Source organism: Anolis sagrei, chromosome 5 (assembly GCF_037176765.1).
Source record: "Anolis sagrei isolate rAnoSag1 chromosome 5, rAnoSag1.mat, whole genome shotgun sequence".
Lineage (NCBI taxonomy): Eukaryota > Metazoa > Chordata > Lepidosauria > Squamata > Dactyloidae > Anolis > Anolis sagrei.
Window position 1 is genome coordinate 177,416,817 of NC_090025.1, and position 143,276 is coordinate 177,560,092.

Genomic DNA, 143,276 nt, shown 5'->3' on the forward strand with positions numbered 1-143,276 from the left:
GTAATGGCGGAGGGGGCGTCCAGATTTATACATAGACTTTTTCCATCTCTATATTTATACTTCTGTAACTAAAAAATAATATAGGTTATTTGAACCTCCTTTCATGTGGCACCTTCGAGCTTGCTGCCGCCTGTCATCGAGGAGATGGAGATAATCGAGGCCGGGTCCAGCTCCTCCACATTTGCAGCCACTCCTCAGCTTCCTTCGAGTAGCACCAACCAGAGCAACGGCGGAGGGGACACCCAGAGTAACGGCGGAGGGGGCGTCCAGACTTATACATAGACCTTTTCCATCTCTATATTTATAATTCTGTAACTAAAAAAATAATATAGGTTATTTGAACCTCCTTTTGTGTGGCTGCGTGGTTTTTTTGGCCTCCGGGTCAAGCGTCCGACTCTGTCCAAAATTGGCTTGACCAACTGGCCAAGGATTTTTATTATTATGTTTATTATTATGTTTATTATTATGTTTATGTTTATTTGTACCCTGGCTTGAAGAAGTCGTGGAGTGTTGACCCTTGATGGCCACTGAGGGCGAGAGATATTGACCACCAGAGTTTGAAAGTCCTTAGTCTCGGCCAGCATTTCTCAACATCGGGGTCGGGACTCCTGTGGGGGTTTCAGAGGGGTCACCAAAGACCATCAGAAAACACATATTTCTGGTGGTCTTTGGAACCTTTTTGGCAGAGAAGGATGAAGATCTCTCTGCCTGTCCTTCTCTTAATTTTTAGGAAACAGACGGCGAATCCTCCCACCAAAAGCCCTCCTCCTCTGTGATTGGTCAGCCTCTCAGCCAAGGGGAAGGCTGTTTCTGAGACTTCAAATGGGGAGGGGAGAGCAGGTGTGCTTGGCACATGGCAGTGCAGGCGAGGGAACGCATGCAAGACTGGAGGGAGGTTCGCAAGTTTGGCCCAATCCTATTGTTGGTGGGGTTCAGAATGGTTTTTGATTGTAGGTGAACTATGATATATAAAGAAAATCTAGACCCTGTTTAATACTGACTATAAAATATTTACGAACATTCTGGCAGAAAGATTACAACTGAGTGAGTTTCACTTGTCTGTGTCCTATATTACAAACTAAATGAAAACCAACATATACATATACAGCCAGTTTCCAATGTACTCTCAGATTCTAGCATGACTGCAGAGAAGTAGATCTGAGATGTCCAGTGAGATCTTTGAAGTGGATTACATTTGAGAGCAAAATAATCTTCTCCCAGAAACCAGAACCTCCATTTGCAGCTCTTGTAAGTATTTTGTTTGTGGACTTCAACTCCTGAGTTGTTACAGACCACTATAATCATGCTTTCATATCTTACTTTGGGTTTAGTGGTATCTATTTTTAGTTATGTTGCAGTCCGTCTTGGGTCTCAGTGTTGGGAGAAAGTCAACATCTATATTAAAAAAACTCAAAAGTCTGTGAATGCAGAGTGGTCAGTTTCTGCTATTCCAATGAACCAGATGAAGGCAGTGCTGAGATACATGCCATTCAGAATGTGCAACTACATGGCTGGATCCCTTTTAATCAGTCCCGATTAGAGTAGACTCTAATCAATTGTTGAATTTTGAGTCAACACACAAGTGAATCCAATAGAGTTAATGACTCTAATGGGAATGAGCAATAATATTAATCATGCTGTGCTGTGCTGTGCTATAGGTGATCACTCATGACCGAGTATGATTGTCTTCTAAGGATAGAGTCTTGGTGGTGAAGGCAACACTGATGGAACCATTCCAGAAGTTGGGTGTGACATCTTTAGATGGTCCATGTTTCACAGACCTATAACAGGGTTGGAAGGACAACAGCATATTGGTATCCCTATGAATGTTCTGATCCTCAAACACACTCGGCTTCATTCGAAAAAATGCTGCACTCACAGAACACAGACGGTGTTGTATTTTAGTGTCAATGTAGACTTTTGTGGAGAGGTGACTGTCTAGGTCAGGGGTTCTCAAACTTTTTAAACAGAGGGCCAGGTCACAATCCCTCAAACTGTTGGAGGGCTGGATTATAACCTGGAAAAAAATCATGAATGAATTCCTATGCACACTTACTTACTTACTTACTTAGGCGATCCCTCGTTGTCCGAGTAGGATGGTCTTCCAAGGTCAACGTTCTAGTGGGTTCGTAGGTGACTGTGGAACCCTATTCTTGATCTGCATCTTCTCCCACAGTGAGGGCATTGGTTTCCAGGTGGAAGGCAGTCTTGGTCGGGGTTGGCTTGACACGCCTTCCTTTTGGCACATTACTCTCTTTCACCCTCCATTCATGTCTCTTCAAATTCTACAGCATTGCTGGTCACAGCTGACCTCCAGCCAGAGTGCTCAAGGGCCAGGGCTTCCCAGTTCTCAGTGTCTATGCCAGAGTTGTTAAGACTGGCTTTGAGTCCATCTTTAAATCTCTTTTCCTGCCCAACAACATTCCATTTTCCGTTCTTGAGTTCGGAATAGAGCAACTGCCTTGGGAGATGGTGGTCGGGCATCCGGACAACGTGGCCGGTCCAGCGGAGTTGATGGTGGAGGACCATCGCTTCAATGCTGGTGGTCTTTGCTTCTTCCAACACACTGACATTTGTTCGCTTGTCTTCCCAAGAGATTTGCAGGATTTTCCTGCATATATCTTATTTGTAGTGCAATAAACACTTTAAAACAAAACAATAATTAAAATGAAGAACAATTTTAACAAATATAAATTTATTAGTATTTCAATGGCAAGTACAGGCCTGCTTTTGGCTGATGAGATAGGATTGTTATTGTTTTGTGCTTTCAAGTAGTTTCAGATTTAGGTTGACCCTGAGAGCAGGGTAAATGACCTTGGAGGGCCGTATCTGGCCCCCGGGCCTTAGTTTGAGGACCCCTGGTCTGGGTAGTGGAAATGATCAACATTTTTTAGCCTTACACCAATTAGATATATTTCTGGCATTGCAAGGGGATTGGCTGGTGCCTACTGGTAAATGTCTTTAGTTCTCTTTTTCTCTTTCTTTTTAAAGAATTTATTTATAAAGACGTCCACATACTGCCTTTGTGCACCTCTTACATAAATGACCTCGAGCTTGTGTATAACAATAACACAAAATACAAGAAAGAAAAATGGGTCTGTATAAACAAGCAAAAGATAGCACAATTAACAGACAAAATAAACCTGGTAGAATATATATTGGCTTCACTTCCCACCTTAAAAAACCCCAGATATTAACTATGGTGAGCTTAGTTGTAGAAACAGAATGGTAAAATCTTGGAGCTGGGGGTTTCATTGTGTAAAGTTTTGCAACAATAAAAAAGTTAGGAAAAAAGGAGACGCTTACTGGAAAAGGTCAGTTATGTAAATTAAAGAAATGTATGATGTCATATATACACATCTATGTGTAGGTGTTTCTTCAGATGACAAGGTTAAGGAAATGTTATCTTTTAATTTTTATTTGTCTTGAGGCTGAGAGGGTGGGGCTTGGGAGGCGAAGGAAAGGTCAATCTCGAGGTGTTGGGAGTCATATGCCCCTTCTACACTGCCGTATAATTCAGATAATCAGAGCAGATAATGAACATTTAATTGGATTTTAACTGGATTTTAAAATATAATTTGGATTTTATTTGGCAGTGTAGAAGGGGTCATAGACTAATCTTGGCTCCATATAATCCAGATTATTTAAGATGATAATCTACATTATCTGCCTTGAACTGGATTATATATGTCTACACTGCCATATTCCAGTTCAAAGTACAGTAGATAATCTGGATTTTATAAGGCAATGTAGATAGGGCCTCAGATTCACGAAAAGAGAGTTGATCTGATTAATCCTCCCAGGAATGTTTGGGGTTGCGCTAGGGCTGAGCTTGGCTGAGACCTAGTTAAACTATAAAAAATATGTTATAAAGTATTGTTATTGCTAAAGAAGGAGGGGGGGAGGTCAATTTCTCTATAACATACGTTTGCATCTGTTTGGGTAAGGCCAACCCGTTCTTAACCCTTTTCTCTGCCTCTTCCTTTGAAGTCTGTAATGCCAGCACCCTCCCTAAGGAGAACAGGCACAAAATGATAGAGGCAGGCCAGCCATTTGGTCAGAAGAGATCCAAGGGAAAATCTTGTTATCTAATGATGTCATAAGCACCTCTTGTGATGTATTCCCATGTAGGAGTTTTCCTTGGCCTTTCTTCTTGGGCTGCTTTCACTTCATACAGAAGAGCTCTGAAGAGAATTAGTATTGGTAAACAAAATTTGAAGAATCAAAGAACCTTTTTCTGTTCAGTCCGATAAAGGTTTCTACTTCAGAACCACACTGTGCCCAAAGCTACCAAAACATGGGGCAGCACATAGCCATCATGCAGATTCTCCTCTTTAGCTTTGGTGAGTGAGAATGTTGGTTTCCCTCCTCCTTCGCTCAATCATCTATGCAGGAGATGCACAGCTTTATTATCAAAACAGATAATACACACTATGTGCTTTGAACTGGATTATATGAATCTACACTGCCATCTCATCCAGTTCAAAGCAGATAATCTGGATTGTATATGGCAGTGTAGAGTGGGCTTGAGCCACTTTATCTGGAGAAAGGGAGGATAAAATGAGTAAATGAATAATTTTCGACAGCAGTGATATTTCAGTACAATTTCTAAGGTGCCCGTCACAGTTTATTCTTCCTTTTCCTTCCTTCTTTGTTTTATACAACTCTCTCAGGATGGCTTCTCGCTGTAGAAGAACAAAAACAGGAGGAGCCATTTACAGAAATACAAATCACTGAACGTCAAGTAGAGCCTGATGGGAGCACATCATCATCCCTGAAGATCGTTGACAACACCCTTAGTGCTGCTGCTACTGCCTCTTCCACCACCATGTCATTTCTTCAACACCTGGCTGTGCTTTTTTCAACAATAGCTACAGAGGTCCATCCTTCTCTTTTAACTGTTTCTCCTGCTTCAACCATCACGGCAGAGACACTGCCAGAGTCTCCTATGAATGAAATCACTACAAAACAATCTTCCTTCAAACCCCTTATAGCACCTACTGCTCAGCCTTTCACTTCTACTATGACAACAACCATCCCACAGTCATCTGCTAAGATTCATCCTACTTCACTTACTTCTGAGGTAGTAAGTACTGAAGTTCTTACTAGCAATGAGCCATCTGCTGAGCTTCATCCTACAATGCTTACACCTCCAATGGTTAGTGCAGAACTTCAAACCACCACTGCTTCTGTAGCCAGCACCACTGAATCCGTTTCAAAAATTCCTGATATGGTTTCAGCCCCTGCGACCACTCTAGAGCTTATTGAGACCAGACCTAAAATATCAGCCTTACCACAACATCTCACTGTCTCTGAAGGAGAGTCAGCTGAGGAGACTTCTCCTGAGCGTTCTACCAGAGTGTCTGAAGCTATTGTTACTGAGTCTTCCATCCCCACAACTGCTGCCAAATGCAAAACAGACACTCCCCTCTTCTCTAAATTCTTCCATCAGAAGCCTAGAGATCCTATAGGACTCATTGCTCTGCAGCAGCTCCTGGAAAATATGGGAAATTTAATGCCTAATCCTGAAATAACATATAAAATAAAGTTGAAAATCACATTTCCTGAAAAGGAGAGAGTGTTGACCCTTGGCAGCCAGCAGAAAAGATCAAAGCGCTCACTGAGGGTGAAGAGTAGGCTTCAAAAACTATGGTCTCTCTTGTAGATAAACAAATAATTAATTTCTCAATTGGCAGAGAAAAAGCGAACATCAGTGTTATTTTTTCTGCACTCTGTTGCCTTCCTTTTCTCTTTTTGTTTTGGCTGTTTCTCTGTTCTCATGTTCATAGATATTTTCTTATTTTAAGGTATTAGAAAGTCTGTAATAAAAATATTTTTTTAAACTTTCTGGAATTACTCATAGATGTGTACGGGTGCATGTACACTGTAGAATTAAAGCAGTTTAGGGGCACTTTAGTTGCCATGGCTCAATGCTATGGAATCCTGGGAGCTGTAGTCTCCCTGTCAAAAAGTTCTGCTACCTTGACAAACTGGGACCTTTTGGATTAAGAGGGCCAAAGAAGTCATCAGCCACCCCAAAGGCACCAGAGTGAACTGCGGAGGATGAAAATGCCCCTCCTCCTGTGCAAATGGTCACATTTGCTCCACACCGAGAATAAGAAGCACGAGATGTATTAACCCAGTCAACTTTGTGTAAATACAATGGACAATGGAATAGGTCGGGTGAGAGTATACAACCCTGCCGTACGCCTTTCCCAATCTTGAACCAGTCTGTTCCATGCTCAGTTCTAACTGTTGCAACTTGGTCCTTATACAGATTACTCAGGAGAGAGACAAGGTGACTTGGTATGCCCATACCACCAAGAACTTGCCACAATTTATTATGATCCACACAGTCAAAGGCTTTAGAATTGTCAATGAAGCAGAAATAGATGTTTTTCTGAAACACCCTGCCTTTCTACTTGTGATATATTTCTCTCTTTGATTGTTCTGCCTCCTAATTTTTTAAAATAATTATTTTTCAAAGGAAAGTAATTGTTGGCCTTCAGTAAAATAATTTCTCCACCTCTGAAAACCACTATCTATCATATCTTCAATCTCTATCTCTGTACCTGGCCTGCCTTGTTCTGCCTTCTAAATTAGTGCAATTCCAGGAATAGTTAAATCACACCTGTAATACTTTTAAAGAAAAGCAGCCATAGGGTTGGGAAAGGGTGTCATAGTGCTGCCTTCAAAGAGTTTGACTACACTTGGTCAAACTTCTGATACCACACTACACAGGCCTTGCCTCTTACCAACAGTCCCTTGGGAAAAAACCTCTCGTCCTCCCTCTAGCCCTAAAACTGAGGGGAAAGGGAGCCTGGGAAACCTTCCCATTGCCACCAATGGGACGAAAAATTTTGTTCTATCGGATGCAGAACAAAACACCCTTTTTTGGAAGCAGTGCTCGAAATGAAAATGGGGTAATACGAATGAAACAAACAGAAACAGATAATGACTCTATAGAAATGCACAATACTATTACATAGTTCTACTTTAACTGCAATGGCTGCCTGCTAAAAATGCTAGGATTTATAGTTTAGGGAAGAGATTTAGTAATTTTCAGCCAGAGAGCTCTTAGGTTCCACTGAATACAAACACCAGAAATTCATGGGAGGTAGTCAAATAGCAATTCAAGTGGGATGATAGAGCAACAATATTGTAGTGTCACATTGTCGTACGTTTTCTGAATTTGGGGCAGAGGATTGCATGTTATATTCAAGTGAAAAAATAGGTAGATTTTCTCCTTGAAAGGTCAATGTTATGTTATTTCATATTTATATAAAGTAGGTTTTACATTACATTATTTTTAATCTTGCAAGTGTCTTTGTTCTGGTCTAAGAGAGGAAAGCAGGATATAATATTACTACTTTACTATTAAAATAATTCCCATTGTTGACATTAGCTGGAAGTAACATTCTTTCCCTCTTCAGATGCTGACTTGAAAGATTTGATTCAAACATGTCACCTGGAAGCTTTTTAGTCTACACAGCAGGACTAAATTGCTTTCAAACCATTTTAGAATTAGCAACAAATTTAAAGCATCTTTCAGTGATGACCTTTTCATCCTGAACTGGAAGACATAACACCAAGGAGTGGAGTTTAGGCGAAACTCATGGAAGACTATTGAAATATCGAGGAGATAGATTTGCTCCATTCATTTCTATGTCCCCTAAAATAATAAAATTCTCTGTGTGCTTTCAAAGCCGAAAATTAGTTGGAAACTTATCTTGGGAGTTATGGGAAAACATCACCATGTTAAAAACACCTGAGGAAAACAGAGTTGGTTGATTAAGATGTTGTTCTGGGAAGCACATAGGACCTTGGCTTGGCAAGATATAAAACCTTCACATATCAGCCTAAAAATTGAACTTTGATGCATGCTTATAACCAGGAAGGTGCTTGCATGCTGGCTAAAATGCCATCCAGGGGCTCCCAACAACAGATTGCAGAAGCTTGCTTGGTTTGTATTGCTTTTCTAGGATTCTGTTATTATACCTGTTTCTCCAATAACATTCTTTCTTGAATTGTAAATCATTGACATCTGAATATTTTCGGCATGCTGTGGAATAATTGGTGAGGAAGGCTTGCCTGCTGTCTCCCTTTTCTCTCTGTTGTGTTGCTCAAGAAGCTCAATATGCAACTTCGGAAACACTTGGCTGTTTATCTTGCTTATTATAGGGAGCTTAGATCTATTAATTGGTTTTTGTTTATAATTCTAAGCTTGGCCAAATTACTTTGTGGATGACAACTTCTAGAAAAGTCAGTGTGGCTGATAAATTCCAGGAGTAGCAATATAAACAAGTAACTTTTCTAAGACTACTTTTTCTGCAAGAAACGTGAGGTGTATTAATCCATTCAATTCTGTGCAATTCCAATGAACAAATATTAATTAAAATAAAACCATTGGTGACATTTTTGAATAAAGTTACCATAAGCAGTATTGAAACACTTTTCAACACATATATTGAAATCCTTTATTACAAAAATTCTTTTAGTTCCTTCCACTATTCAGAATCTGAGGTATTAGTAGAATGTTGTTGTTGTTCATTCGTTCAGTCGTTTCCAACTCTTCGTGACTTCACGGACCAGACCACGCCAGAGCTCCCTGTTGGCTGTCACCACCCCCAGCTCCTTAAAGGTCAAGCCAGTCACTTCAAGGATACCATCCATCCATCTTGCCCTTGGTCGGCCCCTCTTCCTTTTTCCTTCCATTTTCCCCAGCATCATTAGTCTTCTCTAAGCTTTCCTTTCTTCTCATGATGTGGCCAAAGTACTTCATCTTGGCCTCTACTATTCTTCCCTCCAATGAGCAGTAAGGCTTTATTTCTTGAAGAATGTAGTTACACAAAATTCATGAAATGTAGCTACATGAAATCAGTTTCAGCTACAAGGGTTCAAACCTTAACATACAGATAGGTCTGAAAGTCTTCACAGAACAGGAATGACAATGTCCAGAATTTCATCTCAAACTCAGCTGAAAGGTTGTGTGAACTTAATTTGCTTCTGGCCTTAAGAGAGATCTGAAGAAGTCCTAAGGACAAAGTTGTTTTTGTACTGAAAACTTATTAACACTTAACACTTATATTACAGGGTTGTTGTAGGTTTTTGAAATGAAACGTCAGGAGAGAATGCCTCTAGACCATGGCCATATAGCCCGAAAAAAACCTACAATAACCCAGTGATTCCAGCCATGAAAGCCTTCGACAATACTTATATTACAATTTCCTGACTTGCTGTATTTGTTGTTGTTGTTACCGAACCTGTGAGTTACGTCATTTATTTCTTTTAGTATATGTTTGTTCCTGTTTTGGTAAGACCAATCTGTACTTAACCCTTCACCTCTCCCATTCAATCCTGCAATGCCAGCATCCTCACTGAGGCGAAAGAGCAACACTGAGTCACTAAATGATAGAGGCAGGCCAACCATTAGGCCAGAAGAGATCACAAGCGGAAATGCTGCTGGGTAGTGATGTCATAAGCACGTCTTGTGATGTATTCCCTTGGCCTTTCTTCTTGGACTGCTTTCAGTTCAAAACCCAGAGGTCTGAAGAGAAGCAACGTTTAGTGAAACAGAATAAAACCAGTTTCTCATACCCAAAGCTCTCAAAAACATGAGGTGGCACACAGCTATCACACAGGTCCTCCTGTTTGGTTTTGGTGAGTGAAAATGTTGATTTCCCTCCACCTTCCTCCAGTAATCTATGCAGAAGATACACAACATGTGGCTTGATCTTCCCCGAGAAAGAACATCTGTGTTTGATGCTTCAAAACCTGTAAAGAAAAATACGTCTTCTTCTAGTTTTTTTCTCCAGTGACACTAAGTAGCAGAGCCTACATCAGAGATGAGAAATACAGTGTCAGATGTTGAACTTCAGCTTCCATCATGCTTTACCATTGACTATGTAGTCTGGTGGGAGTTTGTGTCCAAGGACATTTCTGATTTATGCTTTATAGATAGTGATGAGTTATGCCATTATCTTTTTCTCAGATGCCTTGTGTTGTATTTGTGGTATGCTAGATGTTTTCTTGTAACCACATTTTAAAAAACTTTATTGGACTGATTTAGCCATGGAGATGCTACGGACATTACCATCATCTGTAAAGGGCCTTCCTTTATCCCACCACCTTCTCAAGCTCATCCCACCCCGGAGTCTAAGATCTTCCGGGGAGGCCCTGCTCTCGACTCCGCCTCTATCACAAGTGAGGTTGGCGGGGATGAGGAGCAGGGCCTTCTCTGTGGTGGCCCCTCACCTGTGGAACTCACTCCCCGGGGAAATTAGATCTGCAACATCGCTCCTTTCCTTCAGGAAAAAACTGAAAACATGGATTTGGGACCAAGCATTCGGACAATCGGGCAGATGAAGAAAGAACTTTGACGATGATTAGGAAATGATTAATGGATTAGAACTATGGAACTCTGAAAGACGGAACGCTGAGCACGAGAATAGTTTTTATATGATTTTTATATGATGTGTTATGTACTAGTTGTGGATTGTTTTAATTGTGATAACTATTTTTAACTTTGGTTTTGTATATTTTGTGTAAAGTGTATAGGCATCGAATTGTGCCTTTTTTGTAAGCCGCCCTGAGTCCTCCCTCGGGGGTTGAGAAGGGCAGGGTAAAAGTACCTGTAATAAAAACAAGGAGGAGGTCTCTTTCAAGACTTTGGAGCTGCTTCTTTAGAGAAACCAGGATGGCCTTGTCCCTCCTTGCCTTTCATAGGCCGGTGAAAACATTTTTCTGCCGTCAAGGATTTATGGACTGATGACAAGTCAGCATCTGGGGATGGTGTGATTGAGATATGTGGGGTGGTAGTGGAATTTTTAATGCATTTTGATATTTAAATTTTGAACGGTTTTCCTCGTATGTTATACATTAATTTTTATATTTATAGTTTAACGTATTAATTATGCTTTCTTTAGTATTGCTTTTATTTCTTGTTAGCTACCCTGAGTCACTTTATTGGGAGAAGGCAGGATAAAATGGAGTAAATACGAGTAAACGAATCAATACATTTTAGACAGCAATGCTATTTTAGTACATTTTCTCAAGGTGCCAGTGACAGTTTATTCTTCCTTTCCCCACTTTGTTTTATTCAACTCTCTCAGGGTGGCTTCTCACTGTAGAAGCACAAACACAGGAGAAGCCAATTACAGAAATTGAAATCATTGAACGTAAAGTGGAATCTGATGGGACCACATCATCCGTAAAGATCTTTGACAATATCGTCAGTGCTACCTCTGCCACTGCCTCTTCCACCACCACCAAGTCATTTCTTGAGCAACTGGCTGTGCTTTTTTCAACAATGGCTACAGAGATCCAGCCTTCTCTTCTCACTGTTCCTCCTGCTTCAACCGTCATAGCAGAGATACTTCCTATGAAGAAAATCACTACAAAACAATCCTTCTTCAAAATCCTTATAGCATCTGCTGCTCAGCCTTTCACATCCACCATGACAACAACCATCCCACAGTCATCTACTAAGAGCAATTCTGTTGCACTTACTTCTGTAGTGATTACTGAAGTTCATACCAGCAGTGAGCCATCGGCTGAGCTTCATTCTGCCATGGTGACATCTCCAGTGGTTAGTGCAGAACTTCATACCACCACTGCTTCTGTAGCCAGCTCCGCAGAATCTGTTTTGAAGATCCCTGATATGGCTTCAGCCCCTATGACCACTCTAGATCTTCCTGTACCCACAGAATCTGTTTTGAAGATCCCCGATATGGCTTCAGCCCCTATGACCACTCTAGATCTTCCTGTACCCACTGAGGCTGAACCTAAAATATCAGCTTCACCACAACATTTCACTGCCTCTGAGGAACAGTCAGTTGAGGACACTTCTCCTGAACTTACGGCCACAGTGGCTGAAGTTATTGTTGCTGAGTCTTCCATCCCCATGACTTCCGCCAAATGTAAAACAGACATTCCCTTCATCTTGGAGGGAAAGCTTGGAGGTCCTCTAAGGTTCATTGCTCTGGAGCAGCTCATGGAAAATATGGGGAATTTAGTAGCTAATTCAGAAATAGCATATAAAAAGAAGTTGGAAATCATATTTTCTGAAATAGAGAGGGCATTGAAACTTGCCAGTCTGCAGAAACGTTCAAAGTGCTCACTGAGGGTGAAGAGTAGGCTTCAAAAACTATGGTCTCTCTTTTAGATAAAAAGAGTCAATTTGGCATTTGGGAGATGAAAAGTGGAAATCAATATGATTTTCTTCCTGCTCTGTTGCTTTTCTTTCCTCTTTTTGCTTTGGCTGTTTCTGTCTCCTTTTTCAGCTTCATGAATATTTTCCCCTCCTTTTAATATATTAGAAAGTCTGAAATAAATATATTTCAAAAAGACCTTTCTGGAATTGTTTTTCATAGATTCCTAAGGGTGCATTCACACTGTAGAATTAAAGCAGTTTTGTGGCACTTTAGGTGCAATGGCTCAATGGTCTGGAATCCTTGGAACTAGTTTTACACGGTCTTGAGCCTTCTCTGCCAAAGAGTGCTGGTACCTTGCCAAACTGGGAATTTTTGGATTAATAGGGTCAATGAGGTTACTAGCCACCCCAAAGGCACCAGAGTGACCTGTGAGGGGATGAAAATACCTCCATCCTATGCAATTCTTCTCTTCTACTTCATGCCAAGAATAAGGCTAATGTTGTTTAGTCAGGAATAATGGGAATAACTAATAGGAATGAGACTTCATTTCTAACTCTCAACCACTGCATTGGGAGCACAATAGGCAGAAATAGTCAGGAATGGTTACATTGACAGAGAAAGAGATGGTGGAAAGAATAAATAATAATACTTTATTTTTATCTTGCCCTATATCTCCAAGGGGACTCAAGGTGGTGCACTACAGAAAAAAATGGCAAACATTCAATGCCAACAAGATGTGACAAAACAGATGAAATCATAAACAATAAATTGACAACATCAAAATATAATTATAAAATCTCCCAAATTAAACAAGATCAAAAAATTTAATATACAAATATAATATTTAAGACATGTTTCACTAATATAAAATTAAAAGTATAAGACAATTTGTGGCTGGTCCATGAGGTCACGAAGAGTCGGAAACGACTGAACAAATGAACAACAACAATCTCAGGCAAATTAGAATTTTGACTTCCTTTTCACACTAACAAGACTGAATAACTCATGGACCCTGAGAGAAGGAAACTACAGTATGTCCTTCCATCAGTTTTGAGCATATTTAGGTAAATCCCCAGGTATTTTTTTCTATCTCTCTAAATGAGAAATACCAGAGGTTCCTCTTTCCAATAGATACAATGGGCTGGACTAGATGCCCCCTTTCATTCTACAGTCCAAATCTACTTCAACTACAGCATTAGTCTTATAGAGGACCTTGGGTGTTGTAACAATCTGCTACACTCACTGCCAAAAAATAAAATATGCAAACCTTGTGCCCCAAGATCTCCCTTAGAAGCAAGTGAGGATCACCATGTTTTCAGGCATCATCGGGCTGCTTTGAGTCTCCTCTTTTGAGAAAAGGAAATCATCATAACAACAACAATTATTATTTAAAGGTAAAGAAACAAGTATGTTACTTCTTCTTCTATTCCTGTTTGCAACATTGTAATTTGGTTCCAAAATTGGCCAGTATAAACCCAAAACATGATGTTCGTGCCTCTGAAGTCCAGAAGCTCATAGTCAGTTAAAAGAGCAGAAACAGTCACTTAGTGAAAAGCTAAAGAAGAAAGCAGTAAATGCAACTGAACTGCAGTGCCAGTTAGATAAAATAGAGCAACAGCACTACAAGCAATCTGGCCTGCAGCAGAGATACCAGAAACCCAAGATGACTTGCAGCAAGTTCAAGAGCAAAAGGCATTTCTAAAACCTTTTCAGGACTGTGTTATCTCGTCAAGAGCAGCTATAACTGAGCCAAGCAGTCAGTTGAATAAAAGTAAAGAGAAGGTCAATCCGATTTGCAGGTGAAGGCAAAGACTGATTCACTTGCCTTGGTGAAAGTTGCAGAGACTGTTCAAACAAGAGATCACCAGAAGCACCTGGATGAAGATGGAGTGAAGATAGCGACGATCCCAGAGCTGAGACAAGTGTTTACATCAGTCCAAGGAAGCCGAGACATGTGTCGCAACATCGTAATGGACAGGTTTGCCTTTTAGGTTCCAGAATTACAAGTACACTTCAACCAGAGAGGATATAGTCCTCATGAAGGAGACTCATGAGGTAAGAATGAAGATGTCAAAGACATTGAGATCCAGAATCAATGAGAGACCAATTATGGACTTGGTTTTTTCACAGGATGACTCCATAGATTAGTATAGTTGTAGTATTAGTTAGTTATTAATTTATTATTAATAAGGGAGTAAAACTTATTGATAAGTTTTAGTGTCCCGCCTCCAGAGACAAAAGAACATTTCATTTTTATTTATATAGAAGATATATACACACACAGATACACACAAGACTTCCTAATACATAAAAAAGAACACACACACACACATATATATTTGACGAAGGCTTTCATGGCTGGAATCACTAGGTCCTTGTGGGGTTTTTTCGGGCTATAGGGCCATGTTCTAGAGGCATTTCTCCTGACGTTTCGCCTGCATCTATGGCAAGCATCCTCAGAGGTAGTGAGGTCGAGTGACCTCACTACCTCTGGGTATGTTTGCCATAGATGCAGGCGAAACGTCAGGAGAAATGCCTCTAGAACATGGCCCCATAGCCCGAAAAAACCCACAAGAACCTATATATATATTTGTCGTGTCAGGGCAACCAGTCAATTATATTACATTTCTAACAGAACAAAGCAAACAGACAAAATACAAAATTTGCGAGTTTGGTAGTTGATTAAATGTCCTTTGACCAGTATCTGGCCACTTGGAGTGCCTCTGGTATTGCTACAAGAAGGTCCTCCATGGTGCATGTGGCAGGGCTCAGGTTGCATTGCAGCAGGTGGTCAGTGGTTTGCTCTTCTCCACACTCGCATGTCGAGGATTCCACTTTGTAGCCCCATTTCTTAAGATTGGCTTTGCATCTCATGGTGCCAGAGCGCAGTCTGTTCAGCTCCTTCCAAGTCACCCAGTCTTCTGAGTGCCCAGGGGGGAGTCTCTCATTTGGTATCAGCCATTGATTGAGGTTCTGGGTTTGAGGCTGCCACTTTTGGACTCTCGCTTGCTGAGGTGTTCCAGCGAGTGTCTCTGTAGATCTTAGAAAACTATTTCTAGATTTAAGTCGCTGATGTGCTGGCTGATACCCAAACAGGGGATGAGCTGGAGATGTCTCTGCCTTGGTCCTTTCACCATTGGCTGCTACTTCCCGGCGGATGTCAGGTGGTGCAATACCGGCTAAGCAGTGTAATTTCTCCAGTGGTGTAGGGCGCAGACACCCCGTGATAATGCGGCATGTCTCATTAAGAGCCACATCCACTGTTTTAGTGTGGTGAGATGTGTTCCACACTGGGAATGCATACTCAGCAGCAGAGTAGCACAGCACAAGGGCAGATGTCTTCACTGTATCTGGTTGTGATCCCCAGGTTGTGCCAGTCAGCTTTCGTATGATATTGTTTCTAGCACCCACACACATATAGACGAAGACGGAAAAAAGAGAGGAAAGAGCCAAAGGAAAAAGAAAACAGCAGAAAAAATTACATTTGTATCCTTCTAATACGCGAGGGGAGGAGGGAAGAGCAGAGTTGATTTTCCTGACTCCACCCCTTTCTTCCTATTGGCTGCGGCAGGAGGCATTCTAGCCAATAACATTTAGAAGCGCATGGACTGAGGAACGCGCTAAAACCACTTATTCCTTTGTGTGGACTTCAACTCCCAGAAGCCTTACCAGCTTGGGTGAATAGTGAGGGCTTCTGGGAGATGGAGTCCACAATTACATGAAAGCTCCAAAGACACTGCGCAGCGGTGAGAGGGAGAGGGAAGCCTCTGACGTCAGCGGGGAGGGAGGGGCCTCTCGAAGCGAGCTTTCGCTTTGGCGGCGGGTTCGAAGCGTCGCCTTTGGATGGATCCATGTGAGCATGAGAGTGACGGTGGCCGGCGAAGGACAAGATTAGGCGCGATACGTGCTTTTGAAACGCGCCTTGTGGAGATCCTGTGAGAGAAGGATCAACACGTTTGGGTACATTTGGTTTTCTCACAGTTCCTTAGAATAGCGAAGGATTTCCAGCATGAGACCTCATAACAAGGCCTACTTATCATTAGTGGATATCTAGTGGGTTTGGCTACATTCTAAACCAGACATGGGCCAATTTGGGCCCTCCAGGTGTTTTGGACTCCAACTCCCATCATTCCTAACAGCCTCAGGCCCCTTCCTTTTCCCCCTCAGCTTAAGCGGCTGAGGGGGAAAAGGAAAGGGCCTGAGGCTGTTAGGAATGATGGGAGTTGGAGTCCAAAACACCTGGAGGGCCCAAATTGGCCCATGCTTGGTGTATATTGTATATTTACATCCATTTTAAATTCCACCTTCAGCTGGATCCACTTTTATAGTGTATTATAATAATATATATTTCTAATAATTATTTTGTGCCTTTTGGATTTATTTTTTTATTTCAGGTGATGGCTGGGGAAAGCCAAGAAAAGCCCAGGATGAACTTCCCTTTCCCATATGCACCATACCCTATTCAAGAAGAATTCATGACAAAACTATATCAGGTTTTGGAAAGGGGAAAGATTGGCATCTTTGAGAGCCCGACTGGCACAGTAAGCCTCTTATTTATTAAGAAAAGACTTGTTAACTTGCTTTTCTGATCTCAAAACATCAAAGTAGTTGTGTAAGCTATTTATTTATTTATCGTGTCATCAGCAACCATTGTATTACAATTCTAACAGAGCAAAACAAACACACAGATTAAAAAGAAAAAGGAAAAAAAACAGATTTTGCAAATTTGGTATTTGGTTAAATGTCCTTTGACACTTAATGTCTGGCCACTTGGAGTGCCTCTGGTGTTGCTGCAAGGAGGCCCTCCATTGTGCATGTGGCAGGGCTCAGGTTGCATTGCAGCAGGTGGTCAGTGGTTTGCTCTTCTCCGCACTCGCATGGCATGGACTCCACTTTGTAGCCCCATTTCTTAAGATTGGCTCTGCATCTCGTGGTGCCAGAGCGCAGTCTGTTCAGCGCCTTCCAAGTCGCCCAGTTTTCTGAGTGCCCAGGGGGGAGTCTCTCATCTGGTAAGCTATGTAACATATGTATATGTTGAAGGGAGGGATATACATGTGGTAACAATAATATAATATATTGTATATACATATAATATTATAATGTAATACTATATAATACTGCTACTAATAATATATTATAATTATATTACTAATAATATTACAATATGTTCTTGTGGGGTTTTTCGGGCTATAGGGCCATGTTCTAGAGGCATTTTTTCCTGACCTTTCGCCTGCATCTATGGCAAGCATCCTCAGAGGTAGTGAGGTCTGTTGGAATTAGGAAAATAGGTTTATATATCTGTGGAATGGCTGGAGTGGGGCACGGAGCTCTTCTCTGCTGGAGCTAGGTGTGAATGTTTCAACTGACCACCTTCATTAGCATTTGAAGGCCTGGCTGAGCCTGGAAAAATGTTTTGTTGAGAGGTGTTAAGATGTGCCTGGTTGTTTCCTCTCTGCTGTTTTGCTGTTGTAATTTTAGAGTTTTTTAATACTGGTAGCCAGATTTTGTTCATTTTCATGGTCTCTTCCTTTCTGTTGAAATTGTCCACATGCTTATGGATTTCAATGGCTTCTCTGTGTAGTCTGACATGGTGGTTGTTGGTGTGGTCCATCATTTCTGTGTTCTCAAATAATATGCTGTGTCCAGGCTGGTTCATCAGGTGCTCTGCTATTACAATATAATGGTATACTGCAAAATAGTAATATATAATACTGATATTGTACTATACTTATAATATATTGTATATGCATATAATATTTATAATATAATGTAATACAATATAATACTGCTAATAAAATATATTATAATTGTATTACTAATAATATTACAATATAATGGTATAGTGCAATATAGTAATATATAATACTGATATTGTATTATACTAATAATATAATATAATATATTGTATATGCATATAGTATTTATAATATAATGTAATACAATATAATACTACCACTAATAATATATTATAATTGTTTTACTAATAATATTACAATATAATGGTATAGTGTAATATATAATACTGATATTGTACTATGCTAATAATATAATATATTGTATATGCATATAAAATTTATAATATAATGTAATACAATTTAATACTACTAATAATAATATATTATTATATTACTAATAATATTACAATATAATGGTATAGTGCAATATAGTAATATATAATACTGATATTGTACTATGCTAATAATATAATATATTTATATATATCTTCTAAGCTGCTCTGAGTCCCCTTTGGGGTGAGAAGGGTGGCATATAAATGTCATAAATAAATAAATAAGCTAGAGGCAGACGGGTTTCCCACTTGCAGGATCTACTTTGTTAGTTTATTCAGAACTGGGCAACTGAGGTCTAGATAGCTTTTGGTCTATAGCAGGCATGAGCATACTTTGGCCTCCAGGTGCTTTGGACTTCAACTTCCACAGTTCCTAACAGGCTGTTAGTGCTGGAGTCTGCTGCAAAACAAAAGGACCCCCTTCCCCATATACAGGCAGTCCCTGAGTTACAAGCACCTGACAAACAACTCAAATAAATTAACCCTTCCCTTCCCTATGCTATCTGAAGCTTACACACACACAACATTTTTGGCTGAGGTTAGACTTAGAAAATTTACGAGTTCTGATTTACATAAAAATTCAGCTTAAGAACAAACTTACAGAATCTATCATGTTTGTATCTTGGGAACTACTTCTAGTAGTAGTAATAATTTTTCCTGCCGCGCCCTGTGGTTTGAGGCAAGGTACAACATTATAAAAACAAGAGAGAAAACATTATTAATACATATACAACACAATACACAGAGTTAAAACACAACTTAAAATCCACTGATGAAATGCAAATTAAAATGTTAGATTAGAATATCAGATTTCTAAACCAAGGAATTTGTCTTGAATAGGAGAAGTAAATGAAATGCACAATCTTTCCATACCTAAATCCAATCCTGGTCACCTCTAGCATCTCGAAGGCTTAATGTAGATGAAATTGTGGAGAGCCATTTAAGGATTTCAAATTTTACTATACATGCTACATAATGTATCAATAGATGCAGCTAACACATCGCAAAGACAGAAAGTAGATCTGTATTTTAGAAAGGGTAGAAATACCTTGTACTATAAGGAGAACGATTTTAGATTCGATTGGCAGTAGTGGAAGAAAGAATGAAAGAGTGGTGTTGTTTTCTTGTCTAGTATGTATTGGATGTGGTGACTGTTACTTTCTCTGGAGTATCAGTTGGTCAGCATATGGTGTATTACGAATTTTGGCGATGGTGTGATTTTGCCTTTATCCTGTTATGACTATGTATTGTGATTTAGCAGCATGTGTTTCATCCTTATTTCAGGGGAAATCTTTGAGTCTTATTTGTGGAGCCCTTACTTGGCTCCGAGACTTTGAAGAGAAAAAGAAACAGGAAGAGGCCCAGCTCTTGGCAGGTGAAATTAATGGGAAGGATACGAACAAACAGCTTGAGAAAGGCAGCACAGAGTCTGCAACCAGCCAGCTGTCAACTGGAGAGCCAGACTGGATAACTCAATTTGTGCAAAAGAAGGAAGAGCGGGAAACAACACAGAGACTGAAGGTAAAACATATATTACTTGTGGAGCAGGGCAAAACCAACCAAAATGGTGAACTGTAAGATGTAAATGGAATGAAGTTCTCTTCTAAGTGTTACCCTTGTAACTTCAATTACTTTCTTTGAATCACATCCATACAGGGCTATCCACTTTTGGCATGTGCTCTCTCTTAACAGCAGAGGTGTAAAATAGTCTCCTTACCCACCCCATTTCTCCCAGAAGGTTTGTTAGAATTTCGATGGCAATAAGGATACGAAAAATTATCATTGGGTTCTTGTGAGTTTTCCGGGTTGTGTGGCCATGTTCCAGAAGCATTGTGTCTTGACATTTCTCACACATCTATGGCAGGCATCCTCAGTAAAATAATGGAAATAATAACAATAATAACTAGAGTGAAATAATAAATGTAATAATAATAACAATAATAAAGTAAAATAATCAATGTAATAACAACAATAATGCATTTATTATGTATTTCTAACAGGGTAAAATAATAAATAACCTTGACTTGAGTATAAGCCGAGGGGGACTTTTTCATCCTTAAAAAAGAGCTGAAAAACTAGGCTTATTCTTGAGTATATATAGTAATTTAAAGTGGGATGCACACTCTTTATCTACTCTTTAAGCTTTATGGTGATGAGGTCCTAACACTTGTTTTTAGTCTGCATAGTTGCTGCATCTTTACAACACTAAATGTCTAAGTATTGTTTTATCTTATGTTTAATTGTCTTACTGATTTTAATGCATAGTTATATGTTTTGTTTAGATGTATGGTTTTGTTTTATATGTATGTGAGGCATTGTATTTTGCCATTATTAGTTGTAAACTGTTTTGAGCCCCCCTGGTGTAAGAAAAGTGGTAAATAAATAATAAATAGGTTTAAAAACATAAGCAGTTAATGAAATTTGAAGTAACAAGTGTGTGAATTATAGAGGTTATGGAAACCATAGACTGATTTTGGTCTTCTCTTTGAGAACCTTCATGTGGTTGCATTTTACTATTATTTTTAGGAAGAACAAATTAGGAAGAAAAAACGAGAAGAACGTCTGGAGCAAATTCGTCACAATGTGCACCTGAAATATGCCTCTAAAAGAAAGGTGAGTTCTCTAGCTTGGAATATGAGAAGAGGAAGATAAACCATTCCATTGTACTTGCATCTGCATGGAACCATATGTGTGTTAGTAATAAGACAGAACTCATTCTGAGAGTGTCAGTCGTTATATTACCATCAGCTCACAAGAAGTGGATATTTGTAGGTATGAGAAAACTCCAAAGCTTGGAGAAGTAAGTACATACACACAAAACTAGAGAGAAACAACATGGAGAGAAGTAACTCTTTCCTCCAGTCCCCTGTGGGTTTGCTGGCTGACCTGGGAATGTATATGGGAAATGAGGGAATGGCAAACCCTGTCTTTTCCTGCTTCTTGGCAGTGGGTTGGACTGGATGGCACACAAGGTCTCTTCCAACTCTATGATTCTATGAGTGGCAATTCTGTTGTATTTTTTTCCAGAGAAATGAGGAGGAGGAAGAAATGAAGCAGTTGCTCCAGCTCAGTCAGGACATCTTGTCCAACCCCAGTGAGTCAGGTGCTTTGGAGCCATTGGATCAGGGTGAGGAAGAACTGATCCTTGCAGAGTATGAGAGCGATGATGAAAAGAAAGTGGGAAACAGGTAAGAATGGCTCAGTAATGTTCAAGCAAGGATTTAAGCTGCTGGGGGGAACTTCAGTCTTCATCATTGGAGGTTTTCTTGAAAATGGAGATCAGTACCACCCCTCAGAGTCAGGCATGACTAGACTTAATGTCATGGGAAACCCTTGCCTTTACGTTAGAGAAAGACACTAGGATGGAGCCAGGTTTATGAACACTGCTGCTTATCATGTGGACATCGTTGGTGTGTTTGCATTATTATATATAATGCCCTTTTGATGTTTAATTTTGTGCATGACAAATATTCTGGGGCTATTGAAAATAGGACCACCTTTCTATTTCCACTCCTTAGGTTAAGTGAAGCTGAAGAAGATGATGATATAGAAGAGGAGCATGTGACAAAGGTAAGGAAAATAGTGCTTGCTGCTTGCTCCAGCAAATGTTATAGACGTGCTTTGAAATAGGAAATTTGTTGCTTCTTCTCTCAGCCATTAAATAATTCATCTTATTTGTACCTGCCCCATTTTATTATAAAAGATGATCAGTAGCGCCTTTTTAAAAAACAAAAGCAATTACAATCTGTTTCAAATTGAAGCCATTCCCTCACTCCAGAGTCAGCCTAATTTGCTGAATTCCAGCCCAAGGAGGAAATGCTTCTTTAATTTTTCAAAGACTACATTCACTGTTCTTTAGTGAATTCCCAGGAGTCAACCATTCCCTGTTTGGTGCTCTTCGGATGTGCTTGGTTGCTACTACTGTCTGGCCATCCTTGCAGAAGATGACGGGAAACTAGAGAGAACAACATGCTCTGCCCCCCCCCCCCCCCCTTTGTAGGTTTCTAGGAAGTGTCATGTCCTGCAAATAGTTTTCAGTTTTATTGCAGAAACAAGGTGAAAGGGAGTGCAAATCTTACAAAATGCCATCCAGAATGAACCATACGAGTGGGCTTCTGATCCCAACCTCCCTTTCCATCCCTCAGATTTACTATTGCAGTCGAACACATTCTCAGCTGGCCCAGTTTGTGCATGAAGTTCAGAAGAGCCCATTTGGCAAGGAGATACGGCTGGTGTCCTTGGGGTCTCGACAGGTAAAACCCACAAGGTTTGGGGCTGAAATTTCACAGGACTGGGGGATGGTGAATGATTGTCTGCACTGTACCTTTAGCATGCAGGACTGCTGTGCTCCCACTGAGCCGTAAAGGATGTGTGTCTTGCTTGTGACATCTGTAATGCTGAATATTGTTCTTGAATTCGCTTTGATAAATAAGCTTTAGGCTTCTTTAGAGCACACTTCCTCTAACTTATTACTTTGGAGGAATGCTTGAAAACACACCATATGTGTGTTTTAAGTCTCAGGAAAGTTTTAAGTCTCAGGAAAGGATTGGTTCCTTTCAGCAATTTTTCCAGGATGTTTTACCAATTATTAAAACAATTCACTCAATCTGATACTTGTTTTTCTATCCTTTGCTTTTCTTTATCCACTTTATTCCAGAACCTGTGTGTGAATGAAGAGGTGCGGCGCATGGGAGCTGTCCAGCTCATCAATGATCGTTGTATGGAGATGCAAAAGAATAAACACGGTAAGGCATTGTTTCCTCTTGGGTTGCTGGGGTTAGTGATTTGAGTGATATAAGCAAAAAGTGGTGGATTTTGTTATCTTTCAAATAAGTAGAAACGTCAGTAAACTGTTGGAAGTGTGAACTACTCCATGTCGTCATCTAGGATACTCCATTCCATTTCACTCCCAGAAGTGCCCTGTAAACTAAGCTAGACCAAGTGTCAAGATCAGCAAACTTCATGGCTTAGTTTGCTGTGAATTTTCCGGCCTGTAGGGCAACCTTCCAGAAGCATTCTCTCCTGATGTTTCACCCACATCTATGGCAGGCATCCTTGGAGGTTGTGAGGTCTGTTGGAAACTAGGCAAGTGAGTATTATATATCTGTGGAATGTCCAGGGTGGAATAAGGACTCCTGTTTTCTTGAGGCAAGTGTGAATGTTACAGTTGACCACCTTGATTAGTATTTAACATTTCATGGCCTTGTAACTTTAAAGCTTGATGGATTGCTGCCTGGGGGAATTCTTTGTTGGGCGGTCTTAGCTGGCCCTGATTGATTCTTGTCAGGAATTCCTCTGTTTTTTGAGTGTTGCTCTTTATTTACTGTCCTGATTTCAGTGTTTTTTAAATACTGGTAGCCAGATTTTTTCATCTTCATGGTTTCCACCTTACTTTCTGTTGAAATTGTCCACATGCTTGTGGATTTCAGTGGCTTCCTTGTGTAGTCTGACATGTTGGTTGTTAGAGGGGTCCAGTATTTCTGTGTTCTCAAATAATATGCTGTGTCCAGGTTGGTTCATCAGGTGCTGATTTCTCAGATCGAAGTAGTCTGCAGTGCCTTTCATGTTTCTGGATTCGTGTTTGGGTGCTATGTTTTATGGCTTCATTTTCCTGATTTATTTATGCTCTTGAGTTTCAAAAAAAAAGTCTAACCTAGAAACAGAATTTTAAGACTAGTTCCTTCCATATGAATTTGGCAGTCTTTTAAGATGATTGGCATCACCTTCAGGCTCTCCTGCTATTGAAAGTAACGCAGATGAGTGTCCCATATTTTGAGATTACACAGGACATCAAATTCCTTGCAAAAAAAGAAGAAATAAGGTTGCTTTGTCATAATACTACTTGCTTTTGGGGTCCTTCTTACTAAGATATTTCCTGTTGTTTCTTGCTTTCTATTTTTTTATTTAGAGTGTTGAATTTTGTATTATTTCCTGCCCTGAATATTTTTTTTAGAAAGACCAGATAGAAATGCAGAAATAGATCAATGTTCTTTTTTTATTTACTTCCTGTTACTTCTTTCTTTCCCTACAATTGTATGAGCTTAGGTTGGAGATAAATTTGTTTGCTATTATGTTACTTTGTCCTAGAATTGCACCATACAGTGTCAATTGTTTGTGACTGTTGGACATACAGGCTGGAGGTGGAGTTATAGTCCAAAATGACAGGAGTTGCTGGATTGAAGAAAGCTGAAGTCTAGGAGAGCTAGCATGCACAGATCTCACAGTACATTGTTAATAACACTGTGTTCCCTTTGGCTCACAGTTCTTCTTTCATGTTGTCCTCAGAAAAGAAGAGTACAGGAGAAGAAACTGAAAAGAAGAAAACGAGAGCAAGCCGGACAGTGTGTCCATTTTACTCCTATGAGCACATGCAGTTTCTTCGGGATGAAGTTTTGGTCCAAGTCAAAGATATAGAGCAGCTGGTGACTCTGGGGAAGGAACTGAAGGCCTGCCCTTACTATGGAAGCCGATACGCCATCCCAGCTGCTCAGGTGGGTATTATAATCCTGAAGGGCTTTACCTCAAAACAGCCCCAGACTTACATTCTTGCCATGCAAGCTTGAATTCTTACTTTTAACATGACATATGAAAATCATGCTACTTTTTGCATGCCTCCTAATTACTAATGCTTAGGTGGAACTTCTTATCTTGTAAATTGAATTCTTTGATTCATTATCCAGTTTTCAGTAGCAGAAAACCGTCTTGCTCCATCTTCTATGTGACATTCCCTCAGATATTTAAATTTAGTTATCATCCCTTATTTCCTTTGGTCTTGGTCTAGTGAAAGACTGACAAACATCTCTTGTAAAAGTATGTGTCTTTCTTGCAGCTGGTGATATTGCCATATCAAATGCTTCTGCGTGACGCTACTAGAAGTGCATCTGGCATCAAGCTAAAGGATCAGGTTGTGATCATTGATGAAGCCCACAATCTGATTGATACCATCACCGGCATCTACAGTGCCCAAGTTAATGGGTCTCAGGTAAATAGTGCTGGGACACTCTGCTTTCTTAGTATTTATTTATTCAATGTGTAACCCATCCTCTCAGCAAGAGACCCAAGGTAGATAACAAAATATAAAGTGGAAGTTGGCTCATTTTTTACAATGTCTAAAAATCATATTAGTATGTATATTTTAATTTTTTATTCTATATCTTTTCCCACTCTTCTGTCCTTATTATGTTTCCAATATTTGTGGCCCATTTTCATAGAATCATAGAGTTGGAAGAGACCTCGTGGGCCATCCAGTCCACCCCCCTGCCAAGAAGCAGGAAAATCACATTCAAAGTATGTCCGACAGATGGCCATCCAGGCTCTGTTTAAAAGCCTCCAAAAAGGAGACTCACCACACTCCGGGCAGAGAGTTCCACTGCTGAATAGCTCTTACAGTCAAGAAGTTCTTCCTAAAGTTCTTCCTCCTTTTCCGTAGTTTGAAGCCATTGCTCCGCATCCTAGTCTCCAGGGCAGCAGAAAACAAGCTTGCTCCCTCCTCCCTATATGACTTCCCCTCACATATTAATACATGACCCTCATCATGTCTCCTCTCAGCGTTCTCTCCTGCAGGCTTAACATGCTCAGCTCTTTAAGCCACTCCTCATAGGGCCTTTTCTCCAGACCCTTGAACATTTTAGTTGCCCTCCTCTGGACACATTCCAGCTTGTCAACATCTCCTTTTACCATACAATCCTAAATTATTTGTTCTTCTGTTGCCCATTCCAGTAATTTCCCATATAGCTTCAGTATTAATTTCTTCTCTGCACTCATTATTTTGTCCCAGAAGGTTTTTATATCTATAAATCCCATTTTTTTTGTCTATGTTATAACATTCTCTTATTTGTCTGTACTGGAGCCAGGGTATATTTTTTGTCTAATTCTTTGATTTCTTCCCTGTTTTAAGAACAACTCCTCCATTTTCTTTCTTTAATAATTGTCTATATGTAAGGCATTTATCTTGCCCAAGTTCTCTTTTACGCAGAGCTGCTAATGGGGAAATCCATTGGGGTGTTTTTGTGTATAGTCTATTTTTTAATTTTTACCCAAATTTTTATCAAGGCAGATCTAATAAAGTGATTTCCAAAATTATCTTATTTCTTCAATAAAAATTAATTTAATATATAAAGTAGATGTTGGTTAACATGGAGTGGAACTCTCTGCCCCGGAGTGTGGTGGAGGCTACTTCTTTGGAAGCTTTTAAACAGAGGCTGGATGACCATCTGTCAGGGGTGCTTTGAATGCAGTATTCCTGCTTCTTGGCAGGGGGTTGGACTGGATGGCCCATGAGGTCTCTTCCAACTCTATGATTCTATGTTAAACACAAAAGGTAAAAAACAATAAAATTACATTGTTAGAAGCAAATAGTTAAAATTATTTAATAAACATTTAAAGCATATTTTAAAAGCATACATGATTAAAATACACCATGCCACTCTCAATGCTATTCTACCATTTGATTAAAAATAAACAAACAAAATCCTGCCCAAATAAAAGGTCTTTATCTGCTGTCAGAAAAAGAGTAGTGAGGAGACAAATTGGACCTCCCATGGAAGAGAGTTCAACAGCCTGAGAGGAACCACTGAGAAGGCTTTCTCCTGTGTCTTTACCCTATTCGGGCCAACTTGTATAGGGTGTAGTATAGCGTATAGGGTGTAGTATATGCAGCATGCAATTAGGATTTCAGATTTCCAAGAAGTGTTTGCAAGGCACCTTTACTGCCTGCGGGTTCAGTGATGGCAGGGTCCTCAATGGTTTTAGTCATGATTACCATATATATTCTCTAGTATGAGAGCCAATGAGCTTCTCAATACCAGTTGCTTGGAAACACAAATGTGAGGCTGCTGTTGTGGTCATGTCCTACTAGAAGACTTGCTATTAAGACGTCTCATTGGAGAATAGAATGCATGCCTAAACCAGTGGTTCCCAACCTTTTTTTTAGTACCCAAAGGTTCAACTTTAGATCCAGTTTGGTTATTTGGCGTGCTGGTTCAGGAAATTGCATTGGACAGACCACATCAGCTCTAGGTTCTGATACAGACATATACCATCCAGTAGTTGCCATCTACTCACCCACAGAAAGCCATATTTAATAATCTAGAACTGATATGGTAGTAGTAATCTTTCATGGGTAGTTGGTTTGTCCCTTCCCAACATCCCCATTGCCTTGACACTATAAGAGGGTTTCATGAGATCAGTTGCTATCGTTGCCGCATGGTTTTGAGGCAACAGTGAAGTAATGGTGAGACCACAGACAATATTTTCATTTTTGTGGACCACTGGTAGGAAACCACCGGCCTAGATAGACTTCTGGTTTTATCCATGAGGGCTCTTCTGATGTTCTTATATATTGTTTCCATTGTAGCTATGCTGTGCTCATTCCCAGCTGTTGCAGTACATGGAACGATATAGGTGAGGATATTCACAGTTTGAGATATTGCTAATAACCATAATTTGTATCTATACTTCAGTTTGTTACTGCTATGGGCTTCTTTTCTTGTTGCGTGTGTAGGAACAAGGCCAAAAAACTGCTTATCCTTAAAAATGCAAATTATAGTTTGCTGTTATTTCTAACCAGTGACTCCATGATTGAAATAATTGCATTGTTCCTAACTGGGTCGTAATTGATAATTTGAAGTACAATGATATGTGTTTTACAGCAATAAATTTAATACTGGTACTGCTGACTTTCTTATAGGAACTATAATAAAACACTAACGATATTTGACTGTGCATTGTTAGGCAATATTAGTGCTGTAATTCTCTTTAAGCACTTTCAGAGTTGGAGCCCCCGGTGGCGCAGTGGGTTAAACCCCTGTGCCGGCAGAACTGAAGACCGACAGGTCACAGGTTCGAATCCAGGGAGAGGCGGATGAGCTCCCTCTATAAGCTCCAGCTCCTCATGCGGGGACATGAGAGAAGCCTCCCACAAGGATGATAAAAACATCAATTCATCCAAGCGTCCCTTGGGCAACGTCCTTGCAGACAGCCAATTCTCTCACAACAGGAGCGACTTGCAGTTTCTCAGGTCGCTCCTGACACGACAAAACAAAAAACTTTCTGAGTTGCAAAATTGAGCCCATGTTAGTGATGTTTTTTCTTCTTCTTGAAATGATATAACCTCTGATCTTTGTCATAGGAAACGCTTGAAAGCAAAGAACCTGATGTATATTAAACAGATTCTGTTTTTGCTGGAGAGATTTGTTATTGTTCTGGGAGGTAAGAAGTAAACTTAGTTCGACCTGACTGTTAATATGTTCCTACCATGTCTTGTCGAAGGCTTTCATGGCCAGAATCACTGGGTTGCTGTAAGTTTTCTGGGCTGTATGGCCATGTTCCAGAAGTATTGTCTCCTGATGTTTCGCTCACATCTATGGCAGGCATTCTCAGAAGTTGTGAAGTTACAAGGATACCTGTCATAGATCTGAGCGAAACGTCAGGAGAGAATACTTCTGGAACATGGCCATACAGCCTGGAAAACTCACAATAACCCACTGTTCCTACCATCCTTGCATTTTCTACTTTCCGCACTGAAATTTCATATAATTTAGTTATGAAGCCAAATAATACTGTGAGATAAGGTGGCTTTGCTCCGAGCTTAATTTATTTCCCCATGTTATATGAACTGTACATATATTCCTCTTTCTAGGAGTTTTTGCATTGTCCTATGTGATCGAGGGAGAGCAATGAATTTTGGAATAACCGGCTGAGCTTTGTAGGCACTGTCAGTGGGTTGGTTTGGAAGAGGAAACAAATTTAAAGTCAATTTAATAAACCAGGTCTGCGGATTTCTAAGCGAGAAAGAAATCACTGCTTTCCTTTTTCCCCATTCCTTTCCTTGAGCGTACACTTTTACCTTGGAGAGGTGCCGTGTAAATTATATTAACTTTCAGTATTTACTGAACTTGTTCTCAGCGTAATGTAATTAAACTCCAAATTGCTTGTTGAATTTAATGTGTGTACAAATGCAATAAAGCTGTACAATGTGTGTACAACTTTTCAAATTAGGAAGCAAATTACATCTGTATTTCGTGGAGATACAGCCTTGAATCAATAGTGTAGGAAAAGACTCGATTCCTTCTAAAGAACAGCCTTGAAGAGAAAATGTTGCTATGGGCAAAGGAAAAACTGCAGCTTGGCTGCTTTGGTTATGGACCTTCTGAGAAATAAGAAAAACAGCCTTCAATGGGGGATGCCCACTAGCAAAGAAGTAATATTTTGGTGGTGGGGGGGGGGGGAGGGGGTGGACACATGTGGATCTTTCTGAGACTAACATGGGAACATCACAGAATTTGTGAGAGCTATGATGATTATGAGGTTTCCTGTTGACAAAATGGGTTCAGTAGTAGATACTGTCAGTCAAAAAGCATCAATTTTTAGAAGTCATACTGTTGTAGCCAGCATAAATAGTAGGTAAAGGTTTCCCCTAATCTTAAGTCTAGTCGTGTCCGACTCTGTGGGGTGGTGCTCTTCTCCATTTCTAAGTTGGAGAGGTGGCGTTGTCTGAAGATAATGCTGTAGCCGTTACCTTCCCGCAGAAGCGGTACCTATTGATCTACTCACATTTGCATGTTTTTGAACTGCTAGGTTGGCAGAAGTTGGGGCTAACCAAGGGAGCTCACCCTTCTCCCTGGATTCAAACCACCAGTCTTTTGGTCAGCAAGTTCAGCAGCTCAGTGTTTAAGCCCTTTCAACATAAATAACTTGCCCCTAAAACCCAACAGAAGAGGCTACACTGCTCTAGCCCCCATTTTACAGAAGGTGAAGTGAAGGGGCTCCAAAACAAGTAACTTTGCTAAGAAGCAGTTCGAGTCCTTCTTATCTTTAGGACCACATCTCCCCTTATGAACCATCGCAGGCTCTAAGATCCACCGGAGAGGCCCTCCTCTCGCTCTGACCACCGTCACAAGCATGGTTGGTAGGGATGAGGCAGAGGGCCTTCTTGGTGGTGGCCCCCCAACTTTGGAACTCTTTCCCAAGGGAAAGTAGGCAAGCCCCTAAATTGTCCTCTTTTCGCAGGGATTTGAAAATCTGGATGTTTCTGCTTGCATTTGAGAAGGCCTAGTCCCTAGTTATAAATGCCCAGTCTCTAGGTTCCTTAATAATATTTTGTTCTCTGCACTTCATCCATTACCCGGCCCTATGATACGCTGCTTGCGCTATCCCATGCCCAGCCCTTTTATAACCTGATCATGCCCATTGTACTACTTGCAATTGATTGGTTGAATATTGTTTTGATTGAGCTTATTTTGCAAAAGATACTTTGATTTGGCTATTTGATATCTAATTTCTTAACTGATGTATTATTTTTGTTTTCTTTAGGAAATGTAAATCAAAATCCCAAGACACAGAATATCTTAGAGGCAGGTAGGTTAGGCATCGGATTGCCTCCGTTGTAGAAACTGGTAGTTTTGACCAGGTGGCGAGATATCTAGCTGGGAATAAAAAACCTCTCTCTCTATGCTATATGTGATTATTATCTTTTCTTCAGGGGTGGAGCTGAAATCCATCAATGACTTCCTCTTCCAGTGTCAGATTGACAATATCAATCTCTTCAAAGTAAGCAATTACTTGGCTTTCACCAAATTTTGGAGTTTTGCTAATGAACCTGTGGTAGAGTTGCCCTCCTAGCACACTGATGCCCTCCTAGCACTCTTGAATATCAACATGACTAGTGCTTAGACTGCTGTAGGCCAGAAGATAGAATCATAGTGTTATGACTGCAGTGTGAAAGGTCCTGGTTATTTTAGCATAAGTGGTTTTAACCTTCATTAATTCCAAGGTGCAGGTGGAAAATGGCTCTTGTATACTTTTGAACAGGCTGGATGGCCATCTTTAAGGAGTGCTTTAATTTTGTGTTCCTGTACAGCAAGGGGTTGGGCTGGATGGCCCTTGGGGTTTCTTTCAACTATATTGTTCTGTGATTGTATTCTACACCAACATTGCCCTTTACTGTCTCATAGGGGAGACACATTAGAATGAAGGGCAGTCCAGTGACTGTTAATGTAATTAGCAGACAGTTGGGACAGTCAAAGATATGACATGACAAATAACCTGTATTTGTGTTTTTTTCTCCTGTTAGGTTCAGCACTACTGTGAGAAAAGTCTAATCAGCCGGAAGGTAACTATTTTTGCTGCCTTTTCTCTAACTTTCGATGCATCTGCTGGAATAGTCTTGGGGAAAGATCTATGAAATGCCTTGTGTCCCCCCTCCCCTCTCCAAACAGTCCTGCCTGTTTATATGCTGCCTGACATTTTCTTAAGACTTTCAAGCTTTGTCAAGGCTTTCATAGCTGGAATCACTGGGTTGATGTGAGTTTTCTGGGCTGTATGGCCATATTCCAGAAGCATTCTCTCCTGATATTTTGCCCAGATCTGTGGCTGGCATCCTCAGAGGTTGTAAGGAAGGTGAAATGTCAGGAGAGAATGCTTCTGGAACATGGCTGTACAGCCCAAAAAATTCAAAGGAACTCACTTTCAAGCTTGTTTTAATCACTTTCCCCAACCAGAAATCTTTTCTGTTTTATCTACTTGAAAAAAAATGTGATCTTTAAAATCACACAGAGATTGTGCAAACCTCCAGACACATCACTTAATATTGGGGCAGAATAGAATGGCTTCTGTTTCAACATTTGGATAGACAGTAGTACTTTGGTGGCGACTGTATTTTGGAAACAATGAAAATACCGTCAGTCCACTATATTGGGTAGTGTTAGGAGCCCAGGACCCTTGTTCAAAGAACTCTAGCTAGTGGAAATTAATTTTTTTTGAAGAAAGAGAAAAATCAATAATTATTAAGATCAAATGCTTCCTTTACTGTGAGAAAGCAGCAATTAATGTTGGCCCTGAAACACAGATTAGATCAAGGCGGCTGATAGAAAGGGAAATTAGAGTTAAGTAATTTGCAGTGTGTTCCACTACCATCTAGTGGTCATTTGAAAAAATGTGGGGAACTGAAGCTGAAATGGTCTATAGCTGAAGATTGGAGTAGTCTTGGAAGTAGATTATATAATTGCTTTTGGTTTCTCTGCTTTTGGTCAGTTATTTGGGTTTGTCGAGCGATACGGAGCGGCTGGAGCACTGAAAATAAGAAAGGCAGACCAGAAGTCTGGCTTGCAGAATTTCCTGGAAACATTGAATAAGAGGCAAGGGAAGGAAGGTGAGCTTGGCTGCAAATTGGACTTTGCAAAAGAGTTGTAAAAGGGAAAACAAAATACTCTGGGAACCTAAATTTCCATATTTTTGCTCCACAGCCATTCCACAAGATGCCTCTGAAGAGGCTGAGGATGACCAGCCCAAAATGGCATCTCCTCTGATGCACATCGAGGGGTTTTTAGCTGCCTTGACAAATGCAAACCAAGATGGAAGAGTAATCCTCTCCAAGCAAGGTACTGTGCATGTAAACATTAGTTATATTTATATATAAGTAAGGAAATAACTGCATCCAATGGAGATAAAATATGGCTTATATTTTCCTCTGAAGGTAAAAGGTAATGAATGAAAAGCCATTAAAAAAGTTTCTGTGCCTTTTGGCATGTTGAAAAGCAGAGGAGTTGTGAAAAGTAGTACATAAGAATACTCCAGCATGAAAAGGTGGGAAAGGTGCCAGCTGGTTAGAGCTTTCTGTTGAATCAGTTATTACCTTTCTTTCAGGTTTTCCTCATACTATGCTGACAATCCTTAGAATCAATATAATAGGAGCCAGATACTATATGGCCATTCTTTACTATTATTAAATTGGTAGATTGCTAACTCTTCTAATATGTTGGCATTTCTCTTTTTCAGGCACTTTAGCTCTCAGCAGCCTCAAGTTTCTTCTTCTGAATCCAGCAGTGCACTTTGCCCAAGTGCTGAAGGAATGTCGGGCTGTGATCATCGCCGGGGGCACTATGCAACCCGTAAGGGGCGATTCTGCTTGCTTTCAATAACTTTTGATTAATGTAGCATTTCCTTCTAAGTTAGCAATAGTAGAGTTGGGGAGCTGGGTGCTTGTTGATATCCCTGTGAAATTGTAAAAGGCATTTTAAATATCTTTAAGATGATGGATCACATATTTATTTATTTATTAACTGAATTTCTATACTGCTTTTCTCACCCCGGGGGGGGGGGGGGGGGGGGACTGAAAGCGGTTTACAACACAATAAATGGCAAATTCAATGCCTCACGTATATACAAAAATATTACATATCCAAATCAGTAACATATAACTGTAGAAAATAACCATTAAAACTATAAAAGCATCAAGCATAGACATAAGCATGAAACATTGCTACAATTAACAATGTAGACCCCTTCTCTTCCCCCCCCCCAACTCTCTCTCCATAGCGTTTCAGCCTTTCTTTTTATACTCTCCCTGCTCCCCCACCATCCCACAAAGTTATTTAGGTACAGATTGAATACAAAATGGGGAGGGTAAAAAACACACACACACACACATCCTGAGCTTTCTTGGGGGATGGTAAATGTGATATGGGGTCCTTGGGGCAGGCGGAGGGAGAGTCTTATCTGATAGTGAATTTGGCTCGCCTTAGAAAGTTAGGAAGTGACCTACCTTAAAGGGCTGGCGTGTGAGCAACCATTTTGTGGTGCCCAGAGAGCAATAGCACCAGTAGGGAAGTTATTTGCATGCAAGTGACCTGATTGGTTGGATGCAAATGAGCAGGTGCCAAGATTTGAAAGGGGACCCGAGTGAAAGATGACAGTTGGAGAAGCCCAAGTGTACATTCTGGTGTGGTTGGTCAGTGAGATAGAGACAGGGAGGACATAGCTGAAGAACAGCTGGAAAGTTGGTCAAAGGAATAGGTTAAAGATAGCATGAAGTCTGTTTTAATGTATTAGTATAACAGTCCCTTTGGGAAGAAGGAAAAGATTGAATGAAACCCATACTATTTTATTTCTCATGTCAGGGCAGCCAGTCAGTTATATTACATTTCTAACAGAACAAAGCAAACAAACAGAGAAAATACAAAATGTGTGAGTTTGGTAGTTGATTAAATGTCCTTTGACCAGTATCTGGCCACTTGGAGTGCTTCTGGTGTGCATGTGGCAGGGCTCAGGTTGCATTGCAGCAGGTGGTCAGTGGTTTGCTCCTCTCCGCACTCGCATGTCGAGGATTCCACTTTGTAGCTCCATTTCTGAAGGTTGGCTCTGCATTTTGTGGTGCCAGAGCGCAGTCTGTTCAGCACCTTCCAAGTCACCCAGTCCTCTGTGTGCCCAGGGGGGAGTTTCTCATTTGTTATCAGCCATTGATTGAGGTTCTGGGTTTGAGCCTGCCACTTTTGGACTCTTGCTTGCTGAGGTGTTCCAGCGAGTGTCTCTGTAGATCTTAGAAAACTATGTCTGGATTGAAGTCATTGACGTGCTGGCTGATACCCAAACAGAGGATGAGCTGGAGATATCTCTGCCTTGGTCCTTTCACTATTGGCTGCTACTTCCCGGCGGAAGTCAGGTGGTGCAATACCGGCTAAGCAGTGTAATTTATCCAGTGGTGTAGGGCGCAGACACCCCGTGATAATGCAGCATGTCTCATTAAGAGCCACATCCACTGTTTTAGTGTGGTGAGATGTGTTCCACACTGGGCATGCATACTCAGCAGCAGAGTAGCACAGCGCAAGGGCAGATGTCTTCACTGTATCTGGTTGTGATCCTCAAGTTGTGCCAGTCAGCTTTCGTATGAAACTCATACTGAAATGTTGTTTTGGATCCAGCAAGCATTTGTACCTTTGTAGCCATTACGCTTTTGTCACAAGAATGCTACAAATAAATTGAGTTACTGTTTCATTTTAAACAAAGCCTCTCTTTCTATGTATCACCTCCAACTTGAGAAGTCATAAAAGAGGAAGAAGAATTAAACATTCTTTTATTCCTTGGTGTCATATTTGCACAGGCTAGCAGCCTGCCCCCTTCCTGACCGTTTTGCATTTCTGTCAGTGGTTCTCATCCTATGGGTCCCCAGGTGTTTTGGCCTACAACTCCCAGAAATCCCTGCCAGTTTACCAGCTGTTAGGATTTCTGGGAGATTTAGCCCAAAACATCTGGGGACCCACAGGTTGAGAACCACTGGGTTAGATAAATAAATAAAAGGACCCTTCCACCAAGCAACAAGTTTGAGTGCCTCACATATTGATTGGTGTCTGAAGATTTCAGCCAGTATTTCTTAAGTTGAGCATTTCATGGATTATTTTCTAACCAGAAATAAAACACAGGTGAAGAGAGAAGTGATGGGGAGAAATGGCTCTTTTAAAAATAGTCATCAGATGATTTGGTATTGCAAAACCACACGGTGGCACTATAGTTCTTTCTTTAGTAGCCAAATGAAGGTGATGTTGTGTCATCCTAATTGCAAAGCAGATGAAACAAAAAGCCAGAGGAACAGACACGGTATTGCTCTAGAAAGAAAGAAGGACCCATCGGCTCTGCTTTCTTTACTCTGGTCAGGAAGCCACCAAAAGCCATCAGTGTCACAATTTTTGTCAAGTTGGCATTTCAAAGATGCAGCAACAGAAAATGAGGTCCCACACTTACCTATGTATAAGTAGACCCATTTTGGGGGTCATTTTTTTTACATATGGTAGCTTGCAGGACCCTTTTGGAATGTTTACTTAAAAGTATCATTTTTTCAAATCCAGAAGTGGTATTCTGACTACTTTGGTCTCATTCTTTTCATTTTACGGCATTTTGACAGCCTGCTTAGCCCCTAGAAAATCAGTCCAGAATCCTAAAACAGTTGCCCATCCTGCAACCATGTGGTTCGCTTTGGCTCCTCCTTTAGCGTGGTTTTGCTTGTAGTGCTTTTTATTGAAAAACACATATAATAATAATATTTATATTTGTCCTATCTCTCCAAAGGGACTCAGGGCGGTTTACAGACCAAAGTAACAAAGTGGCAAATATTCATTGCCAAAACGAACAAAGAATAACAAGAGTAAATGGTGTGGCCCTCCTGGGCCGTTGGTTCTGTGGCAGCCTCAAGGAGGGCAATGGGGCCCAGGGAGGGAGGCACATGGATGTTTCTAACAGTTACTTATTTATTTATTTACAGTATTTATATTCCGCCCTTCTCACCCCACAGGGGACTCAGGGCGGATTACAATGTACACATATATGGCAAACATTCAATGTCAAAGACACACAACACATATAGACAGACAGTCAGAGGCTATTTAACATTCCAATTTTCTGGCCACCAGGGGAGCCGTCGCTTCACCGTCCATCTGCGACACTGATTAAGTACTTCCGTATTCCCAGCATGCTTTGCTGGGGTGCTTTGCTGGAGTCTTTTATGGCTTTGTCAATTAGTTAAATTAATCTCCCCACACATAGGTGGTACCTAATTTTCCTACTTGACAGATGCAACTGTCTTTCAGGTTGCAAAGGTCGGCAAGAAGCTACACAATTGGCTGAAAGCTCACTCCGACCCGGGTTGGCTTCGAACTCATGACCTTTTGGTCAGAAGTGATCTTAATGCAGTTGACACTCAGCCAGCTGCACCACAGTCCCTGTGCTTTAGATAGCATCTCAGAAACTCGAAAATTACCGGAAGAGTTGTCCAGAGAAAAGGGTTCTGTGTCTTCTATTGCACTGTTCTCCCTTCCATATTTGTAAGTCACAGCAGCCCATTTCCAGCATGACCAACAATGTGGAGTTTGGGGGTTGAGGTGCTGCCCTGCATCTGATGTGCCTCATAATTCAAAGTTCCAGAAAACCTTCGTTTATATAACCTATAGGGGTCTTACCTGGGAGATGGCATGGTTAGTAGCAGAACCTTTCCTTCCTTAGAGAGCTGGTACCAAATATTGGAGTTGGGTGTGTGTATTTCGGAAACTTATTTTTAGGGCAATAATTACAGGGTTTACTTTTTGAACTATGCCCACAGGGGGCTAACTCTTATACTCAAAATACACAGGGGTTTTTTGTTTTGATTTGTTTTTTGGGTTTCTTTTTTATAAAATGACATTTTTTTCATTACTGCTGGGAAAATATAAGAAGATTACCAGTGGAAAGCAAAAAAAAAATTCTGTAAAATTCTGTCAGTGCGACAGTAGGTTTGCCCAAATAATGTCTCAACTGGAATCCCACTCAGACTGACATATGACAACTTTGAGAGGAATAGTAGGGCCCGTTTATGGTTTTGATCATGCATGTAAACAAAGACTGAGGCAATCCAGCAGTTAAGTTTTTTAAAGGTTGAAAAACAACTTCAGAATATTTTGCTGCCTGAATTGCAGATAGCTGATTTCCGGGAACAGCTGCTCCAAAGCGCAGGTGCCAGTGCTGACAGGATTGAAGAGTTCTCCTGTGGTGAGTGCTTTTTTCAGGTGGGGAATGTGCTTTTTGTGTCAGAAATCACAACAGGTGGGCCCAGGCAGATGGGGTGGCACTGCGTGGGGCTGAGCTTTGCTTGCTCTCCCTCCTTCCCTGCCAAAATGCCACAGCTGACAGCAACTCCTCTTGTCATTCAACTCTGGCTGTGCTTTACATGGGGAACCTCAGCCAGCATCATCTGGCAATAGCAGCTGTGTTTCCACCCCTCTGAAACGGGAATTGAAGGGAGGACCATTGTGGTTTTTTTCCCCCAAACTAAGATGGGGAATGTAATTATGGCACCAGTGGTCTGCATATCGCAAATTTGTATAAATTGAGTGTGGCTTGTTTAAGATAAGGCAATATGTCAATCACAACTGAAAATGGTAAAAAAATGTTGTGTGGAGTGTTCTTTAGGAGGACGACCTGCTAGATTCAATTATAAGGTACTTTGTTCCATACCACATGCTCACTGGCTTTTGATTTTCCTCTTCAACATTCCATGCAGACCGTCTATAGCAGCATTTCTCAATCTGGGGGGGGGGGGGGGGGTCACGAGGGGGTGTCAGAAGGATCAGCAGAAACAATCAGGAAACACAGTATTTTCTGTTGGTCATAGAGGTTCTGTGTGGGAAGTTTGGCCCAATTCTATTGTTCGTGGGGTTCCGAATATCCTTTGATTGTAGGTGAACTATAGATCCCATCAGCTACACTCACAAATGTCAAGGTCTATTTTCTCCAAACTCCTTCAGTGTTCACATTTGGGCATATTGAGTATTCATGCCAAGTTTAGTCCAGATCCATCCTTGTTTGAGTCCACAGTGCTCTCTGGATGTAGGTGAACTACAACTCCAAAACTCAAGGTCAATGCCCACCAAACCCTTCCAGTATTTTGTACTGGACATGGGAGTTCTGTGTGCCAAGTTTGTTTCAATTCCATCGTTAGTGGGGTTCAGAATGCTCTTTGATTGTAGGTGAACTATAAATCCCAGCAACTACAACTCCCAAATGAGAAAATCAACACACACACCCCTAACCCCACCAGTATTCAGATTTGGATGTATTGGGTATATGTGCCAAATTTGGTCCAGTGAATGAAAATACATCCTGCATATCAGATATTTACATTATGATTCATAACAGTAGCAATATTACAGTTATGAAGTAGTGACAAAAACAATGTTATAGTTGGGGGTCACCACAACATGAGGAACTGTATTAATGGGTCACGGCATTAGGAAGGTTGAGAAACACTGAACAGTACTAAGTTCTTAAGTTTCTTTTAGGCTATGTTTTGCCCCCCCCCCCCCCCCACTTTTTCTTTCTTTCTTTAATAAGCCCCTTGGGATTTTTGTACATCTGCCAACCTTCCCCCTCCTCCTTGTGTTCATCCCTCCTCCTTGCGTGGGGGTGGTTTTGTTTTGATTACATAAGAACAGGTGCTCAGAGAAGTTCACTATTAGCATAAGCACGATGTTACTTGAGAGCCAAGCCATCTTTTCTCCCTTTCCTGCCAAAACAGAGACAATTTTTGGGTGGTATTTCAAAGGCTTATTTTCTTTTGGAGATTATTGGCGGCTTAGGATATTGTCATGTAAACATGTCTAACCTCTTCCCAAATGTTCTGCCTAAGATGGAATGAGAGAAGTGTCATTCAGTGGCCAGCATACTGTAAGTGGTATACCTAGGTGTAAACTAGCCTTGTGCTGGAATATATTTATTTCTGGTCACTGTAGAAGTTGGTATCCCATTCCTCCATCCTCAGTAAACAAAGTCCTTCACCTGCTATGGAGGCACTGAACCTCTTCGCCAGCCATTCCATGCCTGATGGAGAAGCATCTGTCAACGTCCCCAGAATTGGATGCAAAATGATTGAACTCCCTACAGAAATTTCTGAAGGATCTCAACAAGCAATGTAATCACTTTGCATCTGCTTACGGAGACGTAGTGAAGTGATTTTCTGATCTTCTTACCCTGATCTCCACAAGGTTCAGAATGCCTTGGAGAAGGGCTGTGGTAGCTCATTATAGCAAAGTTCCTGATGTTCAACTACTACATTACACTGCATTACCCATGCAGAATTGTTGTGACCCATGTGGATGACCAGAGCTTGGAAAAATAAGGAACACTGCTTTTATTGTGCATTCCTTTGTGGGCCCTTGTGTGCTGAGAGATTATAAACAAAGACCATAAATAAATAAATAAATCGTGAAAAGGTAATATTTTCTATCTCTAAATTTCAAGGCAGAATTAGTACAGATTTCTTGTATTTATGGGATTCTGAAAATTCTGCTTTTCCAGACATTTTTCAGGGTCATGACCAAACTACCCCTCCCATTTCTTTTCTCTAATGTTTTAACAGCTTTTAAAAAGTATTGGGGATTCTAGTCTCTTCCTGACACTAGTTTAATTTGCTTTTTTCAGTTATTCACATTGATCTGACAGTTCTGATTTAGAATATTTAAATGCTAGTAGGAGAAGGGTCTCTTTTTCATGCTGTTTGCTTGGTTATTGAAATCTGCTGTGGGGACTGAGAGTACCTGCATGCAGAGGATCTATTATGCATCACTTGACTTATAACAGAACTGGGGAGCCTTTGGCCCACCGGTTTTTTTAGACTGCAGCTCCCAGAAGCACCTAACCAGGATGTTAAGTGGTAAGAGGCAGTAAGAGATGTAGGCCAAACCTCTGGGAGATGTAAGGTTGTCCTATTCAGGTTACCAGCCCGTGTTACAAGACTCCTGTTCAGCTTTTCTGCCTCTTATTTTTCTGTCTATTGCTTGTTATCAGGTCATGTGATTCCCCCAGACAACATTTTACCCATCATCCTCTGCAGCGGTCCATCCAATCAGCAGCTGGAATTCACCTATGAGAAAAGAGGCCTGCCTCAGATGGTCAGTATCTTTGTCCCTTTCTGTGGTGCTTCATGTTTTGGGCTCAGTGAAGGAGATAAAGACTAAATGGGGATGGCATTCTTATATGGACAAGGTTTTACACTGATTCCTCTGGAAAGAATCAGGATGTGGATTTAGAATACTTTCCTGGAGTATTTTGATCTTTTGAAGGTTGGTTCCTGGGGAAAAGAACTCAATCAATTCACATTTCTTTCTAATGCGATGTTAAAAAGGGGTAGGCAACATGAAGGCTCTACACAGCATCTCTGGAGTTTTATGTGAATGCTCCGCTTTCATATGCAGGCATACCTCAGTTAACTCAGTTTCCAACAGTGATGTTCTTCTTTTTTTTTTAACAAAGGCTTTTTTTGCCCACCCAGCTTCCTCTTCTCCTCTTTGTTCTCTGTTAGCTGGATGCTTTTTTAAAACATCTGAATTGGTAGGATGGTGAAGGAGGAATAGAGAAACACAGACTGATGGGTTGCAGCATAGACTATCTGCAGAAAACAATGAAATAAATCTTGAGCTGGGAAATCCAAGTACAAATCTGGTGTAACCGATGCCTTTTGGAACTGTGTTTGCATACCTGAAACAGGCCATGTAAACAAGCAGCTGCTTCTAGAATTATGTACTGAACTTGTATCAGCATCAAAAGTGAAAGAAAGGGGAGAACAGATTAGACCAGGTGACTTAAACCTGTGGCCCTCCAGGTGTTTGGGCTTCCAACTCCCAGAAGCCCTAGGCAACTTGTTCAATGGTCAGGAATTCTGGGAGCTGAAGTTCAAAACACCCGAAGAAGCGTGCATTAGCCCAACAAATCAGCAGCTGCTCCCAGCATGTTAAAAAGGAAAAATAACAGATCTGTGAGTTGGGCACCAAAATGGAAATCGTAGGAGAAATGAAGGCTTTGGGGGAAGTAATCCCTGGATGTATTTTGGAAGAAGCTTTTAGGTGTGGTCTAGAAGGTTAAAAATGCAATGCATACTCAATTGTTTCTAGATAGATAGGTAGATAGATAGATAGGGGGAATATTTGGTGGAATATGCCAAACTGCTCTTTTCTTCTTTGTGGTGTCTGTGAAAATCGAACTTATAGGATTTTCCTGCGCATGTGCAGCATTTAGGAACCTTCTAGAACAGTGGTTCTCAACCTTTCTAACACCGTGACCCCTAAATATGGTTCCTCATGTTGTGGTGACCCCCAACCATAAAATTATTTTCGTTGCTCCTTTATAACTGCAATTTTGCTACTGTTAAGAATTGTAATGTAAATATCTGATATGCAGGATGTGTTTTCATTGTTACAAATTCAGCATAATTAAAGCATCATGATTAATAAGAAAAAAATATGTTTGGAGAGTATGGAAAACAGATGATGGGATTTGCAGTACCTTCAACCGATTCAGCTCTGACTTCCATAGACCACTGAGACCTCCACACAGAACTCCCGCGTCAAACAAAAAATACTGGAGGGGTTTGGGAGGAATTGGCAGTGATTTAAGGGAGATGTAGTTTACCTACATCTGGAGAGCATTGTGAACCCAAACAACTATGGATGTGGACCAAGTGTGGCACGAATATTCAATATGCCCAAATTTGAACACTGGCGGAGTTTGGGGAAAATAGACCCTGACATTTGGGAGTTGCAGTTGCTTGGAGGTATAATTCCCCTGTCATTAAAGAGCATCCAGAACTCCAACAATTATGGAATTGATCCAAACATGGCATACAGAACTCTCATGACCAACATAAAATACTGGAGAAGTTTGGGGACAATACCTTGACATTACGAAGTTGCTGTTGGTGCATTACGGAGGAGTCTGGACCCACATCCGATAGGGAGGCTCTTGCAGTGAGAACCGGGCATGGGAGGATCCACCACGCCGCCTGGCCTTACATGGAGCCTCTTGCCTGGCTCACATCCCTGTTGGCTGGCAAGTGTTGAGAGCCAGGCAAGAGCCAGGCCTCGCACTTTGGAGCCATCAGCTGGCTTGCGGCCTTGCTGGCTGGGAAAACCTCACGACAGCCGAGGGAGGCTTCGCGTGATGCCAGGCCTTGCACTTAGGAGCCCTCGGTTGGGTTGCGGCCTTGCCGGAAGGCGGGAATGAGGCTCAGCCGAGGGAGACTTTGCACGAGGCGAGGTGGGTCCTCAGCTGGGTTGCGGCCTTGCTGGAAGGCGGGACTGTGGCCCAGCCAAGGGAGGCTTCGCGCATTGGGGGCAGGGCCTAAGGAGGCAGCCTCGCGACCCCTCCAAAATGGCCAAACAACCCTCCTGGGGGTCGCGACCGCCAGGTTGAGAACCGCTGTTCTAGAACTCTAGGATTGAAACATTTTGGCGCAGGCCCTGCCCACACTCCCCATGTAGTATAAAGCCCCCATTTGCCATGTTTGCTGGGGGGTGGATGATGGAAGTTGTCATCCAGTACAGCTGGAAGGCATTATATTAAGGAGGGGGGCCTAGTGCCCCTCTTGCTGGAGTTGTTACATCACCTAGGGATGAATTGATTGATTTGTGTTATGACCAGCATTTGGAATGAGTGCTTAGTTATCAGATACATTGCAGAGGCAAGCAGTTTATAGTAGGAACATTGGACCCACCAAATTCACTGCCAGTTGTAGCATCCTTTCACCAGGATTCGCCTTGAGTAATGGCGGTGCCTTGCTTTTAAGTAGGACCATTCCTCTTTTTTACCTACCATGTTGCCATTGGAGTTGGGGGCGAAAATGGGTGGCTTGGAGTCTGCAGTTGGGTTGCTCACTGAAGACCTTGCTAGTCACTGAATCTCCTTTTTTTCAGATGGAGGAGACAGGCAGGATTCTTTGCAACTTGTGCAACATTGTCCCTGGTGGGATGGTGTGCTTCTTCCCTTCCTATGAATATGAGAAGCAGGTGTACATGCACTGGGGCAAGACGGGGCTGCTAACTCAACTGGCTGCAAAGAAGAAGGTGATTGCACAGCCAGTGCTGCGAATGGGGTATTTGAATGGAAGCAGATCATTTTTAAAACCAAACAATTATTGGCTGATTAGGGGCCTCTGCTCAGAGTTTTCATCTCTTTCCTTACATTGCACTCATTTCTTGCACAGTGAAGCGGAGAGGACATTTATATGGCAAATTCTGACCCAGTAATGAATAAATGATTTTTGCTGGATGCCTGATCATTTATACTCGGATCTAAATTACATTAACTGCTGCTACATGGTTTCTGGAAGTGCAGAGAGCATGATAGTATTTGCTTAGGATTCAGATTGAAACGGTACAAGCCAATCAGGGACTTTGTAATTGTTTTGTTTTTATTTTTGCAAATCAGAAGTTACATTTCTATAAACCGAATGGCCAGATCTTGCAGTTTATTTATTTACTTCACTTGTATACCACTTTTCTCACCCCAGGGAGGGACTCAGAGCAGTTTCCAACATACCTGTGGCAAAATTTAATGCCTCACATACATATGAAACCTAACATAAAAACAACAATAACATATAACTATCTATTATGCCAGGAGGGAGGGCGCTGATCTAATTTCATTGGGGAGAGAGTTCTATAGTTGAGGAGCGACCACTGAGAAGGCCCTGTGTCTCGTCCCCACCAGTCGCACCTGTGAGGGGGGTGGAACTGAGAGCAAGGCCTCCCCGGATGATCTTAACCTTAGAGATGGTTCATAAAGAGAGATACGTTTGGATAGGTACACTGGGTTTCATTATTTATTATTATTATTTATTTTAGTAGCCACAACTGTTCAATTGCAGCAAAGGGAAAATAAAATAAGATCAATGACAGTGAAAGGAATGGGGAAGAAGGCCATTCCTACCTCTGACGTAATTTCTGTGATGGCAGAAGATTATCACACAAATAAGTTTCAGCTCTGTGGTGCAATGGGGGACTTTTGACAGGTTTTTGTTGTGGGGAGGTGATAGATCAGCAATGAATAACTGTGTGATGGCCTCTATGGCTGTTTGCTACCTCCATGTGGTAACATCCATAGTCAAGAAGCGAATTGGACAGTAGTTTTGTGCTTAAAAGAGCTTAAACCACTTTCAGTTGATGCAATGCTGTAATCCATTTTAGTTTTTCACTCTTTTTGTACAGAAAAAGCTTGCCTCTATAGGTCACCAAGGCTCTTACTTTGTGTGTGCATGCATGTTTTCATGTAGCTTCCCTGTATAGTAAGTAACACATCATTCCTTTAACAGATTTTTCAAGAACCAAAGAGAGCCAACCAAGTGGAGCAGGTGCTGGCTGAGTATGCCAAGTGCATCAAGGTAGGTGAGGGAGGGAGGAATGGCAGGCTGCAAAGTCCTGGGGTAGGGCTGAGCACAGTGTTTGTTCTATTATTTCTCCTTCAGCTTGCTGAACGTTTTTCTTTCCCTACCACAGCGTTGCAACCAAACAGTGGGGCCCATGACAGGTGCGCTGCTGTTTTCAGTAGTCGGTGGGAAAATGAGTGAAGGAATCAATTTCTCTGATGACCTGGGAAGGTAAATAACTAGCTTGTGAGCAACAGGCGTGGGTTGTGTATAAGTGTGTTTATCTATTATGTCATCACTGCTTAACTTCCCACTCTTTCCACAGGTGTGTGATCATGGTGGGCATGCCCTATCCCAACATCAAGTCTCCAGAACTTCAAGAGAAAATCGCTTACCTTGATAAGACAATGGTATGTAGCCCCCACATTGCTTCTCAGCTAAGTTTGCTTGTTAAGCAGCATTCTGTAAAAGCAATACAAGAGTGTGTTTGCCTCAAGCATCTCTCCCTTCACAGTTGTGGTCTGCTGTGCTGTTAGCGATGAACAGAAGCTGAGGAAAAATTCTCCCAGTCTCACAGCCAGCATGGCCTGTCATAATTCTGGCTGGGTAGTTCTGGGAGCTGTGATTGAAACAGCTTATTATTTTTTCTTGTTGCAGTCACATTAATTATAATGTCCAATGGGTTGGATCTAGTTTTTTGTGTGGATCTGGGCTGTAGATGTGTATTTCTCTGCCTCTTCTTTCTCCTCACAACAACCTCTAGTGCCTTGAAAATGCTAATGGAGAGTCTTGAGTCCCCTTGGGGAGATAGGGTGGGATATAAATAAAGTTGATTATGATTATGATGATTACTATTATGCTGAGGTGTGGTGTGCAGAGAGAAATGGAAACCTGCAGAAAATGCCAGAGACTTCAGGAAAAGACTTAGGATTGAAATATGTCCCACTACTGAAAGCATATCTTGAATCCAATACCTTTTGAACGGAAAGCTTTTGCTTTGCAGCCTTTGCAATTTTTGAGGGAGAAAAGAAGTAATAATGGAATTTTAACTGCTACTTTACTGCTACTTTAGTGATTTGCGACAGTGACTCATAGGATCAGGTGGAAGAACTTGGGATTTGCTTATGAAACATGGGATTCCTTCGGTTGGTTTAACAGAAAATTAATTATGACCAAGTTGAAGGGAAACCATGCATATTTCATTTTGCTTGAGTGGTTCATGGCTACTTGATGCTTCAATATTATCCATTCATGATGCATGTGTGAACTTTCCCTTAAAGCTACAAATGGAGCCAGGGGCAGTTCGTTGCATCCGGAAAATATTATACTGTTGTTTCTCTGTAAAAAGATTTATTTTTGGAAAGCGGCAGTAAAGAGAGAAGGGAAGCATCTGCCCCAGTTTTCTAAGAAGTGAGTTTCATGTTTTGTTTCTGTAGTATTTTCTGCTGTTTATGCTGTACCTAAACACTGCGGATGTTGTAGGCTTTCCATGGCATTTTTCTGTTCACTGGCTTTGAAAAGCATTTTATCTTCGCCTCTGCCCTCAAGCAGTTTGTCCTTGCCGTAGGCATCCTAATAGTGTCTGTCATATTTCATTAGGGCAATGTGGTTTCCTTAGGAGCCCATCCTGTTAATCTCTCCTCAACCCAGATCCAACTAGGATTGGTAATGTACCTTGACTAGAATACCCAGCCAACTTCTGCTTCTGTTCAACTATCTTGTACTTTTGAACTTGTCTATGAGGTATTAGTCTTTGTGACTGGTTAGGTAACTGTGCTGCTTGGATATATGCTGGTATACTACTGGGAGGGAATGGAACAAGGCAGTTAGAAATGAAGGCGGGAATGGACAGATTGAGTCGCTCATTCACTTTCTGCTGTCTTGGTTTCCTCTCTCCAGCCCAAAGCAGCAGGCCAGGCCCCAGGCAGGACGCTTATTGACAACTTGTGCATGAAAGCAGTCAACCAGTCAATAGGTAAGGCTACTGGCAGCTGAGGGTTTGATCATCCCCCAAAATGGCACTTGAATGAATGAATGATTTATTTATTGTACCAGCCATAGGCCATGACATCACATATACAACCTTTAAAAGTACAATAAGCACTTCCCAACATTAAACCTTATTCTATATACTGTTTCTTTAAAAATATAGTAGCAGTGACATGATAACAATAACAAATGTCTGATTTGTATCATCGCAAACTATCTCCCTTTCAATTTCTAGCCAAAACGGCACTTTGATTTCCTAGCTTTGGAAACTCCTCTGGAACTAATGGCTGGAAGCCATGGGAAGTGCTAGAAACTGTTGCACTTTTTTGATGAACATGGCCTGGAATTCAAAGAGGCAAGGGGAGAGGGCTCCTTGGAGCATCAACACATCATCCCAAGCTGGCAAATAGGTGCTTGGGTAGCTCTTCCTTGGTAACTGGTAAACTTTGCAGACCTATGTGGAATCAGCAGCCGCACCATTATATTGTTGTCTAATAAATGTTCATGGGAATTTACATGCAAGGTTGCTTTAGCAACTAAAGGGTGAAGGATCAAGAAGAAAACACATGTTGTATGCAAAGACTCCTAGGTCCTGTCCAGGCCATATCTATTGCAATGATTCAGAGCTTGGAAGTCTATTCAAAGCTTATCAAGGTGGCCAATTGCAACATTCACACTTGCCTCCAACAGACAAGAATTCTTTCTTCCACTCTGTACATTTCACAGATATATAAACCCCACTTGCCTAGTTTTCAACAGACCCCTCAACCTCTAAGGATGCCTGCCATAGGTGGGTGAAACATCTGGAGGGAATCCTTCTAGAACATGGCCATACAGCCTAGAAAACTCACAGCAACCCAATGGATATAAAACTTATATATTACAAGCTTTTCCATTTTAAAAAGAAAAATATAAACTACCTCACTTTGTTGCTCAAGATAATGATCCATCTTGAAGGACAAAGAATATTGGGTGGCTAAACTGTAACTTGTAGCATGAGCCATTGTTTCATTCATATTGCTCAGATCTGTGTGCATACAATTCCTGTTCTTCAAAGGTAACCTAAGATTACTGTTGCAGGACAGGTGTAATGGTTGCGAGCAGTGCTACGTGATCATTCTGTTTGCCCTTTCTTTCAGGGAGAGCCATTCGACATCAAAAGGACTTTGCTAGCATTGTGCTCTTAGATCACAGGTATTCACGCCCAGCTATTTTCAACAAGCTGCCTCAGTGGATTAAAAGTCAAACTCAGGTCAAGGCTGGTTTTGGACCAGCATTTGCAGCACTAAGAAAGGTGAGTCCTAAACCAGATTCTGCTAGGCTACAGGTGAATTATATGGAATGATTGGTGCCTAAAGGACATGAGAATTGATAAAATACATAGGTAGGGAATAAATTTTTTTCTGAGTTGTATTGTGCTCCATGTTTTGTGTCTCTTACTGTTCCTGTTTTGTCTTACAGTTCCACTGGGAGAAAAGATCAAATGGTAAAGCTGTATCTTCTTGATTACCACATTGTTTAGATTACCACTTTGTTTATTGTTAATAATGTGTACATATTTTCCATTCTAATAATTACAATTTTTTCACATTTGTTGTTCAGAGAGCTTTCTTCCATCTTCAATGGGCAGAATTTGATTGTTGGCCCAAGCATAGCTTTTGCTTTTTGCACCATTGGTGGGTCTAAGTCTCTCTCTCTCTCTCAATCCTGAATGTGTCTTGCTTAAAAGTCCAAGGAAGACATTTACCTTTAAGATCAGAACAGGTCATTGCAGATTATTCCACAAGGGTTTTAGGCCTCCCCCTTCCCCAACTGTAAAGGCTGACACATTATTGACCTTTTCTCTTTTAAACAGCTCTGTAAGCAAGAACAACCTGTCAAATGTGACCAGCTAAAACATGCAAGGGAAAAAGAGCACATCTCATGATTTGTCAAAAGGGCACTGATTGAGGGTATATGCAGCATTTGAACCAGCAGGTCTGGCTACTAGTCCATTTGTATAAAATTGCTATCCATTTTGGTTTGTTTCATTTGTAGGGCCCCATTTTTGTTTTCGACTGCTGCTTCAAATAATTTGTTTTGTTCTTTCGTCTGAATGAACAAAACTTTTGGACCATTGGCCAACATGGGCGGCCTTCCCAGGCACCCCTTCCCCTCAGTTTTAGGACTTTGCTGTTGTTCATTTGTTCAGTCGTTTCCGACTCTTTGTGACCTCATAGACCAGCCCACGCCAGAGCTCCCTGTCGGCTGTCACCTCCCCCAGCTCCTTCAGAGTCAAGTCAGTCACTTCAAGGATGCCATCCATCCATCTTCCCCTTGGTCGGCCCCTCTTCCTTTTTCCTTCCATTTCCCCCAGCATAATTGCATTCTCCAAGCTTTCCTGTCTCCTCATGATGTGGCCAAAGTACTTCAACTTTGCCTCTGTTATCCTTCCCTCCAATGAGCAGGCGGGCTTTATTTCCTGAAGTATGGACTGGTTGGATGTTCTTGCATTCCAAGGCACTCTCAGAACTTTCTTCCAGCACCACAGTTCTTCCTTCACTCAGCCTTCCCTATGGTCCAGGTTTTAGTACTAAAGGGGTAAAAATTTTAGATCCCCAATTTTTAGGATTTTTTTCCTTTCTATAAATCTCCTTAAAACATTCCCTCTTTCCCTTCCTCTTGATCTGCAGAGGAGCAGGGTTTCAGATACCACAGATTCTGAGAGGTTTCCCTCTTGCTATGCGGAGGAGACCCCAGCTTAAAGGCAAGGCTTAAGATACCACCTATAGCCTGGTGAACTCACTGTTTTCTTGGGCTCTGATTGGCCCAAACACCACCACCTCCTCTGACGCATGCCAAAGAACTCCCTGGCGGTGAGGAAAGCTACACAAACAAACAAAAATCAAACAAACAGAAATGGTGCAATTTTCTCTTTTGTTCCACCTTTTGTTTAATCTGAAATGGCTCTTTTGTTTCATGCCACCCGAATGGATGTTACAAAATGAATATCTGAATGAAACAAATACTGTGCCCACTTCTACTGGTTATTAAGAAGTGTAGTGAAGTCCTTGACCAAAGGGATGCTTAGCTTCAGCTTGTTTCTCTGAACTTTAAGCAAAAGCTCCTCTTGGCAGAAGAACAAGTCAGGTCTGTAGCTGTATTTTAACCAGACAAGCTTCCTGCCAGGATGGAGGTCAAGGAGCAAGACCTATGAGGCATTCTTTTGATTCTTCCAGCCTCCAAAAAGTTTAAACGGCCACAATTTTATGCAACAATGTGTACACAAGCAAAGATGCCACATATTGTGTACAATATCTTCCAGGAGTGATTGGAACAATATACATGTATGACTTGAATACACATTTTTGAGAGCTCTATGCACGTGACTAAGATTCTTAGCCCAGACAAGTTTCCTGAGATGTACCCAAAACTGCATTTGACATTCTGGGTTTGCAGATCAAGTGTATGCTGCCTTAATATAATGAAGCAGCTAGGGATCCTACAGCTAAAGCCTCAAGCAAAAAAACATCTTCCACATTTGTAGAACCGGTAATTGAGAAATAGAGTCTTCCTTTATATGACAACCATGTCTCATGGGGCAGGTGAGATAAATGAAAACCCAGGTGGGTTACTGTACTGGCAAAGAACATGTCTGGGTAACTGCCAAGGGCTTGAGGTGCCACTTTTCAAAATGGCCAGAGGCTTGCATGCAACATTTTATGTGGGTTTTTAAAAAAAACTTTACAAATCTAATGCTCTAAAATGTGGTTATCTATGTGGAGGCCAGATTAAATATTAGTAACTAAAATTAATTTTTCATTTAATAATTAAATATTATTGAATTATTAATGTTTTCCTCCAATCAGAAGCTTGAGTCCTGTTTGTGCCCCATGCCAACGAAGGCAAGAGGGAAAAAAATCTGAGAAAAAAACTTTGTTAACAGCTGTGAAGGAAATCAGGCATTTGAGAGCCAAGCTTCTTTGAGCAGGCAGTTTTAAACTGGTATCCTATTAGTGACATACTGTATATACTCGAGTGTAAGCTGAGTTTTTCAGCCCTTTTTTAGGCTGACCTCCCCCCCCCCCCCCCCCGGCTTTACTTTAGTCAAAGTTATTTTACTCTAATTGTTACATTTCCATTATTTTACTCTATTAACTGTTATGATTACATTTTCATTATTTTACTCTATTATAACATTTCCATTATTTTACTCAATATATTTATTATTACATTATTTTACTTTTATTACTGTTACTATTAAATTTTCATTATTTCACTCTATTATTATTATTACATTTATTATTTTACTCTATTATTATTGGAAGGATGCGTAAACACATTACATTGAAGAAGGTTAGAATAATGGTTTAATCAAAGTTGGACAGTCTTATCTTAAATTACAGTTTTATGTAAATATTCAAAAAGGCTTTACCTACTGATGCCTCAATTAATGTAATTTTATTGGCATCCATTTTATTTTTCAACTTTACCAGTAACTGCTGCATTTCCCACTCTTGGCTTATGCTGGAGTCAATATGTTTTCTCAGTTTTTTGTGGTAAAATTAGGTGCCTCGGCTTATATTCGGGTCAGCTTATACTCAAGTATATATGGTACGTAGGTTTAATTTGTACTATGCATGCAGCATAAAAATTTTTGGACAAGGACAATTGTCACTGCCAATTGACAATAGCAAATCTGGAACTTTTGCACATGTGTATTGCATTGAGGTGCGCTGGGTAGCACGTCAAATGAGCACTGCCTCTTGCTTTGCTTTTATGCATTGCAATTGTTAGCCATGTGGGCTTACCATTGATCCATTTGCATTCATTATAGGGGCTGCCTAACTTAAATCCATCAGCCCTAAGATGATCAGCCACAGTTGGCCTTCTTTTGCCTCTTGTATTTGTTCTTGGAGAAAGTACAATGGTTGACATAATGCACCAAAAGGATGTTAGCTGTTATTAATATAATTTCCCTTTACTCATTATTGTTTAAGATGTATACAAATGGATCTTAATTGCTGTGTGCCTTCCAGTCATTTCTAATATATGGTGACCCTATTGTGAGGTTTTCTTGGCAGAATCGGTTCAGAAGAAGTTTGCCCTTACCATCCTCTGAGACTGAGAGTGCATAACTAGCCCAAGGCCTTGCAGTTTGCAAGGATGTACTTCGATTTTAATAGGTTACTATAATATTGAACTAAAGGGACCAAAAGGTATCTTGCTAAACTGAGGTGGCTAGTAACAATGTGGTGTTTTAAAAAGGAGAGAAGCTAGAAAAGGCTTGAATATGATATAGCACTTTTCCTGACTTTGCAGACACCACCTTCAGTCAACTCCTGCTTTCCCTTGAAGAGCTAAAGCTGGCTGAAGTAGGTGGCTCCTGAGAAAGTAGCCTGAGCTATAGGCCCTGTTTCCCTCCTTAGGAGACTTTGACATACACAACAGAAAACAGGTTATTGACATTTATTAAGAGGTACTTTTAATCAGTCAGCTACTCACATGTGCAAAGCAAGCAGTTTTACTTGCTGAGCTAGTTCTACATGGAAAGGAAATAAGAACTGAGTTGAGTGATATAAATGTCTCTCTCAATTGTACTTGTCTGTCTGCACCTGAAACCCAGGTTTCTCCCTACCAATTCTCTATCCTAGCAAACCTACCCCAGGATGGGTTCTACTGCAGGAGGCAAAGACTGCCTCCATGAATTGTGAGTGTCACATCATACTTGACCAGGGGCTTTTCACTCAAGAAGAGAATTGGCTTTGATCGCCAGTGAGCACCAGCTGCCCAGCAGCAGATTTGGCAGCATATACAAGGAGGAGATAATTCACACTGGAAGGCTGGTGGGCAGCAGAGGAGGCAAATTGAATAGTAATAATGTCCACTGATGAGTATACATTGCAGGAGTGGGAAACAAGCCAGAATGGGAGGGAAAGAGACTGCACGAGAGGGTCTCTGTGTTACACGAGGGTTCCCTCTTTCTGAGATGCCTCTTTTTCAGTCTAGTGGCTGCCACGTGTTGGCAACGCCGAAGCCGTTCTCTGCCAAAGGAAGGCAGCCGTCTAGGACTCCCAGTCATCTTCATTGTCTTCGCCAGCTGGCTGCTGCGGGGGAGGCAGAGGCGGGATAGTGTCTGATATGCGACCAAAGGCACCAGCGGGCAAGTTGGGAGCATTGCTGTCCCCTCCAGCTGCAGGCCCTTTGCCAGAGATGCCTGCAAAACAGCAGAAGCAAGAACCCTTTTAATGTAAAACAAGAGCCACCCCCACCCTTGAGATTTGTAATGTGAAAGTCTTCATGTCTCAAATCTAGGGGCACTGGATCAAGATTATATTAGCCCTGGAAAGTAGGAAAGTGTTTGCTGAGGCATTCAGTATTTTAGAAGGAGCAAATGCAATGAAGTGCACATTTACCCCCAAGCTAGATATCAAACACTGTTTTGCTCAAACACCGTTTTTAAAAAGAAGGTAAACTTTTTAGTTCAAAAATATATGCAGCCCAGAGGTCAGAGGAGATGAAGACACCCTGTTTTTAATATACTGAGCCAAGTGAAAACACTGGCTTTTATAGAGTTCTGTGCTAAGCTCAGTAAAGACATAAGGCAGAGTTGGGCAACTTCAAAGTCTTCCTCAAAACTCATCAACATGCCACACCAGTAAAATAATTAACAATAAGTAAAGGTAAAGGTCTCCCTGACATTAAGTCTAGTCGTGTCTAACTCTGGGGGGTGGTGCTCATCTCCATTTCTAAGCCGAAGAACCAGCATTGTCCGTAGATGCCTCCAAGATCATGGGGCCCTCTGGGATCATTAGAGGGCATTATAATCAGGCCAGGACTAAATCTTACAGCAAAGTTATTTCACCCCACTACTTGGCTATGACCCAGCAAAATGGATGGCTTCAGTCCCTTGTGCAAAGAAAGGCCAAGGAGTTGTCCACCCTTTGCTGGAGAGCTCAAGACCTGCCTTGAACTTCTAGACCCAGAACTCCACCACCAAGGAAATAAGATCAACCCTTCCCTTGTTCCACTATCCAAACATTATCCCATTGTTACAATACGTTACACGGTAAGTCACAAAACAGTTGGAGCTTTGCCACATCCCTGGAGAGAAATAACCTGGCACAGAATAGTTTACCTTTGCGCCGGAGGACCAATTTGTTGAAGAGGTCCGACATCAGGTCCCCACCTTGCCCTGTAGTGCCAACTGGAAAAAAGCAAAACCAAACCACAAACATCCAATCAGAGAGGGAAGATATAAAATGCTCAGAATATTAGGAGATCGGAGGGTAGGCATCTACACTACAACGGCTTCATATAATGGAAGAAAGAAGCACTCTGCTTTGTAAAACGACAGCCATCTGAGCACATACATAGCCATCTAGAATTGAGCAGGGGGGGCGGGGCGTGCATAATGTAAATGTCACGAGTACAGAAAACAGGCGGACTTCAGATTTATCTATTTAAGAAAGCATAAATATATCTCTAGAGCTAAGGGCTCACATGTATGAAAGGATAAAATTATTGTGTGCCGAGACTCTGGAACACAGGTCTAATATTGTGGGTGATCCTTCAATGCCATCCAGAACTACTGGCTTCACCCTGATCTCGGATTAGCAAAATAAGCATATAGAGAAAAATAATGCAGAAATCTTCCAAGAAATCAAAGAGTGAACTAAACTGATTATAGAACAGAGTTATGGTTCAGCACTACTACTGCAGGAGCAGCAGCATTTCTCAACAGAAAAAGTACAATGTAATATTTCTGCATATAAGAAGTTAGTACTGAAAGGCTAGGCTGGATATTGGCATCTAGAAACTACAAATAGCAGGTAACCTTTATTCATTTGTCCCACTTCTGGGCTTTATGAACATGGATTGGACACAATCCAGATATGGAAAGAAGAGCACCAAGAAGGAAGCAAATTGTATTCTCAAGAGAAACTGCTCTCAAGCTTCCCAGTCTGAAGGGCTTCTCTCCTTTACTTTACTTTACTCCTTAACTTTCCTACTGGCAGCGGAAGTATTCTAAGGTAGCAATGCAGACACTGAAAACATAGTCCACATACTATCAACACCACCCATCATTCCTGACCACAAGCCATGCTGACCTCATCAAGGCTGATGAGAATGGAGAGCCCAAGAACAGCTGAAGAGTAGCAGTTATTTCAGTCCTGCATTAAAGTCTCCCTGCAGCTATAGCTTCAATGTGGTCTTTGCTTAGTATACCCAGGAACTAATTAGGAACAGAGCTTGTAGTACTCAGTTTACTCATCTGTTGTGTATATAGTGAGGATTTTAGGCATTACCATGTTCTATGCTGTTCAAGACACCCAGCAGACAAATCAATCAGATCTACTCAGATGAAAAGTGAGTGAGGAGAACAGGCAGTACCTTGTTCTTTTTCCTTTTGCTTTTTCTTTTCCATCTTCCGCTCCTTGACACTACGGAGCTTGGCCTTCCCAATGCCACCAGCCTGCCTGATGGATTCAAGCAGAGTGGCCCGGCCGTTTGATGGATTCACAACTTCTTTTGGTGCTCCTTGAAGGGCAGCTGCAGAGAGAGAGAGAGAGAGAGAGAAATGGGGTTTCAGAAGAATTCTGCAAGTTTCATCCACCAGAATTTTGCAATATTTATTCACCATGTCTGGTCACTTACATGGTTGTGACAAGGCTGCCAACATAAATGGGCAATGCATGGTTTTCCATGTTATTGGAGCTGCAACTCTAGTCAAGCACTGATTCGTTAAGAGATGCTGGGAATCATGGTTCCATTACATCTGGAGGGCCACACTGTTCCCATCTATGGATTACAACTGGATGATGCACAAGGAGATTTCAAAACACTACAGAAATATTGGCTGTGATTTCAAGCTAAGCGGTGTCTCCCCACCTGGCTACCCTGCAGCAGCCATTGCAAGTGACAGGTCTGTTTTTCTGTTGATCTGGCCCAGCTGACTGACATTTCCACAAATGATTTCCAATGCAACAGTACTCTTCCTCTTCCCATTGGAGGTCATTTACAGGTGGGAATGAGTGAGCGGCACCCCAATCAACAGAACAGATCTATCTCCTGTAGAACTATGTTTAAGGCTTTTTGTATTCCAACAATACATTGCAAACTAAAACATGGGATACCATACAATGCATTCTAACACAATACAGCACAACCAGATGCATTTGACACTGCTATTTCCATCTCCCCACAAAATGCACCCTACCATCTAACTTGCCATCCCAAAATGAAAAACACAAATTCAAGTAGCAATCTCTTCCTTGTTTATTCATATTACACATTAATCTTGTAGATATCTTTACAGATGATTTTAATATTCAAAACTTCCAAGTATAATATCTCCCTCTTTTTCAAAAACTCAATTTATCTACAGTTAAGGTTTGGGAGACTTTTACTTGTTTAAATATTTGAAAGGATGTTACAAGGAAGAGGAAGTAGTCTTCATTTCTCCTGCTCTGGAAACTACCACTTGGAGCAATTAGTTCAAATTACAGGAAAAAAGATTCCATCTGAACATTAGAAAGAACTTCCTGACCACAAGAATTGTTTAACAGTGGAAATCACTGCTTCAGAGTGTGGTGCAGGATGATCACAAAGTCAGGGGTGCTTTGATTGTGCTTTTCCTACATGGCAGGGGATTGGACTGGATGGCCCATGTAGTCTCTTCCAACTCAATGAACCTATAATTCCACAATCCCTATGTGTTGCTTTACGTTATTGAAATATAGGGAAGAATTGCTTGTTTTCTCAGCTGCAAACCATTGCACTTACCTGATGGCCCTGCACCACTCATCTCTTCGGTCTCTTGAGACTCAGCCAAGGGTAAGGCCAAGGGAGGAGGCGGCGGGGGTGGTGGGACACCAACTGGCATTTCAGGTGGTGGCGGTGGTGGAGGCGGCGGGGGAGGAGGTGGTGGAGGTGCCCCCTCATGAAGATCTGAAACACCAAGAGTGTGCCAATAATCACACACGTAAACATTTGCAAATACTAGCCTTTTCTACTTCTAGTCATTCATCTCTAGATGCTCTCTTTACTTTGCAAGTCTCACACGATCAAAACCATAATGATGTATTTGCATCCCTGCATTTTTAGAACAATATAACAATATGGGTTATGGAAAATAATGCAGCAGAGAGATAGAAACAACCCTCCTTACTGTGCGGAGAGGTTGCAGTTCATTTATCAGCTGTCAACCAGATACATACACCAGTGCCACCCTAAACCTCTTAAGGAACAAGAGTCACAAGCCAACCCTGAAATTGCTATCTCCAGGTGTTCATAACAACTATAAAAGATAATGAGAGATGACCAGGGTCTAACTCTTCAAACTGGTGGCACAGATTAGAGTCATTTCCTACTTAAAACGGATTAGCCTGGAAACTTGGCAGCCCCATTTATTCACTTGTCTCCAGGTGACATACAAATAAGCTGGAAAGCGTAAGACCTGATAGAAACCCACTCCTTTTCTTGACACACTGCATGCAGCTACAAGCCAGATTAACAAAGGCTTGCTTTGGTATGTTCTCCCAACCATACCCTAACTCACATCCAAATTAGTATATTTTTCCATTCCTTTAAAAAAGATTATCTTTCCTACAATAGCATCCAGATTTGTAGTATGGGAAACAAGTCAGTCATGTGTCCCTTGGCAGAAATGTGAAGAGGTATGGCTATCCAATGTTTTCTTTCATACTCCCCATTTTATGTTCTCGTATATCACTAGTTCTCAACCTGTGGCCTGCGTCCCAGCAGTAGGCTGTGAGAACGAAAATCTGGTCCGCAGCGAACCTCCTTTCTCTTTATTTTATTTCTGCTCCTTTCCACAGAGCAGACTAGCCCCACCTCTTTTGATACTAATGTTGGAGAGTGGTCCCTGTCCAAGTGGGCCCTGGTCAAGTGGGTCCTGGACAAAGTGGGCCCTGGTCAAGCGGGCCTTATTCAAAGTGGTCCCTATCCAGGTGGGCCCTGGTCAAAGTGATCCCAGGTCAAAATGGGCCCTGTTCAACTGGACCTTTTCCAAGTGGTCCTTGATCAAAGTGGACCCAGGTCAAAGTGGTCCCTGTCCAAATGGTCCCCGGTCAAAGTGGGCCTTGTTCAAAGTCGATCCTGGTCAAAGTGGCCCTTCTTCAAAGTGGTCCCTGTTCAATGGCCCTGTCCAAGTGGTCCTTGGTTAAAGTGGGTCCAGGTCAAATTGGGCCCTCTTCAAAGTGGGTCCTGTTCAAAGTCAACCCTGGCCAAAGTGTGCCTTGTTCAAAGTGGTCCCTGTCCAAGTGGGCCCTGGTCAAAGTGAGCCCTCTTCAAAGTGATCCCTGTTCAACTGGGCCCTGTCCAAGTGGTCCCTGGTCAAGTGGGTACTGGTCTAAGTGGCCCCTGGTCAAAGCTTGGGAACCACTGACATACATAATCTCCACTGCAGAGGGAAAGCAAGAGGAAGAAATACCTTGACGGAAACTTTCAGTAGGTTCAGTGTTGAAAGTGGGCAAATCTGGAATCGCAGTGCCAGGAGCAGAGGGTGCAATGCCAGGACCCAGGTCTGCACTGTACATGAGATCGGCAGCAATACCAGGAAGGTCAGGCAGATAGGATGGCACATCGATCTCGGGCACCTGCCCTAGATCTGGCACATAAAAGTAATTTTCCGCCATCTGAAAAATCACAAAAACAGTAATTGTCACTACAGAGGGTGACAATTCAGACATTCACTACCTGGATGGACATACAGCTCAAGGTGAGTTAAGTGAAACAAGATTTTCTCCACTGGATACAACATGGAAAAATATATGCAGATGATGAAACTAGACTCCTTCTATGATCCAGACTTGGGTCACTTTGGGAGACCTTAGTTCCCAGAATCTTCCATTCAGCAACCAACAATGTTCCAAATGCTGGTGGTAACATGGCAAACCATAAAAAATGCAAATTCAAACATGAATGCTGAGGGTTGGGGATAGAGTTCCTACCAAAAGATGCTTGTTTCCAGAATGTTCTGTGTGAGAGTTAGAGGATGAACAAATAGCAACTCCCAAGCTTTATCCAAATCTACAAAGATACACCATGGCTGCTATAAACAGTTTATAAACTATTTATACAAACACACACACTAGCCCTATATTCTTTGCAGACCTTCTTGCCTGAAACTAATTGGTCATTGTTAAGGCATATGGCAGGCCCTGTAGAACAATGCGGGAAGGAGTGAAACTTGTCCAATTTAGGAGCTGCACCAACTGGACATGATGTTATTCTATTAATGCCAAGGTTTTGCAATTAGACCTCATTAGAATTTTCCTTCTGAAGAATTGTTATCAACTGATCAAGGCTAATTGACATCATGCTTTGGCTGGTGGTTCTTGGAACTCTAATTTAGGCAAAGTTCTGTTCAGTTGGTAGAAAAATTCTCTCTTCTGTTTTGGCCCTCAGCTACACACCTTGTGTTACTGCCAGGAAAACCTGGCCTTCTATTTTCAACTATACAATCGCTTTTGTATCAACAATTTATATCTATTCACCTTCCTTTCTACAGTCTAGTAGGTATCAGTTTTTCATGTCCCAAAATAAAGCTCAGGAGGTGATGTACATGAAAAAGATGGATAGGATGCAATAAACAAACCATCCAAAATGAGCCGAGGCAGGAACAAGGCAAACCTTGTACCTGTCTCCTGAGACCCAAGTTGGGAAAAGCTTTTTTTTGTATAGCTATTGTTTATTTTTGCCGAATTTGTAAGCTGCCTTGAGTCCCCTCTCGGGTATAGAAAGGCGGGGTAGCAATGAAGTAAGTAAATAAATAAATGCAGTCCTCCAGCCTGCATGGATGGCAATTCAGGGATTTATAGTCCATTAAGTACCCTTAATGGTTCACGGATGGCGCAGTGGGTTATACCGCTGAGCTACTTAATCTGCTGACCAAAGGTTGGCAGTTTGAATCTGGGGAGAGGGGTGAGCTCCTGTTGTTAGGCCCAGCTTCTGCCAACCTAGCAATTTGAAAACATGCAAATGTGAGTAGATCAATACATATTGTTTCTGCAGGAAGGTAATGGCACTCCATGCAGTCATGCTGGCCACATGACCTTGGAAATGTCTATGGACAATGCCGGCTCTTCGGCTTAGAATTGGAGATGAGCACCACCCCCCAAAGTTGGACACAACTAGACTTAACGTCAAGGGAAACCTTTACCTTTAAGTATCCTTTCCTTTCCCCACCTCTGTTTGGGACCAAGAAAGATAGGAGCCATGGGCACATCTCTCCTATCCTTCCACCTTGCACATAAATGGCTCACCTGTTGATCCAGCTGCCCTCTTTTTGTGATAGAAAGTGGGGCATCAAAGAGCTTCTCTGTTTCGGTTGTAAGACCCACATGGGTCTTGGTTACGGCTCCAGCCAGAGGATCGAGGAATACATACTTCTTATATCTGCAAGTAGAATAGGATAGGAAGCAGAGAAAGCCTCATCAATCTGTTGCTGAACACACATAAGAAACTGTAATGGAAAGTCAATTTCTTCTTCCAACTACTGGTTATAACATTTCAAAAAGATTTTTGTTGCATATTTTAAGTTTCAAAAATCTCACTTTCTTGCTTGTTACTTTCTATTACTACCTAAACTTTAGTCATGATAAACATTTGTCATAAAACATAAAGAAAATTCCTGTAAAATGCCTTTAAAAATGCTTCTAAAGTAAGTTCTTAAAAAGAAACTAGAAAATGTTAAACAGGTAGGGAAGAGAGAGAGAGAGAAAGAGAGTGGGAAAGAGGTCAGGGAGTGAAATGGTGGCAGAGACCTCAACTGCCCAAATTTCCTTCTCCTTGCTACATAACAAAAACAACAACTTTATTCTAATATCCCACTGCCACCTCCCCAAAGGGACTCGGGATGGCTTACATGGGAACCAAGCCCAACATAAACAAGGAATTCAAAGTTACATAATTAAAAACATAAAAATAAAATATAATTAAAAACAATATAACTCAGAAAAGTAAAAACATCATAAAACATCAATCAACATCAACCACCAGTAACTTGAAAAAGTGGGCATGTTCAGATTCAAGATGGTAAGGCTTGTGCAAAATGCAGAATAATAGGGCCGGGGATGGAAATAAAATGATTTTCACTGTCGACATCAGCAACCAAGCAAAGAGCTCTCACCTCAGGAGATTCCCATCATATTCTAGAAATGGAAGGTAGAGGTTGCGGAAAAACAACCTGCTTGTTATTTAAGGTAAAGGTTTCCCCTGACATTAAGTCTAGTTGTGTCTGACTCTGGAGGGTGGTGCTCATCTGGATTTCTAAGCTGAAGAGCCGACGTCCGTACACATTCAATGTCATTTGGCCGACATGGCTGCATAGAGCGTCATTACCTTCCCACAGAAGCGGTACCTATTGATCTACTCACATTTACATGTTTTTGAACTGCTAGGTTGGCAGAAGCTGGGCCTAACAACAGGAGCTCACTCCGCTCCCTGGATTCAAACTGCCAACCTTTTGGTTAGCACCTTCAACAGTTCAACGGTTTAACCCGCTGTACTACCAGGGGTTCTTTTGGCAAGCTCCAATGGACCACCTTTAGATCAGACACATCTCGGTCACACTGTTCAGAGCGCGTGTGGTCTGAAAGCTGCACATTCCAGAAACAAGGAAGCTGGTACACAAGAAATGGGTTTTGTTTGATAACTGCATTGAAGATATCCTGGTCAGCCAATGAGGTGGAGAGCATACTCAATAGCTCCCTTTAAGCTATGAGACTCCACATCTGCACAATTTATCCAAAAGCAGTGGGTTGCTGTAGGTTTTTCGGGCTGTATGGCCATGTTCTAGAAGTATTCTCTCCTAACATTTCACCTACATCTATAGCAGGCATCCTCAGAGGTAGTGAGGATGCCTGCCATAGATGAAGGTGAAACATCAGGAGAGAATACTTCTAGAACATGGCCATAAAGCCTGAAAAAACTACAACAACCCAGTGATTCCTGCCATGAAAGCCTTTGACAACACATTATCCAAAAGCAGCAGTATGAACCCTGTGTTATAACCTCTCCCAAGAGCTGGCCAGGGTCGATGATTCTTCCAAAGGTTTCCCAGATACCAATCATTCTGGTTTTTAACCAAACCAAGGACTTGCTGGCCAATGAAATTCTGCTGACTTGCCCTGTCCTTTCTGCACCGCGAGAGAGCCTCAAGGCACTGTCAATGTACTAGTATGGCAGATTAAGAGCTGGCCAAGGGCGCTCTCCCAATTTACTCCAAAAAATAGGATGTGAGACGAGAGAAGTAAAAGTCAGATTTAGGATTCTTGTAGAATGCCACTTTTATTAATTATACTGGATATTTTATTGCTGTACAAATACTCTGTAAGCCACCTTGAGAAGACTTTGTCTCAAAGGGCAGCATAAAAATAAAATTTGTAAAATAAAACCAGGAAGATACAGAGTCAGCAGTGGTGCAAAGTCAGAGGAAGAACATCTGAATTTTATCTATGTCTATTTTTTTTCTTCTTACAGCATTTATTTCTGTCCATGTATTTTTGGCTGAATTTCTATTTCTATTGTACTGGTGAAAAACAAAGGTTTGGATATTGCTGCTTGCTCAAAGAGATGTGCATCTGGGAAGCCTCTTTCACCTTATTTAATTATAAACCCTTTGATATCAGCTTGAACTGCCTTGACTTCATCCATGGAATGTAATTTGTAGTTTTGTGGCGTCTATAATTTTATGTAATCTGCAAAGGAGCACTGCAGCCTTACCAAAATGCAAATCAGATGGCAGTTAAAGCAGAATCAAAGTGCTACAAGTGTATAATGTGAAGGGAACCAGAGACCAAAAGTCTGGTTTTCATGGAATACCTTGTAAAATCACACTGCTGACAGGCCTGATAGCAAGGGTGTTTTTTCTTTCAAGTACCAAAAAAGCCATGTGAAATTGAGCACTGGAGGTTGTGGACCCTAAAAGTGATGTTTTTAAGCTGTGCTTTGAAGATATTGTAGGTTCATAGAAAAAGGGCAGGAGCAAGCACAAATCTTTCAGCCTGATAGAACTGTCCCTCTTCAACACAGCTCATCTGTCTCTCCATTAAAAACAAAACAAAAACAAAAAAACCACACCGAAATGGTATAACTTCACATTCAGTGCTACTTAAATTGTTGCCTAGAGCATGGCTGGCATACACAATATGCATGTCAAACTGAAGAGTTTGGAGAAGAGGGAGAAAAATCCCACACACTGTACGATTAGCCAGAAAACTGGGAGTCTACGTGGCTAGCAACTCAAAGCTTTCCCACTCAGAAAGAGAGGGATTTTCTGGCATGCTGAGCCAGATGAGGTCGCTTGAAAAATAAAATGCAAGTATTTCAAGATCCTTCAAAACCGACAGAGAGCAGCCCTTTTCAAGCAAAACTTACAGGTTCTCCGTGGTGTTGAAGAGCAGAAGGGAACTAAGAGAGCTAATATTCCTTGGGAGGCTGCCAAGACCCTCCTCGGCATCATCTTCCTGATGGACTTTTGTAGTGACACAGACGGGAAAATATTCTGGCTTCTCCTAAAAAACACAAACAATGCAGCAGTCAGTACTCCACTAGGACCAACACTTGCGATGAACGGGTTCCTTGGTCATCTTTCAGGAAATGGAAGACTTTCTAAAGCAATCTTTAAATCTCACTGGCACAGCAATGCTTGCCTCCATATTAGCTAGGGAAAGTCAAGAACGCTGCACATCAGGAATGCCAGAATACTATAGAGCCCCCTCCACAACTTTGCTCTGGATTGGATGGAACCATGTTATTCCTTCTCGAGAGACTCCAAGGCTCCCTTGGAGTTTTCTAGCCCTGTGGGGATCCCAGTTGTGTCATGGGGAAAGTGGATGTTTAGGCTCCACTGCAACATGCCTTAATTTCCATTTTCCTCTAAGGCCTCCAACTCCCAGAAATCGTAACAACTGAAATTCTGGGAGTTGTAGGCCTAAACACTTGGAGACCCACAGGCTGAGAACCACTGTTCTAAGAGCAGCAGTGGTCAATCTTGTTCTCTAGCTCTTGGTTGACTTCAATTCCCATGAGCTCTAGCAAGCATAGGGAGACTTAATCCAAAAAATTTGAATAGCTTATATGTATAGTTCCATTAGAGATGAACAATTTGCCTACAATTTTCCTGCTCCCTACTGATTCTGATAAGCAACCTAAAGCTATCTGACTACACTCCAAGGCTCACTTTTTACAATGCAGCCTACTATAGAACTGTTTGCATTAGGCTGGTTCTCCGATCCTGGCCTACATCTGAACAGACTGTCTAACTCAGGTATGGGCAAACTTTGGCCCTACAGATGTTTTGCACTTCAGCTCCCACAATTCTTAACAACCTACCACCTATTAGGAATTGTGGAAGTCCCAAATACCTGGAGGGCCAAAGTTTGCCCATGCCTGGTGTGACTGATCTCAACTGTAGGAAGACAACCCTGGGGACAATCTCCTACATCTTCAGAGGATCTCAAGAAGCAGGGCTTGCAAAGATTCTCTATCTGAAATCTGGGATAATCCCTACAATTAGTTACTACTGAGCTAGGCAAATTAATGACATAGTAAAATGAAATCACTTATTCATAATCCACATTTTGACTATACAGATACCTTGTGGTTTCTGAGATTGAACCATGAAGCTTGTTTTATCAATCTCTCTGTGAAAACCATTGGTGGACTCTTTCGACAGCCAGCAGCGGGAAGCCAAGAGGAGCAGGTGGCAAGACCTCTACTTTGGCTGGGTTAATATGTTCTCCACACACCCTGCAGCTCAACTCTCCATGAATTCTGAGGCCAGACTGAAATATTCATGCCACTTTGACTATGACAGGCATGGATTCCACTGAACTGCAGGAAAGTTTTAACACACTGAATTATTCAAAGACAGCTTTATTTTTGGGTTCTCTATAAAGGAAAGAAAGTGGGAGCCCAGAGGCATTTAGCTGATCTCTTATTTGGAAATACTTTTTCTATGCATTTCAGGCCCCAAAAGTAGATGTCATGCACTGGATTCTCTTTGAAGATGGGGCATTTTCCTGGCAGTGACATTTCCCCTTAAACTAAAAATATATTTTCTAAAATTATTGCTGAGTTGTATAGTGTGGTATAATTCTGCATTTGTGTTTGGTGCCCAGAAGAGCAATTTAAAATCAGAAGAATCATGAAGCTGGAAGGGACCACAAAGGCCATCTAATTCAACAACCTGCCAAATATAAATATGCAACTTGAACATTCATATAAGATGCTTCAAGACCTACAAAGTAGGAGAGCCAACTACATTCTGAAACAATCCATTCCACTTCTTCTCTTCTGCTTCCCTAAATTCTCCATTAGACTATGTCCATCTCCAATAGGTCCTTCACCACCGTCTCCATGCAAAAATCCAAAACCAAGAGGAGTCCTACTTCTTTACTTGAGGAACTTCAGGTATCCCACTTACCTGCAAGGATTTTTCATCCAACATTCGATGCTTGCTCAGAATCTTGCGCCTTTGCCGTTTCTGGGCATCTGGACCCCTGGCACCAGCAAAAATGGAGGAGTATTCTTGCAGCCGATCAGGAGCAGGGTATTTTGAACTGGAAAATACCTTGGGATAGACATGCAAAAAGGGATGTATATATTTAATACTTTTCTACAATATCCAATAGCCATAGCTCTCGGGGCAGTTTCCAAAACAAATATCCTGGATGGAAGGATTCTACATTCAAACCAATGGAAGATTTCCCTTCAGTACACACAATGGGAATCCTCTCCACTGCTCTTCACAATATTTTGATCTGTTGCATTCCCTCTGCTTTGCACTTGCTGTTCATATATTTTAAAAATCATTCCTGCAATTTAGTCTGACCATCAGTCCTGGGGTAAGGGATGTACTGCAGTGCATAAGAACAGCATCCCAATACCTTGATTGCTTTCTTGCTGCCTTTGATCTTCTCAATTTTGGCTTGAGTAAGACTGACTCTGTCATTGATCGCCCGTAGCTGTTTCTGCCTGGTCTCCACTTGTTGGGAAATCCTAAGAAAGAAAGTATATTTATAGTTAACGTACAATCATATTTATGCAGTAAAAAAGTGCATCCAGTGAAATACACATTAAACAGAAGAAAAACTTTTTTCAGGTGTCAATTACTAAAAGCACCTTTAACAAGATCTTGCAACACAACTGCCAAACAAAGCTGCGATCTGCACAGTTCCAACAACTCTGACATAATACTGGTAATGAATAAATGATGCAAGATGGAGAGGAAGAATAATCTTATTTCCTATAGAGAAGTTGTTACGCAAAGTGCATTTTTCCAGCAATGTCTGTCTTTGGGAATGTTTGAAAATTTCAGCTGCAGACAGATTGCTAATTGGGGCTGTTTATAGGGAGCATGCCACTCTCTTGTTACAACAGCTTCACTGGTACCATTCTGTTTCAAAGCACAATTTAGAGTACTAGTTATGGCCTATCACGTTATGTAAAACTTTTATCCCCTCTATATGTAAGACAGTGTCTTCCCATATGAAGCTGCCTGTGTTCTAAGATCTTTGGAAGAGGCATCTCTCTCAATCCACTTTCATGGTAATCTTTGGTATAAAGGTGGGAGACGGCCTGTTCTGTGGCTGCTCCTACACTCCTTTCTTAGGGAGGCTCTATTTGTTCCCTCCTTGCTTTGCTTTCAAGTGAAGACTATTCTATTCCGGTAAGCTTTTGGTATTTATATTTATCATATCAGAAGCAAACTGAGGGTACAGTTGTAATGCATTTTTTTTTTAAAAAAACCCACGAAGTTTTAAAAACTTGGCATTATGCTAAATGTCCTTTGACCAGTAGCTGGCCACTTGGAGTGCCTCTGGTGTTGATGTAAGAAGGTCCTCCATTGTGCATGTGACAAGGCTCAGACTGCATTGTAACAGGTGGACTGTGGTTTGCTTTTCTCTGCACTCGCATGTCGTGGACTCCACTTTGTGGCCCCATTTCTTAATGTTGACTCTGCATCTCGTGGTGCCAGAGTACAGTCTGTTCAGTGCCTTACAAGTCACCCAGTCTTCTGTGTGCCCAGGAGGGAGGTTCTCATCCGGTATCAGCCATTGATTGAGGTTCTGTGTTTTAGCCTGCCACTTTTGGACTCTCACTTGCTGAGGTGTTCCTGTGAGTATTTCTGTGGATCTTAGAAAACTATTTCTTGATTTAAGGCGTTGGCGTGCTGGCTGATATCCAAACAGGCCAGGGTAACTCCCAAGTATTTGGGTGTTCTGCAATGCTCCATTGGGGTTCCTTCCCAGATAATCCTCAGAGCTTGGAATGCTTGTCTGTTCTTAAAATGAAAAACACACATCTGTGTTTTAGATGGATTAGGAATCGACTGGTTTTATTTATTTATTTATTATTTACTTACTTTGCTTATATACCGCTGTTCTCAGCCCGGGGGCGACTCACAGTGGTTTTTCCTGTAATAGGCAATAAGACCACTTAAAGCTTCAGAGAGCTTCTGTTCAACCATTTCCAAGCTCCCTGTTTGGGCGATGATGGCACAATCGTTAGCATAGATGAAACTCTCTGTCCCTTCTGGCAATGGCTGAACATTTGTGTAAATGTTAAACATTGATGGAGCAAGCACACTCCACTGAGGCAGGCCATTTTTTATTTTCGCCATCTGCTTTTGGTAACTGGTTGTTTTACATTTTAAAAGCTTTTTGTTTCACGTTCTTTCTTCTATTTTTCTATTTCTATTTTTGTTTATTCTAAGCTTTGAAATGTTCAAAATGGCTCGACTTCTATGGACAATTTAATTCTATTTTCATCTCTCTTTTTTTGTATGCTTTTAGCTATATGTGGTTCTACTTGTAAACCACTGAACATTCCAGTTTGGGAGGAAAGGCAAGGTAAAAATTAAGAACAGTCTGACTTAGTGGGCAACTTCAAGATACAAGGGGCTAATTTATCTGTTCCTGGGACTCTTTGGGACTACACAGCCTGCTTTAAAAAACCTCCCAAAAATATAACTAAATATGTCCAGATGTCATCTTCTAGTTTTGTTTTTTTTTAAAGGTGAAACAGAGTAATAGGACCCTACCACTTATTTAAAAGGTTGATTGCTGGAGGCTCCAGCAGAGAAGAGCTCTTTGCCCCACCCCAGCCATTCCACAGATATATAAACCCATTGTCCTAATTCCAACAGACCTCACTACCTCTGAGGATGCTTGCCATAGATGCAGGCAAAACGTCAGGAGAAAATGCCTCTAGAACATGGCCCTATAGCCCGAAAAAACCCACAAGAACCTGGCTTTTACCTTTTTTGTCTGGTTCAAAAAGTTCATTTCAGGGAAAACAGAGTTGAGGCCACAAAAAAAAAATAGCTTTATGACTTGTGTGTGGCCTTAGGGCCCCCAGTTTGCTCGCCCTGCTCTAATAAGATGCACTTGCCATATGAGATTGCTAAACAGATTTCTTGGATCATTGGATAATCCCCTTTGACTTTCAAACAGCTTCAAGGTTTGGCTCTTACTGGCGGTCATTCCTTCACAACCTCATATTTGAGACAGTTGTGCATTGGAAGGGCTTAAGGAACAGAAGGTACAAAGCAAACGAGATTTCATTTGGATACGAAAAGAAAAGGAGAGCTCTGGAGGTGAAGAGTCAAGGAAATGAGGTCAGCAGGAAAGAATCTGGTCAGCTCTTTCTATCAGAGTTTTGACTCTGTTCTAAGAGTCCATGCAAGTGCTGTCTGGGCTGAAGAACCATCGCCATTTTAATATATTCTTCCCCTCCATTTAATTCTTTTGAGCTTTGCATTCAAATCTTAGCCCAAGGCACATGGAAGTGCTCAAACGGCATACATGATCCTTAGGTGAGTAATCCAATTGTTGCTGACCAAAGGGGCTAGAAAAATGATCGTGACTTTGATCTTACTAATCTAGCGATTTCACAAATGAAACTGAAACCATGTTAGACATGTTCATGCATATTACTGGCACACACACCAAGGAGCCTTGCTTCCACATCATCTATTCCTTCCTCTTCTCTATTAATTTTACGGTGAAAAAAAATTAATGAAGAAATTGGGGGTTTAAACTGAGAAAAACCATCTTAGATCAAAACAGAAAGTCTTAAAGCTATATATTTTTTTTAAAAGGCCAGGGAATTTACATCCACTTGTGGTGGACCTGGTAAGACTGTGAAGAAGGTCATCTGACTCCCTCAAGTGCTCCTTAGGTGAACATACCAGCATCCCTTCCTTTTTTAGGTCCCTTTTTTCACAGCAAAACAAATGTCCCACCAAACAAAATATACTTTTAGACCAGTGTTTCTCAACTTTCCTAATGCTGTGACCTCTTAATGCAGTTTCTCTTGTTGTGGTGACCCCCACCATAAAATTATTTTCATTGCTATTTCATAACTGTATTTTTGCTACTGTTATGAATCGTCATGTAAATATCTGATATGCAGGATGTATTTTCATTCACTGGACCAAATTTGGCACAAATGCCCGATATGCCCAAATCTGAATACTGGTGGGGTTGGGGGGGGGGCTGATTTTGTCATTTGGGAGTTGTAGTTGCTGGGATTTATAGTTAACCTACAATCAAAGAGCATTCTGAACTCCACCAGTGATGGAATTGAACCAAACTTGACACACTTGACTCCCATGACCAACACAATATACTGGAAGGGTTTGGTGGGCATTGACCCTTGAGTTGAGTTTTGGAGTTGTAGTTCACCTACATCCAGACAGCACTATGGACTCAAGCAATGATGGATCTAGACCAAACTTGGCATGAATACTCAATATGCCCAAATGTGAACACTGGTGGAGCTTGGGGGAAAATAGACCTTGACATTTGGGAGTTGTAGTTGCTGGGAGTTATAGTTCACCTACAATCAAAGAGCATTCTGAACCCCACCAATGATAGAATTGGGCCAAACTTCCCACAGAGAACCCCCCCCCCCCCGACCAACAGAAAATACGGTGTCTTCTGATGGTCTTTGGCGACCCTTCTGCCACCCCCTCAGGGTGTCACCCTCCCCAGGGGTCCCGACCCCCAGGTTGAGAAATGATGTTTTAGACTGACCGGAAAAGATACCCCATGGTCCTCTGGCCCATGGATCTCTTAAGCAGAACTTGGGAAACATTACTTTTGTGATCCACAAGTGATGTGCTTTGAAAAGCCTTTGACTCCAGAGACTGAACTTGGATCTTGTTCATGCTATCTGCCAATGAACTGTGAGGCCATCCATCTCTATTTATTTCAATCTCTTTGGTGCCCCATTGTCTGTGGAAGTGTTGTCAGCACACCAAATCCAGCTTAGGTTACTACCATGCGTCCTGCTGATAGCAGTGGGATTAAACTGCAATTATGGGTTAAAAGCACACGTCGCTTAACAGCTGATAATTTACCACACTGCGCATCCCATCACTTAGGAAACCGGTCTTCACTATCACTTCTCTCTTCCCACCCACCCCCTTTTTTACTTACCCATTTTGATCAGGTGGTTAAGTATCCTAAGATTTTTCTCACTAAAATGCAGGCCAATGAAGTCAACCTCTTGACCAAGCAAAAATAGGCATGCCATGATATATTAATGCATGGGAAATGTTCATCTGTCTTCACTGCAGGTTACATCTGGACTGGGGCCAGTAATGAATGCTGTTTTCCCCCCAAAGGCTTTCCATCTGCCTTTCATGCACTTCTTTCCCTCCTCCTTCTCCTGTGTGTATAACGTCAGGGTTTCCTTGAATTAATGAACCAGAAGGCACATCACTTCTCTCCTCTTAGCACAGCACAGCCTTAATATCCAGAAAAAATCTAACATTCCTTTAGATTGCCTTCTAAAATAGAGACTCATTCAGTCAGAGGCTGATCAGGGTGGGACTGATCCATGCAGAAAATAAACTAATTTTCTTTTCCTTTCCCCAATTTGCTTAGGCACTGGAAGATAAATGCACCCGAGGCTGAAGGACAGAGATAGTGTGTTAACGGTGTGTGTGATATTAATCTCAGGCAGGTCAGCTCTCTGTTGCAGAATGGTAAACAGCAGGTAGCATACTTAGTATGCAAGCTGCCTCACTTTACCATCACTCACATCTCTCATTTTCAGCATTTTTTCTGGAGTGTGCATAAACAAAATACTTTGGCAATTCAAGGAACAACTTACATGAAAAATGATTTTAGTACATAATTGCAATGTGCTGCCTTCCTTGATATAGGTGTTTCCCAATGTTTTAGGGCCATCAGCCCTCATTGGCCATGTTGCCTGGAAATTATGGCAGCGATATCTGGAGAGCAAAATCTGGTGTAGAAGTCAAAGGAGGAGTGGGAATCTTGTGGCTTGCTGGCTATATACACCTTCTCTTTACAATATATATATGCAGAAGGCAAGTATGGAAAATGTTATTGTCAGTCAATTCTCAAAAGTTTGAATGTGGCAGTTCTCATGTACATTTGGGGAATTACAATTTATTCTGGCATATAAGACTACTTTTTAACCCAAGAAAATCTTCTCAAAAGTCAGGGGTTGTCTTATACGCAGGTGTAGTCTTATGCATGGGAGTCGTCTTAACTCTATATTTTAACTGGAAAAGTTGGGGGTCGTCTTATATGCCCAGTCGTCTTATATGCCGGAATATACAGTACAATTAAAGAGAAGAATAAGTGGGAAAGGGGAACAATGCAGAAAAAAAACCTGTGACCGTATGAGTTGACTGTTTGTCTACTGCAGCATTCAATCAAGCTCCAAGGTCAAGTCGAGACACTGATTGGACTAATATATGTTGACATGTTAGCAAGAACAGAAATTTTGTTGTCTCTCTCCCTTTTGGTTGTCCCCAACTTGCCCAAATCAATAAATCTTCTGGAGTTCTTTTTGCACTATTTGGCACGGAAGTCCTGTGTAAGGACACACGGAAGGACGCAAGAATACCTAAGATGGAAGAGGAGGTGAGGAATCACATATTTGGGTTATCTTTGTATTCTGGCAACTTGATGTGTTCCATATGAACTTAATGGTTAGGCTGTTCTTCAGAACCAGATCTGTGTTTTGTCCATTTTGGTGGGTAAGCACAAGAGACAATGCCTTTTCCGAAATGCTGTCCAAATTTTCAGAAGCTGTTGCAGAATGCTAGGCGTCATCACACCTTATCTTCTAAACTAGTTTTGCAGCTATTTGGGGTGCCGACTAATTTACTGTATATACTCGAGTATAAGCCTAGTTTTTCAGCCCTTTTTTAAGGCTGAAAAAGTCCCCCTCGGCTTATACTCAGGTCAAGTTATTTATTATTTTACACTGTTGTTGTTATTATTATTATTACATTAATTTTATTCTATTTATTATTATTAGTAGTATTATATTTATTATTTTATTCAATTATTATTTTTATTACATTTATTATTTTACTCTATTTATTATTATTGGAAGGATATGTAAGCACATTTACATTGAAGAAGGTTAGAATAATTGTTTAATCAGAGTTTAGAGTTATCTTAAATTACAGTTTTATGTAAATATTCAAAAACATTTAACCTACTCATGCCTCAATTAATGTAATTTTATTGGTATCTATTTGTATTTTGAAATTTACCAGTAGCTGCTGCATTTCCCACCCTTGGCTTATACTCGAGTCAATACACTTTCCTAGTTTTTTGTGGTAAAATTAGATGTCTTGGCTTATATTCGGGTTGGCTTATACTCGAGTATATACGGTATATAGATTTTGGTCTGCCATTTAACAGCTACCCATTTATCCAACTCACACTCTTCTAATATCTTTGAAAACTCTCTCACAACAGGGACATCTGATAAGCAGGTGATACTTCATACAAAATGCAGAATTTGCTAAACTCACAGCCATGTGACACAACAGAAATCTTAGATAGCTATTGCTAGTCCAAGCCACCTTGAATTTTAGGTGTGGATACCAACTGAGACCTCCCTGTCTGTTAATACATTCAGCAGGAAAGGGCACCTGCCTTCATACCATTGTTTCTAGGCTTCTGCTCATGTTCTGGAGAGTCACAGGAGACTAGACTACAAGGAACTTTTGTGGCTTTTCTCATACTCTTCCATTCTAAACTGTTTACAGATGATCCAGTACACATGGTACCAGTGCACAATGGAGAGAAAAATGTTGAGCTCTGATACTCTTAATTGTGCAATGTGATATCTTAGATAGAATATTACTAGGTAAGGTTTTACAGCAGTGAACTCAGGCATGGTTTGAGAGCACATGTCTACAAAGCACCTTGTGACTTTGGCCAAAGCCACATCTTTGATGAACTGAAATCAATACCCAAATGCACAGTGAAGTATCTGAAAGGAAAATGTTATTAAATATGATGCAATCAAGATATATGTGTACACAATAACTGAATGAGGAAATAGTGACTACATGTTAGAACTTCATAAATGATGAACAGTACCATGGAAAAGACAACCGAGCGCTTAACAGACGGACACAATTGCTTTATAAAGAGGAAATACTAACTCAAATGAGCAAACCTGCATGGCTGAGAATGTTTACGGCTTAGTATCATGATACTTAAAGGGTTGCTACGGGAACAGAGAAGAGAAAAAAAGATGTTCGAAAATAAAGATAATAAAATATTTTTAAGACAAACTAGAAAAGAGGGGAGAGTTTTGGGGAGCAACAATGTGCAGGGAAATTGCTATATTTACTCATGTGAAAGTCTAGAAATTTTAGTCCCAAAACCTTGGGTCAGCTTATCCATGGCTCAATGTAATTATTGTATCTTAACTCTTTTCCAAAAGGGAACTATCAGCTTTTCTGAGTAGAATGGTGCAACGCAAGGGGTTTAATCTGTTCCGGAATGAGGTCTAATCTAGGCAGTGATTTCAGCAAAAGGCCTTCCAAAAAGGAGGCAATCTTGATTGATGCTTCATGTAGTCCTGCACCTCCAAAACCAACAATTTATTACTTATTTATTTACTCTATTTATACCCCACCTTTCTCTATCCCGAAGGGGATTCAAGGCAGCTTACATAGAGGCAATTATTCAATGCCTTAAAACACATACAATTACAAAAAATTAAAATGAAATTAGATTAAAATTAAAACATATTAAACGTTTAGAAACATTCAATTCCATATTAAAATCACACCATCCATAGTCGTAGTCCAAGCCATTCCATAGTCATTCCATATATTCCAAATCTGTTAAGTGCACTTGCACTGCATTAATGTCTGAAGACTTGATCCCACAGCCAAGTTTTTACTTTTCTTCTGAAGACTAGGAGAGAGGGGGCTGATCAAATGTCACTGGGAGGGAATTCCACAAGGGGCCACCACTGAGAAGGCCCTGTCTCTCATCCCCACCAGTTGTGCCTGCAAAGGAGGCAGGACCAAGAGCAGGACCTCCCCAGACGATCTTAATCTCCGAGATGGCTCATAGGGGGAGATACATTTGGACAGGTAAGCTGGGCTGGAACCATTTAGAGCTTTATAGGCTAAAGCCAGCACTTTGAACTAACTTTGAATATGGAATTATTTTGAAGCATCTTAGGCAGAAAGAAGGAAGGAAGGAAGGAAGGAAGGAAGGAAGGAAGGAAGGAAGGAAGGAAGGAAGGGGAAAGCATGATTTCAGGAAGCTCTCTAACTAAAAAAAAAAACCCTCTTAATACAAAGAATGCCCATCTGGACATCTTAAAAATATTACTAAATGAATAGTTTAATAAGATAGTAATGTATTTTATTAAACCTGTTCAAGAAAGACATCACATAACTGTTGAGTTAATCACCTTTGCCTCAATGGCATTCCAATCAATGGCATCCCAATCCAATCATTTCTGTCTACAATGCAGCTGGGAAAGGCAGAAACTTGTCTCGGGGTTATTCAGTATTTCAACAGTTTCATCAGTTTTCTTAAAAAATTGGTGGTAAGTAGATAATTGAATCCTGTATAGGAACTACTATGGGATATGACCCCCAGGCTTTTCAGCTAAACTTTCCAATCCTCAAACAGACAATCAAAGACATTCAATTTTAAAACACTGACATGTACATCTGAATAGGAGTATTGTACATATATGGCTGACTCCTAAGAAAGGTAAAACTCAATGTTTTGCCAACAGTTGGATTTGATGGACACAGCAAGGGAAGACGTACTTGAATAAAGTCAAGTCACCATGTCAATAGTAAAGACAGTGAAAGCCAAAGTGTTTTACAATGGGCACTACAGGATTAGGGATGAATCAGTCATATGTTCTCAGTATGTACTATACAGATGCCAAATTGCTTGAAAGGCAATGTTTTATGGACAGATAAGTCAATACCATCTTCCTGAAGGGAACAAGTCATCAAAGGGTCATTTGCAATCAGTACTGGGGTCCAAGGCATGAACAATCGACTGGCAATAATTCACTCCAATAAAGAGGGAGCCAGGGAAAAAATGGGAGAAGGTTAAGCAATTATAGCTGAGCATCAGAAACGTCAAGAGAAACTGTGAGGTAGACCTCCCCAGAATACCAAACAACCCCAATTTCATGTCTCAAGTACAAAAGTAAATGATCAGTCAAGGAGAAAGAACATTACAGAATGGAATCAGAAATGAACAGCACAAGAGGAAAAAACAGCTCAACTATTAAATGAGTTTTCCTGAAGACCTACCACATATAGCAAGAGGGAGGCTAGGCTGCAGGACTGCTGATCTGCACACCCTCCAGCCCTAATTTTGTAATGTGTAAAATGGCAAATTCAAAATGAGCACAATGCAGAATTCATTTAACACAATTCTCAGCCCCCTCTTATAAGTGTTGGATTAAATGGGCACAGAAAAATTATCATGAAAGGGGATAGTAGGGCCTAAACTATTAGTCTCAGCTCCCTGTCAATCCATGTTTAATGTAAGGTTAGGCAAATGATTATTTCTCTGGGAAGATCTTGAGATTGCAAATACGGAAAATTGGAAAGTAAGTGGACACCAAGAATGAAGTCAACACAAACCAATGCTCTGTTTAAACTATGAAGTATGTGGACAGTGGCTGTTGAAATCTCAGGCACACGTCCTTCCATACAACAAATGGGTGGAAAAGAAAGCAAACTCTGGACACTTCCTCAACTTGCAAAATGACCCTAAATACAGGTATTATCCAAAGACTCAGTCCTCTGTAGAATATATGCTAAAATATTACACATTCCATATATTCTCCAGTTCCACTCTGCATATTCTGGTCACAAATTCATATTGTCCCATAGTTTGGGAAAGAGGAAGAGTTAGTTTACTTTTGTCACTGACACAACAAAAAATGTCCTTGAAGATCAACTCTTTCTTTTAGGAGCAAAAGAATACACTCACATGAAAGAAGAAAAAACCCAATTACTATCTGAGATAATGCCAACCTCATGATTAGGCCCATGACACTCATGAAAGGCAAACAGCAATGTAGGCTCAGTCTGAGTCTACATAACACAGCACAATTAAGTTATCAGCATGGGACAAAAGGCTTCATACCATCTCAGACAGCAGAGAGAGAAATCTTATTTTTAATACTCCACTCAAATGAAATCTATATCATAGGGAACCTTGATATAGTTCCCTATGATATATCAACATTGTCAGAGTACCATTAATGGTTGTTCAGAAGAGTGATGTCAGCCAACGTTACTTCATTGCAAGTAGAGCAACGCCAGTAGAAATTCCTTCTTCCACACAACCATCAAAGACTGAAGAGCCATCTGCAGTTTCCACTTGACCAACCCTATTCTATTCAATTCTACAACACCAGATACGGACAATTTGCAACCTCTGAGATATCTCTGCACTGCACTGCAGCTCACTTTCCTTTAGTCTTCTTCACTGTCTTGCAATCCAACAAGATCTGAGGGCTCCATGTTGCATCAAGAAGCATCATCCAACTTGATCTCATCCAACTTGATCTCATCATCCAACTTGATCTCAACCTACTAGGTCAATTTTGCCTTTGCTGTCATTATGAAGTAAAAGAGTCTGAAGGAAGAGTTCAATCTAGGCTGGGCAGAGGCTCTTACTTTCTGTTCTTCAGCCATTTTGACATTGTTGCCTCCACTGTAGAAGTGGGAGGCCAACAATGGCTTTCCAGAGTGAGGAAAAGGCAGGAGACCTCCTGCCCCACTTCAAAACTTGGGAAAGGTCTTTTTGAACTACCATTCCCACAATCCACACCCAGCATGCGGCACCTGGAGGGTATAGTTTTTAAAAAGTAACTTTTTCTGGCTCTTCTGCCCTTTGGCCTTCTAAAGGTAAGGAAAGTGCTGTACAGCCAATAAATTCCCAAGACAGATTCCACCAGCAAGGCTGTAATTTACGCATGAGAGTACAGGAGCAAGCAACAGACATTTGCAATTTGTGACTGCTCAGGGAGGCATTTAAAAGTCCATTAGAAATTCCAGTTTCACCTCAAAAGTTTGAAAGGCATCAAATTACGCAGCATGTTTTCTCTCCCCTCTAGAGAAGCCATATAAGTTCAAGTCTCCTGTCTCCGGGGAGCAAAGCACCCCAGCCCAATTTGTTTGCCTTCTGCTCTTTTCCTTTCTCTGCCTCTTACAAAGAAGCAAACAGTTTCTTTGCGTCCTATTTCATGTCTGAGTAAGTGCAATCAAGAAGATGATGGGTAGAAATCCCGTGAGAAAACGTAATCAAGATTTCTTCTTCCCCCGCACTAAGCTATTGGTTATTATCCTAATTAATGTTTATCACACTTTGATTACTCCTTGAGCCTGATTTGCAGGTGCTGATGTGCTGGCAGACAGCTCCACTTTGGAAGGTGCTAAAGTACCTTGTGGGGCTTGTAAAGATCAGAGCTGTCAGGATGCCTGCGCGCATACACAGGCGTACGTGCACACACACAGTCACACAACATGATCTTTTGTGCTGCAGGTTCCACGGGGTGGGTTCTTGACCTACAAAATTAGCTTTGGTTTCTCAGCTTTTCTCTCTCCATAAAGCACTCTGCAGACTTAAAAGGTGGCAATTTTCAAAGCTATGTTTTCATGTTTCCTACACTGTGTGAACTCTGCTGTGATGTGGTAACTTCTTATCATGCTTGGGAAATGTCAGAAACACATTTTGTTATACGGGATAAGTCCATAAGAGAGCTTCTTCTCCACTTTCTTGGAGGTGGTATTGCCAACACATTGGGAATCAATAACATCTGTTCCTTCTTCATTCAGTCATAATCTGAACAGCACTAAATGCAGGGACACACCAATGCTGTAATAATATTTTGTAAGAATATAACAAGAGCTCCATTGGAAAAATCTAGTCCATGTTCTAATGACAAAGTGGTGAATCAGTTGTCTATGGATAGCCTTCCAAGAGAACACAAGTGCTGCTTGCACCTCCTTCTTGTTTTCCACAAGATCTGATCCTGAAGGTAATATATAGTCATCCTGACTAATAATCACTGATAGCCCAATCCTCCCATCAATTTATCTACTGTAAATTATCTCAACTTATCTATCATATATACTCATGTATAAGTTGACCTCTGGAGAACAAGCCCTATGAGGAGTGGCTTAAAAAGCTGGGCATGTTTAATCTGCAGAAGAGAAGGATGAGAGGAGACATGATGAGAGCCATGAAAAAATATGAGGGAAGTCATAGGGAGGGGGAAGCAAGTTTGTTTTCTGCGCCCCTGGAGACTATGATGCAGAACAATGGCTACAAACTACAGGAAAGGAAATTCCACTGAACATGAGGAAGAACTTCCTAACTGTGAGAGCTGTTCAGTAGTGGAACTCTCTGTCTCGGAGTGTGGTAGAGGCTCCTTCTTTGGAGGCTTTTAAACAGAGGCTGGATGGCCATCTGTCAGAGGTGCTTTGAATGCAATTTTCCAGCTTCTTGGCAGGGGTTGGACTGGATGGCTGATGAGGTCTCATCCAACTCTATGATTCTATAATATATAAATCAACAGTAGATTTTGGAGACATAATTATGGATTTGGATCTGACCTGTGGATAAATCAAGTGTCAATCTGCAGAGAGGGGAAAGTACAGTCCTGTCTCAGAGGGACCAACCACCCTTGGTCACCATCATTGCTATTTCCAAATTATGAAAGAATGAGTTTAGATGACCAATAAGACTCCTCCAATTCGATGAACCTCATTAAATCGAAAGAACTGTAAGAAAACCCATAGAATGTTAAGAACCGACCTACATTAACAAATGAATGGCAGCTATTAAAAATAGTGATGCATATATCTAACATAATATTTGATCACATCTAACTGAGCTGAGAATTTCTATTAGAGTACTTTTGTGCATGTAAGTTAGGGATGGACATAGGCTGGCCCCTTAGGCCATAAAAGCCCCCAACATTTTTGTGGCCTTCTTGTACTTCAAGAAAAATTAAAATCCAAAGATCTCTAAATCAGTGTTGAACTTTATTGCCAAAATCTAACAGCAAATTGCTAAACAGAAAGCCTTGTGGTTTGCAGGGAAAGCACTCTTTTGCAATGCAAACATTACAATGACTAATGTTGCCAGATACCTCAACTCACACAGAAAGTAAACCCAAGGTTTCCACAACACCAGTGGTTCCCATCCTTTTTTTCACCAGGGATCACTCTGACCAGGGACCACTCTCCAACATTAGTACCAAAAAGGTTACGAATCAAGTTTTGGTCAACTTTAGATCTGGTTTGGTTATTTGGATTATTTGGAGTGCTGATTCAGAAAATTGCATTGGATAGACCACATCAGCTCTAGTTTCTGATACAGAACATATGCCATCCAGTAGTCGCCATCTGCTCACCCACAGAAAACCATATTTAATAATCTAGAGATGATGTGGTGGTAGTAATCTTTCATGGGTAGTGAGTCTCTCCTCTCCTGACATCCCTGTTGCTGCAGCACTATAAGAGGGTTTTGCCGTGTGTTTATGTGGCAACTGTGTAGTAATGGTGAGGCTGTGTTTTCATTCTTGCACACCACTGGTGGTCCACGGATCACAAATCGGAAACCACTGCACTACACAGTGCAAACGACTAATGTAGTCAGCTGCCTCCATTCACATAGGAAACCTTTTATTTGCATGGAAACCCTAGTTTAGCAAACTTTTTAAAGGCTAGAAGGCAGTGGTGGCTGGCGTTCAGTTCTGTTGCTGCCTGTGCTGCACTTTCCTTTTAAGTTAACTTACATTTAATCGTTTCCCAGGTTGGTTTAAAATTAAAAATTGTTCCACAATGGATTAAAATCACTCTATAATGAATTTAATTTACTCTCTAATCAATATATAATTAGATTAAAATAAATTAGATTGATTGCAGCTAATTCTAACTCTTTTCATCTATTTAACCTTTAAAGAGTTGTTTTACATTTATGTGGCCAATTTTATGTACTTTCAATTAATAAAAAATGTGGCCCTAGAGCACTTAGCCAGTCGGAGAGAGAAGTGGCTTCCATCCCAGGGGCAGCTGCCAGATCCTAATCCAAGAACTACCTTTGCACAGTGTCCTCTCAATATAATTTTTTGTCAATTACCAAAACACACTAATAGGGGCATATGGTTTAGGTGAAAAAACAGCAGGGAATGATAAAAACAGAACAGGCACATCAGTGATATGACTCCTCAAATGGTGATAGTCAACTGGTCAGCTGCCTGCCTGTTGATCATGACACCCAACAATGCAACAGTACAAATGGCACCCTTTCTCATTAGAATCATAGAAACATAGAATCACAGAGTTGGAAGAGACTTTGGGGGCCATCCAGTCCAAGCCCCTGCCAAGAAGTAGGAACATCACATTCAAATAACCCCCAACAGATGGCCATCCAGCCTCTGTTCAAAAGCCTCCATAGAAGGAGGTTCCACTACACTCTGAGGCAGAGAGTTCCACTGCTGAACAGCTCTCACAGTTAGAAAGTTATCCCTCATGTTCAGGTGGAATCTCCTTTCCTGTAGTTTGCCATTTCATTAGCCATTTCACTTGTTTATTTCCTTACAGTGTTTCCAGCAGTAAGAGTAAGAACAGCTTCCTCTAGATTCAGTTTATCACTTTGAGTGTCAGCTTCTCTATTGACACAAGTATGAACGGTGAAACAAGGGAAAAAGAAATCTGGCTGTTAAAGGAATCAAAGTCTATAAAACTGATCTGGAAATGATGAGCAGGTATTTCAATAAATAAACTAATGTATCTCTTTGAGAAAAACCACAGAGTTCTTCTGGATTTGCAAGATAAGGTTGTATGCTGATGTAAACTTAACATTTCACTGGTATGAAGAGCTACCTGCCGATCCTCTTTTTGTTTTAACAGTCTCTAAAATCTGCACAGATTGAGTTACCAGTCATTTTTGGCATAGGAAGCAAGCCAGTTCAGCCATCTGCTATGAGCAAAACAGTCTTCTACTATCTGCTTCAAACATTCTGCTGTTTACATGTACACCAAAAGCTAACAGATAAATATTTTAAACAATTTATATTGGGGTATTTGTCAGGAAGCTGTGGAAACCTGCATCCCTATGTTGAAGAATCAATGCGGAAAACCTGTGACTGGATTCTACCAGTTTCAAAGCAGGGATGTGCATACTCTTCCAAATCATCTATCTAGAGCCTTCCCATTGTAATTTTCAATGCTAATGTATTTTTCCATGGATGGATGGAATAATATTCCATTATATGAGTTCTGATTTCCCTCTCTGGGCTTTGCCATTACACTCTGTGTTACAAACTCAGGGGAGACTATGTTCTTCAACAGAGTGTCAAGGTTTGTCCTTCAGAATTTTTTTTATTGATTTTGTATGCTTTCCAATGTCTTCAGTCATTATTAATCATTTTAAATGCACATTTATGGCCTTGGCCTTCACTGCAAAGCATGCATGCATGTATTTGCTTGTTTGTTTGTTTGTTTGTTTATTTATTTACAGTATTTATATCCTGCCCTTCTCACCCCAAAGGGGACTCAGAGAACATCACAGAACACAAATATAGCAAACATTTAATGCAGTATTGTCAAAGGCTTTCATGGCTGGAATCACTGGGTTGTTGTGAGTTTTCCAGGCTGTATGGCCGTGCTCTGGAACATGACCATACAGCCAGGAAAACTCACAACAACCCATTTAATGTAGTTATACAGTATTCCCTTGCTACTTCGCGGTTCATTTTTCGCGGACTCATTGTTTCGCGGTTTTAAAAAAAATATGAATTTAAAATATACATGTAGCGTAGGAACAATGTATACCCGTTACCTGTGGTCGTGGTTGGTTAAAATAATCCCCTCCGACACCATGTTTACCAGCGCAGCCACCATAAGGTGAAGAAGGCACATGCGAGCAGGGAATAAGGAGGGAAGGGGGAGCCAGGTGCATGAGGAGGAACCAGAGGGACGTGTGGTGTGCAAGGGGAAGGGGGGGAGGAAGGGAGGGGGAAAGAGGAGAGGAAAGAGAAGGTGAAGGAATTGAGTGAGTGAGTGAGAGAGAAAGAGAGAGAGGGGAGGGGGAGAGAGGAGTGAGTGGAGCCACTCCTAGGAGTCCTACGCCTTGCATGGTCTGAGGCAGTACATATACTACATAGCATCCCTACTTTGTGGATTTTCACTTTTCACAGGTGGTCCTTGAACGTAACACCCACAATAACTGAGGGAACACTGTACACTGACAAGACAGACAACTGTACATAGATAGAGGGTATATATAGGTTTTCTCATCTTCAGCATTTTGGAGGCTGTGCTTGGTTCCGGCCACCGGAGGGAGGGTGCTGTTGGTCCACTTTCCTTGCCAAGGAGCTTTCTTTGTAAACTTCCTCCTTAATCGAATCGCTGGTATTTTTCTAGCATTGCCTTATGGGTGCCTTAAATACCTCCCCGCTTAAGTGGTACCTATTTATCTACTCACATTGCTGTTTTTGACACTGCTACATAGACAGAAGCTGGGCTAAAGGCCAGAAGCTCACCCTGACTAGGGCTTTGAACTGTCATTCTTTCAGTTGGCAAGATCTACTGCAGCTGGTGGTTAACCTGCTGTGCTAAAGCCCGGTCCTTTTGGTAAGCTAGCCACTGAATGCTACATCATGTTTTTTTTTTTAATAAAATCTATGGAAAACAGTATCCCAAACTGGGAATCATGTAACCCAAAGATGATTCTGGTTTTGACAGTTGTTCAATGAAATTGACGTGAGTATCACAACTATATTTTCAGAATGACAAAAGAACCACTTTGGTACAAAATAAGTCATTTTTACAAGTAGCAGCATTTCTAGTATGAAGGATTTTTTACATTCTTGATTGTTCAAATTCAGATCATTAGGAAGGAGGCCACTTCCAGTCATATAAGCCTTAACACTCAATCATCTTTCTCTCTTTCACACTATACAATCGCAGCACTTTTGAACCATGTTTAACTACTATGGTTCTGTTCTAAACAATCATGAGGAATGTAATTTAACAAGAAACTAGAGTCCTCTGGCAGGAAATTATAAATACTTCATAGAGTTACAAAACCCAGGGCCACATAAGATGGAGGCATCACAGTGGAACTGACATTAAACTGCGGTGACAGAGTAATGTGAAAGAGACCTCTGTCAATGTTGCTCCTACTTCAGTTGTCCTATGCTACTGTACATCTAGATAGCCACATTACTCACTTTGTTACTTTACCTACAGCTTTCCTTCATTGTTTGCCTTTCCCACATTACCACTTAATTTGTTCTTTTTGCCTGTTGTTCTATCAGCATCTTCCCTTTCTATAACTAGGCTACTTTCTTTATCTCTTTTCAAGTCAACACACGCTTATTAGTCCTTAAGATTATACAGCACCTTTCTATTGGATCCCCCAGTAGTACACTGGGTTAAACACTTATGCCAGCAGGGCTGCTGACCAAAAGATTTGAATCCGGGGAGCATGGGTTGAGCTCCCTCTGACAGCTCCAGATCCCCATGCGGGGACAAGAGAGAAGCCTCCCACAAGGTTGGTAAAACATCTCCTGGGCAACATCTTTGCAGATGGTCAATTCTCTCACACCAGAAGCAACTTGCAGTTTCTCAAGTCACTCCTGGTACGAAAAAAAAACCTATCTATTAACAATTGACAGAATATAATAGATTATACAGCATCTGTCTATTAACAGTAATTAATGAAATAACACTGACAAAATGCACAAGCAATGGATGGATGCATGTGAATGTGGATAGATGTATTTTGACTGATGTTGTCAAGTATGAGGGAGTGATGAATATTGTTGATTTTAGCTGCAATTTTCTTTTGTCGCCCGCTCTCCCCTCTCCTGGCTCTGATTATCTTGCTCCATTATACTTCTCTCTTAAACTCACAGTTCCAATTGTGAAGCTTTACTTAAGAGGTGCTCTCATCCTTGAAATTTGTTTTATCTATATCCACTTCAGTCCCACCCCCCTCGATAAACAAATCTTGTCAAAGTTACTGTTTTTTTCCTTTCCCCAAAATGAACCTTTCCTGCTGTCTTCCTCTGCTACAGCCAGATCTGCTTTCCCATGATCAACTCCCTTCAATCTCTTTCTATAAAATAGAGCCTATTTTAAAATACAATCTAGCTGACAAAACACAAGCCAACAGCAGGTCTTGAATATACAGCGTGAGGAATCTCAAGCTGATTGTTATTCAGGATTGGACAAAAGCAAGTAACTGCCATGATTTGAGATACATCAGCTGCTTTGTACCTAATGGACAGAGCTTGGTCAAGGAGTATTCCCACAATCTTAGAATCATAGAATAATAGAGTTGGAAGAGATCACATGGGCCATCTAGTCCAACTCCCTGCCATGACGGAAAAGCGCAATCGAAGTATCCCTGCCAGATGGGCATCCAGCGTCTGTTTAAAAATTTCCAAGGAAAGAGCTTCCACCACACTCTGAGGCAGAGAGTTCCACTGTTGAATGGTTTGTATGGTCAGGAAGTTTTTCCTAACGTTCAGGTGGATTCTCCTTTGCTGTAATTTGAACCCATTGCTCCTAGTCCTAGTTTCAAGGGCAGCAGAAATCAAGTCTGTTCCCTCTTCCTTATCATACCCTTTCACACATTTATACATGGCTATCATGTCTCCTCTCAACCGTCACTTCTGTGGGCTAATCATACCCAGGTCTTTAACTGCTCCTCATAGGGAATGGTTTCCAGATCTTTGATCATTTTAGACACCCTCCTGTGGACACCTTCCAGCTTGTCAATCTCTGTTTTGAACTGTGGTGCCTAGAACTGGACATAGTATTCCAGGTGAGGTCTCATCAAAGTAGAATAGGGAGGCGCCATGACTTCCCTCAATCTAGACCAGTGGTTCTCAACTTGTGGGTCCCCAGACATTTTGGCCTTCAACTCCCAGAAATCCTAACAGCTGGTAAACTGGCTGGGATTTCTGAGAGTTGCAGGCCAAAACACCTGGGCACCCATAGGTTGAGGGCTACTGATCTAGACACTATACTCTTTTTGATGCAGGCCAAAATCCCATTGGCTTTTTTAGCTGCTGCACCACACTGTTGGCTCATGTTCAACTTGTTGTCCACAAAGACTACAAGATCTTTCTCACATGGACAGTTGTTGAGCCAGGCATCACCCATTCTGTATTTATGAATTTCATTTTTTTCTGACTAAGTGTTGTATCTTACATTTGTCCTTGTCGAAATTCATTTTGTTAGTTTTGGCCCAGATCTCTAATCTGTTAAGATAATTTTGAATTCTGATCCTGTCCTCTGGAGTATTAGCTATCCCTCCTAATTTAGTGTCATCCGCAGATTTGATAAGTATGCCCTCTATACCTTCATTCAAGTTATTAATAAAGATGTTGAACAGAACTCCACTAGAAGTCACTTCTTTCCAGGATGAAGAGGGTACCATAGGTGAGCACCCTTTGGGTTCAGCCGCTTAACCAATTGCAGATCCACTTAATAGTAGTATTGCCTAGTCAACATTTGACTAGCTTGCTTGCAAGAAGGTCATGGGGGACTTTGTTGAAGACCTTACTGAAATCAAGATACGCTACATCCACAGCATTCCCTGCATCTACCAAGTTTGTAACTCTATCAAAAAAAGAGATAAGATTAGTCTGGCATGGCTTATTTTTTAGAAATCCATGTTGAATTTCCGTAATTACAGCCTTCCTTTATAAGTGATTACAGACCACCTCCTTAATGGTCTGCTCCAGAATCTTTCCTGATATTGATGTCAGGGTGATTGAACGGTCACTGTTTGGGTCGTCGTTCCCCCGCCCTTCTTGAAGACAGGGACAACAGTTGCTCTCCTTCAGTCTGCTGGTTCTGAAATTACTTCCGCTAGTTCCTTCAATACTCTTGGATGTAGTTCATCTGGCCCTGGAGACTTGAACTCATTTAGAGTAGCCAGGTATTCCTGGGCTACTTCTTTACTTATTTTGGGTTACATTTCCCCTATTACCTCATCTGCTCCGCATTGCTCAGGTTGAACCCCCAATCTCCTTGTGTGAGAAGACGGAGGTAAAGAAGGTGTTGAGCAACTCTGCCTTTTCTCTATCCCCTGTTAGCATTTCACCACCTTCTCCTCGCAGAGGCCCTACTGTTACCTTTTTCTACTGACATAACCAAAGAACACCCCCCCCTTTTTTTTTGGTTTTAATCTTTTTGGCAAGCCAGAGTTCATTTTGTGCCTTAGCCTTATGAACCTTTTTCCTACATATGTTGGTTAATTATTTGAATTCCTCTTTCGTGATTTGTTCCCTTTTCCATTTCTTGTGAATGTCTCTATTAAATCTTAGCATGTCAACTGAACAACCTGCTTTGTATTTGTCCCATCCCATCTTCAACTCCCTTGGAACCAAAGCTTACATCTGTAGGCAATTGAACTGACTATCTGGTTTGTTATTATATGTATAGGGTCACCTACAATAGGGCCTACATAGCAGGCATTGGATAGGAAAACACTGATGCTGTGCTTTTATTTATGCTCTCAGTGCAACTAACATGTTTAATATTACCATATAATAACCAATAAGGTGTATAGCCAAGAGAAAGACAGCTTGCCTAGAGCTACCTTTAACAGTTATGAACAAAGTAAAGTCTAAGCTTCCTTACTGCAGTTTCAGAACTTGCTGTGTCCGCCTTTGTTTTATAAGCATGGCTTTAGAAATGGCCTTGCACTCCTTTGCTGCTCCCATTTTGATCTGGGTGAAGCTTCTTATTTAACTCGTACAATTGTTCCTGCTCCCATGTCAAGTAGTTTTCACACCATTTCTTTTCAGGGTTTTCTTGTTCCCCAGCATATGACCCCTTGCAATCCTTGAGACCTTGCAAGTTACTTGAAGCTGAATCATTCTGTTTTGCTTCTTTTCATGATCCTGTTAACCATAATACTTCATCAAAACCTTTCTAATTTCACACAAAGCCTATTGGCAGTACTATATTTTGTTAAAAGGAGGGGGGAAAAGAAAGGGAGATATTGTAATCTCTCTGCCAACCAAGTGTGAAGAGCGGACATTTCACATGTCTTCCTTGCCTCCCCACTTTATTGCTAAGAGTTTGCGGCCAGAGATATTTCAAATCACAGAGTGTTATATTTCCAGACAGTTCCCTCCTCGCCAAACCTCTGATGGAAGTCATGCCTGTAAAGTGAAGTGACTTCCCTGAATCTTCTCCTTTGGGGCTGACGGAATGGAAGAAATTCATCCACAAGAGCAGAAATGTAAAATTAATGCTGGTGGGAGGGCTCCACAGTTGACTCTGATGAGAAAAGGCAGTTCTGGCCTCTATCATTAAGACAGTTAACACAGGCATAGAAACATGCAGGTGGCATCTTTTGGGACATTCAAGGGACCACGAATGGCTGGCTGAAGGTAAATCTCACTTGTGAGAACGTTTCTGATTTTTTTTTTAAGGCTGATGTATAGAAAGCCCTTGTTTTGGACTGCAGTTACCAGAAACCTCGGTCAGTATTGTCTCTGAGAAGGTATTGTGGAAGATGAAGTCAAAACATCTAGAGAAAAATAGGTTCTGATCTGAAAATTGTACACAACAGTAGACAACAGTTTCGAGACTGCTGTCAGTTTATTCACAGTTGCTAAAGACTCGATTTTGTCTTTGCCCAACCTGCTATGTGATTGGGACAGAGTGGTAATGTCAAAACTCATAGCTATAGACAAACATATGGGAACAATTTATATGACAGGAAGCTTGGAGAACATGGCACATTTTTGAAGATAAATGTGAAGGTAATATGACTGTATGTACACAGTATAACATGCTTTGATGTTGTTTTCTCGTATAGATAGAAAACGGAGAATAACATACAGCAGGGGTCTTCAAACTATGGCCTGGGGGCCGGATGCGGCCCTCCAAGGTCATTTACCCAGCCCTTGCTCAGGGTCAACCTAAGTCTGAAAGGACTTGAAAGCACACAACAACATCAACAATCCTATCTCATCAGCCAAAAGTAGGCCCACACTTCCCATAGAAATACTAATAATTTTATATTTGTTGAAATTGTTCTTCATTTTAATTATTGTATTATTTTTAAGTGTTTTTGCACTACAAATAAGATATGTGTAGTGTGCATTCGTTTTTTTTTTTTTCAAATTATAATCCGGCTCTCTAACAGTTTGAGAGACCGTGACCTGGCCCCCTGTTTAAAAAGTTTGGGGACCCCTGACATACAGTGTAAAACTTTAGTATTTTTCCCTGAAAAATTATCACAGAGTGGTTGAACAATTATCAAGGAAAGGCTGAGGAAAGGTTCCATTATTGTTGGGGGGTGAGAACTAGGCCAGTGCTACTTAAGCTATCTGGTGTGGGGAGCTGGCAAGGTTTCTTTCTCAATGTGCCATGGACAGACACCTTATTTATACTAGTACATCTGATTCTTTCTCTCCTGGAACTTGTCATGGACCATTTTAAGCAAACAAACCTAGTGGGTGCTCACCAATGCTTCCTCTTCATCCTGGAAAGAAATGATGACCGGAGGGCCGCAGGGTTCTGTCCTAGGCCTGTTCAACATCTTTATTAATGACTTAGATGAAGGGTTAGAAGACATGATCATCAAGTTTGCAGATGACACCAAATTGGAAGGGATAGCCAATATCCCAAAAGACAGAAACAGAATTCAAAATGATCTGAATAGATTGGAGAGATGGGCCAAAACCAACAAAATGAAGTGACAAATGCAAGATCCTCCACTTAGGCAGAAAAAAAATGAAATGCAAAGATACAGAATGGGGGGCGCCTGGCTTGACAGCAGGATGTGTGAAAAAGATCTTGGAGTCCTCGTGGACACCAAGCTAAAGTAAAAGTAAAGGTTGTGCCCTGACATTAAGTCCAGTCATGTCTGACTCTGTGGTGCTCATCTCAATTTCTAAGCCGAAGAGCCAGCGCTGTTCGTAGACACCTCCAAGGTCATGTGGCCAGCATGACTGCATGGAGCGCCGTTACCTTCCTGCCAGAGCTGTACCTATTGATCTACTCACATTTGCATGTTTTTGAACTGCTAGGTTGGCAGAAGCTAGGGCTGACAGTGGAAGCTCACGCCGCTGCCCGGAATCGAACCTGCGACCTTTCGGTCAACAAGTTCAGCAGCTCAGCACTTTAACCCACTGCGCCATCGGGGGCTCCAGACAACAAGCTAAACATGAGTCAATAATGTCATGCGGTAGCAGAAAAAGCCAGTGGGATTCTGGCATGCATCAATAGGAGCATAGTGTCTAGATCCAGGGAAGTCATGCTACCCCTCTATTCTGCCTTGGTCAGACCACACCTGGAATACTGTGACAAGTTCTGGGCACCACAATTGAAGGGAGATGTTGACAGGCTGGAATGTGTCCAGAGGAGGGTGACTGAAATGATCGAGGGTCTGGAGAACAAGCCCTATGAGGAGTGGCTTAAAGAGCTGGACATGTTTAGCTTTCAGAAGAGAAGGCTGAGAGGAGACATGATGGCCAAGTATACATATGTGAGGGAAAGTCATAGGGAGGAGGGAGCAAATTTGTTTTGTCCTGCCCTGGAGACTAGGATGCGGAAGAATGGCTTCAAACTACAAGAAAGGAGATACCACCTGAACATGACAGTCAGGGTGAGAGCTGTTCAGCAGTGGAACTCTCTGCCCCGGAGTGTGGTGGAAGCTTCTTCTTTGGAGGCTTTTAAGCTGAAGCTGAATGGCCATCTGTCATGGGTGCTATGAATGCGATTTTCCTGCTTCTTGGCAGGGGGTTGGACTGGATGGCCCACAAGGTCTCTTCCAACTCTATGATTCTATGACTTTGAGGAGCAATGAACTAGGCAATCATATACTCGAGGTTTATGAAGCTGAGTATGGAAGAAAGAAATACAGAAACCGATATCTTGTTTATTCATAAAATTCTAGAATTTGGAGGTGCAATTGGTAGGCAGAAGATTCAGGACATTGTCTAAGTCATGTTAGGAAACCACAGTGGCAACTAAAAGTGTGCTTAAAGAAGGACTGGCCATCCTAAATGAAACACATACATGACTCTGAGTACCAGTAACAGCAGGGCAACAGAAAATGAGGATTATTACCTGCATTCTCCATTTAGCTGGTTCTTGGAAAAGGCACATTATTGGATTAGACAGATTTTTGGAGACATCTAACAAGGCTCTTCTTGTGTCCCTTGATCCTGAGGACCTTGCCAGAGATAATTTATGCCAGGGATGAACAATAGATCATCCCCATCAGCTTTGTCAGCTAGAGCTGATGGGAAATTAATGCCAACAATATATAGGACCTTCATTCTTCAGCCCTAAGAGGGCCAGAGAAAACACAGACTACTGCTCATATTCAAATTTTGCCTCAATCCTCTCAATCTTTACCCTCTTCCTGGTTGTGTTTTAGAATGCTAGGTGGTATCAGGGCACTTAAATGCCAAAAATTGCCCCAGAGACTTCTGAGTTATTTCCTGATTAAACAGGTGCTTCAGTGGAGAAAGGGGAGAGCCAGGGATATCACAACCAAAATGCGCAGGAAAGTTATTTCACGGTCTAGGCCTACAGCAGTTTGGCCAGATAATCACAACACCTCCACAAGGAACATGCTGTCCACAGCCAACGGTGATGACCAAGATTTGGGCTCTGAGTGCTGAAAATATGTTACATAAGTGCTGAACCAATATTTATTTTATGCTAGTAGGATAAAAGGCATTCCTCCAAAGTCTCACTTTCATGAAATATATAGCAAAAGAAGGAACCACAGACACGGTCATTAAATACAGCAGCATTTAGAATCCAAATGTGCAAGGGCTAATGAGATTAAGTCTCCTGTGTGTGGCATTTTCCAGAAATCAAAGACTTGCTAGTCTTTAAAAAGTGTGATGCCATGTAGTTGAACTTTAATAGGTCATACATACACTAGGGAACAACAAGCAATTTTATTTAAAAGGTAAATAAGGGGGACACATAGACTACTGACAATATTGAATTTTAGCTCTTGAAGAAAAATATAGCCACATCATTAGAGTTGCTGTGATCTTTTAGCGGCATTTCATGCACATGCTGTGAGCTCTGTTCCTTCCTGGAGAGCTAAAAGTCATCATGTGGTGATTGCAGAATGACTTGTTTCTGAAGCAGTTTCCCAGAGGACAAGTCTCTAACATGTGCGTTGTGATCCACACTGGAGTCAGCACTCAGTATTTTAAACATACTTTTAAAAAGTGCACCAGCTATTAGTCCTGAAAGTGCACTCAGCTACCTACTGCAACATCACAAGTCTGTGCTGTTTGGCTACATGTGGATTTCATCATTGGTTGAAATAGTCATTGTTCCTTTGTGACACCAAATAGGAGGTCACTCCAAACTTTTATTGTTTTTTATTTGGATGGGGAAAAGGGAGTGTGGGCATCATGACTTGTGATAGAAGGCAACAGAAAGTGGAGCAGAGCCACATACAAAAAGTAAAAAGAAAAAAAAAACCTATCTCCATCATGGAACCTTATTATTTTAAAACAATGATGTAGAATGGCTAAAGACCTCTGCCATATAAGGGGCCAGAATCAGAACAAGTCACAGGACCAAAGGAAAAAAATCAACCTCTATGAGGGGGTCATAACCAGATACAGTGAAGACATCTGCCCTTGCACTTTGCTACTCAGCTGCTGAGTATGTGTGCCCAGTGTGGAACACATTTCACCACACTAAAACAGTGGATGTGGCTCTTAATGAGACATGCCACATTATCACAGGATGGATACACCCAACAGAACTGGAGAAATTATACTGTTTAGCCTGTATTGCACTACTTGACATCTGCCAAGAAGTAGCAGCCAATAATGAAAGGACTAAGGCAGTAACATCTCTGGCCCATTCGGATATCACGCCAATACCTAAAATCAAGAAATAGCTTTCTAAGATCTACAGAGATACTCATAGGACCACCTCAGCAAATGAGAGTCCAAAAGTGGCATGCTAAAACCTGGAGCCTCAAGGCATGGCTGATACCAAATGAGACACTTCCCCTTAGGCATACTGAAGACTGGATGACTTGGCACTGAACAGACTGCACTCTAGCACCACAAGTTGCAGAGCCAACCTTAAGAAATAGGGCCACAAAGAGGAGTCCACAACATGCGAGTGTGGAGTAGAGCAAACCCCAGACCACCTATTACAATGCAATCTGAGCCCTTCCGCATGCACAATGGAGGACCTTCTCGCAGCAACAGCAGAGGCACTCCATGTGGCCGGCTACTGGTCAAAGGACATTTAATATAATGCCAAGTTTTCAAACTTTGTATTCTTAAAATACATCACAACTGTACCCTTAGTTCCCTTCAGATATGATAAATAAAACCTATATGACAAGCAGTGCAGATATTTTTGGGATAAGAAATTTCCTCTGTTAGAAATTCATATTTAACTAATGCACCAGAATCCCATCTACCATGAATCCAATGTTCACGACTTACTCCTGTTCTTTCCTCTGCTGTGTGAAAACAGATCTTCCACTTTGGGGAGAATCTTTGCTCAAAGGAAAAGTGCTTCGTTCACACTGCATTATTATGCCATCCTTGTCCTGGCGTCATCTGAAGCTCAACTAATAATTGCTTATAGACCCAAGTGCCACTATTAGAAGAGGGACTGCTTATTTTTCAAGTGCCACTAAAAAAACCTCCTTCAGTTTCTTTCCTGCCTTCAAAATCCCAGGCTCTACAAAATGCCTGCTGTTTTGATCAAGAGTCACTCAGCATGAAATATATACACACTGTTATGGTGAGCAAAGTGTTTGTTTTTGTTTTATTAAAAAAATAACTTTTTTAAGATTTACCAACTATTGCTCTGTAGCTAGAACAAATTTCAAAAACTCCAACTCTCACAGCACTCTAGAATGGGATTTGAGTAAAAACCATTGAAACAAGGATATTTTTTTAAATCTCATGGTTCCTTGAAGGTTAAAAAAAATGTAACACAGGAAGATTAGCTTAATCTGCTCTTAAAAGGGGCTTTACAAAAGATAACTTAAAACCTGACTGGTCATCTACTTTAAGTGAACAAAAGACTTGGTTCACCCTTAGGAATATTTGCTTAATTGAACTGTTGGCATTTCAGATACTGGAGATTAAGCCTTCCAAAGATGAGTACAACACTTTGAACAAGCTCTCCCTCAAGGGGGTGACGAAAACTCAACGTCTTGTAGAACTGGCATGGAGGATCAGCAACCAACTGAATAACTATGGACAATCGTCATGCTGGCTGAGGGAGCTATCACCCTAAAAGTAATGTTTTCTTATTCAGTACCTGGGCCTTAAATGGTTGTGCATCTCAATGTCTTGTTTTCAATGGCTTGAGATTTGTCCAACCTTTAGTGTAGATGTTTAGTCAACTACCATTCCACCATGGTAGTTGACTAAACATCTACACCAAACGTTGGTAGATGATTAAACTACCACCAACTACCATTCCTAGCATTCCTCCAACTTTCAACTCTAAAATGTCACTGGAACAAGTAGACACTTCCCAAGTGTAGGTACCTCACAATGATAGGCAGCTCCTGTATTTGTGCCCTGGCTGCATAAAAAGTTCTTCAACTGTTTACCATTCAACTGTTGAATACATGAGCTGTCGATCACCATTCTTGAAATGCTACATCATTTCTTCTGTTGTTCATCTAGCAGTTTGTGGCATAGCAAATGACAATATGCAAAGTCAAAGAATTCCACAATATATTGCAGCCCTGCTTCTTGGAATTGTACCCAACAAGTCCTCCAATGTCTTGTGATTTTACCCTGTTGTTGAGCAAATAATTAAAACCGTAAGGCCTAGAAACTTTGCTTTCAAAAGATAAACCCTGAGCGCTGGGATTGCTTCTTCTGCAGACTTTTGTGCTCAAGCAAAATCAAAGCATCAATGCACACAGTTGCTTTACAGGCAAATCTTTAGGATGGAAGAAAAGAATTCGTTGCACAAAGAGCTCCTGTGCCAGTTTGATATTCAACCCACCATTCTTTTGATGCATTCACAGCATATGCTGCTCTAGAGGCTCTCCTATCCATAACCACAGCATACTCTGTCTTTGAAGGCTTGGAGCTGAATGCTTCTTCCCGATAAGCCACAGCTTTCCTGGAAATATGAAATCTAGGCACCTTATCTCAAAAACCAGAAAGGAAGAAAAAAGGTCATTCTCTGCTAAGTGGCAAAACTCTCACCTTGAAAGCATTCCCTTTGATTGGCACAGAACACCCAAGGTTGTGGAACTTTTAATCAGACGCTTGCATAATTACCAAATCATTATTAATTATATCAGAGGGCTCCAAGGAAAGGCAAAGCAAACAAAGGGCTTGATGGAGTCTCTTCTGTTGTTGGATAGAATTAGTAATTACAAGCCATAAGAGCACTCAAGAGTGAGGGAGCAGTGCTGTGGTTGGAGTGGCAAGATCTGAGTGTGACTGACATGCAAAAGTGGTAGAAGAATGGGAGGGCAATCCAACTGAGAGAAATTAGAGAGAAGGTTCACCTTAGCATGTGCCTCCAAGACCACAAAGAATAAGACTTCTGCAAGAGAGGGGCTGTTGATGCCCTAGAGATTTGGGTTTGTTCTCCATCAGATACTGTACCATATTCCTGGAATCCTTCCAAATGACTGCCCTTCAGGGCCAGCCTTACATGAGGCATCTGCCTCAGATCAAAAATGTTGGGTGGGAGGCATCTCAAGAGTGGTGGTGGAGGACACTGGCCTGTTACCAGAGTTGACTTAAAGTTCAATTCCCAGCCCGGTTCCCCATTTTGTATGGATTGCAGACGGGAACACTTACTTACCTTTCACCTGAAGCAGCACACTAAGCTATCCTTCAAGAACTGCTACTAGGTAAACATTTGAGACTTTTCTTCCTTAGAGGTCCACCACAGACAGGGCCTCCATATCTCTCTGCTTAATGCAAGAGCTCCCATTGTACAGGGTGGGTCCTTACGCCAATTTCTAACTATTCTCATAAATCTAATTTACATGTCAGGTTGGGACTTTAACTTGATTTCATCTACTGGAGACTTCTAGAAGACAATAATCACCATCCCATGTCCCCCACCTCAAAAAAAGCACAGGAAGAGGATAATAAAAATGGTCTTGAGAGGCCACTTGATCCCTATTCTTGGTTCAATGACAAAGATGATTTTCCACCCCCATTCACGTTTACATTCACATCGCAGTTCAACGAGAGTAGCAAACTTAATTGCATGGAAGGGATTACTTGCCCCAGGCAAGTGCTCACTCTAATTATATTTTTAAAGTACATGTATTTAATGTGCTGAAGGATAGTTTGAATTGTGCTTTCAGTAGTTAATGCCTTCACTTTTGTTAATTCAAAGTCCAACTTTCCCTAAACAACATATGAAGTGGCAGCAGACATGATGATCCTATGAAGGAAACAAGGTATCAGAAGTATGTTTTAAGAGACCAGGAGTCCCTTGGCTATAATGGTTTGGTTTAATCATGAAACCAGCATTTTATTTTAACCAAGCAGGGTTTCCTGACCTCAGGTGCTCAGTACAAAGTGGGATGCTGCTGTCACCTAAAAGCTTCACCTGCCACCATCATGCAGTCCTAACACATGAATACTTATTATGTTATTTATTTATTTCTCGTGTCAGGGCAGCCAGTCAATTATATTACATTTCTAACAGAACAAAGCAAACAGACAGACAAAATACAAAATGTGTGAGTTTGGTAGTTGATTAAATGTCCTTTGACCAGTATTTGGCCACTTGGAGTGCCTCTGGTGTTGCTGCAAGAAGGTCCTCAATGGTGCATGTGGCTGGGCTCAGGTTGCATTGCAGCAGGTGGTCAGTGGTTTGCTCCTCTCCACACTCGCATGTCAAGGATTCCACTTTGTAGCCCCATTTCTGAAGGTTGGCTCTGCATCTTGTGGTGCCAGAGCGCAGTCTGTTCAGCGCCTTCCAAGTCGCCCAGCCCTCTGTGTGCCCAGGGGGGAGTTTCTCATTTGGTATCAGCCATTGGTTGAGGTTCTGGGTTTGAGCCTGCCACTTTTGGACTCTCGCTTGCTGAGGCGTTCCAGCGAGTGTCTCTGTAGATCTTAGAAAACTATGTCTGGATTTAAGTCGTTGACGTGCTGGCTGATATCCAAACAGGGGATGAGCTGGAGATGTCTCTGCCTTGGTCCTTTCACTATTGGCTGCCACTGCCCAGCGGATGTCAGGTGGTGCGATACCGGCTAGACAGTGGAATTTCTCCAGTGATGTAGGGCGCAGACACCCCATGATAATGCGGCATGCCTCATTAAGAGCCACATCCACTGTTTTAGTGTGGTGAGATGTGTTCCACACTGGGCATGCATACTCAGCAGCAGAGTAGCACAGCGCAAGGGCAGATGTCTCCACTGTATCTGGTTGTGATCCCCAGGTTGTGCCAGTCAGCTTTCGTATGATATTGTTTCTAGCACCCACTTTTTGCTTGATGTTCAGGCAATGCTTCTTGTAGGTAAGAGCATGGTCCAGAGTGACTCCCAGGTATTTGGGTGCGCTGCAATGCTCCAGTGGGATTCCTTCCCAGGTGATCTTCAGAGCTCAGGATACTTCTCTGTTCTTGAGATGAAATGCACATGTCTGTGTTTTAGAAGGGTTGGGGATCAGCTGGTTTTCCCTGTAATAGGCAGTAAGAGCACCTAGAGCTTTGGAAAGCTTCTGTTCTACCATCTCAAAGCTCCCTGCTTGAGAAGTAATGGCACGATCATCAGCATAGATGAAACTCTCTGTCCCTTCTGGCAGTGGCTGGTCATTTGTGTAGATGTTGAACATGGATGGAGCAAGCACACTCCCCTGAAGTAGGCCGTTCTTCTGTTTCCGCCATCTGCTTCTCTGGCCTTGGAACTCAACAAAAAAGCTCCTGTTTTGTAGCAGGTTTCCTATGAGGCGGGTGAGGTGGTAGCCCTTTGTGATATTATACAGTTTTCTTAGGAGGAGGTGGTGGTTCACAGTATCATAGGCTGCAGTATCATAATTCACTTATTATGTGAAGGTAGTACTAAAAGTTTTATATGCATCACAAAATAAATAAAATCTTACTATTATTTATACCCACCATTCCCCCAGTCTGGGGCTCAAGACATCTTACAACTCTTAGCACACATAAAGCTCAAAAATATAGCTAATCCAAAGTTAACAATACTATTGAACTATCTGTAAGATTAAAATAATGAATACAGATGATTTACATAATTTTGAAGTAAACAACGAAGACATTGAAACAGTTCAGGGGTTTCCAAACCTTGGCCCAGTCAAGAAAGGGAAAAAGACTAGGATTTGGAAGGAACTGGACAAGACCCTGAAGTGTAAAGGTATATCATTAAGTACTAAAGTTATTATGCCATTATATTTCCCAGTTCTATGTATGGCTAAGAAAGCTAAATAGTGAAGAAAGCTGATTGGAAGGATTCTGGAGAAGAGTTCTATGGATACAGTGGACTGCTAAAAAGATTTTTAAAAAGGGTTCTAGAGAAAATTGAGCCTGAAGTTTCCATAAAAGAATTATTATTTTTTTGTCGTGTGAGGAGCGACTTGAGAAACTGCAAGTTGCTTCTGGTGTGAGAGAATTGGCCGTCTGCAAGGACATTGCCCAGGGGACGCCTGGATGATTTGATTTTTTAAAATCATCCTTGTGGGAGGCTTCTCTCATGTCCCCGCATGAGGAGCTGGAGCTGATAGAGAGAGCTCATCCACCTCTCCCCGGATTCGAACCTGCGACCTGTCGGTCTTCAGTCCTGCCGGCACAGGGGTTTAACCCACTGCGCCACCGGGGGCTCATAAAAGAATGAGACAATATCACACAGCTCTGAGTCTGCAAAACCCGAGCAGGATGATAGGATGGCTTCATCATGGGGTTGCCATAAGTCCACAGACAACAACAGCAACAACAACAAATAAAACCAGTTAGAAGCGATGTTAGAACCAACAAACAATACAGTGGGTAGATGGTACAGCAGAATTCTGCAAAGTCTAGTCCCCTTGAGCAGGCAGTCTTCAAAGGACTGCCAAAATAAAAATATTAACCTGCCTGCAGAAAGACATCAGAAAGGTGCCACTCTCTCTGAAAAGACTGGTTCCTTAAATCATATTCAACAGCTTGTTTAGACTGGGAGCTACCTCTTTTCCAAAGAAGAAAGAAATTACTGCTGATCTCAAAGAGTGTACAAAAAAAGGGGGGGAGGGCTTTCTTTTCCTGTTATTGTTAATTGTGTGATATGTTTGTGCCACTGGGCCATAGAGATATAGCTACAGAGATGGGAAGGTCGCAGCACACACTCCAAATCAAGGGTATTGTACACATCAATGAAATTTTCCTTATGTTCCAAAATATCTTGCATTGTAGTAACTTAAAACCTCAGATGAGCCTTTTAAAATATTGTTAGGCATTCAAGAAAATGGAATAGACAATTTACCTCGGGAATGCAAACACAGTAAATAAATATAAGAGTATCAGATATAAACGATTTTCAATGTCTCATTCTCTGCAATGCTAGACATTTGGGGATTGAAGGGGCATTTTATTGGAGGAGTAGTATCCTTAATAGAAGGGGAGGGGGCTTGTTTTATTCCCAGCTACACTCCTAGTGGGTGGCCAGGTGAAACAGACGATCAGTTACAAGCCCTGAAGCCCCTTCTTTGACAAAATAGTGGCTGGACTCTTGAAGACTCCTGATTGCTTACAAAAGTGTACAGAATCAGTTCAGAGCCAAGACTGTGGATTTAATATGGATGAAGACAGAATATGACAGCAGCATCTCCCAGTCTGTATAGCTGTTGGGGCAACAACAACTTACCATAGCTAACACTGCTTCGAATTAACACTGAAGACCCAAAAATGCCTCAAGTCTAAATCATATCTTCCCTTTAAAAAGTACAATTACAACTAGGAAAGCAGTCCAGTACATCCCTCAAAATGAATTTGTAGCATTCCAAGATCTTGTCTTTTGACAGCCCTGCTACCAGTTAGATTTGTTTGAATCTCACTGTGCTTGAGAGAAAATAAAAAAATACTTTATTTAAAAGAGGCATTTGATGATTAATGGGTTGTGTAGGATATGGGTTTGTTTGTTTTTTAAAGAGGGGTGCATGATACATTTTTATCTATATTGTAATGATATAAAATGATTCTATACTGTGTTACATTCTAGATTTTAGGGTAAAGGTAAAGGTTTCCCCTGACATTAAGTCTAGTTGTGTCCAACTCCAGGGGTTGGTGCTCATCTCAATTTCTAAGCCAAAGAGCCAGCGTTGTCCATAGATGCCTCCAAGGTCATGTGGCCAGCATAACTGCATAGAGTGCTGTTACCTTCCCGCAGAAGCGGTACCTATTGATCTACTCACATTTGCATGTTTTTGAACTGCTAGATAGGCAGAAGCTGGGGGTAACAGCAGGAGCTCACCCCGTTCCCCAGATTCAAACCGCCGGACTTTCAGTCAGCAAGTTCAACAGTTCAGTGGTTTAACCTGCTGCGCCACAAGGGGGGCATTCTAGATTTTATATGCTAACTAATTTCTGTTAGGGTTTTAGGGTTTATATCTTGTTTTAACCTCATTGTATGCTACCTTACAACAAGGCAGGAGACACATGGAATATAAAACAAACAAACAAACAAGAGTATACCATTTAAGAACAACATCAAATTGGAATACCAAAATGCTGAAAACAGTCAGGTGTTTTAACACACTGAATCTTAATGATAATTTGAATAACAGCGTTGAGCAGCAACATACTCTCATCCTGTAAGACAACAAAGCTTTGCCATTTTCCCTAAGAAATGAGTGGCAGGAGCAAATGCAGACACGTCTCAAACAGGGTACTAGTGCTATAAATGTTCTCCTTGCTGTAGTTCAACTCTCACCAACCTGGATGTGTTGGTTTACAATTCTGGAGGATGCAGAGCTGGGCTGCTATAGATGTCTGTTTTCACATAATTTACAAATAACAACTTAGTTCATAAAGGCCTTGGACAAAACTGGGAATTTTGGTCAACTTTACAGGTCAAACTTACGAGCCATTTATAGTTGGAGGTCATGCTTTTCTATAGGGCAGGGTTCCCTAAACTAAAGCCCACAGGCAGGATGTAACCCTCCAAGATCATTTACCCACCCTCCACCCTAAATTTTAGACTAAGGGTCACCCAAAAGGAAAGTTAATATGTCCATATTGCAATAAGCAAATCTAAGCAGTAAGAGGTTTGAAGACCCCTACTATAGGCCACAGGTACCCACCTCTGAGCTAGAATATCAAAGTGTTATTCGTTTTCTTTGGGGAAGAAACTAGATTCCATTTCTCTATAGAAGAGGGTATAAGAGATATATGCTTAACTTGTGCTTTCTGCTGGCAGAGCTACTAGGAAACCATATTTAACAATTAAATTAATCTTGTCCATAACCTGAACACAAATCATGTAGAGCTTTAAATGTCCAAGCCAACACCCTGTGCTCCACGCAGAAACTAATTGGCAGACAGCAGGGTGACTTTAGTTTGGGTGTAACATGCTTACTCCTAGGTTATCCCGTAACCAATCTGGCTGCCATGTTTTGAACTAATTGGAGTTTCTGAACTTGGTATAGAGGTAGCCCAATTTAAAGTGCATTGCAGAAGTCCAACCTTGAGATTATCAACACACGCACTACCATCTTTCAGTATTCTGATTCTAGGAATGGTTGCAGTTGGCATATCAGCCAAAGCTAGTAGTAAGCTATCCTAATCTTATAGGGTTAGTGTGGGTGTTACCTATTCTCCTAGTCAAGTTTCCTGGAAATTCCAAATCCATACATCACCTATCTCATGAAAGGCAGCATTAGGATTCTTTGGTGTGAATGCGAGCTATGGATTAACTGAACTTGTCCTAATATTGATCTATTAGCAAGACCCATGACAGGACAAAATACCTAAGTCAACTAGTTTAGCTTCCACTACACTTTGGATCATTAAATGCACAAAGTCTGGGGGAGGGGGTTCAAGTTTAATGTTAAAGACAAAGGCCACTCCACCTGTTTTTTTCTCCTTCAGTGTGGACAAACCATACCTGTTGAAGACATCATCTGAGACTTGCTGCAGGTACTGAAGTGCATCTGCTATTTGATGAATAGCTTCTTCCCTCCGAAGGCCAGGCTGGATGAGGGGAACGGAGTATGTCTGTCCTTCCAAGAAATATTTCTGGCTTACAGTAGCCATTTTCCCTGGGAAAAAAACCCACACACATAAGATGCAGCTAGTTAAGAGCTTATTTAGTGCTATGTCAATACCTTGATTCCAGGAGCTTGGTTTTCTAGGCCAACCCTGAATGAATTGCTTTAACTCTCAATTGTTAAATGGGAGTGCAATGACAAAATGTAGGGCTATGCAGAGATCTGTTACAAACAGATATTCAAATTAATGGCTCTTGGGGTTGTCCTTAAGATCACCTTGAAGGGCTTTCTCAGATTGTATAAGGCTAATGATTTTAAAAAAAATTGTATGAGCACTTTAAAATATTTTAGAATCACAGGCATGATTTTACTTAGGAATAGAATTGATTTTGTTCATCTCCACACTCTTTGCATCAATACTGCTAATCATTACCAATAACATGGCAGTGATTATGACAATCCAAGAAACCTTTCACTTCCTATTAGGTATTTAGAAGCACTATCAGGAATCAGCCATTTGCTTGACTTTCTATAGAGGGAGGGGGGAGAGGGGGGAACAGCAGTAAAGCTGGGAGTAGAAGAACTTGGTCCTCCAAAGTCCCAGACCAACATTCAAACTGCAGTTGACCTCTATATTTGCAGGTCTGATTATTCATGGACTTGATTTAAGTGTTCTCTCTAGGTCAGTGGTTCTCAACCTATGGGTCCCCAGCTGTTTTGGCCTACAACTCCCACAGATCTCAGCCAGTTTACCAACTGTTAGGATTTCTGGGAGTTGAAGGCCAAAACTTCTGGGGACCCACAGGTTGAGAACCACTGCTCTAGGTCCTCCAGCATGATTCTATTGTCAGCTTCCAGAACTAAGGATTCCTAGAGAGGTGCTCTCTCAGGTAAATAAAAGCAATTTTGTTATTCATGGATTTTCAATTTCACAGGGACCCTGTGCTCCTAACCCCAGCGAATGTGGAGAGTTGACTGTCCTGTATATTGTGCAAGTTCTCTGATGGATCACTGCTTTTGTGTCATAAATGATACAAAGTGATAAAGAGAACACCCGAAAGTGGGATCATAGGCCTTGGCAGCTATATCATCAAAATAAGTCAGGAGTGTAGAGCAGTATCAATTCAAAATGACAGACTAGAGCTCAGCAGTGTCAAAAACAAGAAATGAGAGACACCGGTGAAGTTACAGGGACCCAAAACTAATATGAAATGTCATCAAGAGAGACTTTTATTTCTCCTTGTGACAGAAGTGGGCCAACGGGATGGTGAGAGGTGGACCTTTTGAGCAAATGACAACACGTTTCCACATGAGCAAGAGAATGGGAAGGCAGGCATGATCCAGTTAGAGATGGCAGAAGATCTTGAACGTTTTCTTCCAACAATGAGAATCAACCCATAGAGTCTAGAAGAATTATCCATTGGTCTTGCTGGCTGGGGGAATTGCGAGAATTGCAGTTTAAAAAAATTAAAACAATGTTTTCCTACTCTTTTCAAGTCTATGTACAGTGGGTGTCCCAGGTTTAGGGAGAAAATGCATTAGGAGTTCATGAAAGTGGCTAAAACCATAACGGTGTTATCCAAATGTTTGTCTAAATATGCATATAGTGTGTTAGTTAAATAAATCCTGTTGACTTACCCTTGACAACACCTGAGAGTAAGAGCAAAAATGTCAGCTCTGGATGAAGCCTAAATGCTAATTCTGAAACTGGGCATACGACAGCCAGACTGGAACTGTCAGTTACAATAAAGAAACCATTACACACCTTGGCAGCGATTTTCAGTCAGTTCTGCCAGCTTATATTTAAGACAGGAGAATTCAAAAATTCCGACAGGCCATTAATGAGCATTATATTGGCTCTCATTGGCACATTCCTATGGTTTGCAGTTTCAGATGCTAAGGTAACTGTAGGTCAAAGGGTCCCAGAAGAAACTGCAGACAGAGAAGGGCTCTCTGGTGGCCAGCAGATTTAGCAGCTAACAGAGAACTTAGGAAGAGGCAAAAGATGTGCAAGAAAAGCTGTGAGAGTAAATCAGGCAAAAGGACTTATCAGGTAGCTCTCTAGGGCAGTTTCTGGGAGAAGGCAATTGGCCAAAAGAAGCAAGACCCTACTAACCATCAAGAGCAGGTTCCTGGCTGGACCAGGGTTACCTGAATGTATGGCTCTGACCGAATGCCAGTAAATAACATTACCTCTAGTCCCATCATAACACAGACTTGTTTTGAGGACCTAAAGATTCCTAGAAAGGTATCTTCTTTAGGAATTTAATGGGATCGCCAATGCACCTCTATGGTATAATACCATAGAGCAGTGGTTCTCAACCAGTGGGTCCCCAGGTGTTTTGGCCTACAGCTCCCAGAAATCCCAGCCAGTTTACCAGCTGTTAAGATTTCTGGGAATCTTGAAGGCCAAAATATCTGGGGACCCACAGGTTGGGAACCACTGCCATAAAGGAAGAATACCATAGGATCACCTGGAGGACCTAGCAAATCCCTACAGATACCATATCTCCCCCAGTTAGGAAATCTGCAGATTCCAGAGTTATTAGGTTCTCGCTGTATGTGACTATACATGAGTACAAAATGGAACACAAACTACTCCCAATTCAACATACTGAAAGGCACAAAACTGGATGTTCAACTGTAGTCCATAGTAAAGATAAAGTTTTTCCCAGACATTAAGTCTAGTCGAGTCCATCTCTGGGGGATGGTGCTCATCTCTATTTCTAAGTAGAAAGGCCAGGTTGTCCATAGACACCTCCAAGATCACATAGCCAGCATGTCCACTGTTCATACAATAACCATTTAAACCACGAGAAGCAAAGTTTTACTTTATTATTATTATTAAATGTGGTTTTCAATGAAGCTACACAACTGGAAGATTCCTTTCCAAATCTACTCCCGTTCTTTGTATCTCATATCTAAACCTACCAGCCTGAGTTACTCTTATAGATATTATTTCTTACATGAGATTTGCTACTGCTCAGACACAGAGTGTGACCTATTCCCAACTGGGACTGGAATTGCCTGGAGGACCTAACAAATCCTTGGAGAAACCAATTTCTTCTAGATGTAAGTGAAACTGCAAATATGGAAGCCTCAAGTTAAAAACATCTCCAGCAGCAGAGAGCAGAACTAGTTAATTTCCCTATTCCTAAACGTGACACAGTGACTGATCTCTTTGTCATCGTACAGGAAGACATGTTTCGCCTCTGTCCCAGTTACAAATAATTTTGCAGTTTGGTATTTTTTTTCAAAACCAGTTGAAACAAAATTCTCTCTCTCTCATTTTTACTAACCAAATCCCGTAAGCAGATCTTATTCCCAACTGAGAAAGAATCGTGTTGCACCTGCTTGTTATATTATATATTACAGCTGATCAGCCTCTAAGAAGGAAAAAGAAGAGGCAATTCCAACTGGCTGAATATACCTGGATTCACACTCTAGACATTTAATATTCAAAAACTCAAAAGCCCTGAGATTGGACAAATGAATCTTTTAGATGTATTTTTTCTCAATCATGTGATTTAAAAATAATCATTCATTATTTCCATTCTGAACTCAAAATTTTAGAATTCTAGCAACAAAAAAAACACCTCCATACCCTTGAAATGAAAATCTCACATATCTCACTTGTCGTATTTTTGGGTCTTTCAGCACCAGAGGCTGGAAATTTTCTTTTTGAAATTATAGTTTCCAGTATATTTTGGCTTAGAATGGGGATGAGAACCACCCCCCAGAGTCGGACATGACTAGACTTAATGTCAAGGGTCATTGTTTTTATTGTTTTGCTTGATGTTTTATTATTTCCTTTTGAGTTTATTGTTGTATTTGTATACTGTTGTTGGTGGTGGTCTTGGCCTTTGTAAGCCGCATCGAGTCCTTTGGGAGATTTTGCGGGGTATAAATAAAGTTAATAATAATAATAATAATAATAATAATAATAATTTTTGAAGCTTTAGCCCCCGGGGGCACAGTGGGTTAAACCGCTGAGCTGCTGAACTTGCTGACCGAAAGGTCAGTGGTTCAGATCTGGGGAGCGGGGCAAGCTCCCACTGCTAGCCCCACCTTCTACCAACTTATCAGTTGGAAAACATGCAAATGTGAGTAGACCAATAGGTTCTGCTTCGGATGGAAGGTAACGGCACTCCATGCAGTCATGCTAACCACATGATTTTTGAGGTGTCTATGGACAACCCTGGTTCTTCAGCTTAGAAATGGGGATGAGAACCACCAATCTCCAGAGTTGGACATGACTAGACTTAATGTCAAGGGAAACCTTTGCCCTTTACTTTAGTCCAAAAAGAGAAACTTTTCCAAGGCTTCTGAAACTCCTGAGCAGAAAGAAGGCTTCCCTTGAAGAAACCCTGCCAGAGAAGGAGCATTCCTCACAAAAAGATCAAAGTCCCTCATGAATGACAACTGAGACTCTGATGCTTAATTTAAGGCAGGACTGGAGAGCAAGATTTTCTATAGCTGTAGTCTGTAGGATTAAAAAAAACCCACAGAAGTAGGTGGTCTTTTGCAACATTTGGTCTAGTGACAGGGACATAACTAATCTAGTCTCAAATATCCCACAGGGGCAAAAAAAGAACCAGTCTATTCTGAACAATTTTTCTCAAAACACCCACAATATTTTTTTTTGCTCCATGGAGCTCTTTAGGCAGTTTAATATTAGCATGTAATTTTTGAACATGCAAATGCTTCTGACGCGGTGTTGCTAGTCTGTCAAATCCTATCTGTGCTGCCCAGTCGATTATTGGTTGTGTTGAATGTATTTCTGTGTACCAGGAGAAACATTATATGTTCTATTTCAAAGAGGCACAAATCAGATAAATCTTGAGAGAGTGCAGGATAAAGTCTGATTCAACAGAGCGACTCGAGGGTGGATATGTGTTGGTTGCCAAGTCAAGTAACCTTCAATTTGCATTTATTTAGAATAAGCAAGGAGGTGTCGAATAACAGTGTAAGTCAAAAAGAAGGCTGAAAAAGAAGGATAAAGTCTATTTATAGCTTGGCTTAATTAAACTGTGTTCCATGGCGTTATTAAGCAGCAATCAGAAATGCAGATGGCACGAAGTTGATTGGCAAAGGTTTTGGTGCACTGAATAATAAGAAGTGTTGCCCCTATAAATAGGTCTAATCATCATCTGATGGGTGGAAGGAAGAGGTGAAAAAAAAGCATAAAGTAGAGGTGTAATTAGGCCCTCCAGCAAACTGCACTTCACGGTTGTTTGGCTGTTCTCATTACCTGCCACTCGACAAAACGCGGCTCCGGTGCTGATGAGCTGAGCCTGGATAAAGAACTTAAGAATGGAGATCAACTTAATTTAAACAGCTTTTGGCCACGTTCACTGTCAAAATACATTCTTCAGCAGCAAAAGAGGCCAGGTGGAATCAGTCTCGGAAGATCTGAAGCGGACAAGCACCCCAACAGGGATGAAATCTCCAGCTGTGTCCTTCTCACCCAGTAAGCTAATTAAACTGGGCAGCCAGAGATCCCCCAGACGGGCAAAGAAGCTGGCAGAAAAAGAGAAGAAAACAGCTGGGCTGCAGCATTAAAAGAGCTGGTCGGAAAAACAGCCAGAAGCGTTGAGCCTGATCACGTCACAGAAAGCTGAAGACGAGATTAATGAATGCAGCAATAATGTTAAACCTCCTGTTCCCCAACAGAATAAAGGGTCAGATCAAATTCACAGGAGGGGAATACAATAATGTAGCAACCATCAACCCTTGGTTGGTCAGCTGAGTCAGAGAATGGAGACCCTGTCAATCGTTGTCAGGATTTTCTTTTTCCGGGATGTCTTGCTGCATGGTGTTGCCACGTTTGAATGCTGATCATTGGGTGACGACTTCATACAAGAAATCTAATTACGCCAATGCCATTCAGTCTCAGATTCCCACATTCAAAGATGTTCACGCTTGTACTACAAATTGCTTTCCTTCATTCTCATGAAATCTGGGCATTATTTGCCCAAGAGAACAATTCCACTGGTTGTTTTGCAATCTGTAGAAAGCCATCAGACAACATTAGCCCCTTACTTGGTGGTGCTAACAAAATGAGATCAGGAAGGAAAAAAATGTTGTTATACTTGAAAAATATATGACACTTATCAGTTAAGTTGGCACTTTCACTGCTTCCCACTGGTCCTGCACTCACTCTTAAAATTATTATTGCTTTAGGTATTTTTATTTTTTGTACCATTTTATGCCATTTTATAAATCATCCAGATTTCATGCTATCAAATGGCTTACCAATATTAAAAAGTAACGGTAAAGGTTTCCCCTGACATTAAGTCTAGTTGTGTTTTACTTTGGGTGGTGATGCTCATCTCCATTTCTAAGCCAAAGAGCCTGCGTTGTCCATAGATGCTTCCAAAGTCATGTGGCCGACGTGATTGCATAGAGCACCAATACCTTCCTGCCAAATCAGTACCTATTGATCTACTCACATTTGCATGGGCCTAAGAGCGGGAGCTCATCCCGCTCCCTGGATTCGAACCACCAATCTTTTGATCAAGAAGTTCAGCAGCTCAGCAACTTAATCCGCTGCACTACCAGGGAGCCCTTAATATCAATATTACAAATGAATAAACATATATTACCTATAGGTTTGTTGCAAGGCAAGAGTTCTCCCAGTCTTAAAGATCTAGTCATTCTTCTGAATTCACTTGATGGCCCTCAGGACAAGAACTGTATGGATTTTAAGAAGTTTTAAAATTATGAAATGTGGTCAGAAGTGTACTTCTGGTTCTGAAAAGCAGAGGTTATGACTTATTTATGCACTGGAGGTTTCAAGAAAAGGTAATTCATCTTTTTTTCTGGATCATAAAAAGGATGAGGGAATTGGGGAACATTGGGCATCCCAAGGCCACACATTGTCCTATCTGTTCTGTATCCTTGAAGCAGCAGCAAATCTGACAGTATATTCGGAAATGGTAACTATGGGAAGCCTGAATGTGAACAAAAGTGTTGCCATATATCCTACTAATTTTATGCCCTCAGCATGATAGAATATTCAACTGATGCTTATGAATAACTAATATAGTCCCAAATGTTGTTAGATTATCCTTCTCTTCTCCTCCTTCCTTTTACACACACAGAGCTGGAAGGGAGGGCTTAACAGTACTCAGCCAAAAAAAGTCCCACAGGAACTGGCTGGCAGGGGACAATATGCCCTATTTCTTTAGGCCCAGGTTTTTCTTACCCCAAAAATCAATAAACTCAAACATAAAGGTAAGTTAAACTGCTTTGGGACAAAGATTACTTCAGGAAGAGGTCAACACAGGTTATTAAAAGAGAAAATTGCTTTCCATCAGTTTCAAAAAATGTTGCTTTGCTCAGTCCTGCTCTCTATTCGCCAAACATGGTCTTGCTATATTCTCAGAAGAAACAAGAGCATTAGCAAGGTCGTTCTCAGTCGTTATTGGAAGTGTATACTTTACACTTTAATGCTAATTTAGGAAGTCTTCTATTATAAATATTACTGAGCATGTAAACTGCTACGCAGTTGTTATTGGAACAGCAATTTGACGAACGAGACTGTTTTATTGTTTTAATGATTGTTTTATTGCATATGGATATATTGTTTTAATTTGATTTATGTTTAATTGTAGTGTATAATTGTAATTGTTTGTACTGGCATTGAATTTTGCTATTACTTACGTGTAAACCGCTTTGAGTCCCCATCGGGGTGAGAAAAGTGGAATAGAAATACTGTAAATAAACAAATAAATAATATTGCTATGTGCACCCAGTCAGCTTTAATTTATGTGACCCTAGTAATTAGGGACCTTAAAGCAACCCTGATACTGGGTTTTGCAAAATCAGATCAGTGGCTTCCTTTATTGAGTAAATCCACTTGTAATGTGGTCTTCCACTTTATCTACTGCTTTGAATTTCACCAAGTATTAATTTTTCCACTATTACAATCATAATTCAAAAGTTAAGCCACACAAGGCCTTTAAAAAACCACAGGTATATGTATCCAAGGGTGGAAGATATCCCAGAATATTAGTCTTTTTCAAAACACTTTAGTCAATTGCAGTCAAACAAAACCACCCCACTTTCATGGTTTCAATACCGGCATCTTTTCAGAAGAGCTGTTTATCTGTCCAACCTCTATTTACCTGTAACTGGTCATTTCTGAAAAAGGTATAGAATAAACCATTGTGTTGCAACATGTCAAGTCACTCAGTTACATCACCTGACACATTAATCAACATAATGGCTCTTTAATCCTAGTACATGGTGCAGCGGGTTAAACCACTGAGCTGCTGAACTTGCTGACAGGAAGGTGGTTCGCAATCGGGGAGCAGGGTGAGCTCCCGCTTTTAGGCCCAGTTTCTGCCAACCTAGCAGTTTAAAAACATGCAAATGTGAGATGATCAATAGGTACTGCTCCAGCGGGAAAGTAATGACATTCCATGCAGTCATGCCAGCCACATGACCTTGGGAAGCATCTACGGACAACGCTGGCTCTTCAGGTTGGAAATGGAGATGAGCACCAACCCCCCCCCCCCCCCCCCCAGAGTCAGACACAACTAGATTTAATGTCAAGGGGAAACCTTTACCTTTTACGTGTTTTGCCAATGTTTAAGTGGGGCGTTAGCAGCATTTCTTGGTGGATGGTCATTACTAATTTTATGAATGTTTAAGCTTTATCACTGATTGCATTTCATTTTCCTTTGACCATAGAGTTTATGGTTCTGGCATATGTGCAAGTATGCTTATTGTGTACCTGCAAATGTAGAATAATACTTGATGCAAAGTAGATTTGAACCCATGGAAAACAACATCACAATAAATGCATTATTAGTATTTCAGACGTCAGAAGAGTCTTTACCTGCATTGACAACAACCATCCAATACAGCTATACCTATGGAAAACAGCAATTCCCCTAGTTTTCCACCAATGAGCATTTCATGTCAGGGAATATTGGAGCTGCTGCTGTCTCCAATTCTACCCTACTTGGAAAAAACATGCTTGGTCCCCACAGGAATAGCCAAATGAAATCCAGCTGTCACTGAAGAGGGTTTATGACTTTTCAAAAGATACACCTGAAAAGTGTTAAATATTTTGCTTCAGCTGAATGGATTTATATCATCTTGATGCATGAAATGAAGTGTCAAAGCTTTGAAGCTTTCATTAACTTCTCCAATTTGGGAAGTGCACACCTCACAGTGACAGGCAATTTGCAGTAGAAGCAGCAGCGCACTAGCGGGGGCATCACCTCATTAAGGTGTTCGGATTATACTGCTTACCTTCAAGCTGTACCGCAAGAGACACCCTCAGCTCCATTTCCTTCACTGCCCATTTTCCAAACCACCAAGTGTGTGACAGAAATGAAGCCATACTTCTGACTTAAACCATGGGGATTCCTTGAGCATAGGAGAAATAGGAAATGGGGGGATTCCTTGGTTTGGCCTTGTGCTATGGGGAATATGAACTCTAAGGCCCATTCCAAATGCCTCTGTGAGAGCAATCTAGAGGAAAATATCATTAAACAGATGAATCGAAGAGTGAACCAGCACCAAAAGTGGATAGTATAGATTCATGACCTAGATTCTGAGCAAAGTGAGAGCTCTACAGCATTATGAAGGTAAAGCCACAACACCATTCACAATCATTTCCTCCTCCTGGAAGCAGAGAGATGAAAATCAACTGAGAACAAAACTGTGGGATATGTACCAACTTCTCAACAGGGTTTATTCTTAAGAGGAATCCACAGAATGCTATTATTTCAGACCAAACATTTCACCTTCCTTGATCTCATGCTTTTTAAGGAAATCCTTAACAATGTAGAATTGTTTAAGACCATGGTGAGAGGGTGAAGTTAATATCTCTGATACTCCACCTTGCTTTAGGAGTGTTGATAGGGGAAACTTGAATCTTACATCCATCCCATCAATCCCAAGCAAGATTTCTAGAAAGAAGCCACCTTAGAGTGTCTTCCCATTACAAATCAGGATTTACTCTCATCTTCTTGTCATCATGATTGGATGGACAGCAATCCCTAAAGCGGCTGATTGGTGAGCTATTCTGGCCCCTTCCACACAGCTGAGTAAAATCCCACATTTTCTGCTTTGAGCTGGAATATATGGCAGTGTAGACTCAGATAACCCAGTTCAAAGAAGATATTGTGGAATTTTCTGCCTTGATATTCTGGGTTATAGGGTGTGTGAATGGGCCCTGAGAGCCTAATCATGCTGGAGGAGGGGATAACGGAATGACTTTTTCAGCACCACTTGGGAATCTGTTTGGTCTCCTATGGGAATCCTATCAGCATCAGAGGAAAAAACAGGAGGATAATTAACCCTATGTACTCTCTTCCCTGAATACACTGACACAGGTACTTTCAGGAGTGGTGGTTTTGATCACCTATGGTGAACCACACAAACAATCTCCTAGGGTCATATGCAGGCCCTGAGCTGCCCAACCCAGCTTTATCATCTTATGTTTAATTCATCACCATTGCCTTTTCAGAAGGAATATTCATTGACACATCTGTTGATCTAAAGCTCTGCATTTGTCAGTCCAGGGAAAAGGGGAAAATAATACATTATGCATTCAGCTTCTCTTTGTACAAGTTGCTTGGAGCACTTTCTTTGCTAGCATTTCACATTCTTTTGTTGGGACGCAGTTTCTAGAAAATGTATGCATTCTTATGGAAGGCAATGATCTGAGAGCTGCAAAATTTGATGTAGCAGTTACAGGAAATTTGAGCTCAGCATAATATAATTCCTGTGTGTTTGGCTATCTTATTCAATATTAAAGACCCCAGAAGTCTTTTAAAAATAATATTTGTTATTTTCCAACCATAGGGCAAATATTTATGTTATCTTTGTGTTCTGCCTCTTGGCTCCTGACAGGCCCATCTTAATGGCATAGAACATAAATGTTTCTAATCCATTACGTTAAACAAAAACACTAGGTAGAAACCACAGCAGGGAGGAAAACATCTCATGTAAGAAAAGGTTTGGCAATGTGCTAAAGCATCAAGAAAGAGAAGTCTTAATGGTCCTCTTTAGTAGATTTTTTTCCCCCTACACTGGATACTATAGCTGAAAATATGTCTCAACGAATAATTCCTCTGAAGGCAAACTGGATGTGCCTTTGAAGGCAATCAACAAACAGGTTTATGTGCAAGAAGACAGTCCATTAAATAGCAGATACATATATTTATGAGGCATTATCTTGTTAAAGAATGAATAGGAGTCACATAGGGACTGTCAAACTACAAAATGAAGTTTCTAGAAAGTATTGTTATTACCACAATTTTTTATGATATACTAATGATGATTTTTGGTCCCCTGATAGCACAACGGGTTAAACCACTGAACTTGCTGACCAAAAGGTTGCCGGTTCAAATCCGGGGAGCAGAGTGAGCTCCCACTGTTAGCCCCAGCTTCTGCCAACCTAGCAATTCGAAAACATGCAAATGTGAGTAGATCAATAGGTACCACCTTGGCAGGAAGGTAATGGTGCTCCATGCAGTCATGCTGGCTACATCTACGGACAATGCCGGCTCTTACGCTTAGAAATGAAGATTAGTGCCACCCCCAGAGTCGGACACGTCTAGACTTAATGTCTGGAGAAACCTTTACCTTTTTAAATAATGATTTGAATGAACAAATTAGGAAGGTTATAGGAAAGAATGGGAGAAATATGACATTTACAGATAAGATCCTACTAATGGACACCTATGCCTTTGCAAAGCTTTAAAAAAAAGTACTGGGAAAGAAGCCCACTCAGGCCCAAAAGTTGTGTGTAAATGTGAAGTGAAATAAAATTTACTATATATACTCATGTTATAAGTCTAAAGATTTTAGTCAAAAATATCGACACAGAAATCTGCAATGACTTATCCACGGGCCAAGGTAAGCACAGCACCTTAACACACCTCAAAAAAGAACCATCTCTGAATAAAATAGTGAAAACCAAGAGCTTAGTATGTTCTGGGAGAACCTAAAAGAAGAACCATCCCTCTTTTCTCTCTCTGCCATAGCACATTTTCTAGCATTGCCTCTCTCCACAGAATGGTCCTTAATCTATCCATGGGTCATATCAAAGTGTATAATTTTGCCCCCCAAATATGTCCTCAACTAATACATGAAGTCAACTTATATGATACATTACACCAAGATTTTTTTTCAGCTATAACATTATCAGCCTACTTTATCTTTACTTATTTAAGGAATTAGTAAAGTTTTTGGAAAATGAAGATACAGCATACACACTCAAAGATAAAGGGCAATGAGGATAAAAAGCAGAGACAGAATTGGGACCAAACAGTTGTGTGGGGAGAAAGCATCCTCCTTCTGCTCCTGCCAACATACAAAAGCAAAGAAATTTCTCTTCGGTAGCAGCAAAACCGATCACAACTACACACTTGCTAATAGCTGTAGAGCTGCAGTAGAGCAGAACATATTTGACAGAAGGAGAAATTAGCCAACAAGTAGAAAGCTACACAGAGGAGCCAAAGTAATCAATGTAAATAAGGCAACAGGAACAAATTAGTGGAGGCAACAGGGCTTAGAGACTGGAGCTGAAATGCATGAACACCAGGAGAGGCAGGCACGCAAGCAGTCATGCAAGTGGAATGAAGTCTTCCAAAGACCTTTATTGTGTTGAGTCTTTCAGAGTCTGCCATGATTAGAAAATAATCTTTAGTCTCTGATATGGAACTCCAGCAGAAGACCTAGATCTGTGGTTGATTACAGAATGGGGAAGCAATTTGGGCAACTACATTAGGTCTACAGGAGACCAGCTGGTTCTTCTCTTCCCATCCAAACTACTGACAATGGAGAACTCATCTTGTTGTTGTTCATTCGTTCAGTCGTCTCCGACTCTTTGTGACCTCATGGACCAGCCCATGCCAGAGCTCCCTATCGGCCGTCACTACCCCCAGCTCCTTCAAGGTCAGTCCAGTCACTTCAAGGATGCCATCCATCCATCTTGCCCTTGGCCGGCCCCTCTTCCTTTTCCCTTCCACTTTCCCCAGCATCATCTTACTATGCAATAATTTAAGTGTTTTCTTTCCTGCCACCCATGACCTGAAATCTGAATCCTCATTGTAATCACACACAAAATAGCAGCAGGAGATGCAAGAGAAAATGACTGTCACTGTGTGCTGATAGACTACTACCTTATAAAAAGTATGGTCACCTTGCTCAATACTGTCAAATTCTGGACAGCCATTGGCTCTTCTAGCTCTACCTGATACTCCAGACTGGTTTCCTATCCAAGCATCGATGAGGTTCAAATTTGCTTTCTTGCCAAAATTGGGAGAGATAAAATGTAAACAAGGTGGTTATCAACCAAATGAGTGACAATGAGAAGCAACAAGAAAACTGGAGAGGGACTGTCCAGTTTCATCTGCTGTTCTACCTGTTTCATCCCTCTGGGATAAAACAGGTGGGATCTCTAACGAAATATTGCAATGTGGAATACTTCTGCTCGGATTTCTCGCCAGTGGGTCACCAAATGGGCTAACTATGTCCTTTTCCAGAATATCTCATTCATTTCAACAAGAGCCATTTAGCATTCTCTGACCATGCTCTTTTCTCTATGAGAAATCAATCAGGCTGTCCTCTCTTTTAGGATTATTTATTTTTGCATGTCTACTAATTCCTCCATGTCTACTAATACCACCCTTATGTATTCCTCCATGTCTACTAATACCACCCTTATGTGTGGCTTGCCTTTTTTTTGTAGGTTTCAGTACTTGGAAAAACATCTTGCTATTTTGCTATTGAACTGAAATTCCCAATGGTAAAGAATCCTGGCAGTCATTGATCAACAACATTTGGAGAACTGCACTATCTCCTCTCTGAGATGGAAGAAACAGTCAAAGAGGTCATCTCAACATTGATACTGTGTCCACTGTGGAGACCTTCCAATACTGCAAGAAAACCTATTGCAATTATAAAGCTACTTCTACACACTAGAAATATTGTTGTTGTCTTTTACAAGCTATAACAAAACTGGTGAACAGATCTGGATCATTCATTTCTATTTTATCAGCAACAGAAGCATTCATGACTCTAAAGATGCCATATTCAGTTTGGCTCTTTAGGGCTTTGTTCAGCTGCTCAGTATTTCACATACGAGTGTTTCATAATCACAGGTGTTTAGGTCAGCACTGGAAATGTTTGCAGCTGATGTGGATTTTCTAACAGCATTTTTCACAGTACTTTTGCCTTCCAGCACTCCCCACTGAACACAGAGCTAAATTTTAACACCACTGCAAAAATGTTATTAGCAGCTTGCGGGCTTTTTTATTATTTTGAAGAAAGTATAATTTAATACATTACAAGGGCATTAATCACAAGACATTTAATTAGCATTAATAAAGGGGATTGGCGGGTGGGTGATAACACAGCAAAATGCCATCTCAAAATATGCCTACCACTGGACTTAGTGGTTAACTCTATCCAGTTTATACCTCTATAGCAATTTAGTGAGGCAATGTTGGCTAAACTGGGTCCCTGGGTTGAAGAGCCCTACCCGAGTCAAGGCCAAGTGATGATGGGACTCCCAAAAGTTGTTTAGCTTAGAAATGAACAAAGACCAAAATGTGCAAGCATGAGCCATCCCAATAGAGAACTGTGCAAGCAAATCAATAACAGAGGGAAATTGACTCACCCAGTCCTTGTCAGTCTTCTCGTGTCTTAAACTGCCAAGCTAATGCAAAAATCATCTACCAAGTTCACTAACACAATCCAACAATTTCTCTAGCACTAGATAACTGGTAACATTTGGCAATGCTAACAAGAACTTCAAAACCCATACACCTAGTTGCAAAAGCCAGGCTCACTACGATCAGGCAAATGATTTTTGCAACCCTGTGCTGTAGCATAATCAGTCACTTGGCTACAACAACCCTGTGTTGTAGTAAAATGCCCTCTAAACGGTTTGAATATGGAACAGTAAAAGAGACTGTAACACAGCACCAGAAAAGAAGTAGGATAAAATGCTGCCAGATCTTGAATTGCTTAGTCATCATCCAACTCAAATCACTTCATTTAACTCCAACTCTTCAGATGAGTAGTACACAAACTCAATCAAGGAGGCCATGGCCCTGAATTTTCAGGATCTGAATGGAGCTGTTATTAACAATGTCTCCTAGTGGTCTCTCATTCATTCATTAATTCATTCTGTAAAGTAATGATTGCCTTGATGGCAAATTACAACAAATTATTAATCAGAACTCTTGAACCAAAATGATAACAAAGAGACAGTCAGCATTCAGCAGGTTCCTGGAATGCCTCAAACAGAATGCATAACAATGCATAGCCTTCGACAATACATAGAATGCATAACAGCTCTTGCATAGAGCACGTTGCTATTTACTTCAGGATCTACTTTCAGCTACATTTATATGCCATCTTTTCTCCAAAGATCTCAAGGCAGAGTTCTGAGTTGTCCTCCTTCCCATTTTATCATTACAAGCACCGTTGAAGGAAGTGTGGCTGCAAGAATGTGTGATTATTTCAAAGTAATCCTATGGCTTTCGTGGATGTTCTAAACCACAAGGAGAAACAGACAAGAATACTATTCTGAATGACATGTAGCCACCTTCTTTCCCGCAGTCAGTCCAAGAAAACAAGTAAACTGTGTAGGCAGGTTAATCAGTTGTAAAGGTTTTCCCCTGACATTAAGTGTAGTCGTATCCAACCCTAGGAGGTTGGTGCTCATCTCCATTTCTAAGCCGAATAGCCAGCATTGTCCATAGACATCTCTAAGGTCATGTGGCTAGCATGACTGCATGGAGTGCCATTACCTTCACGTCAAAGTGGTACCTATTGATCTACTCACATTTGCATGTTTCTGAACTGCTAGGTCGGCAGAAGCTGGGCTTAACAGCAGGAGCTTACCCCGCTCCCCAGATTCGAACTGCCAATCTTACCAGTCAGCAAGTTCAGCAGCTCAGTGGTTTAACCCACTGCGCAACTGGTCTTCAGTTGTAGAAGACCTTAAAATCAGTGCCTTGCAAACAGTGGTTCCAAATCAAAAGATCATTCAAATACATTCCCAACTGGGTTACTCTATGAGGCTATTTCTGTTAATTTCTGGGTGTTTCTTTTCCTTTCCCACAGCAATACAGCAATGTTACAACTTTTAAAAGCCACTGTCCCTCAGTGTCACCATAAAATAGGCAGACATTTCATGCAGATGCGTACTACCAACATACGTCTATATTAACAAAAAATTTTTAAAAAATAGAATATAAAACGTGTATGATTTTTTGCACTTCCTATCCACTGTAGAGGAAACTAATTTACACATTCAACATAGTGACCACAGATGAAAGGCAGAGCCAAAGGTGTAAACAGCACCAGCTGGGAGTGGTTCCAAACCACTCCAATTGGATACATTTAGAAGGATTAATCAAGTACATAAGCCATTAGAGAAGGACAGTACAATCCTGACACAGAGTTGCATGACGTGCATTCCCAACTAACTAAGGGGTAATTGTGAGGTGCCTTGTATTTAAAATAGCTGATACAGAAAGATTTGATAGAGTTAATTTGCATCTACATTAAGGGCTTCGTGTTAGGATTCCTCTGAAATAAGGGAATGTGCTAGTATCCTATAGCAGTGCTCTCTGTATTGCTTAATGTGTGGGACTAGCATCACATGGCACCACATGACAACGCCTCCTCCTTTCTTTCTTGGAAATTAACTGTGAACCAGCAGTGGATAGGATATAGACTGGCACCAGTCCATGGACCTCCTCTCTCTCACAGAATATGTGGCTCACAGACTTTAAGAGGCGTAGCTTACAATATGCTCAGATCCTATATGAAGAGATATGTTTTCAGTTGAACTCGGGACTAATGACTCATGATTAATTGATTGGCTTATTATTGCACAAGCTTTCTTTCCTATCATGGGTTCTGTATTTTTTTTTTATTTTTTTTTTACAAAACAGCTTCTCTGGAAGTGCTCGGATGTAACAAACTAAAATTTGAGTTGCTGCAAGTTTTCTGGACTGTATGGCTATGTTCCAGAAGCATTATCTTCTGGTGTTTTGCCCACATCTATGGAAGGCATCCTCAGATGGTGTGAAACTAAAATCTCCCTGCATAATCCAGTATAGACACAAAAAGATCAGAAACATGCATTCTCCTTTTAACCAATCACAGTTAGTATTCGAAATGACTACAGGCTCGTTCCAAATGAATCAAAACAACAGTTTACTAACACACACCAACAGCATCAGAAACTGAAATCCAATTCTGGCTTGTTTTGTAAAGTTGATATTACAACTAAGCAGTTTGTCAAGTTAAGACGCAATGCAAAACTGCTGTTAGCTGACAATGGAAGGAAATGCTTCCTGTCTAAGGAGAGGAATGAACACACAAACCCAACCATGGTGTGAGAACAATACAGAATAACAAATTAGATCTACAGCCACCCCCCCCCCCCAATTGATAGCTAATGTGTCAGCACTGCAATAAACAAATTATTCATTTCTATCCTGCCCTTCTCAACCTGCAGGTGACTAACAACATGCATCTAAGCAAAAATTCAATGTCTCATTATACAAACCAAATAAAACATAACATTAAATCACTAGAAACAATAGAGCGTGCTTGCTCCATCAATCTTCATCATTTACACAAATGACCAGCCACTGCCAGAAGAGACAGAGAGTTTCATCTATGCAGATGATCGTGTCATTACCGCTCAAGCAGGGAGCTTTGAAATGGTTGAACAAAGGCTCTCAGAAGCTCTAGGTGCTCTTACTGCCTATTACAGGGAAAACCAGCTGATCCCTAATCCATCTAAAACACAGACATGTGCTTTTCACCTCAATAGCAGACAAGCATCCCAAGCTCTGAGGATTACCTGGGAAGGAATCCCACTGGAGCATTGCAGCACACCCAAATACCTGGGAGTCACTCTGGACCATGCCCTGACCTACAAGAAGCACTGCCTGAGTATCAAGCAAAAAGTGGGTGCTTGAAATAATATCATACGAAAGCTGACTGGCACAACTTGGGGATCACAACCAGATACAGTGAAGACATCTGCCCTTGCGCTATGCTACTCTGCTGCTGAGTATGCATGCCCAGTGTCACATGCATTATGGAGGACCTTTTTGCAGCAACACCAGAGGCACTCCCAAGTGGCCATTCCTAACAGCCTCAGGCCTCTTCCTTAAGCGGCTGAGGGGGGAAAGGAAAAGGCCTGAGACTGTTAGGAATGGTGGGAGTTGAAGTCCAAAACACCTAAAGGGCCCAAGTTGGCTCATGACTGATCTACACTCTATATTAATGCAGTTTGACACCACTTGAACTGCCATGTTAATTTGGGGAGTTGAAGTTTGGTGCTGCACCAGCACTCTCTGCCAAAGAAGGCCAAAAACCTTGTAAAACTACAACTCCCATAACTCTACAGCTTTGAGCCATAGCAGTTAAAAGTGGCAATAGTTTTACAAGGCCTTTTGCTTTCTCTAAGAGGGCTGGCGCCTCACCAAACTCCAATTCCCATGACCCCACAGCATTCAGCCATGGGAGTTCAAGTGGTGTCAAACTGCATTCATTCTACAGTGTAGATGCACCTCTTCTCAAAGCTCTGAGGGAGAAGAAAGCCTCGGCTCTCCCTTTGGGAAGGAAGAAGGCAACCAAGTCAGAGAGGGAAGAATCCCCGCCTGCTTCTCACCTGGAATGAGGCGGCACCTCGAACCCCCCTTGCAACCAAGGCGACGGCGCTCTCCAGGAAACGGCACTTCCGCCCACACCTCGTCTCCCTTTCCGCCCGCAAAGCTTCCCGCATGACGCCCACTTCCGCCCTCGCTTGACGTCACTTTCCTACGGGTCCTCCCTATGCTCAGAAAGGGAACGTATTCCCCACTCGTTGCCAGCCCGTTGCTTGCTGGTTGTAGGGAGTTTCACATGTACTCAGCTCTGCTTTGAGTTCAGTGGGATTTGTCCTTGGAGAAGTCTACAATAGGATTGCCTCTACTGAGTTGTGAAAACTTTAATGGACTCTTAACTCCCTTCTTCAATTTGTAGATGCCAGAAAATACTATAGAAAGGGTTGGTTTGGGGGTTGGGAATTGGAAACACAGTGTATGCCAACGAGGATTGTCCTTTCGTTGTTGTTTATTCGTTCAGTGGCTTCCAACTCTTCATGAACTCATGGACCAGCCCACGCCAGAGCTCCCTGTTGGCCGTCGCCACCCCCAGCTCCTTCAGAGTCAAGTCAAGTCTTGCTTATAGCAAGATGTTTAATCGTTCAGTTGCTTCTGACTCTTCATGACCTCATGGACCAGCCCACGCCAGAGCTCCCTGATGGCCGTCGCCACCCCCAGCTCCTTCAGAGTCAAGTCTTGGTTATAGCAATATGTTTAATCGTTCAGTTGCTTCCAACTCTTCATGAACTCATGGACCAGCCCACGCCAGAGCTCCCTGTTGGCCGTCGCCACCCCCAGCTCCTTCAGAGTCAAGTCTTGGTTATAGCAAGATGTTTAATCGTTCAGTTGCTTCCAACTCTTCATGAACTCATGGACCAGCCCACGCCAGAGCTCCCTGTTGGCCGTCGCCACCCTCAGCTCCTTCAGAGTCAAGTCAAGTCTTGGTTATAGCAAGATGTTTAATCGTTTAGTTGCTTCCAACTCTTCATGAACTCATGGACCAGCCCACGCCAGAGCTCCCTGTTGGCCGTCGCCACCCCCAGCTTCTTCAGAGTCAAGTCTTGCTTATACCAAGATATCTAATCAGCAATACATAGATAGATAGATAGATAGATAGATAGATAGAAGATACAGAATGGGGGATGCCTGGCTTGACAGCAGGTTTTGGAGCTGCAAGGCTATTCAAGGTTAATCAAGTTGGCCAACTGCAACATTCACATCGGCCTCCAACAGACAAGAGTTCAGTGTATTGTCGAAGGCTTTCATGGCCAGAATCAGTTTTTTAATACTGGTAGCCAGATTTTGGGTTTTCTTGGTCTGTAGGTGGTTTGTATGTTGTGTTTCCTCATCAGCTTCCCATCAGCTACAAGAGTAAAGATGAAGATCCACCCAGAAGAAAAGTGTTCTTGCTATACATCAAGGGAACCACTGACCGCATAGGGAAGCTGATGAGGAAACACAACATACAAACCACCTACAGACCCACCAAGAACATCCAACAAATGCTACGTTCAGCAAAGGACAAGAGGGATCCTCTCACCTCTGCAGGAGTCTACCGTATTCCATGCAGCTGTGGACAAGTCTACATAGGGACCACCAAACGCAGCACTGCCCAAACACGAATCAAGGAACATGAAAGGCACTGCAGACTACTCCAACCAGAGAAGTCAGCCATAGCAGAGCACCTGATGAACCAACCTGGACACAGCATATTATTTGAGAACACAGAAGTGCTGGACCACCCTCACAACCACCATGTCAGACTACACAGAGAAGCCATTGAAATACACAAGCATGTGGACAATTTCAACAGAAAGGAAGAAACCATGAAAATGAACAAAATCTGGCTACCAGTATTAAAAAACTCTAAAATTACAACAGCAAAACAACAGAGAGTAAACAATCAGGCACATCAAATCACCACTCAACAAAAGATCCCCCCAGGCACTTCCAAGCCATTAAATGCTAATCAAGGTGGTCAGTTGAAACATTCAAACCTAACTCCAGCAGACAAAAGTCCTTCGTCCCACCCTGGTCATTCCACAGATATATAAACCCATTGTCCTAATTCCAACAGACCTCACTACCTCTGAGGATGCTTGCCATAGATGCAGGCGAAACGTCAGGAGAAAATGCCACTAGAACATGGCCATATAGCCCGGAAAAAACTACATCAACCCAGACAAGAGTTCTTTCTCCCACCCTGGACATTCCACAAATATATAAATCTCACTTGCCTAGTTTCCAACAGACCTCACAACCTCAGAGGATGCCTGCCATAGATGTGGGTGAAACGTCAAGAGACAATGTTTCTGGAATATGGCCATATAGCCCAGAAAACTCACAGCAACCCGATGATTCTGGCCACGAAAGCCTTCGACAACAGATAATATGATGATTTTTTTTGCTAGAAAGGATACATATCAGTGTTTAGTGATGTAATCCATTTCAGCTTTAGTTTATGCTCTCCAACTGTTCCACTTTGGCAAGGAGAGTCCCATGTAGTCCTCTGTCCTTATATGTTTTCAGCTGTTTTAAAAGTGTCCCAGTTTTTCTCACCTCCTTTCACTCCCCTTCTGGGGGACATGAGAGAAGCCTCCTCGCAGGATTGCAAGACATCCGGGCGTCCCCTGGGCAACGTCTTCGTAGACGGCTGATTCTCTCACCCCAGAAGCGACTAGAGGCAACTTGCAGCATGCAAGCAAGACAACCACTCCCCTCCTTTGTCCTCAGCTTACTTCAATGGCCACAAACGGAGTGCAAAGTCCAAAAGCAGTTTGCGACCAGCTCAGAAAGAGCAATGGCAAAAGTAAACTGCTGCAACCTATCCTAGCTCATTTGTATTTATTCATTAACTTTTGCTATCTAGACCACATATTCTGGATCATATCTGTCCCAGTTTGCATCTGTGACATGTTGGAGATTATGTTTGATTTCAGAATGCATTTTAAGTACTTTGTTACTCATTGCTTTTCCTGAATGTTTAACTAGTCTTTGCTGCTATGAGATAGCAATGGCCACATCAACACTGCTATATAATGCAATTGAACTGTGTAATATGGCTGTCTTCACTGCCATATAATGCAATTCAAACTGAATTATATGGCAGTGTGGACAGGGCCTATGAGTTCACAGTTTATGTATGGACCTGGTGAATCCTATGTTTAAGCTTTCTCTTGCCGGCATATAATGGTGTTCCCTGCAGTCATGCTGGCCACATGACCTTGGAGGTGTCTACGGACAATGCCAGCTCTTTGGCTTAGAAATGGAGATGAGCACCAACTCCCGAGTCGAATGTGATTAGACTTAATGCCAGGGGAAACCTTTAACTTTTATAAATGGTAGGGATCTAAGAATTAAAGGGTTGCTTTGTGGAGCAGTGCCAATTTGTACTTGAAGCTGGTCATTTTTCATTATGGAAGAGTTATTTGAAGTATAACCCAGAATGATATCATTAAACTGGAGCACTGAACCGATAGCTACATGGTTTAATTTATCAATGATGATTTGTGTTATACTTAAAAATAACAAGATGCATAAGTACACAACAAACCATAATTAGTTTGGCAGCATCTGAAAAAAAGATGTCAAAGTAGTAGTGGATAATAAATATATGTCATGGCTCAAAGCTTATCCCATTTTTGGTAGGATTAGACTGCAATGACTCATCTATTCTATTTTGATATAGGGCTGGTCACCATAATTCCAGAAGGACAAATCAGAGAGGTGCGTGTACTTCTTTATTTGTGTTATTGAACTATTTTATCTGGCCTTGTATCACTGAACCTCAGGCTGGCGTGCAAGGAAAAACCATGTAAGCCATTTGAAACAGTGCAGAACTTAAAACAAAAAGGTAATTTAAATTAACATGAAGCATGTTAAACAATTTAACAACTTAAAACAGTTTAAAAAATTAAAGCAGTTTAAAATTGGGCACATGTACATGTTGGAAAAGATACATTTAATAATGTTTTATTTTTTAAGTCAACACCAGCAGTCCTCTGTCCTCCAAGTGAGAGGGCATTACACAAACTGTGGCAAAAATAGGAACCAAATGTGGTTTCCACAAGTTTTATACTCAGTGAAACAGACACTGAGATTCACACCATTTCTACATTGTACATGCACTAAAAAAGTTTTTTTTATGCGAATCAGTCTCATATCCCTCGACTGTCCCCATTTAGCAAGGACAGTTAAAATTAATCCTGTGTCATCTCATTTTTTCAGAATCTTTTAAAACGTCCCAGTTTCTTTCTACTTCTCCCTTCCTTCAACTTTCTTCATTTGCTACAAACCGAATACAACATTGAAAAGTAGTTTACTCTCAGTTCACTCAGCAGGTGGAGAAGAGAGATGTGGGCAGAATCCTGCCCTTCCCTGAAGACTCAGGGAAGGCAAACTATTACAGGTTGATCCTAGCTTGTGTGTTCTTCCTTTTTCTTACCTTTCACTAGCTTGACACAATCTGAAGTTATTCAGCCACATAAATCCCATTTTCATCTGAGAAATGTTGAATGGTGTGCAACCTCAGTATTTTTCTATTAATAATATTATTGTAGGTTCTGTCATTTGTGGCTTGATATTAAATTGCTGCGCAAAGATCCAGCAATAGTTTGGTTTATTTATTACTTGTTTATTCTGCCCTTTTCTCTCTAAGCACCTTAAGAAAGGGTTCCTTGACATTTTTTTCATCTTTATGGAAGAGGCTAGGCTCATATGCAGTCGCTGATCCAAGATAATCCACAGGCACATCTTCATCATGCCTTATCCCAAAAGGAGATGAATGGTCTCTCCCTCTATCTCAACTCTCCTGCCTTGGCCTCAAGGGAGATAAGAAGAGCCAAGCACAATCCCATCGTATTTTGGCCCAAAAAGAGATGAAAAGTCCTTCTTCCATCCCAACTTCTGCTGAGGCCTCAGAGAGAGAAAGGGAGAGGCAGAAGCAGAAGAAAGGTCCTCCCTCCATCCCAGCTGCCACTGCCATAGCCATGAATGGAGAGACATCTATAGTTCCATCACAGCTATTCCCAGAAGCAGTTGATAAGCCGTACCTCTATCCAACTGCCACTGCCCGGTCTCAAAGAAAGGAAGGGAGAGGCAGGCCCATCATGCTATAGCCCAGAAGAAGATGGAAGGTCCTACTTTCATCCTGGCTGCCACTATCCTGGCCATGAAGGGAGAGAAGAAGAGGCAGTTTCTGCTGGACATGCCACCATACCCTTTCCTTGTTTGTCATGTCTGTAGAAGGTAAATCGAAGGGCAGGGAATGGTTTTTCTTTTTTTAATAAAGCACTGCGCAACTACTCAGCTAGCTCAACTACTCAGCTAGCTAGCATTGCCCCCCCCCCCCCCCCCCCCCCGATGTGCAACAAGAAGTTGTTGCCAACTGTGAGAGAAATAAGGTTAACACTGTGAAAGCCATCCACGGCATGGCTATCAGCCTCCTCCCAGTAGACTCAATTCAAGGAAAAGTTTCCTGAGAACCACCAATCCTCTTTATGTTCCCCCAACAAAAGCAAGAGTATCCCTCTGGGCAGCTAAACCAGGAAATCCCAATGGGATGCTGCCTCTCCACAAGGGTCTTCCTCCAGGGGCAAACCAAGAATGGGCAACTTGGAAGTCCCTGAAAAGAGTCAGAAATAGTATTGGAAGATCAAAAGGCAACCTGGCTAAATGACACTACCTAGAAGAATCCTCCACCTTGTGCAACTGTGGAGCAGAACAAACAATGTCCTGCCTCATGCACAGAGGAAGAAAAATGCCTCTAGAACATGGCCATATAGCCCGGAAAAACCTACAACAACCCAGAGGAAGAACTGTTTAAAGCTATAGACAATGCTGTTGCTCGGTTTTGGTCTAAAATTATTTAGCAGCTTGTGTTCACTCTATTTTATCAGGTTTGTACTTGTTTGTTTGTTTATTTATTTCCATATTTATATCCCGCCCTTCTCAACCCTAAAAGGGACTCAGAGTGGTGGTTTATTTATGCAGTGCTTTTGACTCAAAATAAAGACACCTACTCTGCTTCACTGCTGCATTAGGAAATGAACCCTGTAACAGATTAGCCTACCTTACAAGGTTGGTGCACAGGCAGTAACAGTCTTGGCTTGAAAACAACTAAAGAGATCAAGGGAGAGGAGAGATCAGGCAGTTTCATGGCTGGAGGTGTAGTCCAACAACATCTAGGGGCTCACAGATGTACACTCCATGACTCGATATTTCATATTTCTTCAGTTGTAAGATACCATTGAATGTAAGTCGTAGCCCATCTTGAGAGATGTTTATATAGGAAAAAAGTGTAGAACTGAAGACATACAGTAATATTTCTTCCTGGCTACTTGAAAGAGAACACAAACAGGCCAAGATTTCAGCATGTCTGCTATTCAGGCAGAAATATTGTGGGTGCTCTTTTTGGGATTGTGGAATAGAAAAGCACAACCTGGAACAAAGCAGAAAGTAATAGTAATAATGTGTTGTCAGAGGCTTTCATGGCCAGAATCACTGGGTTGCTGTGAGTTTTCCGGGCAGTATGGCCATGTTCCAGAAACATTCTCTCCTGACGTTTCATCCACATCTATGGCAGGCATGTGGGTGAAACATCAGGAGAGAATGCTTCTGGAACATGGCCATACTGCCTGGAAAACTCACAGTAACTCAGTAGCAATAATGTGCTTCTTACTGAAGTGGATCTGCGAACATAATGCTGGAGGAAGCAGCCTTAAAGTGGGAATAAATATAATGCTGTTGGGCCAGGTATGTGATTACACATGTGCTGAACCACATCATTTCCCTTTTGCTCTTGAAGATTGCAGCCCATAGCATGCTTTTTCTCCCTTTTGTCTTGCAGCTTCTATGTGTAGAAAAGAGCAAATAAAAGAAGTCACTAGCAAGAGGTGACTCACTCTCACACATTGCGTTTTCCTCCCTAGGAACTCCATTTGTGATTCTCTGGGCAATTATGATGCATTTGAAATAATGAATGTTGGCTCCATTTCTTTACTGATTCCTCCACAGGTAGAACACTTTTTTCTTTTACATTTTCTTCTGCCCTTTGTCCATCTCTTCCTTTGTCACCGTGAACATCAAAGCTGTAGAATATTAATAGCAAAAATATTTGTGGAATATGAACTTCAAAGCTGGAGGTTTAAAGAATAATTGAGAGCAATCGTGCTTCATCTCCGTAAGACACGACACATTGGGTTCAGTGGTAAATGCATGCCTCTCTCTTGAACCGTTTCCTGTTCTGACACTGAACATACAGCTATTGCTAGGCTATCAATAAATGCCACTTTCAAACATCTAAGAACATGTCTTCCAATTGTCCCAGTTTGTCATTGACAGCCTCAGTGAAGACTCTGCCATCCTATATTTTCAAATGTTTTTCAAAAACCCTACTTTCTCCTCCTTCCCTCTGCTCTTACTTCTTGGGTAGACTGGAGGACCTAGAGATTTCTCTCTAGGAATCTCTAGGTCCTTCATGGCCAGCTTCCAGTGTTATTTGTCCAGTGTCTTGCTGGAAGACCTAAAAATTGCTACAGACATGTTCTCTCAAGTTAAAAAAATAGCAATTTATTCATAGTTTATCACTTTCATCAGAGGTTCCTGTGTCCCTAGCAAATATAAATGGCTGATTATCTATCTATCTATCTATCTATCTATCTATCTATCTATCTATCTATCTACTACATTTATATACCACCCTTCTCAGCCCACAGGCATTCTTTCAGCTGACACTCTGCTTGTGTCAGTTCCTAATTGTGTCCTGGAGTTGCGCTACATTAGGAAGTATTGTGAGCAGTTAAATTGGTACCCATTTACAGTCTAAACTGCAGGCTTAATGCAGTTTGATATCATTTTAATTGCCATGGCTCTATGGAATCACGGCAATTGTAGTTTTACAGCGCATTTCACCTTCTCTGCCAAAGAGTGCTGGTACTTCACCAAACTATAAGTTCTGGGATTCGAGCCAGGATACCCCTCCCCCCTAGATTTATAGTTTATTAAGAAATGTCAAACAAATGCATGACTTTTTTTCTTTTTGTTAAAACCCTTTTCCGGAGGCTGGTAGTGGACCCAGCAACAGCTATACCCTACAAAGTCTATCAGTTCTAAACGCTTTAATAAATTATATCAATTTGATGATTTTTGTGTCATTTGTATCTTTCCTGTACTGTGTACTTTATCAGTTCCTTATATAGAGTGTATAAACTATCTTCTAAATATATGTATCAAAATGTAACTTGAAGGAAGATGCCACCTCTCTGTGACCAGTTTACATTATCCTTTGGGAAGGGGACCGTGGTCAAGATCCCTCCAGCCATTTCCCAAGCCAGATAACTATTGGACTCATTGTGTAGATTATAACAAAATAAGCTCAGGATGTTTGTCCTTTTAACCTGAAGCTGAGAGTCTGCCGCTCCTGAAAAAGAGGGGGCGTAAGAGATGTGCATTCATGAACTTTCTGTACTAACAGCCAAGTCCTTGATTGTCCAAATATCAGCGCCTTTTCTTTTGAGTCTTACGCCTTTTGTCGTGCACAGAACTGGACACTTGAGTTAATCAAAGCCCATCAGCATATCTGCACTATTGTTTCCTGTTGAACTGCAGCCTTCTGGGGGCATCTCTGCGGCTGATTGCCTCCTTGCACTGACCAATTCCTAGTCACCATCCTTCCTGCCATAGGAATCCCTGACTGTAACATAGAAGGGATCTCCAGCCAATCCTAGTGTGGATCCTGGCTGGCCTCCTTTTCAGCCAATCAGAGGAGGGAGCAGGAAGTCTGAATAGCTGTCAGAACTGTATGTCTTGCATTTCTCTGTATGTGTATGCTTGTACATTTTGATGCAAATTGCCTGTACTTGCATCCTTTTTGGCTGAATCATAATAACCTTTGTGGCTTGCCTTCAAACTGGTGAGTTTCTCTGTCCTGGCGGATCTGGTTTAGCTTATGCTTGCCGGGGATGGCCACTGCACTTAAAGTGGGATCAACAACATTAATACTACAGTTTAGATGCACCTCTAGTCACCTGATACTGAGTCCCAGCAGCAAATACATAGAATATATTATTGGTTTAACAACAAGCTTCACATTATAGATGTGTCAGCAATGGTCACTGCTGGAGCTCTTCCAGCTGTCTTTGGTGACATGAGGTCTAATTCCCCAATTAACCTGCCATTTCCCTTCTCTTCTATTTGTAGAGAGTTTTAAAATGTCAAGGAAGGTATTCCAAACCTCTGCCTGAAGCAGCTTAATGATGTTCTTCTGCTGTAATCTGCTGTGTGTACACCAACTCCAGACAACAACAAGCTGCAACTGACTCTCTCGGCACAAAATATGTGTGGGAGTACAAGCCTGTCAGACTCAGAAGGGAGCGGATGAAGAAGCAGTAATCCAATCTTTCCCCATCCATTTTTATTTGTGTTTTGGCTGACGGAAATCTCTTCAAGTGCTTCACAATTATTCCAGATTAAAAACAAAATTCCAATTCAGAAAACTCAACATGAATAGCCAGGGAGAGAACAGGCATCTGTCAGAATAGAGTAAGTCTGTAGAGAGGATGCAAGAATACCAGCAGTAAGAAAACAAACATTACATCTGCAGACTTCTTTTTAAAAATGGACTGGAAAAAAATAAGCTTATAGCAAGATATCTAATCAGCTTTTTATATATATATAAGGGAGATACAGAATGGGGGGTGCCTGGCTTGACAGCAGTATGTGTGAAAGAGATTTTGGAGTCCTTGTGGACAACAAATTAAACATGAACCAACAAAATCATGTGGCAGCTAAAAAAACCAATGGGATTTTGGCCTACATAAATCAGAGTTGTAGTTTTTTGTTCGTTCAGTCACTTCCAACTTTTCGTGACCTCATGGAGCAGCCCACGCCAAAGCTCCCTGTTGGCCATCGCCACCCCAGCTCCTTCAGAGTCAAGCCAGTCACTTCAAGGATACCAACCATTCATCTTGCCCTTGGTCTTCCTTTTTCCTTCTATTTTCCCCAGCATCATTGTCTTCTCTAAGCTTTCCTGTCTTCTCATGATGTGGCCAAAGTACTTCATCTTTGCCTCTAATATCCTTCCCTCCAATAAGCAGTCGGGCTTTATTCCCTGAAGTATGGATAGGTTGGATCTTCTCGCGGTCCAAGGCACTCTCATAATTTTCCTCCAACACCACAGTTCAAAAGCGTCTATCTTCCTTCGCTCAGCCTTCCCTATGGTCCAGCTCTCACATCCATAGGTTACTATGGGGAATACCATTGCTTTAACTATGTGGATCTTCATTTCCAGTGTGATTTCTCTACTCTTCACTATTTTATCGAGATTGGTCATTGCTCTCCTCCCAAGAAGTAAATGTCTTCTGATTTCCTGGCTGCAGTCAGCGTCTGCAGGAATCTTTGCACTTAGAAATACAAAGTCTGTCATTGTCTCCATGTTTTCTCCCTCTATTTGCCAGTTATCAATCAGTCTTGTTGCCATGATCTTGGGTTTTTTTTTATGTTTAACTGCAACCCAGCTTTTGCACTTTCTTCTTTCACCTTGATTAGAAGGCTCCACAGCTCTTCCTCACTTTCGACCATCAAGGTGGTATCATCCACATATCTAAGGTTGTTAATGTTTCTCCCAGCAATTTTAACTCCAGCCTTGGATTCATCAAGCCCCGCATATCACATGATGTATTCTGCATACAAGTTGAATAGGTTGGGTGATACTATGCAACCCTGCCGTATGCCTTTCCCAATCTTGAACCAGTCTGTTGTTCCATGGTCAGTTCTTACTGTTGCCACTTGGTCATTATACAGATTCCTCAGGAGACAAACAAGATGATTTGGTATCCCCATACCACCAAGAACTTGCCACAATTTATTATGATCCACACAGTCAAAGGCTTTAGAATAGTCAGTAAAACAGAAATAGATGTTTTTCTGAACCTCCCTGCCTTTCTCCATTATCCAGCAGATATTGGCAATTTGGTCTCTCTTTTCTAAACCCAGCTTGTACATCTGGCAACTTTAAATCCAAATCTAAATCTAAATCCAGGGAAGTCATGCTACCCCTCTATTCTGCCTTGGTCAGACCACACCTGGAATACTGTGTCTAGTTCTGGGCACCAAAACTGAAGGGAGATGTTGACAAGCCGGAATGTGTCCAGAAGATAGAGAACAAGCCCTATGAGGAGTGGCATGTTAAAAAGCTGGGCATGTTTAGCTTGCAGAAGAAAAGGTTGAGAGGAAACATAATGCACACAAAAGACAATGAATTCCCAGAACCACAACAAACACAAATCCACTACAAGTCGTAGTAAATAAATCACAAAGGTAATTTTTTTTGCAGCTTATATAATACAATATTAAACGTATAACCAACTTATATAATACAGCATTGAGCGATATACAAGGAACAAAAAACTGTTATTTATACAGTGATTTTATATCAGTCACTGTATTATATAAGTTGGTTATACGTTTAATATTGTATTATATAAGCTGCAAAAACATTTACCTTTGTGATTTATGTACTACAACTTGTAGTGGATTTGTGTTTGTTAGGAAACATAATAGCCATGTATAAATATGCGAGGACAAGTCAAAGGGAGAGGGGAGTAAGCTTGTTTTCTGCTGCCCTGGAGACTAGGATGTGGAACAATGGCTTCAAACTACAGGAAAGGTGATTCTACTTGAACATTAGGTAGGACTTCCTGACTGTGAGAGCTGTTCAGCAGTGGAACTCTCTGCCATGAGTATGGTAGAGGCTCCTTCTTTGGAGGCTTTTAAGCAGATCCTGGATGGCCATCTGTTGAAGGTGCTTTGAATGCAATTTTCCAGCTTCTTGGCAGGGAGTTGGACGTAGATGCCACAAGGTCTCTTCCAACTCTATGATTCTATGAGAGGGAGTATAGCTGTACCTCAGTTTACAAAGCTTCAGGCAAAGAAGGTATTTTTTTATATCCGCTGATCTGCACCTTTTCTCTGTTTAGCAGGTAGTTAGATAGCAGCATTAGCAGTGGAAAGATGGTGAAAGAAGGCTGGAGGGAAAGCCATAAGTTCAGTTTGCAGCCATTTTTCTGCAGTAAACAATGCTATAAAGAAAGCTTGGGCATGGAAACCATGGGATGCTATTCTAGGAGCCTGTTTCCGTGGACAAAAGAAATCATACTCACCTTGCAGCTGCCTTGATCCTGACCCCTTTAGCAGTGAAAGTGCTTCTTTTAGGCTTTAATATACCAAAACTCACCTCTTGCTTTGTAATTATCAGGAAAATCCCATCTGTTGATGTCTTTTGCCACAAGTGTACCATTTAGATTGAGGTGGTTTGGAGGAAACAGGTGGGACAGGTTACCTAGTCAGCATCTGAGTTATTTTGTCTAAAAAAATCTTCTATTTTACAGGAAAAGGCACATGCCACGTTTAATTGAATGTGCCAGTTGCACATGTAGCCAGTCTTTCTTACCTGCTTACCTGGAATGCAGTCTCCGCAGTTTGAACTCCAGATGATTTACTTATCAGAGTAGCTCTCATAAGTAAATCAGTTCTATTGCAGCATATTCTTAACATTTTTTAACATTTAAAAAATAATATAAATACATTTTATTTGGGATACAAAATATAAAAAAGGAGAAACATCTACAGATAAACATATACATTTAATACAAGTATGTTGTTTACCCAAACTAATACACCTCAATATTTTATCCCATCTTTTCCCTCCTACCCCTCACCTGTGAACCCACCACCCATGACTTATGCTTAACATTGATCCTAACTACGCTTGTTAGGGTATACTGCCTTTTTCTATAATGAGGCAACACTAGTCCCATCTACACTGACTATTTAATGTAGTTTCAAATTGGTACTCGCTGCGCAGATGCTTACAAAGGAAATCCTGGAGCACAACCAATCACAGAGCATTGATGCACATTGATGCTTTTATAGGAGTTTCCTCTCAGGCCACTGCAATTTGGAGGTAGCTTTGAACTGTATTAAATGGTCAGTGAAGATGAGACCAGAGGTGAAGGAAGGTGCTTGCAAGAAGATTGGAAAACCAGCTGTCACCACACTCAAGACTTGGAAGCAGATATACTGAGATGAAGTCATGTTAAATTCTCGAACAGGGCTTGGGAACTGATGTCCTCCCACAGACAATCCTGGATTGCAGCCCCATTCAGCCCTAGCCAGTATAGCCAATGAAGAGGGATGATAGGAGCTGCAGTAAAAAAAAACCCCTTTTCCAGGGATTGAGCCAGTCCTTGGTATTACTTTTGTAATCAGTGCTCTGAGGTCTTCCAAAGCTATGAAATCCTGCATTAAGAGCGCAACATATATAATATATATACAGAGGTGGCCCTAGGTAATTTTCAATGGTAAGCAAACAGTATTTTGCCCCCCCCCCCCCAACCAATCATTGATATATTTTTTCTGTTCGTCATGGGAGTTCTGTGTGCCATATTTGGTTCAATTCCATCATTGGTGGAGTTCAGAATGCTCTTTGATTGTAGGTGAACTATACATCCCAGTAACTACAACTCGCATATGTCAAGGTCTATTTTCCCCCAAGAGCGCCCCTGGGCAAAATCAACTATACTACGAATGCTTACTTTGCGTAATGGGTTGAGCCGCCCCTGTATATATATGACGTCATTTTGCAGTGGCAAGGAAGATAGTAATCCTGCTCAAAATCATAAAATTTGGATCATGCTGAAAATGTCAATGGGCTGGGGGAAATCAATACATATGAATATTCATATTGGAATGTTGGATATGGTACAGACAAGAGAGCAGTCAGAAGGCAATTATTATCAATTAATGTGAAATGAGTCTCTTGGAAGAACCAACTATTCTGCAGAAAGCGGCATGATTTATCTCTCTTGAAGAGAAGCCAATTTATATTGCTTCTGTGCCTCTCCTGGGTTACATGTTGTGTGGACTGTACTGTTTTATATAGTTTATCCAGTGCTCTTTGAGCTTGAGTTTCCAGATGTTGCTGGACTCTCAGAAGACTAAGAGCCAGTAAACTGGCTGAGATTTTTGGGAGTTGCAGGCCAAAACTCCTGGGGATCCACAGGTTGAGAACGACTGCTAGCTAATGTAACCATTACCAATGCTTAGGGATCTGGGGAGTTGTAGCCCACACATATCTGGAAATCCAAGTTTGGCAAAGGTAAAGGGAAAGGTTTCCTCTTGTCAGTAAGTCTACTTGTGGGGGATGGTGCTCATCTCCATTTCTAAGAGCCAGCATTGTCCGTAAATGCCTCCAAGGTCATGTGGCCGGCATGACTTCTTGGAGCACCGTTACCTTCCCACCAGATCAATACCTATTGATCTACTCACATGTTTTCAAACTGCTAGGTTGGCACAAGATGGGCCTAACAGCAGGAGCTCACCCCACACCTTAGATTTGGATCACAGAGCATTTGGTCAGCAAGTTCATCAACTCAGTGGTTTAACCCGCTGCGCAACTGGGGGTTCCCAAGTTTGGGAACCATTGGCTTAATGCACATTGTACATTGGATACAATAGGTGTCAACTTCCATTTGGAGACCTTAATTATTTCCTCCCTGCTCCATCTATTTTCTCCCACTTTCACCCTACTCCTCCAATCCTTCAGTTTATTTATGTGGAATTTGTGGATTTTTGCACCTTTGTATGAAGAAGAAACTAAGAAACACCTGAATTGGTTTGGTACAATAGGTACAATACCATCCAGAATGAAGAAGCTCATAAAACAAAACACAGTGACCCTGCCTGTTATTTGATGATAAGGATGAGGAGAGAAAAACCAGCTACCACTTCAAATTCAGTACAGAAAATGTAGCAGAAAATACATGGCTTCAGAGCCCACTGCCAGAATGAGTAAATTTACACAACTCTTAAAATTGCAAGAACTCTTTCCACTTTTGGTTCTGGCCATCATAAAACCTGTGGCGCATGGCAGGTTGTTCCTGAGCCCAATCAAACCTAGTTGACACAAACACTCAACCGAATTTGGAAGCAAGCCTATGAAAGGATTGTGTAAATCACCACTCAGCTAGAAAATGCAGCAATCTTTCATACTTTTTGACGCACAGTCCTTTTTTTTCATCCTTCTTCTGCCAGGTATATTCAATTAGTCTTTGCATAAAATATTTTATGCCTCTTTAAATGACATCAGTGACAGTTGTTCCATGTTCTCCTATGAATAAAGTAATTTGAGACTTCCAGGCCTTAAACTGGAAAATATCCTGATTTTTTCTAGTTATTATGTGTGTGCATGCATGTATGTGTGCATGCACATGCTATAAAACAAGCCATATATTCTAATGCTAATGAAATTTTGAGACAAGCAAATATAACATTCATATACATGCATGTGTTTTCAAGTTTTGGACTTCAGCTCTCAGAATTCCTCACCATTGAACATGCTGACTAGGGCTTCTGGGAGTTTAGGGTCCCAAACATCTGGAGGGGCGCAGGTTGTGTAGGCCTGACTTATGGTAACTCAGTAAGTTTCACGGAGTTTTCAAGGGCAGGGAAAACTCAGATATGTTTTACCAGTGCCTTCCTCTGAAATGTAGCCCACAGGACCTGCTATTTGTGGGCAGTTTCCCATCCAAACAGGCCCCTTAACCAATTTCCATTTACTTTGTCCTTGGGCATGTACATTTTGTTCAGCTTGAGTTCCTCATCTATACCATGGGAATAACAACGACATCTCCAAGGACTGTTATGCAAACCGGATCCTCTCCAGACAATAAGATCCTTGGAATCCCTGAGCAGATGCCCTACTTCCCATTCTATGCTTGTCCAAATGTTCTTTTGTAAGGATGAGGAACAGAGCCCATGCTGACACCACAGATGTGGAAGATCTTTCTCCAAACACTCACTAGCTGTCTTATTGGGAAAAGAAGTATCCAGATATACTTAATTATAGGGCTGAGTCCACCAAAGAACCCCATTCACTATGTTTGGGTCAGAGCTACAACTTTTGAACCTGAACCAAACATACTGGAAATCCTTTTGTCCTATTTGCTAAATAAGGCTGCCTTTAGGATACCATAGAAACACCAATTTAGTTCCCCCAAAATTGTTTCATTATTCCACCCTCATTTAAAACAATAAAGCTTTTTTAAAAAGAGAAGAATAGATATACATACAGTATAATTCTTAAAAGAAGCGACATCTTGCTTTATGTGTGGGAGACAAGGCCAAATTATTAATCAGCATACTGTTCACTAGTCACTGTATGACAAATACATTTTGAACATAGATGGTTGACAAGCTCAAGCTCTGGGGGTCAAAAATATAAATAAAACCTCATTTAAATAAAACCTCATCTTTGTATACAACCCCAGGTAAATTTATGGTGCTACCACAGGGCAATACTATTGCACATTGTCTTAATTTGCTCCTGGTTGTATTTTAGTTTTGCTATTCTAAATTTCAGGTGGTGTACATTGCCTCAGGTGCTTTATAGTACAGTGGCAATTTATAAATGCTTAAAAAGTAAGGAATGAGTATCAGCAAATACACTAAAGACTGCAGATAACTTTGAAAATTAAACACATAAAGCCATATTAATAAACATGAACACCCTTCTCCCTCTGGCTCTTTCTTCACCTTTTCCTTTCTTTATATGTTTCGGTTTTCCCAAGACTGTGGCTCAGGGTGAGTCAAGATAGTATAAAATGTACAAAAAGTGAGTATTAAAACAGAATTAAACTATTCATTCATTTATTTATTGTGTCAGAAGCGAATCGAGGGTGCAGTTGTAATATATTTAAAAACACAGTTAAAAAAATTAGCATCATAATAAATGTCCTTTGACAAGTAGCTGGCCACTTGGAGTGCCTCTGGTGTTGCTATAAGAAGGTCCTCCATTGTGCATGTGGCAGGCTTCAGGCTACATTGTAATAGGTGCTCTGTGGTTTGCTCTTCCCCACACTCGCATGCCATGGACTCCACTTTGTAGCTCCATTTCTTAAGGTTGGCTCTGCATCTCGTGGTGCCAGAGCGCAGTCTATTCAGCACTTTCCAAGTCTTCTGTGTGCCCAGGAGAAAGTCTCTCATTTGATATCAACCACGGATTGAGGTTCGGGGTTTTAGCTGTTAGACTTGCAGCATGAAACCAAGAAAGAATTAAACCATTAACCATATTAAAATAATACATTCTTAAAAATATTTTTTAAAGTTATATACAATCGGCCCTCTATATCAACGGATTCTGCAGCCACAGTTTCAGCCTCTGTCAGTACTGGGAAAATCAGTGTTTACCATCACTAGTATATTCTACTTCAATCTATTTTGCTGTTTTGCATAAAATTTGGAGCTTTCATTTTAAAAGTTAACATTTTGTGTTACTTAAAAAAAATCTTGTTCCTATACTGTTAAAATAATAATAATAATAATAATAATAATAATAATAATAACTTTATTTCTAGACCACCCTCTCCCCTTGAAGGACTCAGGGCAGTTTACACACAAAAAATTGGCAAGCATTCAATGCCTCAGGTGAATACAAACATATCAAAATAATACACAATAAAGTACAGTAATAACGGTGAGCTTACAATGAAGATTTAAGCATTGTGATGAAAAATAAAGCAAGACAATCCAATAAGAAATACTTAACTCAAACATAAGTAAATATTACTACAAATACCCTAAAAGCAATTTAAAATACAGTTACATTAAAAATGGCTGGTTCATTTCAAATGTATTGTGGCAGCCATATAGTACAAGTGGGAAGAGCCAGCATTCCAAGTGGTTAAAGTGTCTTAGTCTTCTTCCTCTCCATATGCTAAAGTGCATAGGTGCATTTTTAGAAGTTTCTTAAAGGAGAGGAGGGTAGGGTCTGATCATGCAGAAGGTCCCTCTCTCGTTCCTACCAAGCTTGTGACAGAGGGGGACCGAAGGGAGGGCCTCCTATATTGACCACAGTGAATGGGAAGGTCTGTATAGGGAGGTGAATTACTGTTTCATTTTCTCTTGCCTGTGTTTTGTATTTTTTCCCATTTAAAACCTAAAAAATAGGCCACCAATTAAATTGCAATTAACCAGTATATTTTATTCATTACATCCACCGAAATAACAGTGTTGAGCGTCATCAGTTTATTTTAAAATGGGTGTCTTTGTCCTTTCCTGGCCAACAAAAGATCATGTGTCACAGATACTGCTGTTGCTTACAACCTATTCTACCCAACTTGGATGGTGCTGGCATTTAAGGGTTCAACCCCACACATTGTGAGCTTGTTCTCCTGAGATTTTTCACTGCAAGGATAAAAGTCTTCCCCTGAAGCCAGAGCCGCTTAGGGAGGTGGCCCTATCAGATCTCATGTGCTAAGGCAGCGCAACCTTGTTTCTAGAGTTGCGTAGGACTTGCAGACAGATATCAAGGGTAACAATGGTACGGCCTTACGAAAGAACTTGCTGCTCTCAAGTGTCACATCTTCTAAAGAGCACTTGTTTTCCTGCAGCTCTGCCTACCCTTTATTCCCATCCATTCTAATCAGATGATTCATTCCCCGTCGTTCTCTTGAAAGTGGAGCAAAACAAACAGGCGCACAACCTAGCCAAAGTGGATCCTTTTGAAAGCCTCCTTGATCGTCAGCGAGAGAGACAGAAAAATTGAGCATCAGTTTTAAATTGTTCCAACTGCTGCTGCTGCTTTCAGCTAGGTTTTATATTCTGCTATCTTTAGTCATTGCTTTATTGTATTATAGTTTTAAAAATACTTTTAGCAGATTTTTCACCATCCAGAGAATTATAGTTAGTGATCTGTTTAAAAGTGAAGCCAATGAGTCAGTATCGATGTCATTCAGCCTAACAGGGGTTTTCTCCCCTCTATAGTTTGAATAAAATGTTCAGAAATCTTAACTGATGGATTTTATGACAACAGTCTCTATTTTACTACTTTGTCCTCACCTTGCTGCATTAGCCTTTTTCTCAGCTTTCTGCAATGTCTAGCCTCTTGCAATGTCCTTCTCCTTCACACTGTTGGTCTGTATTGTCCACCATCCCTGATCATTGGTAATGCTGGCTGCAGTTAATGGGATTTGCAGCCCAATAATATTTGGGGGTCCACAGTATTGTAAATTCCATAACCTATTGGAAATAAGTGCACCATAACCTTCTTGAAAAGGTAAAAATGATGTCACATCTGTTTGGCAAATGTGAATCTCCATGAGTATAGAAACCACCTTTTGAAAACCACTAGTCAAGAAAATTATGACCCTGTTAGAAGTCAATTCTTTGAACAAGTGATATTCACAAGTATTCATGTAATGACACACAGGTAACTCAGCTGTTAAACTGAAGAGCCATGTCTTTAAACTGTCAAGTATAAAGGCATGCTACTACAAAAATATATTTGGTTAGCAAAGGATAGTTGTTTCTTTGAAATAGAATTTGCAGTTGCAATTCCCCAAAAGAAATACGCACCCTTGGAACCTCTTAGTTAAAATATGCACTCAAGAGACAAAAACAAAGTACTTTTCTTTAAAAAAAATAGCATCTCAGATTTACTAACAAGCTTCTTGTATATATTCAGCATACTAATCCATAGGCCAATGTCTTGAAGCATACAGATATAGTCCAAACTGTATAACTGTACTCACTGAAGTCTGAAAGTCATACTTAATCTCTACTAAAGTCCAAACAGCAAAATGCATCCACCTCCACTGAGGTCTGATGCAAAATGAATATAACAATTGAGTCCTTTATCTGAATCCTCTCCCACATCAAAGAGGTACAGTCAAACTGGCATACCAAAATGTACATACAATATAGGTTAACAATTATACACATTTACAAACAGTTAGTGGAGGCTTGGAAGGTTGCTATTTCCAACACACAGATCCTTCTTAGGATGTTATCACACCATCTTTTTAGAGTGCTATAGCGATACATTATTTCTGCTAGTGTTTCAGCACAATAGCACAATGTATATCTCTCCAAGCATTGCTGCAATGCAGAGTCATTGAAAACAGGTGTTTCTCTCTCTCTCTTGTGCTGTGTAATCTGCCAGTGACCCCACCCGCTTCCCCACTACAGATCTATAACCATTTCACATAGAGTTTTCTTCTCTTAATGATCTGTTAGTGAATGTAGTGTCCATGTAAATAAGTTCTCTCCACTCCAAGGGTTAAAAAAATCTGGTAGAGGAGACCCAGGACCGCTTCCAGTGTTCTGGCAAGTAAGATTACTTTTCAAAGTAATTTTAAACCTCTACTATCTCCCTTGGCTGATATGCAGTGTGTAGTATCTTTTGTTGCATCGTTTGCCCTTAAGAGCCTCTCATGAATCCCAAGGTCTACTTGGTTCTTTTCCTAAGTTATGATTCACTGCAATTATTCTTCAGCACCAAGCAGCCCTTCTGCTTTTGGAACAGGAAACAGAATGTACAAAAGACTGGAGAGCTTGACCTTTCCAGGAGATGGGAAGGTGGCCCAGGTTTTGATAAGGCTCAGACAGCTAAGTCAAAGAGCATTAGAACTAAACAGCTGCAAAATCTATCTTATGGAGAATGTGCCAAAGGACTAAAAAAAGAAAGTCAAAGAACATTTCCAACCAACCAATAGCAACAAAAATGTTCAGAGTTCAAATAAGGCTGTGTTTACTTACAGCTTAGTTCCTCAGCAGAATCAGCCCCTGCTAGACTCCTAAAACTTTTTGTAAAAAGTATTCCAGATAATTGCAGTTCATTCAAAAAGAACATGTTTGCTTTAAACCTTGGTGACTATCCTGGCACTGCTTCTCAGGGCGGGGTCCTGGACAAGTACCAGTCAGAAAGCTATTGGCTGCCAGTTCATGAAGAATCTGTGTTGTCTACAACTCCCTGAATCCAGAAAAAGAAAGAAATAGTTGTTTCTGGGCACAAGAATGGTACTGCTCCCTAGTACCTTAAAGAGACAAGGCCAGTCCTCCATGTCAGATGGCCTGAAAAATGCTGCTATGTAGGATTTCACTGTCCTCCAGATTGCAGTCTGAATGTGTGGTGAAATGAAAATCATGCGTAGTTCACGTATTTACCAATTTACACACTGTCTTGCAAGATAAGCGCTATGCCACACAGATGATCAGTAAAGATTAAGGTGTTTATTCTTTATTACGCAGAGCAACATATATACAGTCATGTCAACAGTTGCATTGTCTCACACAATGTCCTTTGAGAGAGATTCAAATGGTCCTTGGATGTCCGTGTGAAAGACCTTTTTCCAGCAGCCCAGAAGCAGAAAATACGAACTGTCTTGGTAAACCCCTGCACAGAAAACCTAAACATGTAACTGTTGCCAAAACTCCCAGATTCAGCTAGCTTCTTGGGCATAGCCCAACCAATCAGCTTCATGCTTTGCATTTTTTATTTAATATACTCACCAACTGCTTTTTACATGCTCCAACAGAATGTGCTTGGCTCAAGATGTCAATTCTGATGTGATCCATCCTCATGCTTAAATGAGAAAACTACTCCCCTACACCATCAAAGTGAGAGAGGAGACTTTTCTTAGAGAAAATATATCCAATTGCATGATAGGTTTCTTTGTTCATGTCTGCGTTGTCTGGAAAATGCTAGGACTGGTGCCTTGTAATAAAATATAAGGAGTGTTGGATATATTGTTTGCATCTTAGTGGCCCATCAGCCTGTCCTGTGATGTTTGCTATTTTTGTGTCCGTAGCATCAGAAAGAGAGAAGGGGGGCTTCATTTTCTACAGGCATGCGTTCATCACAAAGTATTTATTGGGCAAATTGAAGAAACTTTGTTGGGAATAAGCTGACTTTCCAAAATCTCTCAAAGGTGTTGGGAAGAACCCTTGACTAGACTATTGCCTCACCATGAGAGATGGCTATTGTCAAATAAAAACTCAGTAGTGGTAATATTTCTTTCTATTTCTAAGCCAGCTTTGCTCTTTCTTTTTTCCACTTATTCTTCATTTTCTTATTGATTTCTACTATTTTTATTCTGTCCTTTTGTACTCAAAGAAATCCAAGACATATCTCAACTTTTGTGCCTACATAGGCAAGTAGAACAAGCCAAAAGCTTTGAATGAGTAATATTTAGAGAAAATGTGTGTGACATGAATTAGCCATTAAGTAGTCAATAGATGGTATAAAGATATGTAGATAAACATTTTGTGAAGAAGAAGGACATATTTTTCATTAATAAATAAGAATTATAGCCAAGCACTATTGAAATAAGTATGAATATAGGACACCCGAATCTTTGGCCAGCTCTGAACATGATCATACACTTCAACATAGTAGCAAATCATTTTCTGTTTGACCATGGAGTCTCATCACATAAGCATTTCCCCACTTCAATCCGCTTTAAATGCTGTGACTGCCTCTTGCAGAATTCTGGGGTTTGTAGTTTAGGGAGACCGAGGACGTCTTTGGATGAGCAGTTTAAAGCCCCCCACCCCCCAAAACTACAAATCCCAGAATTCTGCAGGAGGCAGTAACAGCATTTAAAGTGTATTAAAGTAGAAAAATGTTCAAGTGTGATGGGACTGCATTGTAATCTAATTGTATTGAAAAGTAAGTTGAATATTTCTGGGTAATGTTTTTTTCAGTGGTGTTTGGTCGCTTTCATTTTGGTGGAAGTATGAATCCCTTGCTATTTTTAAGCTGAATTTTAATATGTCTGCTCACAGCACTGGACTTGTTTTGGGGATAGTGTTCTGCACCTTAAAGCAAGAACTTGGGAACAAGTTGGCTTCTAGTTGTGTTGGACTCTGTTTCCTATCAAACTTAGCCTCTCTAGCCATTGGTAAAGTATGATTGATGTCGTAGTTCATCAGCATCTGAATAGCTACACATTCCCTATCCCTTTTCTAACTCTGATAATTTTTTCTAGTAGCCCAAAAGAAGCTGATGAAAGGGAAATGCCAGCATGTGCCTGTAGTGTGAATAATGCTAGCGTGCTGAGACCACTGAGCATATAGATATATGTGCTTCCTGGGGACATTCATCTAAAAACATTAATTACACCTTTGATTTTAGATTTAACTAGCATGGTATCTATTCCAGTGGCCCAATTTAGCTAGTTCATTGATTTTGTCACTAATTTCTTTTATGAAATGATGCCCTTCAAAACAGAGTATTTTCTGCAAGAAAAACAACAGTCCAGCAATGGGATTTTTTTTCCAGGGAAAATTTCCACTTCGCATTATCTTTTGTGGTTTAGTACAATTGCTGCTTTAAAAACTCATATGAAGGTTTCTGTCTTGCTTTTGTTGAAATCAATTAGGGACCCATTTTGCATGTGGAATAAGTTTGCCCTGAGGCAGTGGCATGTTCATGCTACCTTCACATTTCTGGGACATTCATAGGGCATTGACTTGTTCAGTTGTTAAATTCACCAGGCACTGAGCAAAGCAATCTCTGCTTAGCATATTGGGAGCATCTTCTGCCCCGTAGGCTCTCTTTGCAAATATTTCAATTTAAAAAAAATGCTTACAGCTGAATTTGAATTTTTATTCAAACAAAGCCATCAACATACCAAAGGGACCAATGTTCTAGCAG

The 143,276-nt window shown here is 41.1% G+C and overlaps 2 protein-coding genes across 3 annotated transcripts; one reads left to right on the forward strand and one right to left on the reverse strand.

The window, feature by feature from the left end:
• Positions 1-15,911: 15,911 nt before the first annotated feature.
• On the forward strand, positions 15,912-48,232 carry DDX11 (DEAD/H-box helicase 11). 2 transcript variants are annotated; one of them, XM_060776761.2, is made up of 27 exons: positions 15,912-16,112; positions 16,547-16,693; positions 19,504-19,740; positions 20,746-20,832; positions 21,247-21,407; positions 21,738-21,789; positions 22,365-22,472; positions 22,877-22,964; positions 24,505-24,710; positions 25,049-25,201; positions 27,575-27,621; positions 28,349-28,428; positions 30,532-30,576; positions 30,701-30,768; positions 31,292-31,330; positions 32,251-32,368; positions 32,463-32,597; positions 32,995-33,107; positions 37,437-37,509; positions 40,303-40,406; positions 43,203-43,352; positions 44,600-44,668; positions 44,784-44,884; positions 44,979-45,063; positions 46,553-46,628; positions 47,782-47,936; positions 48,104-48,232. In XM_060776761.2, exons 2-27 carry the CDS (start codon positions 16,550-16,552, stop codon positions 48,146-48,148), a joined length of 2,739 nt encoding a protein of 912 aa, XP_060632744.2. In that variant the 5' UTR covers positions 15,912-16,112; positions 16,547-16,549; the 3' UTR covers positions 48,149-48,232. The 2 variants fall into 2 exon arrangements, with proteins under 2 accessions (XP_060632744.2, XP_067325362.1); XM_067469261.1 differs by lacking the exon at positions 48,104-48,232 and having other exon boundaries at positions 47,782-48,088.
• Positions 48,233-49,544: 1,312 nt separating this feature from the next.
• On the reverse strand, positions 49,545-119,927 carry WASHC1 (WASH complex subunit 1). The gene is made up of 11 exons (XM_060776759.2): positions 119,812-119,927; positions 101,036-101,189; positions 65,539-65,650; positions 65,076-65,222; positions 63,026-63,162; positions 59,911-60,043; positions 58,077-58,281; positions 56,408-56,572; positions 55,016-55,174; positions 53,760-53,828; positions 49,545-52,838 (listed from the first exon to the last, which is right to left on the reverse strand). The coding sequence occupies exons 2-11, from the start codon at positions 101,182-101,184 to the stop codon at positions 52,687-52,689; spliced, it is 1,428 nt and encodes a 475-aa protein (XP_060632742.2). The 5' UTR covers positions 101,185-101,189; positions 119,812-119,927; the 3' UTR covers positions 49,545-52,686.
• Positions 119,928-143,276: the final 23,349 nt, after the last annotated feature.

Excerpts from the sequence above, each read along its gene's own strand:
- WASHC1 (XM_060776759.2), bottom strand. The coding sequence starts at position 101,184 with ATGGCTACTGTAAGCCAGAAATATTTCTTGGAAGGACAGACATACTCC. Across the intron at positions 65,651-101,035 it reads TCAGATGATGTCTTCAACAG|GATTTCCCAACAAGTGGAGA; the intron begins GTATGGTTTGTC and ends TTTCTTTCTTAG. Across the intron at positions 53,829-55,015 it reads GCAAAAGGAAAAAGAACAAG|TTGGCACTACAGGGCAAGGT; the intron begins GTACTGCCTGTT and ends GCTTTTTTCCAG.
- DDX11 (XM_067469261.1), top strand. The coding sequence starts at position 16,550 with ATGGCTGGGGAAAGCCAAGAAAAGCCCAGGATGAACTTCCCTTTCCCA. Across the intron at positions 16,694-19,503 it reads TTGAGAGCCCGACTGGCACA|GGGAAATCTTTGAGTCTTAT; the intron begins GTAAGCCTCTTA and ends TCCTTATTTCAG. Across the intron at positions 21,790-22,364 it reads AAGAGGAGCATGTGACAAAG|ATTTACTATTGCAGTCGAAC; the intron begins GTAAGGAAAATA and ends TCCATCCCTCAG.